The sequence below is a fragment of the Oenanthe melanoleuca genome, chromosome 2 (assembly GCF_029582105.1).
Source record: "Oenanthe melanoleuca isolate GR-GAL-2019-014 chromosome 2, OMel1.0, whole genome shotgun sequence".
Classification (NCBI taxonomy): Eukaryota; Metazoa; Chordata; class Aves; order Passeriformes; family Muscicapidae; genus Oenanthe; species Oenanthe melanoleuca.
The window spans coordinates 137,277,039-137,421,217 of record NC_079335.1 but is presented as its reverse complement, the minus strand read 5'-3'; the positions used below and the strand labels follow the sequence as shown (position 1 = coordinate 137,421,217).

The window sequence follows — 144,179 nt, the reverse complement described above, 5'->3', positions numbered from 1 at the left end:
AGCTGTTCTGGCTGTGCTTCCTCCAGGATTTTTGTGCACCTCCTCACTGGCAGAGCATGGGAAACTGAAAAGTTCTTGATTTAGAGTAAGCCCTTCTTAGTAACAACTAAACCATCACTGTGTTATCAACATTGTCCCTGTACTGAATCCAAAACACAGTACTGTGCTATCCACTGGAAAGAAGATTAATTCTATCCCAGATAAAAGCAGAACACTGGCCCTAGGCAGAGGTGCATCTTGGACTCTAGAAAAAAAAAACCAAAAAGCTGTCCTGGAGATGTCAACACAAATAGACTTTAACCAGAGAGTCTCTCTGACCCCTTGTCTGCATAACATTGCCATGTATTTGGCAATATTGAGATAAATTTAAAATCCTTTCACTTGCAGACAAAAATAGTTTTATTTATTATTTTAACAGAATTTCAGCACATTTAAAACTAACCTGATCAATACATTGTAAGGTAATGAGTTAATAACTAATTCCTCTTTATATGACAGATAATGAAGAATCAGAAAACTTTTTCTAGATTCAGAATAAATATTGTTTTAATCAAACTTCTGAATTTTTGGGTTCAAATATTTTTATTAAAATATCTCTATATTATTTCTAAATGGAACCTCAATATATAATTCAATCATAAGATCAGTGTAAAAAGATAGAAACGGTTCTTAAATACTGAGTTTTAATAATCTGAAATTAGCTAGTGGAGCACAACTATGAAGACAGATCAGGTAGATAAAGAAAGGAAGAGAGAAAAAGTAACATGAAACACATAAAAGGAGAAAGGGAGGAGTGTTTCATCTAGTTTTATTTATTGAGTTCTGCCTGCATTTGCTCATATATAGAAAATAATTTATAAGAAAATGGTTTCCTCTGCTCTGCAGAGAAAAGGCCCAATACTAAATGGAATTAGATAATGTGCCAGACATAAGCGGCATATAAAATCCTCAGTATTTACAAAAGAAAAGAAAAAATTTTAAATATGCAAGAACAACTACAGGAAAGCCAACTTGAACATCTCTGTTAAATTTCAATTATTTCTGGAAGAATCTACAACAGCCACCTTTCTCTTAGATCACTATACCAACAATGAAAAATTATTTCAATGGAATAACAGCTGCAATATGGTACTATGAAGAGTGAGTCAATGCAGAACGAGTGGGTCTATGTAGTTTGCAACCAACATATAAAATGCCAAAGGCATATCAGCTATAAACTCATGCTGAAAGGTCTGCCAGACTATGGTCCTGAACATGAGAGAAGCCTCTAAGTGCTCTTAAGACATTTCTTTGGGAGGAAAGAATAAAAACACCTTTTGGTTAGTCTAGAAGCAGTGTCAGAAAAAATGTAAAATACCAAACTTATCCAAACTTTAAGTATTAGATTTGGGGAGAATGGTTTCCACTTTTCTTCTTGCTAAAAGGAAAAAGACTAAAAAATAAAGAAAAAGCAGGCAAAGAGAAAAAGAGCTTTGAAAAATATGCAAAAATAGCCAAGTGGAAATGCTTCCAGGTTTGTGCATGTTCCCTCAGTTAAGAATGATTTTACAGCCAGATGACAAAGACCCTGACAATAGGGCTTAATGACAAAGCACATGAAACCCTATGCAAGGCAGTCTGACTGGCATTTCAGCATTATTGTATGCAATGAGAGCTTTCCAATCAGCCAGAACAGTGGGATCCACCAAGAAATCATGATCAAGTAGCTATTAGGCCAAATGGTATTGTCAGAATTCCACAATTTATGCAGCTTCTTTCAGAAAACTGAGTCCTGAAACTTCTGAATATCAAAAGGGTTCAATATCGAATAGAACATGTATTTAAGGAAAATTGGCCCCCAAATTGCTATGCTATTGTCATTTGTTCTTTTCCAGTTCACTTAGAGGGTAAAGTGGAGACTATTTTTAAAATTCAATATGAAAAAAAAATTACAACTGAAGTTTCTTTAGAAAAAAAGTTCATTTAACCAGCTGCATCTTTCTTTTGTATCCTGCTCAGATGTTAACTTGGATTATAGCTTCAATGTTTTTCATGCTTTTTTGTTGTCTGTCATTTAGCTTTTGGAAAATTTAGCACAATTTTAGGTTTGAACTGATTTGTACTCCTTTGGCCAAGCTTGAGCCCCTCCAAACTCTTCTGGAAAAGCACCACATCCACAATCACTCTGGCAAAGGTCTGCCTGGATCCCTTTCAACTCACACAAAAGCTGTGCAGTGTGTTATTTAATGCCTTATCCTCCTCTCATTGGAGTTTGCTGGAGAGCTCCAACTGACTTTGCTGGGAGTGAAAAAGAACCCCAGATGCCAAAATGATTTGACTACTGCTTTAATAGGAAGATTTTGCAGTATGCAGCCTAATCCATCTTTACACAAGCAGGCACTCTGGTGCTCTGCTGTCCCCTGTTCAGCTGGACCCCTCTCACTGGCCACTGCATCCAGGGGATGCTGAAACTCAATTTCTCTCTGCAGCACTGCAAGTATTTCAAACCACAGCCAGGAAAAGGCTCTTGGATTGGAGAGAGACAAGAAGGTCTCACATGAGGGTAAATGAGCATCTCATACAAGCTTTTTTTATGGGTGTTCATGTAGAAGCTTGTCAGAAACTGCTGCTCAAATATTCAGCAAAAAGACTTGAGTTTTACAACCCAAATTACAAATTATGCTGTATAAGTTAGAGCTTTATTTGGCATAGGAGACTTATAAGCTGTTTGTGATGCCATCTATATTTTGCCTCATAAGTGACTATGTAGCTACAAGAATAGTGAGGGTAAAGGACCACATTTAGAGGCAGTCCAAGGCACATTGCTCATGTTTAAATAGCTTGCCTGGGAATTCACTTATCCCACCAAGAAACAGGCCCATTAAAAGACAAAAGCAGCTCCCTCCTTGCATGGATCCATTTATGTCTGTACCAATGTGACTGCCAGAGAAGGCAGAAAGCCTGAGAGTGAGGCAAATGAAAAGGAGTGCCTCAAGATGGACCTTTTGTGCCCCCAGCTGCAAGCCTGCACCTTTATCATAAGGAATCTGGGGGAAGAGATGTGGGTAGGGAGTATGGAGTCAGAGAGAAGGCACTCTCATTCCTGAGAGCCCCACTGCTCCTGCATGAGCCTCCTGCAATAAAGCTGCAGTGTGAGGAAAGGCTCTTCCACTGCCATTTCACTGAAAGGAAGAAGGAAATAAGCTTCATATTTGACTTCTTGTAATGAAAAGCTAAAATTTGTGCATGAAAATAAGCAACAATATTGAAACATTTTACCAATATGAGCAGGCTATTTTTATAGATTATTTCAATAATTTATGCACTCAGCAGCTTTGAAGTTCATACCTTGAATGCTGGGACATTGTATCACTGTATTCTTGCTTTTCATAAAGCCACATGTATTATCATAATTTAATAATCAGAAGAAAACTGTAGTAATAGACTCATACAGAGATTCTCACTCTTGTTAATGAAACAATTTTAATTTCTCTTAGAGAATTAATATTACACAATTCCCTTCCAGACAGTTTTAACAATTCATTTAAAGAATCCTTCCCTCCACAAATACCTTATCCTTTCTGCAAAGCACTAGTTATTGTAAATGATAACAGCTTAACTGAATGTGGTTAAGATCCACAAATGCTGTAGAAATGTTACACTACTTAAGCATGCTAATTAATAATAGTATTTTTAAAACAATATTCCTCCAAAATGGGTGATTTTAGGGTGCTCTAAGGCATGTTTCTAAACCAAACCTTAAAATCAGCCAGATTGTTCCTACAAGAAAAGATCAGTGGCACATTTCACTTTTTCTACCCCAGGGAATGTTTACTTTGCACTCTGGAGCTGCCAGAGTTTTCACTTTTGAAAATAAAAGACAATAGAAATCAATTATTAATGAATGCAGAAAAACAGAAAGAAGATTCTTGTACATTTTCCCAAATAAAAGTCCAGAGAAGAATTCTGGTTCATAAACAATTCCAAGTGGAATCATCCCTTTTTTTATTGGCCATTACTTCTATAGATGTGTACAAAGCAGTTCCACGTTAAGTCTCCCAAAACCATCACAAAAGAGGCAAGTCTCCTTGCAGTGGTAAGTCAATGCATTGCAGCACTGTGGCCATGAAGGTTGTGCCATCAGTAACAGAAATGTTGTCTGCAGAGGGTATTATATCAATTGTCTTGTTTTCTTTATTAGCCTCATGCAAATATGAAATCAGAGACTGCTGATCCGGAGCTGCAAAGGCCCATCACTTACCCAAATGTGCAATAAAACCTACTTTAATTAATTTTATGGTCTGTCTCCTAGAGATAGAATGAAAGGGGTAGAAAAATGTGAGCACCTCCAGCTAAAGAGGCATTTGCATGTATACAAGGAGTAACAGCCTGCTAACAACTGCCTGGGTGAGCTGGAACCAGCCACAAATGGTGCTGGGCTTGCTCCTGAGGTACTGACTGCTGGCAGAGGGGAGGAGTGGCAGCCAGAGGAAATCCTCACTGGGAAAGAGCTAAAGTAGACTGTGGATTTGGGATCAGCTCACTACATTTTAAAGTAATTATTTTTCAGTGAAGACATCATCTTCTAAATAATCTTCCCTTCACTGGGATTCACTTTTCCTCTCCTCTAGTGCAGACAGCAGTGGGTGGTAACATTTTTGGAAACTGTTTTGGTCTATTAACAAAAGAAAGAAATGGAAATATCATAAATGAGGGAGTTAATTTTGCACAGGCTTTGCTGCTGGTCACAAGTTCTTTGTGAGAGGCATGATGTTATTTATATTCATGCAGAGACACTCAAAAGACAGCTGGCCAAATGATGTGATTAATGAGCATGAAACAGGTAAGTAGCCATTACTTTTGTCAGTGATCATTGGTGTAAACAGCAGGAAGAAAGGAAAATGCCTAGGATGGGAAAATACACAAAAGGGGACTCCTGGGAAGAAATTAAATAATTGACTTTTTTAATATACTTATTAATAAATGAGTTTTGCTGGATGAAACTCTTAGTTGCAAATTCAGGTGAGGCACTGATTGATATTTGTGTCTCTACAAAGTATCCCTGTCATTAAGGTAAGTGGATGTTTCCCAAACTCAGTAGCAAAGGTTCCATTACATATGTTGTTTCAATAAGGGAAGCATATTATCAAAACAATAATTTTATATTTCAAAGGAGATTACAGTAAGTTTTCTTTCATTCTCATAGGTGTGGTGTTCCAGTCTCCTCTTGCAACTTTCTCCAAGTCTTGATCTCCAAGCAGGAGAGCATGAAGATGGCAATACTGGCTGGCATAAAACTAAAGCTAAATTATCTATCTTGTACATGACCTTAAAGAAATATCAACTTGATGAATAGAGGAAAAAGAGGAGCAGAGATTGACAGTGACAGTAACAGTACTGCTGGTTGGAATATCATACTGTTCACAAGTCAGTAGTTTAAAAGGAAATAAGCAGATGAAGAAACAAAAAATGATTCAGCCTAGTGGTTTTCATACTGCCCCAAGGAGAAGAAAAAAGTCTAGTTAAATTCCATAACTCAATAAGAATCAACTTTTCCTGTATTGAAAAAAAAAGCAACCAAACAAACAAAAAAATGAAGCTAAAGGAGATACAGTGTTGTGTTGCTCTCAAGAAAACTTCCAGATAAGTCAGTTATGAGAGCTGAGTCCTCTTCTGTCTTCACCTTAATGAGCACAATGCTATTCAATATTTCTTTTTGCCTTTCAATAGTCGCTTCCAAAAATATTGGCTGCCTGTAAATAAAAGGAAGTTATTACACAGCTGAAGCATTAAAGAATGTAAGATTAAAGTGGGATATTAAAACAAGGGTCACAGGAAGGTCACTGTGTGCTGTGCTGTACCACAATCTCTGCTGCTATATTGGCCCACTCTTATTCTTGTTACTTTTCTTGGTACTTATACTGGAAACACATGTGCAGCAAGGAATATGTCTGCATATCTATAAGAATTGCAAAGAATGTCATGCAGTGATTAGAAACAATCTTTTCTATCTCCAATTAGCCAGATACAGCATTTTAGCATATTCTGAACAGGACTGCATTTGGCGATGTGCAAACTCTGTTTGAAACATCTCAACAAGTCTCCAATGCAGAGTCTGAGAGATGATAGAAATCTCCCACAAAATTATTTATCTGTACTGCACAGACTGAAGCAAGCTTTGTCTTTTTTATTTGGGACAGTTTAATCAGATGTCTTTGAATATTCTGGGTAGAACAAAGTAAGCCTAATAAACATGCACTGGTTGAAAATATCTTTGTGAGAGCTCAATATTTGTTTCGCTTTCTTAATGCCTTTGAAAGAAACCATTTGAAGCTCTGTGGTGTCTGAACTTCTCCTGCACTGAAGTGCATACAGAGATGAGAAGAAAAGCCAAGCTGACTATTGTGATCATGCTTTTCTTTTTGGCTTGAGAGATAAGGCTCCACAGAAATCTGCCATGTGGTACTGAATTTAAGAAGATGAGCAAAGCAGTGGGTGAAGCTTCAGGCTTTCAATAACACTGCTATATTTATATGATGATATAATAATAGTAAGGAAAAAGCCTCTGCCCCAGTAAAAAAAAATAAAAAATAAAAAGAGATTAATCCTGTACCACTGAGTACAATGGGAGTTTTGTTATTTGCATATACAGAGTGTACAGCACAGAGAATTCTGTACACTACTAAGTTCAGTACACTCAGATATGAAGGTTAAAAAGACATTCAGTGTCAACAGCTCTAATGTTCACATATTGAGATTTTGGCAGATTTTATACCACCTTTTTTTTTTCTCTCTACAGTTAAAAAATCTAAACTAAGCAAATATAGTCAGACCTTGTTTTGTTTTGTTTTGTTTTTTATCAAATGAACCAGATTTACTTACATTTAGTCATTCCCCAAAATGGGTTCAATAAAGCAAATGGTTCTACCTACATTTTCTAAAAATGTATAACATTGCATATATTTACATTTACAAAATTCATATATATACACACACATAATTTTATTTGTATATATGCAGTTTGATACACATCTAGATGATGCATGGAAAGTTAATTTTTTTAGATATGTTGCCTGCCTTTTAGGGTTTTTAACCTGTGCTACAACCATAGGCACTATTTTAGGATTTAACATATTTTGCTATAGAAAAACGTTAGCTTTTGAGGTTTAAATTATTATTTTAACAGTTCCATAATTTAACAAAATATATGAAAGCAGTCCATAAGACAGCAGCAATTTCTTTCCCACATTGTTTAGATTACTATGGTTAAGTCCAGAGAGGGAACTCATATTAAAAAGTACTATAGAGATCAGCTGGAACTTAGAGCATTTTTAAGTCCTGTATGTGCATCATCTTAAAAAATTAACCTAAGGAATTAATAAATAAGCTTATATAAAAAACCCAGATAATTTAAAATTCTTCTTAGTAAGCAATCTATGCAATGCCAGCTGCCACTGAATGACTCATTTCTTGTTATAATGCAAACTGATACTGCATATCAATTAATACACCAGCTTTAATGTTTCTTCACAAAATTATGAGGAAACATATAGGAATAAAGTAGCAACAGAAAGGGGTAGTGCTGTTTTTCCAGCTAGTAAACCAATCTAGTTCTGTTAATACTCCTTAAGATTTCTACCTCTGATGTACTTCCTGAAAGGCAGGAAATGACATTTAAACACAAGGAAAAACTTTTTTATTCCAGGAGTGATTGAGTTCTGAAGCTGGATTCTCAGAGAGGTTCTTCAGCCTTGGAGATAATTAAAACCTATCCAGACAAGATCCTGAGCAATCCAGTCTCACTGACCTTGCCTTGAGCTGGGGCACTGGACTGGACAAACTCCTAAGGATGCTGCCAACCTCACCCATCCTGTAATGTCTGTAATGGTTTTTGCAAAATCAGTCTGGTGTGATTCCTAGCACTGGATGAAAACAAACACTTTTGTTGCTTTTGGATGGAATACATCCACCTGAGTATTATGATGCCAAAGGGAAAGCCAAAGGTCATGAGGGTTCACTTCCTAGAGGGAAACAGGCAATCCATTCTAACCAAAGATGAGATCAAATACTCACTATGTGGATGAAGATACACTCCAGATGTGTCTATTTCTCTTAATAATCCTAAAGTCAGACTAGAAATAAAATAAGCTCTGGACATTTTGGAAAGGTTTGAGCTACAAGTCAGAGAGAAACTTTATAGTCAACAAGTGAATCACACTACAACTTCAAAAAAAACCTAGGCAAATTGAAATTTTGAATAGCCTAGGCAAATCTAAAATAACAATAAAAAAACCCAAATGAGTGATAACAAATAATGCAAGAAGACAGCTGGCTTAGAAGAAATATGTGTGTGGAGTTTCAGAAAATGGGGGAGGGATAGTTTGTTGGGAAAGTGGTGCAAAATTGGTGTGTGGAAGAAGGCTCTCTATTTCAGTGCCCAGATTTACAGGAGGGAGGCACATGGGGATATAGGACTAGCCTTACTTCAGAGCTTCTCTCCCAAATTCACGGTGGCTGTATATGCAGGGAAATGGTTGCTAAAATAAACTTTCCCTTTATCACCTGTAGAGATGTAATGTATGCTTTAGCTTTGCTTAAAGCAGGCAACAGAACTTTTTAGGGGTATTACATAATCTACATGGAGTGTATATGAACTTAATGCAAGAACTGAATGTATAATTCTAAACAAGAATAAGACTCAAGCATTACTTTTTGCTGATATATTTCTTGTCTGATAAAATTTATTTTTTTATAACCTATCCAAAAAGTTTTTGGTTTTTCATGAAGCATGCAAATACAGTTTGATTTCTATATGCCAATTTCACTTTCCATAAGCCAAATAACATCTTACCCTATAAATGGTCCCACTGCAGTGGTGTGGTTTTGGGGTGTCCTGTACAGGACAGGAGTTGGACTCAGTGATTCAGATGGGTCCCTTCCAACTCAGAGTATTTTATGAACCTCTGATTCTATGCTTCTACTAGGAGAGCACAATGTTATCAGAATATTTCTGTTGCAATTTGAAGGGTTGATATACAGACAATGGTTTCTAATCCTGGGGTTTTTTTTAATGCAGAATCACATCTGGGTGGAGATTTTATTTCAGCCAAGCATGGTCAGAAAACTGTTTCTGTTCAACTTGCCAGGCTACATAAACACAGATTTTATGCTCATTTTGTGTTCATCATGAAACAACAAATAAGACCTGTGGAAAGCAAATAGTACCAGTTTTGTTACAAAATTATAAAGACATGGATGCACTACTATACCCAGGTTCTACTGATAAAAAGTAAACATTTTCTTATTGCCATCTCTAACAAACCAAACTGAACAATTACCATGTGAATACTCATGTATCTGTTCTAATCTTGGGCTTTAAAATTGTATTTAATTTACTACTGAACACCTGCCTGTCTGCAAGCTGCCAACAGAGCCCAGCCAGAGTGCTGCCCAAGGAGCAGAGCATGCAGGCTGGAGATGAGCCTGTACCTGCTCTGACCATCTCAAATTAACTTCCTCAAGGGCCTCCCCATCCTGCCATGACCCACAGCCCCTTCCACCCCCCAGGGGGTTCTTGTTGCTGGTCTCCATCTCCCCTGCCCTGCCTGGAAGCTCAGCCTGGAGGATGTCCCAGCTGGGGCTGGCCTGGCCCTGTCCCAGAGGAGATGCCCAGTGCCTGGGGCTGTCCCCACACCCTGCCCTGCTCCTGGCTGCCCCCACACCCTGCCCTGCCCCTGGCTGTCCCCACACCCTGCCCTGCTCCTGGCTGTCCCCACACCCTGCCCTGCTCCTGGCTGCCCCCACACCCTGCCCTGCCCCTGGCTGTCCCCACACCCTGCCCTGCTCCTGGCTGCCCCCACACCCTGCCCTGCCCCTGGCTGTCCCCACACCCTGCCCTGCTCCTGGCTGTCCCCACACCCTGCCCTGCTCCTGGCTGCCCCCACACCCTGCCCTGCCCCTGGCTGTCCCCACACCCTGCCCTGCTCCTGGCTGCCCCCACACCCTGCCAACACCCTTCTCCCCATGCACTGCTCACCAGCTGCCCACTTCTTACTTGTGGCTGTTCATGGCACCACTGCTCCTTTTGCCTGGATGACAAAGTGTGCACAGAACCAAGCTTGTCATTGAAGAAAGAAATACTAAATATGCCCTTGTGGCACACTAATAAATGCCTTTGGTGTACAAACAGCCACTGGCCAAGCAGAGAAGCACCTGGCCTCAAGGACTCACAAGAACTGGGAAAACAAAGTAAAAAATAAGAACAAAGATGAGAAGCCCAGATGTCTGACCCCCAAAAGCAGAAAGCCACCACCATGGGAAGCCAGCCCTGCTCCATGGATGAGTGCTGGCACAGGGGCAGCAGCCAGGGGCTGGTGACTCCTGTCCCAGGGTCAGCCTTGTGAGCATCCAGGCACTGCTGCTTTGCTGTAAAACCTTTCTGCACATCAAGAACACCACTGCAGGTTTCAAACTCTCTCTGCTGCCAGGATTTCTGTCTCTACCACTAATAAAGAGAATACATTTTGACTGCCAAGATGTGCAAGATGTTCGTTACATAAGGAACTTTTTTTTACCTTCTTCCACGCTGACATTTTATATACAGGAGTTTTAGAACACGACTCCTCTTTAAAAGGGAATTCCCATTCAATGTTTACAAGAAAAATAGAACGTTAGTTAAACTTGTTTTCAAATGTTTTTAATGAGACTGCATAAACCACTCAGGTTTTCAGCAAAGCAAATATTTGTAATGGTACACAGAATTTAGAAGCACTGAATGTCATCTGGAAATTCCACACAGAAAGAAACATCTACTTCTTTGCAGGTGAAGACAAAAAACTAAGTTTTAGGCTTGTTTACAGTACCCTCTGATGGAAATAGGAAGCATTACAGCTCCTCCATAACATTTATTAGCCTAAGTCTAAAGATAGAAAATATATTTGGGCAACCTTTTATAACTTGCTATAAATTAAATAGATAAATAAAGTTATTCTTTAAAAGATTAGGAGTATTATACACACACACATCTTAACCAATAGAATAACCTCTTATTTAGCTAAACCTTATTTAGGTTCGGCTTCTTCAATTAAACAAACAAAACACAGTGTGAGTTCTACTAGTTGATCAGGGAGAAACCTTCCCAAAGATAGAATTTAATTTTATAATACACCTATCTTTATTTCTGTTTCATAAGAATTAGAAAAAACGTGGTATTTTAACATTCTGTTAAACATACATTACCTATCAGTATTCATCCCATTTGTTTGTTCAGATGAATCACTAACATGCCTCAGAAACTCTGGTCAAAATTGCAGAATGTCAAGCGATTTTTAGTAAAATGTAAACTGAAATCATCAGACAATTAGCTTTAACAATTAGCACTCCTTTCAAGATTTAAAATACCAGAGAAAACTTGCCCTCGTTTCTTTTTTCCTTGTCACTGACTCATAAACCATTTCAGCTTTCATTACTAATTGGCAGGTCACTGCAAAGGTATTTTACACAGCAAGATTAGAAGGGTGAATATTTTTGAACTCTGACCAAAACTCCATTTCAGTGTCTAGCAAGGATTTTTTGAAGATGAACAGTCAGTGCATTACTTTTATTTGACTGTGGTGGATAGACATATTTTTATAAAGCGTTCAAGCTGTTGCCTAATTTATTTTTTTTTTTAAAACATCACAGACAGATGAATATCACTACACTTTTAAGTGCAACAGAAACTTTAAACACATTGCTAAACATATTTTAGAGTGAAGGAAATAATTTCCTTTTATTTGGGCTCATATCTGATACGAAAATAATGGTTAAAGCTATTACATTGATAAATGTAAATCTCTCTACCCACAAAATACTGAAAGAAATTTTAAAAAACATGCATTTTACTTACATTTACATATTCTACCTTGATAGGGGGCAATCACTCTAATTGAAAGAATGAATTTCATACCTTTGATTATAAGACTTTAGGGTAAGACTTCAAATGAACTGAAGACAACACTTTTATTGTTGCACTCACAACTCCATACTGTGGACCAGGATGTCCCTCCTGGTCTTGCCTGAAAAAATACTGAAGAAAATCTAGGCTAAGATTTTCTAAAGATATTCACTGTATTATTGAGGTGGTGTAATAGCTCACCACTCTTTATTACAATAATTTGCCTGCTTTCTCAGTCAGCAGATACTACAAAATTTTTATTTTTAAGTTTCCATATGTTGGTTTTCTGATGGCTTAGTGAACAGACTCAGCTCCTCCAGGAACCTGTCAAGAACCAGGAATGTGCAAAGGAAGGAGAAGCCTGTGCCTAAGTAGAGGAGAGGGCAGTTGTCAGGCTCTAGAAAAAGAGTGAGCTGTGAGAACAGACAAAACACATTGCTAAATTCACCCTAACAGAGAATTACCCATCAGCATGTATTCACTTCCATGTTTATATTTCAAAAATTACACTGCAAGATCTACGAGAGGAAAGATCAATCATGATATACATTCTACATTCTCACCTCATCCATTTGCAGGTCAGCAGAAAAAGGCACTAAAGATTTACTTTATGTTATCAAGCACAGTTCCAGGAAGAATAATGTGACAGAAATTTAAGAAATAGGTGAGCGATCAAGTTCCTTTGGAAGTGGTCAGCAAAACTACATTAACAGAAACTGCTATATTAGAATTAATGGAATCTGAGCATACAGAAATCCTGGGAGCTCTGGAGTTCGTAGAGAGGGTAGAACTGTGACTTTATTCAGTCAAGCTCAAGTCATTTAATCTTGGTTATGAGTTCATCACCATAGAATATACATGTCTGGAAAATTAAATGAAGGAGATCTATTGTCTGTGGAAGGACTTGCAAAGACCTTAGCAGAGCTAGCCTACAGAAAGCTATAAGTATTTGGAAAGGCTCATCATTTTCAGTTATATGTTAGGCATGTAAGAAAAGGAGTTACTCTGCTGAAATGCCATCTAGGCTACAGAGCAGGCCTGCTGCTTCTCTTATATATTTCAATTATGAATGTGTGTCAAAGCAACAGTTACCAAAAAACATTCATTGCTCTAGGACCTGTACTAACACATCATGGATTTGAAGAATGTGAAGCACTGATAAACAAAATGGCACAAATTTGGGATAAAGGAAACACTTTCTCCGTTTCACAGACAGGGAAATAAAGTAGGCAATTGGAATGATTTGTTCAAGGTCTCAAAAGGTATCTGTGGCAAGGCTAGAATTTTTTTTTAGCATAAAATCATGAGAATCATTGAAATTATTCTTGTCGTTTATGACAAACATCCAGATAATTCCTATTCTAACACTACATTCTTTCTTTTTGCAACTCTATCCTGAGTAAGAATAAAGGAAGTATTCCTAATGAGCTCAATAGATTTACATCACTCTACTGAAAAGTCCACCAGGAAAAACACACTCCTAATTTCATATATTGCTAGAGAACAGTTTCATTGCCATGTATTGAAATTGCAATCTAAATAATTGATAAGGGCACAAATAGTTTTAAGACTGCTTGTTAAAAGGAAACTGTTCATAGGCATTTACAGAAGAGAACTGAGTTTTATGAAATTGATTAACAGGTGTGATGCTTCTAAAATAAGTGCCACAATTTATAATATATCCCTTAACACCTTAATTTAGTGTGCAGCATGTAAAAATCAAAATTAATATGTAGTATTATAGTGTATTCCCCTGGCTTTTGGTATTAGAATGCTGCTATAATTGACACCCTCAAATTCCTACCATAAATGCCAATTAAAACTGTCTTTGAGAAACAGTCACACAACACTTCAACTTTTACAGTTCAGAAGACAAAAGATGATTAATTCTCTAGCTGAAGAAAAGGATCAGCTTTAGCTATCCAACTAACAAGTGACTTTTTTATCTCCTGAGACCTGAGAAAATTCTCAGTCAAGATTTTTACACTGGATGCTTGCACAAGTCACCTGTCACATAATGAAACATAGAATGCCATTTGCTGCAGCAAGGATATGCAATGAAAAATTCTTTAAAAACAACATACTTTTAAAACATAGTTGTCTAGAATTTGGAAGTGAAGGCACCCTCCAACATGGATCCCTTCTTTTTCTTCTTGAAAATTTAAGCTAAACTGCAGCACACAATTATCTCTGTTACCAAAAACATACTTGGAAACCAAAAGAAGTCGTAAAAAATATACTAAGGCACTGTCACTGTCAGTGAAAAAGGGAAGAAGGAGGAGATTATTTCTTATGGCTAGCAGTGAAATCTCATTGAAATAATCACAAAAAGCTCTCAGAATTTCGGTGTTGTCAAAATCAGTGGTAGAAGACAAGGTTTTCACAGGTTTAAAATCTACTGCATAGAAATTAACCAAGCCATATTGTCTTTCTTCCCTAAGAGTGCAGATGAACTCTCTGTTAGGACTGCAAGCCCCTCTAGGCTCTGTCAGTCCCGTTATTTAATCCTACATGAAGTGTGTCTTATCAATTCATTCTATGCCATGACCCTTGTCAAGGTTAGATGAGGGTCTAGCTAGAAAAGTGCAGGAGGTAACAAAAAGCATGATTTTTCTGTGACAGGCTAAGAAAGCAGTGATGTGCACAGAGGTAAAAATTCTTCACTCTAAATACATTTCCCCAAGTATGTTCCATTTACCCACTAAGAGAATATTTTCATTCTTCAATAACATTATAAAGAGCTAGAACATCATAGTAGGCTTTTTCTTTCCTGTACTTTTTAAAGATGAGATAAAAGCAAGGATTTTATATTTTTTTAGTAAATCCTTTTTATAGAAAATCTATTTAAATTAATGCCACTCTTTTTCCAAACATCTTTTAGAGTCAAAGAAGAAAGTGAGTCACATGGCAAAATTATCCTGCATGCTATTATCAGGAGAGATGAGTCAGCCCTCCTACTGTTTGTTGATGTATCTGTCTAGTGAAGAGGGGAAAAAAAAGGAGAAAAAAATCCCTTCTCTCTGGAATTTATCCAATCACAATAGTTTGTAAAAAACAAGAACTAGATAAAATGACTTCTTGGAAGAGTGTCAAAGTGTTGCAACCTCACAATCTGCTTTCCCTTATTGCAATGAAAGCCTAAGCAAATCTTCAGTATTCACCTTTTGTTTCCTGATTATTCAGCCTTTGGGTGAAAAATGTTTATTTTTAGGTAGCACATAGTGGATGCATACCCAAAAATACACTAAGGTGGCACACCACCAGGAACTATAATAAGATCACTAAACTCCTAAAGCATTGCAACTTTTGTGCAATGGAAAGTGGTATGAGAATCTGAGACCTGTGAACCAGTCTTGTAATTAAGCAAAGTTTTCTACAATCTGATATTTCAACACCAACCAGTTCATTAAATGAACTGTTCTGGAAAAAAAATGCTTTGAAGGAAAAAAAACCCAAACATTTAAAAGCAAAAAAAAATCAATTATCCAGGCCAAAACCCCTTTACTTTTGTTGGGTCTGTGACTGACAGAGAATTATGAACATTCTTTTAGAGAGATTAGATTAAACTGTAATCCTTTGTCTTTTGTTGCCCTTCTTTCTCCAATCCTTATTTCTCAAACTACCCAAATTTTGCCTACAGACTCACTCTTTGATTGCCTGCTTTATGAAGAGGCTTTGGAAATCTATTTAATTCTGTTTCAGTGGTAGAACTCTACCTGTACACTTCTAATACTTGTCCTTTTGTGGATCAATACTATGGAATCACGGTTTTCCAATGGAATTTTGGGCACCAGAATGGTATTTACCAAGGGAATGTCTGTGTCATGGAATTAAGCAGTTGGAGAGATGTGGATTGTTACAACCACACAGCAAAACACAGCATCACACAGACTCAACCATTCCAAGGGAAGAAAACCCACAAGAGGCATTCACAGTTTTACTTATTCAGGGTCAATAAACAATTCATTAAATGGGAATGTCAGGAAGGACATAATGGAGAAGGAAATTCCTCCTTGTGTGACACTGCTGTAAAAAAGTCTTCATGTATTCTTTCTAGGGAATCTTATTTAGGGAAAGCAACTAACTCTAACCACATGCCACTGTACAGGGCAGTCCCAGAGCTCAGAAATCCCATAAAGCCTTCACTTGTGGATGCATCATAACACAGCATTAAAAACTGAAATAAGAATTGGCACTATGATAGCTAAATGCATTTGAATACTTTACCTGTAGCCTGATTTGCAGGAGACCCCTCCAAGCAATCAGAAATGGTCAGAAAGGGAGACCCAGGACTGGCAGAGCCAGAGGACCTGAAAAGTGGAACAGAACCAGAGTAGCACTGCCAAGACCCAGTAGCAGTCTTGCAGCAGTTTTTTCAGCCTCTCATTTATTCAAATAATTAAAAAAACTATATAAAATATTCAAATGAAAATGTAAAATAATGGAAAAAATTAAATGTTTCATTAATAAAAAGCAAGTATTCAATCAAAAAGTGATTTTGATGTGTAGTATCATATCATGATGTAACATTTTAAAAAATTAAAAATATAAATTTTTGTATCTCAGTTCTTCAAACAGACAAAAGTGGAGAGAAAGCAGTACAATAATGGCTGTGCTATGTAGAAGGCAACAATTAAATAACAAATCTGCTTCTATAATATTTTTAATTATTTCATGCAATTCTTATTGAACCAGAAAAGGAAGAAAATATCTTTCCCTTCTCTATTTATAAAGCATTTATTTATTTTTCATGACATTGAAGACACTATTACTATTCCTTTTAAAATTATGCAGTATGGATAGTTGCATAAAAATATTTTATTAACATAATTAAATGAACTTAATTTTTCTGAAAAGAATTGCTTTGAAGAAAGAATAAAGCAGATAAAGGCACCAGTGGGTCATAATAATATTCTATCTAGATGCTGCTTATATTATCAAAATTAAGGGTTTTTTTTCCCATTAAAAGCACCCATACCCATGTCAGGCACACACAGAGTAATGAGTATTGTTATACACAATATTTAGTGATGGGAAGATTCTTTTTTTTGAGCTATCTGCCTGAATTATTCACAGGAGCTTTATATATAAATGTATATTTAATAATATATAATTAATATAGTATCTATTATATATAATTAATGTAATGTATATAATCTAAAATAGTGTATATTTTATATTTATATTATATATAACAAATATGTATTTATATATTGTATATATATTTATATTTTTATATATATAGTAGTATATATTCTATATATCTCATACAATATATGAGATATATATTGTATATATCATTGGGACGGCATCAAAGTCTCAATTCCTTCATGGAAATGAATATATAAATTATTTTTTTTTAAAGTGAAATAATAAACAATGCTTGCTTCTATTAAAACAAAGAAAATATCTGTCCAAGGATGAAAATGTTGATTTACCAGAAAGAGAAAACCAACACTGCTTCTTGGCCTTTTAAACATACAGCATTACCTAAGGGATGAATTAACTCTGTGCAAATATCTCTGTGTGTATATGTATATAATTAATATTTAATACCATGGAAGATGAACTCTAGTTGCAACAGTTTAAGAAAGCACTGCCTGTGACTGCTCCAAAGCTGTCCTGGAGGACACTGCCCTAATTGCAGAGTCATTAAAAGAAAAAAAAAAATGAAGCTGAGCTGCAGCAGCTCTCAAAGCAAGCTTCAAAATATCTCTATCCCTTATAGGTTAACTCCAGCTATACACATAACTAGATATATAATAGTATTCTGAGGGAAAATATTATTTTTTTATAAGAAAGGAAATCCCTCTCACTCCTTTCACAGATTGGAAGGTGTTTACACTATACCCTGAGCTTTCTGCACAGTTGATTAGTTATTTATGCACAGCTCAGACAGGCAGTTTGTGTACATACAGCAGAAATTGCCATTGGTTAAAAACACACAATTATATCCAAATATAAGCCTAAATTGAGAGGCTGAGTATGGACATCAAATTTGCATTGCTCTGGATTTAGTTACAAAATTTGGTCAGGTAAATCATATGATCCAATTTAAAACCAATATTAGAAATTAAGAAAATTAATATAAGAGCTGTAAAATAGCTAAATTTGAAATAGAGGAGGAGCAAAGGAAATATAGATCAGTATGGGTTAATAAGAAAATAAGGAAAGTGAGAGAGATACACAACCAATGTTTGAGACTTTGTGTTGCTCATTAACAAAAATACTTGGATTCTGTTTGCTTGGGTTTTCTAACCCTTGTGGGTCTGCAGAACATCCAGTTTGCAGCTCCAGCAATCAGATTGTTACATGCTGTTCTCAAATGCTGCAGTGCATTTCATTGCTCAGAACAGGGTAAAGCTCAGACAGATTTGTCATGTCCTGCCCACAAATCAAAGGGAACCCTTCTCTCCAAACACCTCCCTCGAACTTTCATTCCTCACACTCAGGAGTTGCACTAGCACCAGGGAAATATGTTTATGACCTACTTTATTTTAGAAAAACACATGTGGGCAATGCATAATATTAACTCTTTCACAAAACAAAGTTAATATTCTCTCACTTCATTTCATCTTATTAAAACCATAAGATGGTAAAATAATTTCTCTCATTCTAGCTGAAGGCAAAAGTAAAAAAATAATAATAATTTTCTATATAAGCCTAGGTTTTTGTCTTTCTTGAAGACTTTTTAAATAAGTTTTTATTTGTTTGTTTGAGTTTTTTTCCCACACATAGAATCAATATATTCTTTTAAACAATCTGCTGTTTTCTGTTTACAGAATTTCATCTTACTGATGGAAGGAGTAGACTAATTAGGGAGAAATATTTTAATATTGGCAAAAATCCCTGAAAAATCTAAATATTTCAGCCTTAAGATGCAGAATATAGAACTTTCACATATAGCATTTATATAGGGATTGCTGCATCTCAGCTGGGTGTAGCTGTTAGGAAATATATTTCTATGAAGCTATTTTCTGCTAACAAGGCTCTGCCATGGGTTTGCAGCACTACTAAAGTTGCCTCAAGCAAGCAATTAGAATTGCAATTAGAATTTCCGTCTTTTTTTTCATTAATTTTCCTTAATGTCTATCATTTTTTCTTCTTCTACAGTTATTTTTTAAATTTGTGCTTTACTTGCTGTCATATTGTGGTATTTTTTTGGGCTTTTTTTCCATTTATAATGTTATTTGAAATAGAAACAAGTACTCTCTTTCAAAAGCTGGTAGTGAAGAAAATCAGCAAAACTGACAATTAATCACAAGTATATTGTGATGAATCAGCATCTTCTGACCCAATTAAATACATGAAAATACTATTTTACCCTGTTCAAAAGAAGAACTAAAAAGGGGAATTGTGAGCAGCATGGTATTTCTTTCATGCCATTGTAGTAAATTTCAGAGTTTTCAAGGTGGAAAAGCCTTCTGTCAACAAGGGATGACAGGGCAATGAGCAAGTATGAGCACAAGGAATTTGTAAACCACTGATGTGTTCATTATTTATGTATTTTGTAGTGTCCACCTAAACCTCCAAGTCATTTAAATGGGTCAAGTCAAAACAAGGAAGAGTTCTGCATGGGAAAGGGTAAAAGACCTAGATTATCTAAAATTATAAAATATACACAAAACCCAAAGAAGAGCAGCAGGTCTGATGATAACCAGCATCATCAACCAGTCCAGTGATCTCCAGACAAATCCTGAGGGATGAGAAAGGTCTAGATCCTCATTAGGAGGAAGATCCTCCTCCTAAGGGATGAAGAAGGTCTTGGCTAAGATAAGGCAGGTCAGCAAAGATCAGGATCAGAAATGAGGCACAGGCACAACCCAGGCTAGGACTAAGCCTGAGCTTAAATGCAGCTCTGATCCAAGGGTAGATGCTGCATGGGTGAAGACCCCAGGTGAGACTCTCAGATCTTTCTCACGTAGCTCATTTCATGGCAGCCTGACCCAAGCACATGAGAAGACTTTAAAGAAGTATCTTGTGAGCTAAACTGTGAGGAGCTGGTGCACACAGGGCCATGGCATAAATCCTGGAACTCCTGCTGCTGGAGATCATGCTCCCTGTTCAACAAGACTCACTATCTAAGACCCACTGGGTTTCTGACTCTGTTTGGAGTCAGCTGCAAGTGACTCTCCAGGGATTGCCATGGCACAGATGATGCTCTTTGAGGTGCTGCAGTGACTTCACCAGCATTAGAGCTGCCAGGGTTAGAGGCAAAGCTTGGTGAAATATCCTGTGGTGTTACACCACGTGTCTGAAGACATTCTTCTGCTACAGAGGCCCCTGGGGAATGACAGCATTGCTGAAGGTAAGATTAAATTTCTAAATGTGTATCTCTAAAATCTCCCTGAAGGTATTTAAAGTGAAGTTCATCTCTTGGTAATGGTATGCATCTAGAGGCAGACCCTTGCAAAGGGATGGTACAACACTGTGAATCAACAGAGAGGAGAAAGGGCAAATTACAGGAGGTAGAGATGGGAATGTAATAATTGATGTAACATGTTCACATCTGAGAAATTACCCTCTAATCTCAATTTCCACCTGTAGTCTTGTTTTAAGAAATAAATTACAAGAGGATAATGATTCTAGCTAGTGATAGGTATAATTGAACCTGCCTATTGCCTGGTGAGAAGAGCAAAATCAACATCTGCAGTCTTAGCTGGAAACACCTGAACATATCCAGAGTTCCAGCATTCCATTAAGAGCAGCAGAGGAGGCTTGGCACATGGCCCTCAACACTGTTACCATCAACATATGCTCCTATGATAATGAATATAAAGCTTATTTAGAGGGAAAATTACATTTATCAAAATCGAACGGGCAGCTGAATGCTTCCTTGCACATGGATTTTGGGGTAGGTTTCGGCTGTTTAAATGCTACCAGTGAAATATCCACATATGTTACATAGATTGAGAGGTCTCTCCTGAGTCTGTCTATGTCAGCAGTTATCCTATTCCCTCCCTTTCTGAAGACCAGAATTGGAAAAGGAAACATGTAAGCCTGGGAACAGCACTGAGCTTTTGAAGATATGCTACTTTTGACTGACAGCAGGAAACATAATACAGATATTTTATGTGGCACTGTGCAGCATTAACAAGGCCAAAGCAGGGATCCTGCAGAAGGGAAATACTGGGGATTGTTTCTGAGGATCTGTCTCCAGACACTAGTGAAGCTCTCCAAAATAATTCCTTTTATCTTTCTGCTCATCTTCCTTGTGCTTCTTATCCAAATAAATAAAACACATCAGTGCTTGGTAACAGATCAGTTTCATAGACATCAATACTAATATCTAAGTTGAGCATGTGTTTTTCTGAATTGGATCAGAAAACTCTCTCCAGGGCAGAGGAGCTGATTTTCTGTATACTCAACAATTCCCCTCTCCTCCACCCTTTTGTCAGTAGGGGTCAAAATTCAGGCAACACCCAGTCTATTGTCTTTAAGAGCACTTCCATCCCTGGAAGTGTTCAAAACCAGGTTGGATGGAGCCCTGGGCAACCCAATCTAGCCAGGACCTCCCTCCCCAGGGCAGGGAGGTAGAAGTAGGTGATCTTTAAGATCTCTTCCAACCCAAGCCATTCTGGGGTTCTGTGACTATAAAACAAAATGTGAAAATATAGAGATCACTTATTTCAGCTGTGGGCTTTAAAAACTAAGTTAACAATTTTCCTTAATTTGGAAGATATTATTTGGCTTTTCTGCATTGATCTACTTACCTTATAAAACATGCACTGCATGAACAGAGAATTTCAGAGTGGATACATGTGAAGACATCTTTGGACAGCCAAGACTTGAGAGGCCTTACTAGTAGTACAAAAACTGGAATCCAATCACAAGAATGTGGAATGTAATCCATATCTTCATCAGACAGAGGTCTTAATTTGGTGCAATATATTTGATCTATACAAACATGATTTGCAACTGGAAAAAAAGAATTTACAACTTTCTCTCATGAAAAATTCATCTGCATTATTTTACCACAGCTGAACACAGTTTTCAGCAGTGTTAGAAACATTAACAGCAGCCAAGTCTTACTGAACTTCTGGAAGACTCCAGAATATCTTTCATGGGGTCAAAACTCTGCTTGGGGAACACAGCTTTTGTGCTACAGCATCTGTGTGAATAGCAAAATGGGATTTCCTCCTACAGAATATAGTGTTTTTAGTTTAAGCTTTATCTGATCTCCTGTTTTCAGTGGGTTTTGGCTCCAGTTCTCTTTCATCCTGCAGAAAAAGCAGTTAATTAAAAAACTCTGAACACAAATAGATTCAAAGTATTCCATCAGAAGTCAATGACTACAGCTTCTGCCTGATCCTAAATCATCTGCATTTCCTGCTGAATGAGCTAGGACACAGAGTGAATGCCAAAATAGCCAAAGACTAATTTTTTGCAGTTCTGGAAATGAGTGTTTTCAATTATCGAGCAAAGACATAATAATTTACATATTTCTGATTTTTTTTTTATTTTGATATGCATGTCTCAAATGATTTTTCATCTAGATAAGTTATTCATAAATGAAAAATGAGTGCCACTCAGCCACACTCAGTTCTGTGAAAGAGTTTAGTCATGCATATTAGCATCTATGTATTCCTTGTCATCCACAGGCATTAAAGACAAATCCACTTCTGCTTAGAATTCAAGGCTGGAAGCCCCTGTCCATGCAGTCCCTGCAGTTTCCAGTCAGTAACCATCATGAGGAGTTGCAGCTTTTCTCTCACCTTGCTTTTGGCATACACACACCCCTGGTCACTCTGCTCAGGTCAGAGGTTGCCATCCTTATCACATACCCATACAAAGAGTCTAGCTTTCCATATCTACAATAAACCACAGAGAGATGTAGACTGTGATTAGGATTAACTTTTCCTGAAAATTGATGTTTAGAAGAGTCATTTAAGATCCTTGTTTATTTTAGAAATTATAAAAATGCTTTCTTTTGGATTTATCTCCTAGAAAAAAAGCAAGGTTATTGACCCAGTGGGCAAAGAAGGGAAAGATCAATGTTAGGATAAAAAAATAAAAAATTGTCATTTGTCTTCAGTAAAACACCTAATCCATAAATGGTAGAACCCACTATTCTCATAGCATTTCTACCCAGAAGGTCAACTGCAAGCAGGATGCTAAGTAAGTAATCAGCACGCCCTGGCATTTAAAAGAAGTAGCAGAAAAAGGCCTCATTGTTATACTCTTCATAATGAAATCATGGAAAGGCATTAGGCCAAAAATGATTACAAATAAGCTTTGCTGAACTGCCATAGGTGCAGGTTTTACCGTGTGGAGAGATTAAAGCTGTGTGCAATCACTGCCTGCAGGCTGCACGTCATTTCACATCAATTGGCGTGATGAATCTTTTACATAATGTGAATCACAGTCTAATTGTGAGTTTGATTGCATCTACTGTTCTGATCACACAACCTCAGCACAGAGGCGAGCAGGGAGCTGAGCTATTGTACAGAGTTGAAGGAAGAAAGGAAAGCTGTGTAGCATGAAATGAAAGTGACATCTCACAGGATATATATTACCAAAAGTTGCTGAGCAATTTAACAACCACATGTAATATATATCTTGACAATATCAAAAAAGGCAATTAGAGGAGCATGTCTTCCACCAATAGAAATACATCATTTCTGAAACCAGCAGGCTGCAGCTAGGAAACTCAGACTGGAAGCCTTTTGCCAGAGAAGATGCATTTAAGACAATAAACTCTCCATTAACTGCAATGCAGGCAGAATGTAACTAACCCAGGATTCTTACAAGAGCTGGCAGAAAAACTGGTACTATATGCTTCAAAGATATTTCTAAATATCAGGTTCAGTCATAGATTTGTTGTAAATCTTCTTGCAAAATAAAGCAAAAATCGATCCTCTATGGAAATTATATTGCTTCTATTACCATAGGAGCTGAGGCATACAAAATCTGTAATGTATTTATTTCCCAATACCATTACAACTATTGCCTTCACTTTATAAAAGTGAAATGGAATATCAATTAATTAAGGAACTTGTACTAGACACTACAGGAAATCTAGAAAACAGCAAGTGGCTTTATCCAGATGGTCAGGTCACAATTCTGTACATTAGTTACTGGAAAGGTGCTGGACTGTAGCCCTTGCCTGATTGTCATGGAGCCATCTGCATGAGGGACACAAGGTATTGTGGCATTCACAAAGAACTATGATATTTCTCAGTCTTGCAGGAAGAAAAGAGAATCACAGAACCTCAGAAACATTTTGGTTGGAAATACTGTCAATCTATCCTAAATTTGTCTGCAACCCTCTCATCATTTAAATACATTATATGTTTAGGATCACAGCACTTCTTTTTTCTTTTTTTCTTTTTTTTAAATTTCATGCAGTTTTTCTACAAGACAATCCACTTTTTCTCTGAAATTCATTACAGTTTATAGGAATCATTTCAAACTTGGATTATGTGTAAGTGGTTGGTTAAGGGCTTATGCTTCTTAGTTTAATTTTAGGTGATTGTGTAAAGCATTTGAAATGTTTCTAAAACAATAGATATCAATAGAAATAAACACGAGAGAAGGGCTGGATATCAGTTGGCACAAATCTTAGCTCCAGTAGTGGAACTATGACATTACCTCTGCTAGACAACTCTTCCAAGCATCCTGGAAATAAACTGCCACTCAATGCAGAAGTTTGCTGTGCCAGCAATTTTTTCTCTTACAAAGTTGATAGCTTAGCTCTAGGATAGGATAGCTCTAGGATAAGCTCTAAATGTTTATGGGGACAATAAAGGTACTTGCATTAAATTTGCATCTTTTTAAGAATGAAGTTCTAATCTTGGAACTGCTAGATGCCTCTGCTGGGATATTTCAAAGTTTGTGATGTGCTGACAGTCTGTCAGCACCTACTTCAACTTTTTCTGACCCTCTACGGAGTATAATGTAGAATGTAGAAAGTTGTGCAAATCTGAGTATGGAACTATCATTGCTCCTTGGGGATTTGTAGTCTACTTGTCAACAGGAAATTAAAACTAGCACATCTCAGATGACACTACAGTGCACAGTGATGTTTACCTGGGAACTATTTCACAAGATAATGGAACTATATTTCACCATCTAGAATCCAAATATTTAGCACATGGGACATACAAAATCTGACAAATAAGACATTTCTGGACTTTACGGACTTTCTTTTATTGAGATACCTCAAAAGAAATCAGAAACAAAGTGCATTGATGTCCTTTTCGACAGTTAGGATGCTATGAGGATGATGTAAAACCCAAGAAAATGCATGTAACAAAAAAATCACAGAATAGGGCAAATGCAAAAAGAATTTTCTCTTGCCTCAGACAGAGGGAAGAAAAAAAATCTGAAACTGGGTGATTAGACTGCCACATGAATTTCCCCTCATTTTTTATCACAAATATCAACCACCAGCTTAAGTACTAAACTTAAGAGATACAAGAAATGTGTTTAAGGTAGAAACCATTGTTGCTACTGTGGATTTAATCAGGAAAACAGCATCTTTCCTCAATAATTTCATTTTTGCTATCTTGCAAGGACTTGGTATCATGATGAGAACTGAAAGCAGCTGCCTTTAGCAGGAACAGAACACAGAACAGGTTAACAGCATAAAAATACAGGCCTGTCCAAACTTCTGGACTTTAAGAAAGCTCAAATTTCCCTGAAACACTCTCCATTTTCCTCATGTTGAAAAACACTACTACAAAACACTCAGGAAATCATAGAGATATACCTTTATACAGAAAGATCATTTCTGCAAAAGGTATTAGATATAAATGCCATCTGACTTGTCAGGTGTTGAAGGAAGATTCATAGCTCCAGCTGTAAACAAAGTGCTCTCATTAATTAGTTTTCAAACACAAAAAAAGAATGAGATACAAAGACAAGTCAGTTGCTTATGCCAGATGGCCAGGTAACAAATCATGGAACTGGGTACATCTTGAACCATTCTTGCTGGCATAGAAGCCATGGAGTTCCTGAGAGGTAGCCAGTCAACCCAGACAGGCTCATTACTGCAAGTAGCATTAAATTAAACAGTGACATAAAGAGTCACACAATATCTCAAACTCTAACACATTGATTAGCTGATTACTTAAGCAAAATACTGCAGAGAGCTGTGTGTGCCAGTGTGCATGCATTTAAAGTACTACACATGCACAGGTCACTCACACACCACATTAAAGTCAATAAATTAAACATGAATCGTTGGGCACGCTAAATGAATTGCAACCCATAATCATCTCAGTAGCAACAAGGCATTCATTTAACCTGACCTAGATGGATTGTATAAAGAGTTATTAAATATAACAGGAATACAAATTGCAAGTTAGAATCCTTGGAACTCTTTTCTGGTTGAAGGCATTTTTATAAGAAGTCAGTAACTGAAACTATGCATATGTCTGATTTTTTTGGACCTACTTCACTAGACAGTGGTTTATTGGGGTAGTTTATATGCAAATCAGATAACATGAGACTGTAAATTACACAGCCATGTGGTGACCCACTCTGAAATTCTGTGCCTTGTCTGGGATAACAGGATGGTAGAATACAGTCAGTTGTGTCAGGTATCTCCAGAATTGCAAAGCAGGTGTATTTGGTTTAACTAAGTGAAGAGGAAAAGGTTTATTGGAACTTATTCTGGAATGCACAACAGCTACTAAGATTTGTTTTATCTTCTTATTCAGAATGATTTCATGGTTCAGAGAGAAAAGCTTCAGCTCCTTCAGTCGAAAGATTTAGGGTGGAATTCATCTGATTAAATGCAGAGGCCTCTTATCTGAGTCACCCCAGTCTCTAGAAATAATCAGTAAAAATCTAGTCACTATAGACTACAAAGTCTAAGACAGAATTTCTCTAACTTTAAAATAGACATTTTAAATACAACTGATGGATTGAATCCTAAAAAGGTCTGTTTCCCTACAATGAATATAAAGGAAGGTTCAGAAAAAGCTGTTACACGTGTTTAAGGAAGATGAGGTGACTCCTATTCCTAAAATCTGCTCTTGGTTTTCTTGCTAACCTGCTGTATGGCTCTGGAAGCCTAAAAAAAAAAAAAAAAAGAAAAATAAGAATGCTATTTCAGATGTCATTACTCTATTTATTACATCTATTAGACATCATTCAGGCATCTATAGTTATTCTCAGTGACTTTCAATTTCCAGCCTTTTGTACTTGTGCTCTGACACCTATTCTGTGTGTTTTGCATGTATATTAGCATTTACAAATACAATATTTATATATTTACATATTTGTATGGTCTTTAAACAATGGCACCACAGACAAGATGTAACAGGACAGAACCTCAGTATCAAACGTGCCTCTTTGGATAATACCATATGAGTAGTCAACAATTAATTTTTAACTGTTGGTATCATTTGAGGTTAGAAAATTTTTCCTTACAAGCTAATGTTAATAGGCCATGGGCTTTAAAAAGAAAAAGCATCAAATCATTCTTCACTGTGTTATTAAAGAAAAATTGAATGCCTCACTGTATATCCCCAGCTGTACTTGGGAGGTGACACTGAATAAAAATTTCATGAGAAAGTTACCTGAGGTAACAGCAAAAAGGAATAATAAAGAATTCCTGCCTAAATTTACACTTTCAAAAGCGCATTGTGAAGTGAATTGCTGAATTTATTTAAAAAAACAACCAACCAAAAAAAAACCAAAACCAAAACAAAACAGAAAAAAACAAAAAATAACTAAACAAAAAAAAAAAAAAAACAACTAACAACAAAAAAAACAAAACAAAACAAAACAAAACAAAACAAAACAAAACAAAACAAAAAAAACCCACACCCACTCAAAAAAAACATCAAATGAAAACAGAGTCATTTTAGACTTACAGGATGAGGATGGTCACATCAAAACAGGGACATAGGCAGGGTAGAGGTGTTTAGCTCATTCTTTGCCTTTGTTTTCAACATGAATGAGGGACCAAGGGGATCTCAGTGCCCTGAGCTGAAGGCCATGACTGCAATAATGATCAGCTTCCAGTTCACCCTGCTCCTGGATCCCAACAAATTTCTGGGGCCTGATGGGATTCATCTGAGAATGCTCAAAGATCTGGCTGGTGTCCTTGCAAAACCTCTGTCGAGGATTTTTGAGCAGTTTTGGGAACCCAGAGAGGTCTCAGCTGACTGGAAGATGGAAAACGTTGTCCTGATTTTCAAGGAGGGCAAGAGGGAGGATCTCAGAAACTGCAGGGCTGTCAGTCTCACTCCAGGGTCTGGTAAAATCATGGAAATTGTTATTATGGGAAGTATGAAAAACCTGGAGAGCAATGCAGTCATTGGTCTCAGTCAGCACACAGCTTCATTGGGGAGAACTTCTGCTTGTCAAACCTAATTTCCATCTATGCCAGGGTAACTCACCTAGTTGTTCTAAGAAAGCCCACAGCTGTAATCCTTTTGGACCCCAGAAAAGCTCCTCCCAACCTCTTGTGTTTGCCCAGAGTTAGAATTCTGCAGGGATTTTGCACAGCTGTCTGCTAACTGTGGCCACCCATGGTCCCTCCAGTGAAGTCAGGGAGAATAGTGTGATCCTATCACAGTAATAGAACAGATAAGAACCTACTGAAAGTAAAATCTGAGCAATTCAAAGTCTAAATCTAAATCTAAATGATCTACTAGATAAAAACAAACAAACGTACAAACAAAAAATATTGTATCTTCAAATATTCAAATAAAATACTGCTTCAAATATTGTATCTTAAGAAGTGTTCATTTTTAATTCATTTGCAAAAAAAGTGAAGAAAATATGATTATTAAGTTTAGAAGAGTTACCTGAAATTGGTTGTTACAAATACAGAATGCAAAAGGATTGACTGAGGAGCACTGAAGGACCATCTCTGTAAATTGGTTACTTTTTAATTTCAGTGACACTTTGAAAGAAGACTTTTACTTATGGAAGTTCAATGAAAGGCTAAATTAATCTCCAAAGAAAAATCCATGAATAAAAGAGAACAGACTTGTGTTATGGATGAAAAAATGAAAGTGATATTTAGTCAATTTTCCAAACTGCATGCCGTTTTGCATCAGTAAAACAATTTATATTGTTACTGACTTAGAACTCAAATATAAACATATTTATAGAATCTTAGGTTATGGGACACCTTTCACTAGATCAGATTGCTCAAGCCCATCTAACCTGGACCTGAACAATTTTAGGGATGGGATATCTGGACCACCTTTCCCAGTGCCTCACCACCCTCACAGTGAAGAATTTCTTCCTAATATCTAATCTAAACCTGATCTCTGTCAGTTTTAAACCATTCTCCCTTGTCTTGTCATTACAGATCCTGGTAGATGTCTCTCTCCATCTTCTTTACAAGCCCCTTCAATAACAGAAAGGCTGCAATAAGGTCTCCCTGGAGCCTCTTCATACTACTAGAGAAGATGATAAAGAAAAGTGAATCAGAAAAGTATTCAGAAAGGTGACAGGATATATATTGTGGCAGAAACTTAATGCTGCACATTTAAGGCAAGTATAACTTTGACTATCTGAATACACTGTAAATTATTATTTAACAGAAGCCAGCCACAGTAATCAGCTGTGTGCCCCTGCATGACCTCATCCGAGTTCAATGTCCATGCAAGCAAATTAAGTAATATTACACAATGAAAAATGAAATAAAGTTTATTATAATGTCATTACAGTATGTCATTCTTTCACCAAGTGTCCAGGATTTTACCAGGTGAATTCATTCTATATTCCTAGCATTAATGCACAAGGAATAAATAATTTTTCCATTAAGTTTGCAGAACACAGCTCGTCAAACAGTGTGGTTACCAAATAATATTCCATTTAAGTTAATGCTAAAAATTTTATTACCCGAATTGAATTACTGCAGCTCTCCAAATAGCCTATTCTGTACTCACCTTACATGCCAGGATATTATTCAGAGCTAAAATGTATGTTGCTGTGAAATTAGACTGGACTTATCCAAGCCATATGGTTTAAAGCCATCTTGAGTGTCTTTTTAGTACAATATAGTCATCCTGAGTGGTACAGCTCACAGATTTAGACATTTAAATTTAGGTGTTTACAAGCGAGCTAAGATCTCACTACAATCAAGAGAGATCTAATGAGATAAATTTACTGAAACCTAGGGGTCTATTCAGTCAACTCTAAAATAAACAGTTACTTTTGAATAGTTATTTCAGCCTCTCCATAGAATTTTTCTCAGCATAACACTGAGCATAGTGCTGCCTTGCAATGCAGTCTCAGGATCCTTAGTTGAGAGATCCCAAATGTAACTCCAGTAATATCACTCTGTTATCTAGGCTTTGAAATTTCTGTTATCTAGCTTATCTGTTATCTGGAAATTTTTTGAAATTTCAGTCTTTATGGATTGAAATGCTGCTCTCTTAATTCCCTTTTTTTTGATTATCATAAGAGCACCTATAGACAATAGTTATTAATTTCTATCTCAATTTGAAACCACAGTCTTGAAGCTTGGTTTATACACAGGATATACAGAAAAAGACAAACAGTAAGTGGGGAACTATGACACTGTTTCCTGGATAAAGGTAAGTATTCACTAGGGGAGAAAGAGTCCCCTATAATGCTTGGTGCATAAACCAAAGCCTGACATTTCATAGTCCTTTACTCTCCTGGATGTAGAAATTCTCTCAGTCTTTCACAACAGGCCAGGCTGCCCAGGACCCCCACAACCTCCCTGGGCACCCTGAGCCAGCCCTGTCCCACCCACAGTGAGAAAGTTTCCTGATGTTCAGAGGAAACCTCCTGATTTTGGTGCCTCTGGTCCTGACACTGGGCCTGGCTCCATCTTCCCAACCCCTCTGTCTTGGGGTATTTAGGTACATTGGTAAGATCTCCCCTGAGCCTAATCTTTACTTATTGGAATTCTACTTAATATTAACAACTAAAAGTTATATTTCTAGTCAAAACAAGCCATATCAATTCCAAGTGCTTAGGTATTTCCTCATCAGAGCAAAAGGTAAAGAGCTGAAATGAGGAACTAAACAGGACACAGAGACTGAGTTCTTTATGCAGGCTTGCAGCATTTAGGAATGGTAAATGCATGTCAATATCGATTTTGGAAGAAAATAATTTCAGTCCTATAAATGCAATGACTCTATAATAAGATCACTTTAAGAGAAAACCAATTTTGATAGCAGCTGTGAAGGCTACTGGAACCAACAGACCAAAATCTATTTTCAATGAATAAGCATGGGGATGAAAAAAAATACTTATTTTACTAGATTTTTTTTTCTATATATTATAAGAACATGAGTTAGAGAAGCGACAAGTTATCAGGTGGTTATAAGTCAGCAGATGATTATCAGCTGAAGAGTTTTACCTAGTTAAGTCAAATGCACTCTATTTCTCTGATTGCATTTAGAGCAGCATATTGTGCATATGATTGCCTGCCAATGATTCTGCTGGCAGAAGGATCAAGTCCTAATTTGCTTCAGAGGGCTGCCAACAGGATGGCAATCCAGACTTTTATCTTAGCATTGACTAGATTACCCTGACACCAGAGAAGGGTATTTCACCAGTTATGTGCAAATAATTTGCAATGCATTTTAAGCCACATTTGTATATGTAATATGCATTATACATTTTATCTTCCTGATTCATTTCTCCACTTTCTCCTTGTTAGAAATTGTGGCAGCATTTTGCCTCCATCAGGGAGAACAGGTGAACAGCTCCAGCCATTCTATGCACCTGCATTAATGTTAAATCAGCTCTCATGAATTGTGCATGAGATCCAATACGTTACAGTCATTAACTGGCACAAAGTTTTAAAAAGCTTCTTTAGGCAAGACTTTCCTTTACTATGTCAAGCCAGAAATAAACACTACAGAAGGTAGTGAATCAGACCCTAAAGATTTTTTCCTTTTACTTGTACTAAAGGATGAACATGTTAAATTAGGAAACTTCAGCTGCAGGAAAAAAGGAAGAAAAGATGAAACCGTGACACATAAGGACTACCTGTGATTAGCTTAATATATAAATTGTTTGGTTATCCATGATCCACAGCAGTAACTAAAGTTTCAAACTACATTCATATCCATTACAGGAAGAATAAGCCTTGTAACCTACACTCATTCCCTTAGTCCACTAATTGTGTTTTCTCCCTGAAAAATTTTAATGCTGCCATTAAATGAAACAGTCCATGATTACAGGGCTGTACTATTTTCTCTTCAGCACCATAAACTGCTGTAGCTCAGTGATGTGCTTCCCTCTAGTGTCCACAAGATCACATGAAATCTGTAAAATATTGGGATATGAACTATGTTAATTTCAGTTAATTTCATTTTACTTAATATCTCAGACTGAGGCTCCAGGTGAAGATAACACAGGATCATTTTCACAGATTAAATTCTTCACTCACCAAATTGCAATGTAACATTTCCCCCTTCTCACATCTCAGTTATTATATGAAAATTTAACTATTCATCATTTTTTTTGTTTGTTTTTTTTTAAATCCTTTTCTTCTTTGTTTCTTCTTTTATTTTTCCCATTCTATTTTATTTTAGTGATGCCAGCCACACAGGTGACATTTCAGCTTATACTATTTTTGTCAAGATCATTTAGGGTGCAGATTTATATACTACTAATTTCATAGGCAATTTTGCATAACACATTTAAGTAGTCAGATTATTAAACAGTATACCAACCAAAGAAGTGGACTGATTATTATTTCTCCTGATTGCATATCTCCCCAGGCAAATCTGTATTACTGCATTTCAGAAATAAAACAAAACAAAACATATCTCCCCCCACCCCAAAAAAAAAAAAAAAATCCCATATATTTTTTTATATTTATATTTTTATATTTATTGGACCAACCTGGAATTTTGAGTCAGTTGCACAACAAAGCCACTTGCTCCATATTGGCACTTTTTTTTTTTCCTGAATTTTAGTGGAAAGTTCCTTGTCCAACTTTTTCCCATGCTTACTTACATTCTTTATTGACCATTGCTCAGCTGAGAGTGATATCTGTGTGCATCATTTCAGCTCTCATTCTCCAGAAAGCTCTGCCAAGAGAGCCAGAATGGAGGCAGAGTTGACAGCATCCCACAGGCCATTTGCTGACAGAGCAATGTAACTGATTCATGTATTTTATTATCCTTTCTTTTAAACTGACTCATAATTAAATGTATTGTCACAGTTCAACAAGAAGAAAAATATTCTGAGCCAGATCATCAAAATCAAAGCAAATTACTACATTAACATTTTGTCTTCAGAAAATAAAATTAATCTGGAAATGAGTAAGTTCTTCTCTAGCAGGAAATTTCAAATGTATAAAATTTCAATTTTCAGTTGCAAAATTTGCTCTGGCAAAATACATTTTTACATTGGGATAAAACAATACTCTCAGTAGCCATATATACCATGATCTCTTTTCCAATAATGATTATTTAGCCTCTCAGGAGTTTTCTGGCAGCATACTGAGGTTCTTTAGATCACAGTGCTCCTTCATACTCACAGTCTAGAGATACCAAGTTTATGATGGAAGTATGTCTGTGTGAAAAAGGGAGAGAAAACATCTTTGAAATGTAGACTTGCCTTCAGGTAACACATTTCTGTCTTATTGGCCTTTCCTGTTTCTTTGTGTACTAGTCTGGGAGTTTTATGAAGTCAGTATTTTCCTGTACTTGCTGAAATAGCAAAGTTTCAGAGCTTCATAAAACACAAATGCCATTGCACTGAAAAATGGTAAAAATGGATATAGGAGGCAAGGAATTTCAAGTCCCAGATCAAGTACCTGAGTTTTAGCAGCTCAAGGGTATGATGCTGTGAGACATGGAGAGAGAGAGAAGATTAAAGTGAGTTTACAACTTTGGGAAAGATTTTCTTCCTAATGATTCAACTGAGTTTTTAGAAATACTACTGCAGGCTCAAGAGGATTCAGAAGAGAATTTTTGCAGGACTAGTTCCAGTCATCTTTATAAACATTGTCTCTAGAGCACAGTGCAAGTTGTGGTAGAGGAAGAGCTGTAGGAAAAACTACTGCTCTTTTCCTATTGATGTTCTTTTTTGGAGGGGGTTTTGTTTGGTTGGGTTTTTTAAGCATCAGATGTTTCTTCCTCGCTTCAGAAAATAAGGTTTACATGACTTTACCATGTGGCAGTCCATCTGTCCATGTGGCAGTCCTCTGTTATTCACTTCAAGCCAATTTGAGCTAGTAAGGGACAAGAGGCCCTAAGAGATATGAAGAATTTGTAATCTTTGAAAAAATAAAACAAACAGTGGCTTGAGAAGAAAGAGAGAAAAATTGGATATCCTTGTGGAAGGAAAGGCTACTGAGTACAAGACACATGGGATCATGAGCTCAAGATGTGTTTTCAAACAATCCACACATGCAAGCAGGGCTAAGCACAGCATGTCTGCCCAGGCAGGGGCTGCACAGTGGCCATGTGGGCAACCAGATATGGCAGAAAGTGGCAGTGCTACAGAGCATTGCAAGACAGTGAGAAGTGTCACGGAAAAGCTATGAAAAAGAAAGTGCAAAAAATCTGCAAAAGATCATTCTGCTGCTCATGGAACAGCTCATTAGCAGTTTTCTACTTCCAGAGAAAGGCTCAATGGAGGATCCAGCTTCAAGTGTCATTCATACTGCTTTCTTAACTCTATGAGGCTTCTTTTTTCCTATCCTTGTGAAAAAATTTAAGAAGGTATGAAACCAAGTCTCTTGAAGTCTGCAATACAAAACTGGATTCAACAGACACTTTTATTTTCCTTTGTTTCCTTCCCTTCCCCTAGCAGTGCCAATGAAGTCAAGAACAGTAGAAAGTCCAAGAAGTAGAGCTGCTCTGAAAATAAAAAGAACATAAAAATAGAACTCCGGGGGTGGGGAGAAGAGGTTTAGGTCTTAACATGGCATATCTGTGCTCAGTTTCCTTGACTTTGAGCAGATCATAAGTCTCTGGAAGCCCATTAGCTTAAGAATGGCTGCTAGTTACACCCCTGCAGTATCTTTGAGGAGCCATGATTAAGATACCCATCCCTACAATCTGAACAATAGCATTTCTCTCAGAAATTATCTGCAAAGACAAATGTGTATTGATGATAATGAAGCAATCAGATACTGCTTTAATCAGTACCTTAAATTGTATTTGGGATGGCTGATGCAGCCAGTCTAGAGGCAAGCCACAAACACCTGGGGAAGACATTTCCTGCAAAAACTTTCTTCTAAAGCTGCTGGTGGTGTCCTCAGGCAGGAGGTTATCTGAGTCTCAGTCTCACACAATGCATACTTGCAAAGAGAGCCACCACAACAGTGTTCTGTTCATAAGTATCTGATTTTCTATTTCTATTTTCCTTTTTGTTTCAGAAGTTCAAGTAGCCAAATTCCAGCTGTGCTGAGCTGTGCTGCCACCTCCAAAAGCACCAGTTTCTTTCAGTGTCCCACTGGTGGCTGTGCAGCTGGAGGCTGGTTCAGAGCTCTGCAGACTGAGAGTGCCAGGCAGCACCTGGGGCTGGCTAAGGAGGATACAGACATTTGTGATCCCCTATGACCCATTTCTCACTGATACTCTCTTGTCACTTTTCTGGGTTTCTAACCTTTGAGTTGAGAGTCCAAAAGTTGTAAGGGAAGGTCCCTATAGCTCAGCAGCCCCAAAAATATATTACTGCCACTGCCATTAGCAGGCTACAGGCTTGAGCTGGCTTTTCAAGGTCTTGGGACTGAAGTTTGGTAGGTTTGGTTTGAACTCAGCCTGCCTGGACTTTTCTACCAGTTTAGATGTAACACCAATTATTATATGTGGAAGGGCTGCTATGCCTAACTAGTTTTATCTTTGCTTATCTTTCAATGGTAAATCACAACTTTTCTATACACAGAGGAAAAAAAATTCCTCAATGTAGAGGGAAATATTTCCCTTTTCAGCAGGATGCTGCAGTGGTAGAGCAGCACAGGGATGGTTTGACTACTGAGAGCACAGGATGCAATGCAGAGGAGAACAGGCAGAGGGTGGTAAGAAAGGTCACAGGGCAGCACTAGAGGTGTCAGGGATGCAGATAATTCTTCTGTAGTTAGTTGAAAAATGGACACACAAAACTGGTTCGAAGAGTCACCAAAAAAAGCTCAAAAGAAAAATTATGTAATATTTGTAGAACAGTTTATATACAAAATTTGGGTGCAGTATGATCTTGTAGATATTAACTACAAACAAGGCATCCATCTGTGTCAGAAAACATAAAACCAGCTTAAAGTGAAGTAGAAACCAGCAACATGGTACTGACAAAGGGGCAGAAACCCCAGCATCACTATCATTCCTCCCAGGACAGAAAATGGGGGCAATGAAACTTTATGCAACACCCTGCTCCCTGCTCTCTTTGTGAGAAAAAAATAGAAACCTTTCTTTTTCTTTTTTTTTTTTTTTTTTTTTTTTCCCTCATTAATTAGACATAGCAATTCCTTTGATCATCCTGTTGAATTTAAATTGTATCAACTATAAATTCTTGGCTTTACTCAAAAGGTGTGTTTCTTTTTCTGCATTACAAAATTTTTCGATTTAGCAGACAGACAAACAAGTGCAATGTTGACATAAAGTTTCTTTCTTTGGATGCCAGACTTAGAATTGAGATCCATTTGCAACAACAGAATAGAATCCACTCTCTTCTACCTTCCTTTTTTTTCTCTTTTTTTTTTGGTCATGACACAACTCTGCTACAAAAGTCTTTTGTCAAGAACTACAAGAGTTAAGCCTTCCTTTCACAGCATCAGTGTGGATACTTTCACATCAATAATCTAAATAGCAGCACTAATTCAGCACCAGACTAAAAGACTTCTGGGTTATTCTAATTCATTTAAAATGGAATTAAGGGAGATTTACTTCAGAACATAAGAGAAACCTTTATACAAAAAGAATAGTTGAGATTGGAACAGATTAGATGTGGAGGTTGTAGAAAAGCTTTGTAATTTGAGCTTTTTAATTACCAGTTAGCCAGGCTACTATGAATGAATAGCTCAAATGTAGTCAGGCCTGAGCTGGGGCAGTGGGATAGAGCAGACAGCCTATTCAATCCTCTTCCTGCAGCATTTCCTGAGATAATTCTATACTTACTGCTTTAATATTTCCTAATTCACTGATTTCCCTTTGTTTTTGTGACTTTGACTAAGACTAGAAGTTTGTTTTTTTCATTTTGTGGCACAGAATCCAAAAGAACATGCACACCCACAGTGATGTACAGAGAAACCATCTCACTGAGAGAAAAGCAGCAGCTAATGCTAATGCCTAAATTAGCCAGCTACTCCTGGATGTATAATTTCTTCATTTGATTTCATAGCACCTGATGGACTATAGACCTTTTATGATTTCTTTGAGACTCTGAGCATCCTTGTAATGATGACACAGAGGAAGAATTGAGTTAGGAAGTTCCTTCTGCAGTGCATGTGTGGTAGACATTAACAGGGCAAGGTTATCTGGGTTGTAAGGACAGCCGGTTCAGAAAGGCATTTAGTTAATGACTATGCAATGCAGGAGACACAGTGAAGGAACAGAAAAACAGGACACAAGCTGTGACCAGCAGCAGATAACTGAGACAAGAGCAGGGGTCAGAATTCATTCCCCTGCCTGATGTGCCATTCAGGGCCCCCTGTTCAGCCAGCACTGTGCAACTGATGAGAGAGCAAACACCATGGTCAGGGTCTCACAGGAAAGACAAAATATCTTACATAATACTTGAAAAGGCTTGTGGCATGGCATGAGACTTATTAAGGGGTATTTTGAAGGAGTTTTTAGAATGTGAAGGCCTTGCTGTGGGATACTTAGGGGAAGGGGCAGAGGTGGTGGCAGGGATCACAGTGGCTTGGGGAAGAGCTGGCATGGAAAACTGAAGAGGGCAGACAACAAGAGGGCAAGGCACAGGGAAGCAGGAGGCAGGCCAGGATAGTTGTCCTGTGCCTGACATCTCCATCAAGCTGTATTTGTGTTTCCTGTGCAGGCAGGCTCTCCTGCTCTGCTCTGTGTGTGAGGGATGGCTGTGTGTGCAGGGCACGAGCTCTGCTGCTGCACTTCAGAACCACCCACAGACACAGGGCTGGATCCAGACCTCCCAAACACTGAGCATCTGACAGCATGAATGGAAGAATTCTAGAGATAGATCAAATACATCTAGGATGTGACTCTACTGGTGAAACTGCAAAAAAGAGTCACAAAATGTCTGTGCATCCAATATGCCTCACATCTTTTCTGCACTGAATATAAGCACCAATGTAGTCAAAATACCGTACACAAAGCAGATTGAAGAATATTACTGAAATTACACATAAATCAACAGAAAAATTTTATATACTTCTGGTTTATGAGAATATCTTCAGTGTCTCCAAAGGCTCCATAATGATCTGATTAAAAAAGATTTGAATCACATAAGAAAATACTTAAAATAAGCTCAGTAAAGGCAGCAGGTTGTTACCTAGACAACTTGACTCATCTGCAGTGCTAAAACCAAACATTAAGTTTAACACAGCTGGGAGAGGTGTGACCAGCATAAATTCTTAGGGCCTTCTCTTAAAATTGACAGTTAAAATTAAGGTTCTAGATTTCAAACATGAAAACATGCAAGATAAGATGGGTCTAACCAATGGATAAATAAATAAGTACTTCATAAATTTTATTTATAGACTGTTGAATTCATATTTAAGATTTTTTTTTTCTATAAATTGTCTTTCCCTAGTACAATATCCTCTTTTCCTGTTATTTGCAATCTTTTCCTAGGACAAGGAGAAACCACAAACACCTTTTTTTACAAGTTACATGCTATTTTGAAATCTAATGTGTTAAAGTTTAATTTTCATGTAGATTAAAAAAGCCAAAAATTTGTGTGAGAACAAAATACTCCTACAGAAACAAAGACTCTTGCAAAGATGTGCATTATAAGGTGTGAGGGGTCCCTCTGCTGGGTTTTTATGTTATTCCAGTCCTGAGATACAATGCACACAAAAGCTCACACTGCAGAGTCCAAACTAGTTTTGAAGGGAGTGGCAAAGAAATCAACACTCCTGATAGATCAATTGTAATAATTCTTAAACTGTGCACTGATAGGCAAGACAATAAAGGATGTAAAAGATTTCCTACATTTCTGAGGAAAATGTATCAACCAGAGGCATGTACATCTAAATTGCTGCACAGGCATTTAGATTTCCACTGCAGGAAAAGTTGTACAAGTTGTAATGCTCCTAAGTCACCATTTTCAAGAACTCCATGCTAGCTGAGCACTGAAGATACACCAGTCAGAGATTTAGCATTTAGTCCTTCAGAATGTTACAAAAACCAATATAGAAAAACAGGTAGGTTGCAAAGTCTCCTTTCAAACTACTCAATATCCTAATCCCAGGTAGAATTTTCAGCCTTTCAAGGTGTAAGAATATGCAATTTTGAGAATAAAAGAAACATAAACAAGCAAAGTAAGATAACATGGGTGTAGCAGACTGCTCTGTCTACATAGAGTAAAAATAGACTCAAAAATATCCTTTTGCAAAAATTACCAGTGATGGATGGAGAATGGGGCTCACAATGCTGTTGGTGTTGAAGAATGCTGAGCCCAGCCTAGCTCATTAACCCCAAAGTTAGACACTCCTAGAAGAACAAGGTTTCCTGACAGAAGCTGGCACTGAGCAGGATGTGGCAAAGTTCCTGATAAAGGAACCAACTTGTGATAGCATTGATTACTTATTTAAAGCCCCTGAGCTGACACAGCTGGCCCAGAGATACATGACAATTAAATATAAAACTTTATCCTATAAAAAAGCCCAGTCCCACTTTTTTAAGGCAGGGTCTTCTTGGAATGTGTGTGGAATTACTCCCTTGAATCCCTCAAGGCTTGTCCTTGAGTCTGAGTGACAGAGATTTGCCTGCAGTCATTGGTTTGGGTTACATGGGTATGAACGACATCAATCTCCCCTAAATAATAATTTTTGTAAGTTTAACATGTCTGCTTCAATACTCAGTACATTGTAGGTAGTTTCAGCTATCTATACTGTGTAGTAAGTGATGTTAATTAAGATCTTCTAGTCCAATCATTACCACCACCACTTTAAATCAATAATTAAATTATTGATATAAATATATTTGATTTTCCATCCTTAATCCTGTGGGATTAAACAGTATAAAGGCTCAGTTACACCTATATAATACTTTAGATCTAAACCTTTGATTAAGAATATGGCTAGAATTCAGCTGCACCCAGAATCCTGTTTGCAGAGGAACTCAGAAAGCAAGGAGGTCCTTTCAGCACCCTGTAAATAAATGGGACCACTTCTCAACAAACTCTCTGAAGCTCCTGCTCTGACCATGACAATGGGTAAAGGCAATCTGCACCAAAATTACTTTCTGAGTAGATTTGTAAAGGATTCTCCTGGCATAGTGCTACTCACAGGTTTGAAAATAGAAATAATAGAGATAATAGTCCATAATGTTATCAAATAGCCCATGATGGTATCAAACAGAGCTATTCTGCTGGGAATAGTGTCATAATGGGAGGCAAGGAAACATAATAGAAAGAATAAATAAAAGCAGTCAAGTACATAAGATTATTTATAAACAATAATTCAAGGGATTAGCCAAACTAAGGGCTCCAGAGGCCTGAGGGTGAAGGTGTCTCCTTTCAGTTAATGGTAATGCTGTGTGATGTCTGAGAGACACAAGTGCAGCACAGAATCAGCTGCCTCCCTGCAGGGAGGGTCCACTGCTAGCACTGACAGTACCCAAAATCACACTTTAACAGGAAAATGAAAAACTATGCATTTAAAACAAAGAACCAAGTAGAATTCTCTTCTGTGTATATCTGAGCTCTTCCAGAGAGTGACAGTTCCTGAAGTCCTGCTCCACAGAACCTGCCTGATCTGGGACAGGTTGTCTATTCCCAGTCACCTTTCCCTGCTGCAGGAACACCAGATTTCAACTTGCTAGGCTGAGGTTTTCCCTTTGTACAACACCTTGAGTTTAATTTTTCTCATTTTATCGTGTCATTTCATGGATAACATGTTCTCTTTAAGAAACCATTTCTGTTTTCCTTTGTGCTGCAACAAACATGATGAAATATCTTACAAGGTCTCATTTCCTCTTGGATGTTGAATGTTTTATTCATTTCAACACACAAAATTTTCTGCAAGAGGGACAAAGTGGAAAGAAGAGATGAACAGAAAATCTGGTGAATGCAAATGAAAATCACTCACTTAAGATCTGGACTTCAACTTTAATGCCTTTTTATGGGGCTAATATGCCATTCTTCATATAGGGGAAAGAGTGACGAACTCCTTGAGAAAATGTCATTTAAGCACAGTCTGTTGTTTAAAATGAACATTTTGCCTGGTTCATACTGAGCAAGGAACCATCCCCTATTCTGTTTTTCCTTTTCAGTCTAGGGCAGCTAGAGAAAATATATGTATTTAATTTGGATCCTTTTCAGGAAAAGAATAGTTTGGAGAAGTCTTTAGCCCAGTACATATTACACACAGGGTGTGTAGTATAGGACCAGTTTAGAGAATATGACATTTTATTTCCTGGAGCATTTCACAAAAATGCCAAGGGGAACATCCTGCAGAAAATGTCTTGGCTATTTGCTGGGTAGTTCTCATCTGGACTATTATCAATGTACCTGCTGAGGTTTTCTGTGAGTTACTTCTTTTCCCACTTATGTATAATCTGATTTTTGCAATATTCAGAAAGAATATTTCATACCTGCTCAATTTTTTTAGTCAGAATATATTCTTTATTATACCCATTAATAAATATTCCTTTATTTATTTTTTAAAAACCCCAACAATTAAACAATGAAAGCACCCAAATCAGTCCCTATAAGAGAGAAAAATCAGTTTTAAATACTGTTTTAAGAAAAAAATATATTTGATCATTCTTGTAGGTTATTGGATACATATGTAATTTGCAGCTATGTAGGACAAGGTGTTGGTACATCTTCCTAGATAGAAAAGAAAATGTTCAGATCTTGACCTTTTAGTGTTAAAAAAGTCAAGTAGTAGCAGGAGACTCTTTGCCCTAATAAACCATCCTCTCACATGGGGCTTACTTATTGTTACTGCACCAACATGGCAAACAAATGCAGTTTTGGGTCCTCAGCTGGCCTGTAATACCATTCTGGCTTCTGTGAATATATTTTCCTCAAATAGGAACAAGGAAGGGAAATGGTGTTGCCTCATCCCAACACAGATTCACTTCTTGTCCCAACATGGTCAGGGCATGCACTAAGAGCTAATAACAAATAATTACTGTGAGGTGTCTGAACACAGCCTAAGAGAAACAGGAGCACAATTTCCATGGAAAATGTATTCACCTGAAGTATAGAATTGGCTTTCTATATATTAAGGCATTAATTTATTTGTGTAAATTCAGTCCTCTAGTTCTAGTTAATCTGAGGATATTTATTGAAATACATGGGACATTATAATCTTTTAAATTAAATATAAGAATACCCCAGCATGGTGAGATTCAAGCCCTAAGTCACTAAATCAAAATATAAAATAAAGTTATTTCCTGACTGAAATTATTGTGCACTCACCTGGAATGCATATTCCACATTTACCATATTCAGAAAAATGAAAACAGCTGTTATATAAAAGGATATAACACTCAGAGTAAATATTGGGAGCTGCAAGATGAAACAAGTACGAAGATGAATCATCAGGAATGTTTTGCTGAGCCTTTGAAGTTGTATTCCCATTTATCTAGAGCACTCAAATGGCAAAAAGCACAATGACCATGTGATAGTTTCAGACTGGCTAGTTGCATTCAAAGTTAAAATGTTTGATCTTATATTTTGTAGCTCTCTCTGGTTACACTGTTGGGCTTGTAGATTTCCAGACCTTTGACTAGAATCTCTCCCTCTTTGTAACTCATTCAACTAACTTTAATATCTTAGCAAGGCTTTTGACATGGTCTTCCAATGTAGCCTTTAATCAAACCGGTGAAATACAGTTTCAATTCATGTGCCATGAGAGGAAAATCGACTGGGCAGGGAGCAGGATGCAATCAACAGCACAGAGGGCAGGGAATTCCCAGCACTGATCCTCAGGAATGATGGGATCACAGAATTTAGAATCATTTAGTTTGGAATGGACACACACAACCAGTCACTGATCCAGCACATTACCTGCTTCCTCAGCCTGGGGCTGGGGTCTGTGGGGCAGCAGCCTTTGCTGGGGTCAGTGCTGTTTTAGTGACCTAAACAGTGGGTCACAGCAGAGTGAGTGACTATACCCTTTGTAGAGAATATCAAAGGGAGGAGGGAAGGGGCCACTACACTGGAAGGTGACAGAATTCCATTCAGAGGAATTCCAAAGGACTAAAGGTATGGGCTGATATCAAGTTCAACAAAGGCAAATGGAAAGTCCTTGTACTTGAGATGGAATTACCACACTCAACTGCCCATGCTGAGTGCTACCAGCCAGAAAGGAGCTGTGCAAAACACACCTGTGATCTTGGGGGTGTGAAAATGAATCAAAACTGCACCCTTCCAGTGGAAAACATCCTGACTTCTATCACCAAGGGCTGGCAAGCAGGACCAATGAAATAATCTCTTCCATTTGGCACTTGTGAGAGCTCACCTGGAGTTCTGTGTCCAGCACAATAAAGGAAATTGTCATACTGGAGCAAGCTCAGCACAAGGGTCACCCAGAGGATTAGGGGCTGCACCAGATGAGGAGAGGCTGAGAGAACTGACCTGTAAGCCTGAAAGAATGAAATCTAAAGGGAGGTCTGCAGCTGCTTAAAGAGAGGGTACAGAGAAGAGGGACCCAGACTCCTCCTGGAGGTGCAAGAGATGAAACAAGTGCTAAAGGACACTCATGGCAATAAAGGAAACTCTGACTAGTATGGAAGAAGCATTCACAATGAGGGTAATCAAAATAATGTCCAGAGAGGCTCCATCTCTTCACACTGGAGATAGTCAAGTCTTAGCTGGACACACCCCTGTGAAACCTGCCCTAAGTCTCACCCCACTTTGAGCAGGGAGCTGGACCAGAAAACCTCCAGAGGTCTTTTCTCATCTATTTTAATAAGAAGACAAATTCCTCAATGTACAAATTTATTCCATCTATTCTAGAATGAAGTGACTTAGGGCAAGTCATTGTCTATCACTATAGAAAATATGTAATTACATAACTGCTATCTTGTAAATGGCAAGTATTATATGAAATAAATTCGACCTTTACTATTTTTCATCCAGGAAATTTCTCATTTAAAAAAAAAAAAAAACCCTACACAATTATTACATATTTCCTTAGAGTTTATACATTGTCTACATAATGGAATGAGCTGCCCAGGGAGGTGGTGGAGTCACCATCACTGGAAGCATTTAAGACTGGACAGGCACTCAGTTCTATGCTCTGGTTGACATGGTGTTGGGTCAAAGGTTGGACTTGATGAACTCAGAGGTCTTTTCCAGACTAGTTTATTCTGTGAAATGGTCAGGGGCACACTGGAAGAAAGGGAAAGTAAATGTGTCAGACTTTTTCTCAATGCAGAGTCATGAAGTGTGGAGAAGCATGAAATTCCCCAGGTCTCACCGTTACATCATCATCAGAGATGTTCCATTTATTGCCAGGAAACTCATTAATGAAATTCTGTGAACTGAAAAAAACAAACAAACAAAAAAAAATCAACTCAACCTGGAACTAGCAGGAATGCACTGTACAAATAATTGTCCATTTCATCAAATGGAACTATAAAACGAAACAAAAACTAGCTTGGCAATTAAAAAGATTCTGCAAATTATTGTAAAATGAGGTGTTTAATTTTGGGAAGTGGGAAGGGTGGGAAAGGTGGAGAGTACTTTCCAGCTGCTGGTCAGAGTAAAGTGAAACCATTCAGAGCTACTCTGACCAAGAAAAGTGAAAATCAGGAATTGAACCTTCTGATTTTGCACAATAAAGAGCTAGCTCCCTTAGGCAACTAGAACAACCTGAACCACAAGTAATTTAAATATTTCTATATAAAATTTCTTAGCTATGTGCATATAGGAAGATTGTATATAACTATCCATGTCACACTACTGGCATTGCTTTCAAAGCCCATGTAAAGAGAGCTAAGTAATTATTATACAGACATAAGTTTTTCTAGTCAGAAATCAGTGTTTAAAAAATTACCATTTTTAAAGTTCATTTACTAGTTTTCTTTTATCAAGAATCAACAGTTTTTAAGGTCTCATTTACCTCTGCAGTTGAAACATGAAAAACCCAATCACTATAAAAGTTTGGTTTAAAAAATTTCATCAACTGCTGTTTTCAGATCTTCTAGTAAATTACTTATTTTTCCTTTATAGTATAGTAAATCAACACTGCAAATATTATTTTTATGTATGGATAAATATCTATATATATACACACATTGGTTTAGAATATCTTGCAATAATATGTTCACCATTTAAAATACGTTCTTGGGTTCTGGTAACAGCAAGAATGAAAATAAATGTATCACATTTTATCTTGGATTATGAGATGGGTAAATCTGCAATTTTATGTTGTGAAATATTCTAGGATTTGGGGAAAACTGTATCTGCTGCTAACTAGAAAAATCACAGAGCTTTAAAAATACCTAATAATTAAATGTTATTTCAAATATCTCTTCTAAAAAACATGGGAAAAATGTGCTAGAAATTTAAACTCATTGACAGCACTGTTCAGAAATACACATTTCATACTTTCCAATTTCTAGGCTGTATGAAAATCCAGATATGGCTTTTTAAGACTAGACTTTATAAAATGCCTATGCCATGATGATGCATTTTCCTATAATACCCTGTTTAAAAAAAAAAAGAGAAAATGAGACTGTAATTGCTACTGCAAGTCAGGACAGAGCTTCTTATGACTGACAAATCTAAAAGATTGAGTGACTTGTACAAATTTTATAAATGTCCATTTCTGGGAACTGAAAATAAACTGGCTTCATGCTCTCCATGTATATTACCTACTCTTCCCATTCATTTTGCACTGAAGTTAAGCTTTCCTATAGTAAATTGCAGAGTGCTATCCATATTTAGCAATTTAAAAATATCTTCTCTGATTTTGTCACCTAAAAATTATTAAGAACATTAATTTTTATGAAATTTCTCATTAATTTAGTTGTTTTTTTATGTTATCAGTGGATGGAGATAGTCCAAAACCCTGTATCAACAATTCCAAAACTACCATGTTCCTCTTAGCACAGTGGGAAAAAATTGGTTTATTGTAGAAATGTATCTGTCTAGTGTACATCACTCCTCAATTTAAGCATTTTTTAAACACTAACAAGTGTCATAAGCCTAAAATATTTTATTACAAATGAGGCTGGCATCACATGGATTGTGAGGGTGCCCTTTGTTAAGCAGAGAAGAGCTTCACCATTAGGTCTCCTACATCAGGTTGCAGATTTATTTGCCAGGCCTCACATAAATCTGGGTGACTAGCCATGAATTTTTAAAGAAATGAGTAATCCTAAGTTTTCCCAAAAATCAAAATGAAGGTGCTTAGTCTCTGGAGACTTCCAATTACACTCTACAGCAGCATCTGCTTTTTACCACCCACTCAGCTACTTTATCAAAGCTACAGACACAGATGGAAAATTGAAGCCAAAGTCACTGTAGCAGAAACCACCTCAGATCTTTCCATAGTCATCTGTTATGTTTTTATAGACTTAAAAATCCTCATTTTTGGAGTAGTACTTCAGAAGCAAGGATATTAAATTGTCTTTGGAAAAAAAAAAAAACTTTTACATTTTAGATTGTATTATTATCCATTCTTCATTGTTTCCCCCCTGTCTTTTTTAATCCTGAAGCTTTTCCATGCAACCAGCTGTTGAAACATTGAAAGTGACCTGCATATTTCTAATTTCTTTGACTTTTTAAATGTCAAAAGTTTTAAAATTATATTTTCTTGGAGGAGGTTGGTGGAATTTGGTGAATAACAGAGTGTTGGATCCCAGAAACCTGAGATTTTGAGATTTCTGTGCTTTCTGACTCTGACCCCCTGGAGAACACTGCTTTTGTCCTGAGGCCTTGGAGAAGCTTCCAAATTTGAGTGATGGAGTTAGAGTCATTAGTTAAATAGAAGTGTGTGATTTCACATGGTGAAGGGTTTTAAATTTGAGGGTTTTATAATATAGTAATAGGCATGGGACAAGATGGAGGATTTTGGGTGGTGTCTCTTTGGTGCTCTGCCTTCTTCTTCTTCATGGCTTCAGGAAGTAGTTTCTGGTTGGACAGGTAAGTGCTGCACTGAGGGTCATGAGAATTGGGTTATTGGGTTAAAAATGTAACAATATAGGTGTTAATTCTCTATTGCACTGTTTAGCTTTAAGAGACCTTATAGCTAACTGGATTGATCTCCATTTTGCTCACTTCTAGCTGGTAGCTAGGAGTGCTGCTGAACTTTCTGTACTTTAGATAGGAAAAAAACCCCAAGCATGAGAAAATTAGTTTCCTTAATATTTTTTAATCCTGGCTCTGAGTGAAGGCAGAAGAAACTTCAGACAAACCACTAATTAAGTGGTGCAAAACACCACCCCTGTTACAATGGAGTTTTTTCAAGTTATAGGTTAATGCATACTGTCCAGCTATTACAAGGCTCATTACCTCATTACATAGACATTTGGAAGGGAAAAAATAAGTGGCTATAACATTAGGCAGTAATGTCTGCTCTATAAAAAGGGATTACTTTGGAACAATTCCAAAAAGTACTGAATTAATATTGGAGTCCTACATCATACACTTTTGTTCAAGACTTGAGTTCTGGAAACCTTAGAGATGCCTGAGTTTATCAGAACTTCAGCTGTTTGAATTCATTTTTTCAAGCCATATAATGTTCTTCCCCTATACACTACTGAGCCTGAGCAACATCTCTCTCACATTTAAGCAAAGCACAGATCCAGTGTCTGAAACTCTCAAGGGAGACAGTCGAGTATTTTGAGAAGACAAAATGACACAACTCTAGTGGGAAGACAAAATGGATCAACTCAAGAGAGAAGTCAGTGAAGTTTAGTTTTAAAGCATCTCTGGGGAAGAACAGCAGTGCCTCTTCCTCTTTGTGTAAGAAATGGACCCATATTGCTGGAAGGCTGTGCAGCTCTCACACAGCCTGGACTGCCTGCGGGCAGCCTGGGCAGGCACAGGATTCAACTAAAGTGTTAACACAAGTAGGATGGCTGTCATGTTCATCCCTAGTTGGCACAGCCTTCCTTAAATCTCCAGGGTATGATTTATCCTAAACTGAGGGATGCTACCTATGCTTTCTGGCTGTTTTTATCCTACACTGTAAAGCAAAATAATTGGGGTTTTTCTCCAAAAATATTGCCCTTGTACTCAATCACAGACTGATAGAATGGTTGAGATTGGAAGGGAGTCTCTGGACATCACCTGGTCACTAAGCAGCAGACACTACCATGGCAAGGAACCAGGAACAAATTCCCCTTTTAGCTCAGTCTCTCACTGTGTCTGGTGCTCCAGATCTGTTTTATAGCAGCTGACTTTTCCAAGAACAGTTTCCAGAAACTTTGTGCCTAGCTCAGGAGCCCAGAGTCCATATTAGAAAATATGTAAAAATAAAGAATAGAGGAGGCTTAAGAAGTTTCTAGAGTTGAAAATTGGCAGAGTTTTGCTATAATTAGTTTTTCTGTATGTTGGTCTCTTGTTTCTGTTATTGGCCTTTCTACTCCTTTATTTCTTTCTCAAAACAGGAATATCATCTGCCAATCAAAAAGAATAAGGTTTTCTGATGAGAATTTAGTGTCTTTCCTCCATTTTTACACTCTGTCACTACAGGTTTTTATGCATCTTTTCATAAATATATTTCTGTGTTAAAAGCATAAATGACTGTTTTTAATTTATGCTTTTAACACAGAAGTACATTTTTTAAAATTGTGTTGACCTTCAAATAAGTGAGAAATCTTATGGAATTTCATGGGAATTAAACAGTGATTTTTAAGGTTTTGAATTTTGAATTTAGAAATATAAACTGTCACGCTCTAGGGAACAGCTGTACTATATGGCTAGTGAACAGACTTTCCAGAAACATTTTTGTATTATTTTCTGACAGAATTGAGTTAATTAATAAAAATGGAATACTAGCAAGGCCTAAATTCATGCACACAGAAACAGAGTAAATTTAGAGAAAGATTTAACAAAAGATAACCTTTAAAAGGTTAATGCAAAGTTAAAATATGTATGGCCATGATTTTGAAAATAATTGAGGATTTTTGAAGTCGTAATTACTTTAGGTATGATTTTCAGGAACTGGGTGATTAGTACTTCTAGGAAGACAGGACTTTTGACAGTACCTTGGTCTGGATGCCAAAAAAATGACATGTCTAATGCTTCAGTTTACAATATTGGTGAAAGAGCTTATATAAACCACAAAGTACTTCCAAACATGAGCTCAGGAATATCTGACACATAGATCTCAGTTGTTGCATAAAAAACACAGAAAGAAATTAATGAGAATTTTAAAACAGATGCATAAACCTTAGGAATAGAAAGCAGGGATTATTAAATCCTATGGAAGGAAATGATACCAAAAGTGGTTTGGATTAATCATTTTCAAATGAGTTCAGGCCTCACCACAATGTTCAAACAATCTGATTGTTTATACAATTATTTTAGTTAGGCAGTGATGTGGTTGGGAGACCTTCTGAAAATGAAGCAACTCTTTATACTCTAATTTTCTGATTTTCAAATCAGAATTCAATCTGGCTGAATTAAATCTTTCTGAAAATGTTTCTTCTAGCTGACAAAAATGTAGGAAAAAATATGCAGGAACTTCTAAAACCACCAAATCTTCCAGCTCTGGACACACTGAGTTTCATTATACTTTTCATCAATTTATGAAGTTCATATGTTATTGCAAAATATAATTTATCACTACTCCAATTAGAAAATTATTCCAGAATCCAAGAGTTGTAAAATGACAAATAAATATTGGTATGTTTGAGATGGTCCCTGTATTTGAGTGTCTTTCAAAAGAGCTGTGCTAAGTGCTCTGGAGGGCATGGCACCAGTGAAATCAGGAAGCCTCTGCACAAGTTCTTGAGATGCAGAGAAGTTCCTTCAACTTCTTACAAATATGAAGGCACAAGATCTCTGGAGTGATGTGTTGTCATGGCTGTCACTCTCTACAACCTGTTCCTGCCACCCAGTTGTGCCACAGCCTCAGAGTTTCAGTGTTCAACCAATACCTTCCTTTCAAAGCAAATTAAACATTGGAATGCAAGCAAAATGTAATCACATTTTCTTTTACTTCTAAAATGTAATGTGCTGAAACAAGACAATACTGACAGTCAAATAAAATATTCCTAAAACCCCATAATCATAATTTCAGGTTATTAAATCAACCACTGGTCTTCTATGTTCACCCTTTGGACTCTCATATGCCTCATGTCCTAATAGTCATAAATGTTATAACATTATTAACTTCACTTTCACTGAAAAAAAGTGACAAAATTTAATAGAGTTGTGTTTGATTTTTTTAAGAAACCTGAATTTCTTATCCATGAAGCTCAGGTACCCATAGCAGTGACAAAATACCAGCATTCTCTCCCCTTCCTGGTAAATATTTCAGTTTTAGGATTTGTCATTCTAAACTATGATGAATTTGCAAGACAACTGCCTTGTGAAAACTGAAAAAGGAAATGAATATTGTGCAAATATTCATGAATATTGTGGTTTAGATCATGGTGCAGCCTTCTCCACTAGGAATGGTAGGAGTATTACAGGTTGATATGATAGGAAAGCCATGATTATGGTAGGAAAGATATAATTATCATAGGAAAGAGTCTGTCAATGCTTACACTGTTGAGTCTCCAGGGACTTTGCTGTTCCTGGCTTGCTACTAACACAAGCTCTCACTTAGGCTTTTCTATTTTATTCTCTAACTGTATTTAGGTTGCTTTCTGCAGACAAAAAGCCTTCTGTTAAATTTCCCAGTGGACACTCTTCTAGAGATAAGAGTTAAAACAATAAAAAAAAAAAAAGTGATTGCACAAAGGTCACCAAAATACAAAGTCTGAATGTCCAGATCTTCCAAGTTCCATTTCAGTGCCTTGAAGCCAATATATAACTGATATCTTTATGATGCCTAACAAGGGCTAATAATTTCCTAACTATCCATCTTCTTGAACTAGTGAAATAATTTATTTTTTTTTGAGAGCTATGATGCAATCATTTCAGTTACAGGTCTTTACCTTGAAATTCCAAGTGGTAAAGTCAGATGCTTAGTTTCCAAGCTCAGGTTCCTTTTTCTGAAGAGCAGGAAATGACTTTCAGATGTCACTTTCACTTTCTGCAGTCATGTTTCACATAGCAAGGTGTGTCTTTCCAAAAAAAGCTAAAAAAAAAAAAGAAAAAGAGGTGGGGCAGAGTAAGAACATCCCTCCCACACACATTAATCCCAAATGGAATGGGATCTCCTAACATAAAGAATTAGTGACACTGACACTACTCCATTACCTCATTTTTAGAAAATGAACTATTGTTTCCTCTGTCAAACCAGCAGAAAGTGGCCAAAACACAATAAAGACTTTGGTTCTTATGATCAATAAATTTTCTGTGAAATATTTTGAATTATTTAATTATTTTACAAGCCTTTAGTTTGTTTGCTAACTCATTTAAGAGAAACACAGCAGAGCAAAAATAATCCCCACATCAGTGCTGAGAACCTTATAAAAGGAAAACCACAATACAGGAACAAAATATTAAAGTAAAAAAGTATTTCAGGTGCCAACCCCAGCCACTAATGGAGTTCAAATGCACAAAAGGAAATTATATTATCCTGAAATGTGAAGCTTAATGTTGAAAGCCAAGCTGGGTGGAAAAAAGTGGCAAATTTTAAAACAGACATTTGCCAGTCATCTTTCAGACCATGAAAAGTCTATAATTTCAACAATACACGAGTAGCATTCATGCTGTTAAGATAATCTAATTCTAAAGGTAAATACATTTTTCAAAAAAAAAAAAAACTGTTACTGAGAGATTTGTAGGTTCAAATAAGGTTATTTTCATTGCTATGAAAAATGTAGTTTTCTCTCTTCATTTTTTGTGATTTTTTTTTCTTCAACAGAACATATCTGCATCCTGATACTAACAGATGATTACAAAAACTCACAGAGGTAAACTAGATGCTCACAATATGGTTATTTCACCAGTCATCTGAGAAAGAGCCTCTACTAGCACACACAGCATAAAGAAAAACCTTTTGAAAGATGATGTGTTTTAGCTGCAGTCCCATCAAACACCTTCCCTGAATAAACTCTCCAAAGTGGTTGAAGCAAACTTTATTGGAGGTACAATAAAATTCCAGAAAGAACAGTAAGGATTTTGTCAGAAGATACCACAGAAAAATCCTGACTATAAACGAATCCCTAAGATTTAGGTCCACATCTGCAGCATCAAGTTAGGTGGTCAGGGGCTCACACTGAAAGGTGTGATCACATTGAAGTGGCAATTGAGTCTGAAAATGTTCCAGCTCCAGCACTGCTGCCCCTTGCCCTGTTAGCACTGCCCTCTATTCAATCCTGACATGCACTATGTTAGGACAGCAGAATCCTCCATTCACCCTTCCCTGGTGGCTGCAGGGGTCTCATGGTGAATATTCAAGTCCTGTGTCCAGAATCTACTGCTCAAAAGATGTTGATGAGAGATCTCCAAGACATGATAAAATGAGGCCTCTTTTACCACACACATCTAGTTCTCAGACAAGTGGCAGAAGTTGCCCTTAATTCCAGCTGTGAGGTTCATTTCAGTACCTGATGGTTCATGAATGGCACATGGAGAACTGACATCCACTACCAGTGTTACAGTAAAATATTAAAGATGGGCAGACACTCTGTAAAGGGACAAACTGACAAAATATTACAGAGGAAAGTTACAAATATGATCTTTATGTGATTTCCAGAAGGTGTATGTTAGGTGTCTGAGGACTTCTAAAATTACAAGCAAATCCATCCAGAAAGAGCTTCAAAAACCTGGTCCCCTTTCTGTCAGTATGTGATACAGTGCTTAACACTTGGCCAAATTATCACAGAGAAACTTCAGGCAGTAAGATGAAGGAGCTCAGACAGGTATGAAATAACAAGAACAATACAGTTGGATGCTAGACCTGCTTTGAGTGTTAGTGGGATTTAAAAACCCCCAGGGAGAAAATGCAATGAAATTTTATTGCTGTTGTTGTTGTTGTTGTTGTTGTTGTTGTTGTTGTTGTTGTTGTTGTTGTTGTTGTTGTTCTTCTTCTTCTTCTTCTTCTTCTTCTTCTTCTTCTTCCTCCTCCTCCTACTAATACTGCTACTACTACTAGACTATTACTACTACTACATTTTCTAATTTTCTAGGGATTAGTCCTCTTTGAAGTTAATTCTCTTCAGTACCTCCAACCTACAATAAAATAAAAACTTCTGCAGATTACTTCATAGCACTTGGTACAACTTCTGGAATTAATGTCTATATATACACACATGTGACACATAATATGTGTTTGCATATGAGCGCAAAAGTAAAGTAAATTTACACTCAAAAGTAAATATAATAGTTATAGAACTATAAACTAAGAAGTTCACACAGAAGGAGTACAGTTAAACTTTTTTACTGTTCAATTACTACCAGTATAAGCCACATTGAGTAAGTTATATGAAGTTCTACATTCATATTGTGAATACAGAAGACAATACAATTCATATAAAAGAACAGTGTGCTCTGTAATTTATCACCCACATGTGAATATTTACAAACTGTTAACAATAAAGTTGTTGTAAAATAAAGTAACATAAAAATTAACATTTTGTTCTGCAGACTCTAGGGTTTTTTCTGTATAAATAGAACCTCCAAAACGTGCCACCCACATACAGCCTGGAACATCCCTTGCCTGGAAATTAACACACCTGAAAGGATGGAATGCTGAAAGAAGGTAGTTTCACTCTGCATCATCTACTGAGAGTAGGTGGTCAGAAATTAATAGAAGTGGAAGAAGACTATTTAAAAGGGACTCACCTGAAAGAATGGTACCCCAGGAGCCCTACAGAAGTGCACCAGGAGCTGAGTATTATCCACAAGGTAGGCCATTTTGATTTTATTGCTGCTTTTTCTAGATGAGTTTTGTTTATTAATTTAATTTCTTCCTTTTTACTTTACTACTGCAAAGCAAAATGAATTTATGAAAAAAAAGTCCAATTAAAATGCAACCTTATATTTAGAAGAAACTGCTCTAAATCATGCTCTGAGTTTCAAGTGGCAAAGTTACAGGAATTATAGAAAACTGCTGGAAAACTGGAGAAACTAATTTTTAATTTGTTGATTAGTAGGAAATAGTTTATACTTAGTAGAATTTATTACTGCAAATAATGTCAGTTTTCTAGATACTGCATGAATTTATGAAAAAAATATTTCAGGGAAATAGAAATTGATTTAAAGAAAAAACCCACACATGTGACTCTTCACATATTATATAAATTTAATTATATATAACATATATATAATTATAAACAAATATAGATAATGTTTATATATAGTACTTTAAAAAGGGTTTCCTCATATTATAATAATATGATTTATTAAGGGTATTCCAACAGGCTGACAGATAGATAGAGGTGCTTCATAAAATGAAACAAGGCACCATTACTATTTGATCTGTAATTTTTTCTTATATATACATATATATACACAAATAACGGGATGAGAATGCTGGAGCAGCTGTCTTGAAGTTTTTATTCCATCATAATTACCAGTCTCATTTTACAGAGCCAAGCACATGAGATGGAAACAGCTTCAGCTGCTAGCACAGCAGACGAAATTCTCTTTGTTACAAAGTCTTTTAACAACTTTCTAGCCAATAGCATAATGTTAAATTTAAGCTGATAAGCATTTGCTCAGGCCAATTAATAAAGCTGCACGTACATCTTACTTTAGACAATGCTTGCTTGTAGTAGCTTAAAAACAATGGATAAAGGTTCACTATTAAACTAACATATTTCTACTATCTAGCTTAACATTTTCCCAAGGCCTCTCTCCACACAGCTCACAGCCCTGTTGTTCCTCGTCCTTGCAACCTCAGCATTCCTGCATTCTTCCATTCTGAGATTTGCTTTCACACAGCTTTTGAGAGTTTTCTACCTTTTCTATTTCCCACACAGTTTTTCTATTTATTCATTTGATAAATATATTTAACTTTCAAATGTTCCACCATAAGATCTAAACTTGTTAGGTCAGTCACAGAGCATCTGTAAATGCAGAGCATAGTGAATAAGCAGGAGCTAACAATCACCTACACTTGTGTGACTTAAAACTGTAAAACCTTCCTGATTTTATTAATCCTCCTGTCTTCTTCTCCAAATTCCAGAATTTGGCAATGTATTGCCCTGGGAGCTGCTTCTTCCTCCTAACTGGCTGCCTCATTGCTGCATCCCTTGGTGATCCCCAGCACAGCAGCCACCAGTGCTTCCAGAGTGTGCCCTGGGGTGAGCTTTTACAGGAGATTGAGCAACTGGTGAGTCAAAGTGTAAAACACTGCCACATCTATAGATGTCATTCTCCATCCTTCTCCAGTTTAGGTGTAAGGAATTCTCAAATGTGTAACTGCCAGATTACGATTTTTTCCCCCTCACATAATTAAAAAGTTATGAGTCAGATGTTCCTTCTCTCCAAACCCAAGAATCCTAAATTTATATTTTTTAGTTTGCATTCATCCTGTTGAATATATGACATTTGTGTGCCTTCCCAAGAAGAACAAAAAGTAATCTGGAAGTCCTTCTAATTGGCATCAGCTGAAACTGCAACACCATAATGAACTTTTACCATTATGTAATCCCACTGAAACAAAAAGACATCTACAGTCACAAAGTTTTTGGTACAAATACTCTCTGGAGTGTTTTTGAAATCAGCTATATGGAAAGTTTCCCACTTTGGCTTCTCTTGTGGCCTGCTCTTTCCTAAACTGTTGAGTTCCTCAGCAGTTCCTCTGTACATATTGACATCCCTGGAAAATTTGAACAAAGTTGAAACAAGCAGCTATTCTTCCCATTTCAGACAGGCTTGGGAGGCAAATGACTTCATTCATTCTTCAGACTCATGAGATATAATGTCAGTGTCATCACTTTTACTCTTCATTGTTAAGAAACCAAGTGAGAAGTCACTTCTATGAATTTTTTAGATAATAAACCTGGTTTAGCACATGCTTATAGTTTCTATATTATGTTTTCTTTAAGAACAAAAGAGGCTTTTCCTTGGAGTGTGAGGAAGTGAGCAATGAAGACTTGTGTTCCCCTGAGCAGATGCTGAAAGCAGTAAGTAGAAAAATACATGTACTTGACATTATCTCACTGTAGCAGCTCTACCTCACACAGCCTATGCATCTTGTCATGGGACTTCCACTCTAGAATTGTGCCACATTACAGTACAGGCTTAAATGATAACTCTGACTGTTGACTTTTAAGTCTAAATTATTTCCTGGAGAGGTTATTTATGGAAATCACTGCTTTCTTCTTTTTCCTACTATTTAAGTAATGATGCCACTTTTACAAGAAAAGGGTTAGATTTTTCTTGTTAGTCATGCTGTTAAAAGGGAGAAAATTAGTTGGGATCAGTCTGGTAGCCTGGAAACAACAGAACAGCATGCTGGCCTCAGTTTCAGCCAGAAGCAGATCCCATGAAGGCAGTGCAGGGGTAATTCCATGTACTACTCAGCACATGCATCACTTCATGTGCACAGCTCACTTTCTGTCCAGACCTGCAATGCCACAAAATAAGGTGCTGGTTAAGGATGTGGTACTGCATCCCAGCAATTCATTCTACCTGTTTCCACTTCATCTCTTCAATGGATCTTCCAAAATGCACCCTGGCACCAAAAGGGAAGGATGGCAATACTGGCCTCTCCTGTATGTCATCTTCTCTGAGGTAGAGGGAACTGCCCTTCATCAGACAGGGACTGTGCTTGGGAGGAAAGCCCTGCACAGTCTGATGTCTTGGGCCTGAATTCAAAAGATCTGCTTCTGCCTCTTGGCCTTTTATTGACTATTGCTTATGCATTATAAATTTTGAAGTATATAAATGCAACCCAAAAATGCAAGATATACTCATTTTCCAAAATAGGGCCCCTCATATTCAATTAAAGCAAATTGAATTGAAGAAACTTATGAATTGTAACTAGAAGTTGAACATAAAATTCCTGATTTCCAAATAAATGCCATGTTTTCAATGCATATTATTAGCTGGAATTTTTGTACTGAAAAATTTAGAAAAGCACAAGAAAGTGGCAAAAATTGTTTAAGAACTTATAATAATTGGACTCAAGTACTTGAAAAATCAACTCATATTTAAATGCAGACTTCAGAAACCATTTTTTTTTGTTATCACAGGTTAAATATGATAATGCAGCCATTGTTCATATAGTGCATGAAATTGCTGAGTTTTTCAAGAGAGCAGACACTCCTTTTCAAGACAAGAACATTTTTCTGAGAGGAATGTATGAGGCTCATGCTCAGCTCAAGACATGTGTAAGTACAATTTATTAATTTATGTTGCATGATATTCAAGTCAGGTATTTATGGTGAACAAAACTGATAATATGTATGCTGAAAATGTAATAGAAAACTTAAAAGACTACATTTTCAAATTAGGATACCTAAATCATATGTTTGAAATTAATGGCAGGCATCTTTCAATTTGTTTACTGACCTGTATGATACAAGAAATTTTAAATTCACACATTTTATTTATGGTCTTATTTAAAGACATGATGCCTAAAGGTGACTTTCTTCTCCTTAAACACTGCACTAGTTCTAAACAGGAGTACTTACTATTTTAAATAAATATCAGTTTCATGTGTTTTTATTCAAGTACTTATGACTTCTGTCAAGACAAGCTGACAAGTTGACATGCAAGTTGTAGACAAAAAATCTTAGGTCAGCATTCAGCCTATTTCAGCTGAGCAAACTACTTAAACATATATGCACAAATAGTTAACTCAGTTGGGCTCAGCTCAAGAACTATTTACAGAGGACAAAGCCTCAGATTTACTTGCAGCTTCCCTTGCACCCAATGCCTGTGCCAGGCACCAGATTTGCCAACAAACCTGCAGGAGAGCAAAACTGGGCACACAAAGGCACACTGGGCATAGACCCTGCCCATGTCCACGGCTGGACACTGGCCTGAGCACTGAGCACTGACCTCCAGCCCCACACTGCTGCTCCTGACCAGGACCAAGTGTGTACAGCTATGGACAATAACTACTGCCCAATACATTATACACACACATACACATCAATAATTATTTTGTGTTACTGATCAAACACAATCACATCTGTAACACTGAATGTCAATGATCACCAAATCTGAAATCTGCTTCCTTCAGACAGCTCACACTGACAAGACCAGTGTTGTCACAAAACAAAAAGATCCACAGACCCTTGCCTTGCCCTGAACACTGATGTATTCATTTCCTGATCTCTCTGCAGACACAGTGTGTGCTGCTCTTAGTGCTCTCAGTCGATGACCATGTCCATCAGAGGGCACTGTTTGAACTTTTATTTACTACTCATCGTTCAAGCTAACAGTTTCTTTTCCTTAAAATAACAGCTGAAGTCCAGGCGTAACATCAGCCATGAGTCTGTAGTGAAAGACTGCTTCAAAAAAATGGATGAATTTGTGGCCAAGGTAAGTAGGCTGTTTCTTTCCAACTTAATTTAAGGAAGTCTAAAGATAAAAAGCAGATTCTTATGCAAGAATTCACACTGCTGATCAAAGCTGTACATACCTGTGAAACTGTGCCCCACTTCCATGCATTATGGATTTTCACCCACTGAAAATCTTTTGGTCCATACTCATGTCAAGGCCAATGTATCATGACAGGCTTTTAAAAAAACAGTTTTAATCCAGCACCAAAACCCCATGACAGTCTGTGTCCTTTTAGGAAAAAACTTTACGTCACATGGGTCAGGATTACCCATGTTTGTGTTGGTGGAAAAGAAATGGTTATTATATACACCAAAGAATATTTGCACTTTAGACAAACTTCCTAAAATTAGTATTAAATTTTTGTTTAATTTCTTTTAAGTAATTATATGCTTGTTCCCAACTCACATTTTGCTTGCCATAATACTGGACATAATTTATACAAACCAGTTAACAGACAATTGCTAATAACCTTTTTTTTTTTAACAGTCAAATGACCACTGCATTTGGCAAGAGATCCATGCACATTCCAGAGAGATACTCCAAAGAATTGAAAACTACTCTTTCAAGAGAAGAGTAACACATTAGCAAAGCCAACTGCCATCAAATACTTCAAGGATCTACAATCATGCCAAGATGTAAAAATTAAAGGAAGAAAAAATCACATTGTTTTCATTTAGGACTATAAACAGATTAATTTATTTTTGTCAAGATATTTTTCTAAACTACTATAAAAACTTCAGCCTTAATAAAAAGATGCAAAAACCCCTATGGAAATCTATTTGTATTTATTTGTTTTACAAAAACAAAGGTGACATTTTTCATAAAATAGGTATTATAGATAAAGCCCTCCAAAACGTGATTTCAAACTAAAAAGTGAGCATATCATTTACACTATTTGATTTCACAGTACATCCACCAAGCTCTGGAAACACAAACCTCTGACAGCCTAATGCTTTTGCAATGCACATCTCACATTTGCACTCTTGCACTTTTACCACTGCAGTCACAAGGCTCCCTAACCATTCATGTGTGAAAAAATCAGTCTCTTTCCACAACACTGTGCTGCCAGGCTTCCACAGCCATTCAGGAATTCTGAGATTGCAGTTTGATCATCCAGATGTAAAATTTTTGTATGTATAGATATTTTGAAAACAAACAAAACAAAATAAACAAACAAACAATCTCTGTGTTCTATTGTAAAGACTGGGCCCCTCAACAGCAGAACACCTTTAAATGCTCTCATGGTATCTAATAGGCATTGGCAGCACTGCATACTGGCACATTTTTCCAAACAGCTCACTGATTATTTGAGAGCTGTAGAAGAAGATAACATCTATGAAACTGACAGTTTTGAAGCAGAGAAAGGAGGGTTACAGTGGGTGCACAGTGTTTCATAACATCTTTTAGCAGTGAGATATTCCTTACTCCTGTGGTTCCTCCTTTCTAGGCACTGATTTTCAAGCTGTCTCTTCAGACAAAGATGTTAAAACAGATCAGCAGACTGCAAGAGATTGTAATACTTACACTTAAGTTAGATTGCACAAAGATGAAAAGAGTAAAAATCTTTGTAATAGCCTATGTGTGTCATTTTCTTACCATTTTTGGACATTGGTTTTTTTGTTTGGTCGGCTGGTTTTAAATCTGATTCGAGTCTTTACAGGCAGCCTAGAACCTCACTTCAGCATGACTTTCCCATATTCACAAGATCCCTTCATCTCTCCTTTCAAAAAATGGCTTCAGAATAAAGCCCAAGCTTCTATGTTTTACAAACAAACATAAGAGTAACCAGTAAATCAATATTAACCCTTTTGGACCATCCCTTTGTCACCAAGTTTAACAACAAACACAGTTGTGTTCTTTCATGACATATTCATTATTCTGCCCTGTTCATGCATCATCTGAATTGGAAAGTGTTCACTCAGCTGAGGCTTGATCAGTGTGCAGGCACTGTTCCAGCTGAAAAAAATACTCCCTGAAGTCACACAGAAATCAGTACAAGAATCAAAATTCTTCAATGAATAAATTCCACTAAGCCAAATTATACATTAAAATAATGAACAGACTTTCTACATCTTTGAACTGAGGGAATGTTCTGCACTGCATTCATTACCTTCTAAGGCAGATATTGATACATACTCATTACCTTCTAAGGCAGATATTGATACATACTCATGTTGCTTTGATATGAATCTGGCCTTTCCATCATAAATGGTGCAATGCCAGCGTGAGCATATTATGTATACTGGTAGCATTAAATACTTAAAAATAAATTATAGTAATAATAATAATAATAAGAAGAAGAAAGCCTTACTGTCAGTTTCCAATGTGTTCCCTCGATTATAGTTCAATTGAAAACATACACATATTTATTCCTTGACATGTAGACATTAGCAAACTGAGTTTGGGAACAATTGTTATTCTGTCAGAATATTTATTTTAATAGTGGTCATAATCTGTTTTAATCAGATTGGAAAGCACAATAAGTATTTAAAATATTTACTGCAGAAAGTATGAGGAGACAAAAACAACTTTGGAAAAATAAAGGAGAGAAGAGATGCACTGGGCTTTCAGTTTCAGCTAATGAATCATTTGATGAATGCATTATTTTTACAGCATCTATCTCAATCTTCTGCCATAGAGGAAGAGGGTTAGTATTAGGAAATTTTTAGGCATCTTGCAGTGGCACCGTGCATTTCAAATAGCCAAGGACAGACACTTTAGTCTGGGAAGGAAAAGTTGGCTATTTCTAACTTTCTTTGGTCTTTGATGAATAAACCATCTCATGCTCTCTTCATAGGAACACGTTTTTCTGTGTATCTGCAGATTTGCAGGCAAGTTAGAGCAATATATGAAACTTCTGTCTGGGGACATCAGTCACAAGTCATGGCCACAACCCACTCTGTATGCCAGACAGACAGAAAGTTTGGACCAGCAGGTATAATCAGGTATCATTCTGAGGAAAACTCTCTACAGCACAGGGCAGCCCAAAAATACCTGAGCTAACTCTAAAATACTTGGCATAGCATGATCAAAACACAGGCTAGAGATCATAGCATCAGTATTTCACTCAGGATTTGAAGAGCAGAATAACAGCAATCTTGCTTTTATACAACAAAAATTTAACATGACTCAAAAAATACCAATGTGTAACTCACTATTCATGAGTGGTTTATTCAAATCTTTATTTTTCCTGGCAAACAGCATTAGAATTGCTAAAGGTTTTTATGCTTTGGGGAAAAAAAGACAGAAGCTATTTAACATCTTCTAAAGCACTGATTTTGTAGTTAGAGATAAAAGGGAAGGCTGGAGGAAAAAGAAAAGGAAGAGAAATAAAAAACATGGAAAAATTATCATGTTAAACAGCCTACACTTTTTCTTGAAAAGCTGTATATACAGGATTAAATATATGTTATCTTACTTAGCATATGTTAACAAAGTATTTCAACATAAAAGTATTTCAAAATATAAATAAAGCAAGGAGACTACACACTATGAAACAACATCTTTGGAGTAGACTAGATTTATTTTTTCTTCCATTTGAAGTCACTAGCATGCACAAATTTAAAAATATTCTTTTCTATCATAACCACTTACGTCCAGCAAATATGATTTTATCTGCCTAGAGGAATTTTTAGTATCAAAATTTAAACACAGTTTATTTTACCAGTTGAGTATTCACAGTTAAAATTTCATCTTAAAAGCATCTTTGTAAAGCCTTATTCCTTATTCCTCAGTAGCAGTTTGATCATTGCAAGAAGTGTGTATATCCTCAGATGTAGCAAGCACAATCTTTTAAGTAAAGAACATATTTTAAGATACAATACTGGAAATTGAAGAGATGAGTGGCCACTCTTTCCAGCACATGTGTAGATCCATGATGACTTTTCACACCTGCATTCTTATTTCCATAGACTTTTCCCAATATAATGCAATGGAATTAGATTTTTAAACTCTTCCCTACTCTGTATCAGATAACCAACATCATTAAAAGGCTAATGGTACCCTCCTTGTAGCCTGGACTAATTAATTTAATGAAGCACATAACACAGTTTGGTTTGTCACTCAGATTCAGCGTGAATATTTTAGTGTACCTGATATGGTAAGAGCTTGCAGCTGTCCTTGACCCAGCTATGGCTCAGGAGAAATGAACCTGAACAGGAATGGCAAGAATTGCAAGAACAAGTGAAAATGGACATATTTATGCTATTAGCATATGCCAACCCAGGTATACACTAATTATTTGGTGTTTGACATTTTAATTCACTCCATTTGCACAGAGGCATCTCAAGAGCAACAGGGAAGAGCAGCACAAGGCAAAGTCACAAACAGGAAAATTCTGCTTACTGCTGATTTTACTCAGCTAGAGTAAATTAGCTTTTTAGGCAACAACAGTGGTGTATCAGCTTTTTAACATGAACTCACGGCTGAAAACAAGAAGAAATGAGTGCCATAAACCAACTTCTAGACTTCAATGGGACTACATGGCTTTCAGTTTAATCTGAGCTAACCACAACATCTGAAGACAACAGCCCCACATTGCCTTTTTATGTGATCTTCACTCAGACATACCAGAGGAAAAAACCTTGCTGCAGCAAGGCCTGTCACAGGCTGGGAAGCTATCTGTAGCTCATAAGAAAAAAATAGCTGCTCTGAATTAGACTCCAGAGAACTCTCCTTCATCCTGATCATAACAGAGAGCTTCCACTCAGCTTAAGATCATATGAGTCAGAGTCCACACTGCATATCAAAATACTAATAATTTATGGTGCTTTGATGAAGGGATAATTTTATATTGTTTTATTGGACTTTGTTAACAACACACTCTTCACGTGATAACCTTACTGCTGTAATCATCCTAAGTCTAATTTGCTTTAAATAATTCTGAAATAATTATAGAAAAAGGTGTTAAGGATTTTATAACCACCATGTTGCTCTTTTCAATTTACTTTTACTACTTCATCTACTGTGATACTACATTACTAATTTCCACTTGTTGAAACCACTCAAGTCCAGTACAAGTTAATAGTCCCATTGTCTCTAGCTAACTTGGAATGCCAAATTTATTTTTTTTTCCTAATGGAAAATGTTCATAGACAATGCTCTTTCTGACAAATGGAACAGGAGTTCTGCAATAAAGAAGGTGTCCTTTATGGCTAAAGCTCTTTCCATGTGTTTATATTCTCACTCCATCCTTTTTCCTGCTTCCCTTGTATCTTCCCTGAATGTACCACAGCTGCACATCAGAAAAACATAGCAAAGTCTAGCTGAGACACCAAGTTGTTTTTTGAGTAAGGTTTTTCTTGCAGTATGGAGTCCTGAGTCATGTGAGCTCATAAGACAGTCTCATCAGAAATACAGAGTTTACCTGGAAGCACAGCTTTCTATCTATAAGGTCAGGTCTAGCCTAGAAGAACATGTCCAGTCTTTTTCCAGCTCAGCAAACTCACAGTTCTTTCTAGACTCAGGCTTGAAACTTCGATGGACACATGACTCCCAATTTCTCCACTGCTAAGCTTGTATGGGGGAAACTTCAAAAACCATCTAGACACAAAATCCTGTGCAATATTTTCTAGGATGGCCCTGCTTGAGCAGAGAGATTGGACCAGATAACCTTCCAGCCTTACTTATTCTGTGATCTGTGACTTTCCTCTCTTTTGTCAAAGAACTGTTAATGCCATTGGATAAAATATTGCTCCTGTTGAAGAGAATGGGCATTCTGCTCCTGCTATTTAACTACTGTCCATCTTTTTGTTTTGTGGATAACTCCTGTCTCTTAACAAATATAGATAATCTGGGTAAAATTTCTAGTAAATATTGAACAATACAGATAAAATAATGAAAATACTAATTGTCACATGTTACTCTCCTACATCTGAATTCTTTATTTCTGGCCAAAGAAATTTTCTTATTAAACTCTCATGTCCTGAAAGATATAACTAGATGTAATCTTCACTTTTAAGTACACACAAGGTGGCAATATTATTCAATTTGGAAACTGCTTCAAGATTGTTATCTCACTATCTCAAGAGGTTTTAACTTAGAAAGCTTAATCCAGAGCAGAGCGGAAATTGGGCTGCAAACCTGATGATGTGACCTCATTACAGGGCTGAAAAGGTTGTAAAAGAGAATGAACTCCACGCTAAAGGAACAGAGTACAAATCTCCCATTTGCCCTCCTCATGCCATCTGTGTGCTGGCCCCGTGCCCAGCAGCCTCTCCCTCCAACACCCACACCACACCTTTCCTCTTAAGGATGGTTATTGCTCTTTGCCCAAGTGTTTGCTGACTGACATTGCTCCAGAGTGCCATGGAAGGGATTGCTGCCCCAGACTTGGTTATGTGCTGCCAGACCTACTCCACAAGTTATATTTACTTTCATTTTCAGTGCTGGCCTAACTGTAGCAAAATCCCAACCTTCATCATCTAGAGCAGCACCCACTGTGGTCTCTTGTCAGGGGCCCTAACACCTGCAAAGAAAATGGCTGTAATTTCAGTAATTTTGGCCTCTTCATGCTCCTAACAATTCTTTTCCGTGGACAAGGAGGTACCCCTTGGGTCTGAATCTGCCAGCTAATAAAAGCTTCCTCTTTTCTCATTAATCACAATCCTGCACTGACTCATGCAGTTCAACCAGACAGCTGCACAGTAGGATTTTCCCCATAGGAGCCCAAGTTTCTAAAACTACACTGGTTCTTTCTTATAGCAAAATTATTTTCAAGCCAACTGCACCTCAGTTGGCAGTAGAACCATGTGTGTAAGCCCCATAGCCTGTAACTGATACTGTTCCCTTCCATGGAAGATGCTATACCAAACTCCAAAGTACATCCTACACTGGGACACAGGGGAGGACATAAGTCACATGGACTTTCTGATTCCCTGGAAGAAAAAAGTTGAAGAGAATTACACCATAACTCTTTGTGAATGCAATGGGAAAGCTGTGCCAAGCTTCCTACAACACCAAGATTTTAAAGACAAGAAGCATTTGACCTCAGCAGCAAATAGACACACTCAGTGTCAAAGAAGCACTGCCTTCCTGGAAGGGAAATGATCTGTATTGACTGTAAACATTAAATGTGCTCCATCTATGCCTGATCCAAACAATCACCATTCAATTTACTCACAATATGCCGTCTACTTTCACATAATGATCCTAATGGTGCTACTCAAATGTATTTTTAAAGGACTTGGGTCACTTTCAAAAACAATCAAATAAGTCAATTTTTCGTCATTAAAATTCTAAGGGCATTCAAGGAACTATTATGGAAGTAAAGAAAAAAGAAAACCAAACAGGCAAGAAATCAGATATTTAATATGTTTTTATATGGACATTGAGCACTGCCTCAAACTCTTAAATTCTTCAACTCTACACTCCACAGAAGTTTACAATATTATTAATTCTGTAAATAGACGCAAATCAATCTGGTTTTGGCTTTTATTCAGCTCTGCTCCATATTTTAAATATCTCACTTAAATTCTCAGTTATGCCTGTCAAACTATTTCTAAACTGTAGGTTCTGGCATAAGCTTTATGTTTGGGTTGTTGCTTTGCTCTTTTTTTCCTTGACTTTTTTTTCAGGGGGGAGGGTGGGGGTTGTGCTATAGAATGTGAGATTAGACTTTTTCTGGTGTTGCTCTGTGCAAAGGATGCATACAAATGCATTTTCCAAGGAATTCAATATTAAATACATCTTTGCTAACTTATTAAATTTCACAGACAAGGGGAAATGAGATGTTATTAATTCCCCTCACAGGAAGAAAACATTGCATAAGGCATCCAGACTGGCTTCTTGCAAATCATAAGGGTCCTGCCAGTTATTAAAGAATATTTTTTTAATTCTGGAAGGGAAACATAACATATTTTTAATCATCTGCTATGATATGAATCAATGCAATAAAAATATTTAGGAGCAAGAGTACGAAAATTGTAGCAGTTAACTACTATACTAAAACTAACAATGGGAGTGAAAAAAGCTCTCATTCTTGTCTTCAGTTTAAGAAGAAAGGAGGAAAGAGGTGGGAAGAAAGTTGAAAGTAGTGAAAGCAAGGAGAAAAGGAAAATGGGTGATTAGAAAATACATAAAAGGAAGGAAAGGAATGCAAAGACTGATCTTAAAAATGATCCTCAAGGTCAAAAAAGAAGGGAAGAGACTATTGTCTCCTTGAGCAGCCCTAAGTAACATAAATCATCTATATACTTTATCTCTCCTAGTTCTTTCAGACTTTCCCCCTTGCAGTTATTTCCATCAATTCTGCTAAAGGAAGAAACAGAGAAAGCTTCAAGCCAAATTATCCATTTGGCCCCAGTCCACATAAGCACTCAGCTGATGTGTTCTGTTTTGTGCCTTTCCAGAAACATTATTCTAACCAAACTTTGTCAAGGCATACAACAAATCTTCAAAGAATATATATATATATATCTATATAGCCTAACAATTCAGCACGTGACTAGGAAGTGATGCTCAATGAGACAAGTCTTGCTCGAGTCCACTGAAGCCTTCCTCCACAATCTGCCACCAATCAGGAGGACATTTTCTGGATGGGAACATTCCAACACTCCTGGTGAAGTCCTTCCAAGGATTAACTAATTCAGAAGTACTGTACAAAAGGATAATATCACCTATAATCAATTAGGGCATTCATCTAAAAGAAACTTCTGCATTTTAGCAAAGTTCTATTATTCACATTTTTATACTGATCACCAAAGTAAACAAATATAATTTGAGAACCATCTTACAAATAGTAAGAATTCTCCCTGATATATCAAATTATTTTGTGATACTATAGAGAAAGCTGCAGAACTACCACATTCTGAGAATACATTAATAATCTATATCCTTTTAATGCAGACTGTGAACATGTACACACAGCCCTACCCATTTCCCAATGAGACATACAGCTTTGTGGCTCATAGTACAACAAGTTCACAAATTATCCTCTGGTGCCAAATGATGGCTCACTGTGGAAGTTTTCTAGATGAGAAAGGCTTTCATATTCTTCTTCCCCAAACCAGAATAAATAGCTTAGTCAATTGCATGATTGATCAATTGTGTAATTAGCACAATGTCTCCTTTTATTGAAGTGTTATGCAGGTTTTTCCCTGTTTCTGAGGATATTTTAAACCTCTGAGCAATTATGATACATGTATGAAGCATGGCTCAATTTTTCCAAAAAGAGTATATTTTACATGATGTATCTTTCACAGTAACACAGATCCTCTTTGGTCTGCAATAATTTTGAGTTGTATTTAGCTCAGTTGTGAATTTTCCTATCCAATAAGACACAAAGAAGAATGCACTTTTCAATTAAAAAGTGGACTCCAGCTCACATCAAACCACAGAAAGATGAGTTTTCAGGGGTTTAGAACTTGATTGGGTTTTTTTTAAATAATCAAATTTTGAAAGTTAGATCACCTACACATACATAGCATGTTGTTTCATGGTAGCACTAAGCAGCAAATTTAGGAGCTGGCAGCAGGAGGAAAGATAAACAGTGACACATAATTAACCTGTTGAGTGCAAATTAAAAATTTACACGTGTCATTTAAGAAACCATGCATGAATTTACCAGAGAAGAAATAATATCAAGCCTAAAGACCAGACTGACATATTTTCCATTTAACTACTTATAGAACATTTTCCATAAAACCCTGGAGGCCTAAAAACTACTATAAGCTGAACAATAGTTTTTGGTTTTAAAGCTATGTAGCAACATTCCAATTCAAAATGTTTTGGCTAGGAATTAATTTGCTACTGATTTATCATGTTTTGCATTTAGATTCCATGATAAAAACACAGTGGAAGGAGTGACTTCTACAAAATACTGTTCAATCATTGTCTTTTTTATTTTAATTAAGAAAAGTTATAATTAAGTAAACATAGGAATTAAATTTGTGCTTTTCATTTACAGAATGCCAGAATACCATAAAAACTCTTTTATTTTTATTTCAGTGGAAATTTACTCAATGCCTTAAATTTGTACCTAATGTTTCAACTGAAGAATCACTTAAGCAAATTCAAGCAACAGCCATTTGACATTCAAGAAAAGGTTGTATCTCATGTTCAATACATGATTTTCCTTCATGATAAATATATATGGTGATGTTTTACCGTTCCTCATTGAAAACAACAAAAAATCTTCTGTAGTAGACACGTATCACCAGGAAATATTGTAGCATGGGAAGCAGGGGAGTATTATGAAAAACAGTCAGTTCTCTTGAAGAAATCACAGTCACCATCTGCTCAGAAATGATACCTAAATGGTTTATTAGTTCCTTCTTTCCAGCTTATCTGTGCATTCCATGACTAGGCTGCATAATTTTAAAATGCCAGATTTTCTGTAAATCCTTCCATCTAATTTTCTGTTCCCTGCCTGGTTTTTAATAACACTAAAGAATTTGAATATGCAGAATTTATTTGTCTTTATGATTCAGAAGTCTTATAAAAAAAGACAGCTGAGCAGAAGAGACAACTCCTCCAAGTGCCTCAGATAAACTTGGAAGCATGGGCTCATAGATACCAGAGAATCTACACCAAGAAAGGTCTTGCTGTAGAAAACTGCTTCAGTTGGCTGAAAATCCATTCATTCAGTTCTGGTATTCATGCTGTAATCTCATTCTCTTTGGGCATAACTTGTTCTTCCCACTTGAACCTGATTTCAATGGAAAATGCTGTGCCCAATGCAGTACAGCATGCACCTGTGGCATTACAATCAAAAGGTGAACTGCTGTATAGTTTAAAGCAGCTCCTGTAATGATGCTGGTGCAGTAAGGAGAGGTGAGTACCAATCCAAAGCATGTTAAAGGATTTTTTAGGTAGTGATAAGATTCAAGGACGGGCAGATATGCTTGCTATAAGGCACAGGGAGCAAACAGGCCATATGAAAGGGATGCACCAGACCACCTGCAATGGTCAGTATCAGGGAGCAGTCAAACCCACCTGTCCTCTTCCTATTCCATGTAAAATGGTTCCATTTAGTTTTACAGTAGAAGGACAATTACAGCACTTAATGTAGTGTGCAAATAACCTGCTGAGGCTTTGTTCAGGTATGCAGTTTCTGTTTATCAGTTTGCATATCTCAAGAGCCTATTCTCCTAGTGTCAGTGTGATTTATACTTGTGTACCTGGCTGCATTAACAATAGCCCACAAGGCTAACACTGTTTTCCCCAACAATCTTCAACACTTAAGCTAGGCAGTCACTCACTCACTCCTTTTAAGATCATAGGCAATTGTATTGCTGGAAGATATTTGAGTATATCAAGACAGCCTCAGGAACAAACAGTTCCACATCCTTTGCTCTCCTCCCACCTCTAAAAACCTGACATAGCCAAAACACAATTCTTCCCCGACTGCTCTGCTGTAGAACAAGGAGTAGCTATAATGATGAAAACAGTGAAATCATTGGCAGATTGCTAGTTACATGACAGGGCATTAATCACTTATAAGTTTATGTGTACAATAGAGCAATTGATGAAAAAATATTTTCAGAAAAAGGAGCTCCTTAGATTTGAGGTTATATTGGGAAGAGGGACAAGTTTACTTCCAGACAAGGTGTGAATGTTTTAGCTACAATAAATAGCCATTTTTCAGAAATGGCTGCACCAAAACAAACACAAGCAACAAGAAGTTGTTGCCTTTCTTAAAGTGCCCCTGAGATGACAATAGTCCTTGGTCCATGATGCTAAAATAGTCATAATAGCTTCTACTAGCAAAAGATGCTCCCAGTTTTACAGGTTTTGGATCAAGCCCTGAATCACTCAAAGACCTTAATACAGCTTTTGCAGAGCTATTCTCAAATAAACTAATGTGATTTCAAATCAAACCAGAACCTTTTGAACACTGTGTGACTTTATGGATGTCTACATACGTCTGTAACAGAACTTCACCTTCATTATAATCTGTGACTCAAGACTTCTCTTCAGATTCAGGAAAGAATATAGTAAATTCCCTACAGAGTCATTAATGTTCATGCAATCTATTTATCAATGGATCGTTTCTATTGTCAAATGACAACATTTTAGTCTCAGTGTAGATTTGCAAATGTGAGCTGCCCACATAGTAGGTTTAAATTCCATTTTCAGGTATGGCTTCAAACACTTACCTATGAGTAATTTTGACTGAACTACTCAAATGACTGCACTTCCACATATGTGTGTGTGAAAGCTGACAGGATGAGCACGTGTACTTTTATGATGTGAGTTGTCTGTGATGTGATGAAGACGTTGAATGAAACCAGTAATTAATAACAGCAATTAAAATACAAAACTCGAGTCAGCATTTTGATGCAGTTCCTGATTCTCTCTCCCTGACCTCCTTTATTATTTTGTGCAAGGAAGTTGGCGCGATTCCGCAAATACTTTAACTTACGCAAAGCACCACAAACGACTGTACACAAGGTAATACAGCTTTATTTGCTTAAATTGCCAAAACCTGGTGCCTTTACTGTGACTACGCTGCTATGATCAACAGAATTGTTCTGCCAGCGTGGCGTTACTATACAGGGAGTTTAAGAGCGCATTTAAGTAGCAGTATTTAATACTAACCACTCCCCAAGCAAAAGCATCAGTGCTTAACAGGAGAACGCAGATGAAGGCAGAAAGACTGCGGCTCCTACCCAGAGCAATTCCTCCCAACTTTGCCTCTGTGGCTCTCGGACTCAAACTGTCTCTCTCAGCCGCCAATACTCGCAGAACAACCTCCTTCTCCTGCCGGCGCTGCTGAGAAGCCTCAGCGGGAAGACACCTGAGGGAGGGTGAGGCAAGAAGAGAAAAACCAGAGCTGGGGCCTCTGGGTGTCCCTGCCCGCCCCCGTGGCACGGGCCCCGCCCGGGGCCGGCAGGAGCCGCCGGTCCGTCCGTTCCCATTCCCAGCGGAGCCGCTCCCCGCCGGAGCCTTCCGAGCCTGAGCCGGGCAGGCTGGCGAGCCCGAGCCGCCCCGGAGCCATCGCGCTGCGGGGAGCCCGCACGCTGGAGGCGAATTCCCCGCTGGAGCCTCCGGCGGAGCCCGAGCTGAAGGGGCTGCCCAGGGGAGCCGCAGGCGCGACGGAGACACGCGGCGTTCCTCAGCCGCTACTGCGGGGAGGATGAGCCAGCTCTAGCCGACACAACTCCCTCCCCCGCGCTGCCAACGTGCCAAGGCGCCAGCCATGTTCCCGCATCGCCCCCACCTCAGGCGCCGCGGAAGGAGCGGGGGAAGGGGAAGGAAGGCGGGGAGGCGGCGCCGGGATCCCGCCCCGCTGGGGCCGCGCCGCCGCCCCCTCCCACCTGCCCGCGCCCCGCCCCGCCCGCCGCGCTCGCGGCGCCGGCTCGGCCGCTGATTGGCCGCGCCGCCCGCCCGTCAGCGCCGCTCCCGCGGGGTGAGGGGCGGGGCCGCGCTGTCAGCGGCGCGCGGGGAGGGCGCGGCGGCGGGCAGAGCAGAGCGGGGGGCGGCGGGCTGAGAGGAGCTCCCGCGCTGCTGCTCTGCTCGCTCCGCGGGTTTTCCCGGGCTTTTCACACAGTCGCCCCCTTCCCTCAGGTTTTCTGCGGAGGCTTTCCTGTCGGTAATCACACAGCTGCACCGGGCTGCTCGGGCTCTTTTCCCGCAGAGGCCGAACGCTCGGTCCGGTGGAGCGGGGGCAGACCCCGGCGGCCAGGGGCTCCCTCAGCGACCGCGCTCCGCCTCGCCCGCCGGTGCCGCTCCCGCAGCGCCATGGATCACCAGCCCAAGTTCTTCGAGAACCTCTCGGGCGCCGGGAAGGCCATCGCGGTGCTGACCAGCGGCGGCGATGCCCAAGGTAGCGGCTCACGCCGTTTGCTCCGGAGCACGGGGAGGACGAGGGGAAGGAGCACGGTGGGGAGTGGGGCAGCAGCCGGAGAGGGCGGTGAGGGGCAGGAAGGAAGGGCCTCCCCGGCTGGCAGGGCGCCCATGCGGGAGGCCGGGGAGCAGCGTGGGCTGCTTCAGGGCTGGTGTCGGGAAGCCACGGTGCGGCACATGGAGGGAGCAGAGAGAGGGCTCTGGGAGCGATTCGCAGGGGATTGCAGTGGTGCTCGGGTTCCTCTTTCGTGCTGGCCTTCGACCCGGCTTTCCTACTAAGCGCATTTAAAAGATAAATAATTTCTGCACGGCCTGGGCGCTTGAGGTTCAGACATCCCCTCACCCCTTCTTCCCCTCTCCTCGCCACGTTTCCTCTGCCCCAGGCTGGGCAAGGGAGAGGGTAGAAACGCCGCAGTAACTTTTACTCCCAAGATATCTCGTTCCCTGGAGGGATGTGGGCAGAGGGGGGTGAGCAGGGATGGCTGATGCGAGGGGGGAGGAGGAGGTCGTGCCGCCCTGCACGGCGGGTGGGAGGCTTGGCTGCGCTGCTGGGGCTCTGCCAGCCCTCGCCTCATCTGCTTTTCACTTCGTTTTGGCACCAGCAACACGTTTATGCTCCTACCCGTGGTTTAGAACGCTCAGATGGTGGTTTACTCTCTCCCCGTAGGAATATGTTAGAAACGTGTCTCGCCTTCTTAAATCTCTTCAGTGTAGAGGAAGTCGTAGCTACTACCGGACGGGTGAACAAAAGACCTGCAGACATTGAGGGATGGGAAAGAAAACAGGCTTGATCCAAATATACCTAGTCAAGAATCCATTTTTTTCCTGCGCTTTAGTTTCCCTTTTCCTACTACAAAATCATGATGGGTCCTTTCCAACTCAGCATATTCTGTAATTCTATAGTAATAGTTGGAAGTTTCAGTTAATTAAGATTTCAAACTCGCAATGCCCTGTGCAGTTCGAAAGGACTCTTACTCTGCTTATACCAGAGTAGTTGTTCAATGATACGTGCTTTTAGCACTTTCCTCTTAATTAACTGTTATTTTACTTTTTTTCCCCTGGGAATCTCGAAAGTATTCTCACTTAAAGGAGAAGCGGCATTCATTCGCGTTTCTGAAGAGAATGGGGGGTGGGAGCCTCTCCTTCCTTTCTGCGTGCGCTCGGTGGTTCAGGGACCAGTTTCTCCCCAGATTTTACAGTGGAGGTGCCAGGACCAGCCCTGGGCCGGGGCAGCCTCCCCTCTGCTCTTTCCCGGGCTTGCCGGCGCGTCCATGCGGTGCTGGCTTGCATGGACCAGTGTCTCCGCTCCCTCCTCCCTCCGCCGGTGTGTACGTGATCCGCTGCGAGTCGCTGCAGATTCCGCCTCTTTGCGTCATCTGGGCTGGGAGAAGCATCCTCCCTCCCCCTGCCCGCAGGAATAACGGGGAGCCCCCGGGTTTACCTAGGATTATCAGAAACTCTAATCGGGATGGAAGGGATTTGTTGCCATCGAGGAGGAAAGTGTTGCAGTTCGGGAGGAAAAAACAAATGGATGCGTTTAAATGGCTTCTCTTTTACCCCTTCGATGGGGCTGCACTTGTTCAAGTTTTATCCAGTTTGCCCTCAGTGACATAAATTCCACTGCTAAATGATTCTAGGAGAAACTGAGAATTGGAGCATCTCTGTCTGAATGGTCTGATGGCCAAATAGCCATTTTAATTTAAAAGTGTGGCAGTGCACTGCCTGAAGCAGCAGTAACGTACTCAGCGAGAGGCTGAGCCCTGCAACTTGCTTCTGTGTGGCTGGAGATTATATAATGCATCAGCAGATGCATCTCCTTTTATAAAGTATTAATCTGTACTTGCCACTGTGTGCATTAAATCCTTTGAATGACTTGCAGAATCACAAGTAACATCTAGACTTTACAGAAGCATGGAAGGCTCCAAAGTAACAGCCTGTGAAAGTTGCTAAGGACTGGGGTTGTCACAAAGACCAAAAAAAGTAAACTGGATGCCTTCCAAGCTGTTTCATTGGCAGCATTGCTGCCCTAACTGAAGTACAAGGAAATAAACCCCCAAGCGTTTTAGAACTTGATCATTTCAGCGAATCACACACACAGTGTGTGACCACAACCCCTTACTATCTTGGTAACAGCAGAGATGTGTAAAATAAGCAACCACAAGTCACTTTGAAGGTTAGGAGTTAAACAAGGGACAAAATGAGTCATGCCCTGTCAAGGTCATTTGCCCTTTGGAGGGCAGAGTACAAATGTGTGAGAGAAGTGGAGTCCTGAAGTACATGCAGAAGGAAATATGCTGCTGTTACTGCTATTTGAAAATAATCTGTTCAAGCAAAGTGTAGGTGAGGCAAAGCTACTGACTCAGAAGTAGGCAAAAAAAATTCTAATATTAGCAAAAAACTTCCAGTCTTCCATTTTATTTTGTTTTAGGTTTGTCCGACACTAAAAGTCTTCAAAGTATCTGTAATCCAAACTAAACTTACAAACAACTGAGTAGAAAAAACACCTGTTAAACAGAAAGTGCCAGGACTTACATTGGACTGTAAGTCTGAGCATAGAATAAAATATACGTGAAATTATTGTAAGGTGAAATGACTCCCTTTGCTGTTATTTGTACTTCTCATTATTTAAAAGTAGCATTATGTAAATTCTGCAAGGCTTTTTATTTATAGAGCATATTAAGCTTTCAGTTTCTTCCCTGCATTGATACTACTTCCTTGAAAGTTTCACTTTTCTTTTTTGTTTTTCTATCTGTAGAATTTTAAAGACTATAGAGTGTGCATGTGTCATCCTGGGATTTTTTTTTTTGGTTGAGTTACAGAATTTATCAGTGATCTCTTTCACAGGAAAAATATCTCTATTTAGTATACTTACTATGTATAAGTCCTAACTTGACCATCTATCGCTTCAGCTAGCCAGCTGTTAAATTGTGAACTAAAAATGTACTTTCCACTGTAATCACAAGCACCTTGAGAGGTAAAAGAAGTTCTGACAATCAATTCTCAATGTTTATGGGTTGGTTCAGTTTCTGGACTATTTCTAAATTGTACTGGTTGCAGCTCAGGAAGATGGTTTAATGAATGGGGTTTAATAAGTCACGGTTCTCACTTTGTGGGACTCTCTGGCCATTCTGCTTCAGGTCATGAAGTACACTGGGTGAATTTTCTGTGGGTTGGCAGTGTGTGCCACAGACAGTTTTGGCCACCACAGGTCACTGGCGTTCACACAGCCTCCAAACAGCCCATCCCGGTCGGTCCCGGTACGGCTCTGCGGCAGGAAGAGCCATTGGGAGCTGCTGACAGGAGGTGATTGTGCTCTCCTGGGCAAGGACTGTGCACTGCTGGGGAAGGACGGGTTTGTGGCTATGGAGCCACTGCCCAGCCAACTGACTCAAGGTCATTGTCTGTGAATAGGACCGTGTTGTTTTTCAGATAAACTCAAAGATTCGGTGCTGAGGAGGACAGCATAAGTGAGGGGTGTAATGGTCTGGAGTATCATAGCCCATCCTGCTGAAGTAAGGAGCTGTGTGTCTACATTCAAAGCATTCCAGGCTTCCCAAAGTTCCAAGGCTTAGCAGTGTAGATATACGACTCTTGTCTTGGTGACATAGATTGGAAGAAGAAATCTTGGCACTGAACAAATAAAAAAGCTCAACTCCTTCAGCAAATACTGGGTTTAAACACAGCTTAAAAAGAACCCTAAAGAAGCCTTTTGGATTCCAGAGTGTTGAAACATCACAGACAATGACTGTGGAAGCAAAGATTTACATATTTCTGCTCTTGAAGCATTATAGGCTGAGGAACATCGTAAGGTGTATTTAATATAGTAGTGCAAATGTATTGATATAGTCCTGGTGGCAAAATTTTTTTCCACCGTAAGCTTCTCAATTGTTACTGTAAAATAAATAAGTATTTTTTTTTAAAAAGTCACAAACTAAAACAATCCACTCTCTTCTTATGTCATCCAAATTACAGTTTATTTGTTAATACTTATATAATTTGAGCATAGTCACAAGGAATTCTTAATTGTAGCCCCCCCCAAAAGGCACCTTTTCCAGCTAAGAATAGCGCATGCAAATAGATTTGTATATGAAATATGTCTATAGATACACTATTATAAGTGCTATTTGTACATTAAATTAAATAATATAGTTATTAATGGATGACTGTAACTCTTTCGATGCATTTAATATTTTTGAGAAGCTGCTTCTATAATTAGTGGATTCAATGATTGAAGCTGGTCTCCTGAGGTTTTTATTTTTGTTTTTAAGAATGAGGTACATTTGCAATCTAGATATTCTGCTGTTGTATATATTTGTGCAGTAGAATGTTCTGATCTAATACACTGTTAGTGTTCAGAAAAATGGTGTAATGCTTTCTTCAGATACCTAGAATAATTATTATTATATGCAATAGAATTGTAATTAAAAGTAAAACTCAACAAACTCAAGTTGTATTTTTAACAATTTTTTAGTTCTTGTATTTGACTGCTTCTCTTTTGGTGATTATAGGCTCTTACTGACATAACCATTTACATATTTGAATAAAATCTTTCTGTTTGGTGATGTTTAGACATTTTCCTTAGTAATTTTTGTTATCTAGTCTTTTAAGTCTGAATCTTTATTCAGGGCAGCACTGAAACGTATGTGCTAAGTCATTAAGCCTGTGTTAAAGCCAATGTTTATCTTTAAAATTGGTGGTACTTAAGTATTTCTTGATGCTTGTCCAAGATGCATAGTTTTGATTTTGCTTTTGAATGGTTTATGTTACAGTATTTATTTAAAGGCATGTCTAGCTGACTAAAGCAAGGCAAACTTGGCTTAAACACAAACTCATGTAGAGCCTCTCTGTTGTAGTGGTACATATGTACGTGGACCAGGATGCAGGCACAAGATAGGGGTACTCTTGGAGGCAGAGAGAGTCTCTGAAATCATTTAAATATTTCTGCAGTACTGTTTGTAACCCTGTCATGAAATCCAAGTGCTCCTTTTAATGACGATTGAATAAACAAGATCAAGAAGGACAATAAATTATCAACTTTTAAATTAATTCAGATGTTATGTAAGGCCTTGAAAGTAGTTGCATTTCACTTAATCTTTGCTGAGTCCAAAAGAGCAAAATAAATATTTCCCTCTTTCCAAGGCTTAATGCAAAAGCAACTGGTAATTCAGAAACATTTTAAATAATTCTTATATTATTAAAAAAAAAACCAAACTGGTTTTACTTGTGGCTTTCTTTTGAACCTGCTATTGCAATCCTGTATGTTTTATCAAACTGCATTTATTATTTGGGACTAAATCCACAGTTAACCTGGTAAATCTCTTTTAAGTAATAAGCATGAGTAATAACATTTCATGGTTATTACAGTAATTCACAAATACTTTTGTACGACTCCACAAATAATGAAATTTTATTAGACAATCCTAGAGAGACTTCATGAAATTTTTATGTGTTTTCTTCTTGAATTACTGCAATTTAGACAGCCAAATTGTAGAAGTCTAAAGCTGCAATGTGTTAACTTTATTTTTTAGGTATCAAATTCTAACATCCTTTAGTCCTCAGCCCTTCTGAAATGTAAGCCAGGAGCCTGCCAGTGGACAATTAAGTCCTTTTCTGTATTAAGAGATAAAATATACAACACAAAATAACAATAAAATGTAAGTTACATAAACTTACAAAGTTGCAGTGGTAGTACTGGGAAGAGGTTATCTGTCTGTAATCTGTGGGACTTCTTTTCTTTCTCATGGAGCAGGCAAATTGTGAATTTTACCTATTTTTCATGCAAGAAACATGGAAACTGGAAGGTATTCACTAAGAAACTATGTGAATGTGTTAAGAATTTATATACAGACTTTCCACAGACAAACCAAACCAAACAACAGCAACCTCATCCAAAAAAAACCCCAAAAGCCAAAACAGAACTGCCAAAATACCTCTGTACCAAGCAACACCAACAAAAAAGCCTCCCACAGAACGTCTGCTTTAATAGAAGCAAGCTGTGGGCTTTGGTAAAAGGAGTACCTTGTGCTGAGTGTTCCTGTTCGTGGAAAATGGCAGTGCTGTGCTGAACTGTCAGTTTGGTAAAATTAAAGGTCTTTGTCTCCGAGGGGTGTTAATTTTGTTATGAAAACTGTTTCACTGGGGAGATAACTTTGCTCTGTTTAATCTGAGATTTATCATGCTGACTTCATTACAGGCTGTCAGATGAGATTCTCTGTTTTTCTTTGGCATCATCAGTTCTTTGTCTAAAGCTGTGCTTTTAGCTGTCTTGGCATTTGAAAACTTTGCAGCTATGCTGCAAGACCATCTCTGGCTGAAAGAATTGCTACAATTTCCTAAAACAGAACTTATATGAAAACACTGTTACTTTTGTTTTTTGTCTTAAGTGTAAGTGACATCTACACAAACAGCAAAAGCAACTTTTTGATTTTGGCAAGCTTAGTTTTTTGTTTCACGTTGAGCAACTTCAGGGACTTCCTGGTGTGTTCATAAGTAATGAATCTTTGAGAAAACCTCAGCCTGATTCTTTGGACAGGATGACTTCTACAGCTCAGTATTTTTTGCAATAAAGATAGATACTGCAAGATTAGATCTTTGTTACTTGCAGTGTTGTTTATATATTCTAGTTACGAGTTTTTTATATCTGGAGATAGGTAAACTCTTAAAACCTACAACAAGCAGCAGAGTTTACCTGCTACTTGACTATTATGATATTAAATGCACCACGTTTGGAGAATTGGTGCCCAGTACTTTGGGTTGTCATCCTTCTTGCATCTGTTTTTTACTGACTGTCAGTGTAACCTAACTACTTCTCTCTTCATGCTTTGTGTGATCTCCTATGTCTGTTTTAGTGGTATGGAAGCAATTAGTTGATTCGTTTTGGAAAGTTCCTGAATAGTGAGTAAGGTAATGCAGTATCTGAAGGGATGAGTTTTAACACAAATTCATTTGGCCTGTGTAGAGGGACCAGTGGAAATTCCAGTGTTGCTCAGGAGGTTAAGTGTTCTACCATGGGACTTAAATGGAAGGTTTTACAGGAGTATAATTTGTCAGATGTCTGTGAGCAGGGAATTCCAATCAGAGCTTGCGTTTTTGGGACCAAAGTGGTGTTTAGATGCTTTTCTGTCAAGTGAGTCAATGTAGCATTATTTATGTTAATTTACTGCTACTTTTATCTTTTTAAATGAGCATCTGTCCAGGTCAACTTTGGGTCTACTACCCACAAAATGCTGTATATACACTTGTATTAGTTTGGAAATCCCAGAAAAGCTGTTCAAATATAATTTCTCATTTGAAGAAGCTGAATTTTAACTTGTTGAATGTTTTGTATTTCAGACTGAAAACGAACCATTATTGCAAAATTAATTTACTTCATTGTTCAGTAGCTGTAACTTTTACAATGCTGTGTTGCAGTCAGCAGCAATTTAATCTCTGATTAACACACACACTGGCATTCACATAATTATTGTAACAAAGAATAGTTCTGAACCCTTCATGCTCATGGGCTGCTTGCACTGTCATTAAGCAGATTTCTGTTTTAATGGATGCTGGTCATTGTCTTTCTTTAGGAATGAATTAATGTTCCCTTTACTTTCAAGACACTGAATATTTTTGGTGTACAAGAAATGCTGGATAACTATAACAATGTGATTTTGCTTTTTCTTCCCAGGTATGAATGCTGCTGTGCGCGCAGTAGTACGCATGGGAATCTATGTAAATGCCAAAGTCTATTTTATTTATGAGGTTAGTTTTTGTTTCCTTCCTTCTATATTTTGTCTTCTAACTAAACTTGAGTTTTTGCAGAAACACCACGGAGAGTAAATAGTATAAATTAAAAAGTGTAGGTTCCATTCCTTTTCATTGCGTGTTTTATTTAGTATTTTCTATTTGTATGGAAATTCATGTCTCACAAGGTATATTCTAAAACTATGTAATTTAAAAGTAATTTCTTAAATATATGGCATTCTTTATGTGCCACCAAAGACTTGAAAGCAGAGAAAACCAGAGGTTGTTGCCCTGCAGTGAGCTACATATCTGTGCAGTTTTTGGATGTTTGCCCCACTATTGTACTTCATAAATATTTTCCTAAACCTGCTTAAACTACTGATTCTTAATCCTTTGGCTCCATTTTCCTAGAGTATGATAAGGATGTATCCTCACCCTCATTTCACAGATTGCACAGCTTGGTTTTGATCAAGGGGACTGTGTCACTGGTGCCATCTTACCTGGCTTATAGGTAGAAAGTTGCAACTGAAGAAACTCAACCGGCAAACAAAAAAAAAAAAAAAAAAAGCCATATCAAAAACTTGACCATCAATGGTCTGTCCTGACATCAGAATTTTGTGGTTGAAATTTTTAACCATAAATGCAGGAAAATTGTAAATTTCTGTGGCAATTATGTGATAAGAAAAAAATGTGGGACAAGTTTAATGTCAGTGCAAAGGTGATGCTCCATACATTTGTCTTCCTGGGACACTGGTGCAGTTAGACTTCCTTATAAAGGGCACTTTCAGTTTTTATAAAATTTTTGTAGATTAAACAATACAGTAAATATATTGATTCTGTTCCCACTGGAACTCCTGTACAGCTCAGTAGTAGTTTGAGATTATTACAAATTATAATAAAAAATTGATAAGAGAGACAGTAGGTCCCCAGCAAAGTCTAACTTTAATATAAAAATATGAAGTACTAGAATTCATAGAAGTGCTCAGAAAGTACTTTAGTTTTAATTTGGTGCATGACAAGCACAGAATTTATCTTTAAAAGTAGCTGTTTATCAATTTTTTTCTGTCTGTTTGTTCCTACAGCTCATTTACTAATGAGATGCAAAGCATTGAAATGCAAATAAGCAGAGGACTGTGCTCCAAAATTCTTTCCTACTACTGTGCTCTACAGCAAGTTGCTCTGAATACTTAGTGTGTGCTAATTACATAGCCGATCTCTGGAATTCCTTCAGTGTTCAGCTCTTTTGCAGGCTCACTGAAATGGGTCAGATACTTTTCTGGAAGTAAGGACAGGGTTTTGGACATCTTTAACGCTAGAACTTGGATTTGAAATTTATTTTTAATTAAACCTAAGTAAAGAATTAGCATATTTTTTCACCTTTTAAACATATTTGGTATCACAGTGTGATAAATTGCAAGAGAAATTTGAATATTTGTTTTTTCGGAACTTACAAAATAGCACTATTTTAAGTTTTCCTGTTCCTGTGTTTGGTAGAGTTGGCCAGTGTGAAGTCACAGATATTTCTGAATGAAAATTGATTGTAAAAAATAAGTCAATGTTGGAGATTTTGAGTTTCCTGTATATATTGTCCTTCTGTCTTCAGAGTAACAGTAGAGTCTGGGAGGAAATGCACATTTCAAAGTATGGGCTCTGAAAAAGTTCTTGCTTCTAGATTAGTCTATTCAGTTTTGTGTTTCGTAAAGTACCAAATGCAAAGCTTTGTTCTTCTCTTCCTGGTCATAATTGAAATATGAAGCCAGTTTTCTTTCACAATGCCTACAAGTACTTCAGAGAAACAAGATTGCAAGCTTTGAAATGAAACAGATATTTAATTTTATCCCTTTGAAATGGGAAACAGATGAAGGTGAGAAGTGTAATGAAGGTAAAATCTTCTTCTGACACTTGTCACTAATGTTCCCAGTTATAAGCCTTTATGTGATGTATAAAGATGTGTTTTTGGGTACAGTTTGAGTTATTTAATGCTTTTAATGGGGTGTTCTTCTGAGTTGCAGTTTATTGAATATAACTTGAGTGTGTTAAACAAAGAGAATAGTGTATCTTAAGTCTACCTTTTGAGCATTTTAACATGTAGGTCAGGGTAAAGTGGTATTTGTATTGAAGCTGCTCTGAAAAAATTAAGGAAAAGCCTGAAGTGGCCATATCCAAAAGAAGAAAGTATTCTTATTTGGATCCAAAAACTGAGTTAAAGGTCTCAGCCCTTTCAAGCTTACTTTGCTGTAGTCATCATACGCTCTATTTCTCCTGTAGCTATGTCCGTCATATGAACTTTTTTTGCACTGCAAAACCATCTGTTTTCTACAGCTGTGGCCAGCACTGGTTCCACATTCTAAGTAAAAAAGTAACTCTGTTTTCCTAACTCAATTTTTCTTCATCCTGTTTTGAGAGATTACTAAGGTAGATGAATTCAAATTGATAATGAATTAGATCTAAGTAATTTTCTAGCCTTTTTAAAATTGTTTTTTGAGAGCCCCAAGAAAGAAACAGGTACATACTGGAATTCTTGGTCTGTTTTAAGTCCCAAAAGGAAAAAAGCAAACTCACGTGAAAATGAAGACTAGAAGATAATTGATGTAAAAGCTATAATTTGTTATATATCCTTTTTTATAGTTTATATAATACCTGTGAATTTATAGCTCTAAAATTAAAAAGCTCCTTTTGTGTCTTAATTCACTGAAGTTAGTACATTTCAAAATTTTGCTGTTGCAAATCTGTACAGTTGCTCTAGCTTCACAGTTTCGTATTTTATAATATTTTATTTTTGTTTGTAGTTACCCTTCTTGACTACCATCTCATTATTCCCTAAATCTACTCCAGTCTGAATTAAAATTTTAATATGCATGAATGCCCATAAATTTTAGTCATTGTATGAAAATCTAGGAGCTGGAAGTATCTGTAGAGTATCAGGCTGTCTAGGGGGCTACTTTTAATTTTTTTTTCACTAATCAGAAGCTATAAAAGTCAGTTCAATTTTTGTTTTGTCTCGTTTTTTCTTTTTAATTGAGAACGGGAAGAAAAAATGATGCCTCTCATTTATGGCAACTCATTTTAGGAACTTTAGGTCTTACATATTTGTACAGATAACCTGCCTGTTTCCCAGGATTGAAGCACATAGATGTGTGCTCTTGCTACTAAGCTTTGGAGCTTTTAGATTCTTCAGCTTGGTTAAGAGTCTTTTTCTCAAGAGGCCAGCATTGGGAATGCAGTGGTACAGCAGTCATGGATTTCTGTGAGGAAAACTTCATGTCTTTTCTGGGGTGGTTTGTGCACTCTGTGAGAATACCATTTTATGTTGTTGGGCAATCTAAGAATTCTCACTCAGTAAGTAAACTCACATAACTGTTAAAGCCCCAAATGTCCTGCATGTAACATATCAGAAGATGGCTTGTTCTTTTTCAAAAGCTTTTGTCTTCAGAGTTCAGGCTGGAAGCTGTGTTTGCTCCTGCCATGCTCTCCTGGAGCTGCAGTGTCTGTGAATATATCCTGTGAGCATTGGACCCACAGAGATTTCTTCTTGTTTGTTGAATATTTAGATTTTGGGTACATGAAGGACTAAGCATAAAATGGAGCTGATCTTCACAAACTGTGCTTGCTGTATTTTTGACAGTTCATTTTTTCCATTATTGCCCCACAGTTTTAGTATCTCAGTACCCAAGCTCCTATATTTTTAGGATCTAAGTGATAATTTACTTTTTTAATGTAAATTGATAGATTCCCACCCTCATATTAAGGTCTGTAGTCACATCATGTGACTTTCCATAGCCATACAATTGGAACTGTGGTGAACCTTCAAACATACATTGTTCAGTCCTCATCAGTGTTTACATAACTAAAACAAAAAATGGAAATCTTCATCATTAATACTTCAGTTGTAATTAGCAATTAATTCTTTGCCCAATAGGTTTTCTAGAAAGCTGTTAGGATTTTATAGTTTGTATCTTTTAGTGGTGTGGAAGACAATGTGACAGTTCTATCTACCTTATTCAGAAGTAGCATCCTCATACTTGGCAGACAACTGAATTAGGAAAAGTTAATATAACAGTTCAAACAGATCATGATTCCAAAGGTTCCCTGCCCTTACTTTGTAGTGGGAGGAATTGTTAATACATCCCCAGTTCTCACTTTCTGCACAGATATGGACTCCAGACCAAAATGCCCAAATTCTTTCTACTTCAAAGAAACATGGTGCAGGAACGGGTCATAGCTCATCCTCAGCCTAGCTGTGAGGTGTTTCATGTCTTACAGACAGTTCAAGCTACTATTTTATCTCTCTGCTTTTTTTCTGTGTTTTAGATTTGTTAAGCTGAAAATTGGGAATTTTATTCCATCAGTCTTTTTATGTATATATTTCCTATATGTAATACTTTTTTGGATGCACTTTTGTTTTTCCTCTCAAGTTAAAATGGAAGGTGAATGACTTGAGCACACATACATGTTTTTTGTCAACTGTGTATATTTTTGTCAACTCTCAGTGCAGCTTCCTGGAGTCAGTGTTACAAACTGAATTAAGATGCAACATTACACTACACTTTGAGGACTTATTGCCAGTGGATCTCTTGAGTTATTGTAGTTGTCAATAGAAATACTTTTAGGAAAAGCTTGCATTCTGTTACTGAATTATATAAGGAACATAGAATTCTATTAAAAAAGCAAACCAGCAAAGCTCTGGTGATGAATGAACTTAGTAATTTATTAGCCATCATCAAGCTTAGTTGTATTCACTGTAATGCTTCTTTCTGATGATCTTTGCACTTGAACTGAGGGAGAAATTCTTTTAAGTTGATATATAGATTGAGCATTATTCCTTTTCCATTTTGTTCTAAATCTGAACAAATTGTCTAAATGATGGTTTAGCTCTCTAAGTCATTGTGTGTATGCATTAGCATACAAATAGTATGTCCTATGTGTAGGGGCCCACAAGGGAGCTGGGAAGGATAGTTCACAGGAACTGTAGTGTTGGGACGAGGAGTAATGGGGTCAAACTGAAAGAGTGGCAATGTGGGTTAGATATATGGAGGAAATTCTTAACTGTGAGACTGGTGAGTCACTGGAACAGGATTCCAGGGAAGATGTGGATGCCCCAATCCTGGCAGTGTTCCAGGACAGGTTGGATGGGGCATTGAGCAACCAGCTGAGCAACCTAGTCTCATGGGAGATGTCCCTGCTGAAAGTTGATGATCTTTTAAGGTCCCATTCAATCCACACCATTCTATGTGTGTACATTAGATACAAGTCAGAGTTGTCTGGAGGGTGTGCAAAATATTGAAAAAGTATGTTGGATGCAGAAATTAAAGACATAAGTAGTTTTCCATCTGGATGATTTTTCTATTGCTTGATTATATTAACTCTAAATTAATCAGTCAAGTCTCACTGTGCAGAAACTTTCATGCTTTCCCCTTGTAATCTATGCTGGAATCCTGAAATGCCTAATTGAGTAACTTGTACTTTTGCTGTGTCCAGGTTATTTAACATTCTTATTTCTCTTGCTGGTAAGGACTCAAAGTTTGACATAAAAACCCAAATATATTATATGAATAGTAAGCCACTTTAGGCTTAATATGTTTTCAAGTTACTGCTCATTGAGTAAATTCTGCATATACTCTTGCAGAATTGAGTCTTGCCAAATCAAATTTTTCCAGTTTTGCGGTTTTCTGAATTCCCTTATTTTTCTAGTTCCTGACTTATTATTGAAAAAATTGCACAGAGAAAACAGGTTAGCTTGATTGTTCCTTGGTGTGGGGAATATGTATGCATAGTCTAAAAATGGAGACATAAACATTGTCATGGTTATTTTTCTTTAGTAGTCTTTTTTTTTTTTTTTTTTTAACATGTTATGATTTTCTCTGTGGATTTAAATAAATGTCAAAAAAGTTCAATGGCAATTCCAGTTTTATTCTGGTGGCTGTCAGTTAGGTTTTTCTAGACTTAAGACTTGACTGCTTTTTATTTTCTTTTTGTTTTATTAATTGTTTGTTTGTTTATTTATTTATTTAAATCAATGTTTCACCTAATGGAAAAGAATCTGTAATTGCCATTCTGCTAGTATTTTTGTAGAGAGGTAATAATGCAAAGCCAAGCAAAACCCTTTAGCTGCTTGCAGGATAGTTTTCCTTCTTTCAGGTAAGTGTAGTTCTTCTCATATTACAGCATGCAGTGGTTAGAAGACCATTTAAGTTAAGGTATTTTAAGTTAAAGTATTAGGAATTTCTTAAATACATCACTAAAAACTGTATTTTTTCCTAATAAATGTCTTTTATTTCTTGTGTGACTGCCTCAAAAAAAAAAAAAAAAAAAAAAAAAAAAGATGAAAAGGTTGTATTGCCTCATTTCTTGTCCTTTCATGAAAAAGTTTGGTTTATTGCTCTTTATCTTGTTTTGCTTATTACTAGGACTGGGGGGAGAAATGTACAATGTATTACAAAGATTTCCTAAGTTCATGGCCTCAGGCTGAGGTTATGTTTTTAAGGAACATATTTTATCATGCATTTCAAAGTTCTTTGTAGTTAAAAAAAAAAACAACTTGACTATTTATTCTTAAAGAAGGAGCACCATTACCACTCTAGCTTAATAGCTGTGTAATCTGAGTAAAGTATTACCTTATCTTGAAGTTGTTTTTGGAACTTATCCTTTAGGAAGAAGGTTTGTTTTGCCTTTTACCCCCTTAAAAGAAACAGTGATACCTGCTTGAATATTGTTTCACTTAAACTGAGTATTTTTTTATTCACTGTTTTTAATTATATTAAAGTGCACAAGGTGACTTTTACTGTAGTGGAAATTTGATGTAGTTTTTAAAATCAGACTTATGAAATACTTTCCCTTTTACAGGGTTACCAGGGAATGGTTGATGGAGGTGATAATATTGTAGAAGTTTCATGGGAAAGTGTTTCAAGTATCCTGCAAGTGGTAAGTGCTAAAGGGTGAGAATGGTACCCAAAACCTCTTTATTCAAACAAAACCAAAATTCTAGATCCAGGCAACTGCTTTAATTATGTATTTGAACTCTGTGATGACTGAATGACCAGCATGTACCACTTCAGCAGAGCCTGATTTCTGCAGTGTGGATGGCTGACACTTGCTAAAGAGCTTGGTGTGGTCTTGAATTTGGAGCCCAGAAAAAAATCTTGAAAACCTTTGTTCTAGATTTGCAACATCACATGTCATTAGCCTCCTAAAGCCATATTGACAAGTCTATATTTAATAAAAAAGACATTATAGGGCCAAAACATGAAACAGCTGTGTTTTGTAAGGCAAATAATTTCTGATGAAACCCTGTTGGCTTTCTGTGTAAGTGGATTTAGAATTGTAGTAACGGATGTAATTACAGTGCAGTTCTGCAGAGCTCATATACTGCCAATGACTTTGTACATTTTTATTACAACATTCTGCAGTGTGGCCATTTGGATCTCCTCAGCTTTTGCTCAGCATGGTAATGCTGTTACCTCTTCCAGAGCAGGTGCTGTGTTTGGCGAAGAGGCCTTACTGCTTGCCAAGCTTTCTAAAATCTACCTCCAGGTGAAGCGTGGGTTTCTTTGGAGTTTTTTGTAAAATTAATGAACATAAAGCAGTTAGTGGAGGCAATTTTTTTTTTTTTAAACCCATGGCCTGGAGTACTGTAAGGTATTTTGTCCCCTGTGTTTGATTGCTTTTCTTTTATTCTTTATTTCCCCCATGTCTATCTTGCAGAATAATTAGAATCATATCAAGTTGACAGAGACCCATAAGGATCATAAAACTAAGCAATATGGCTAAGAGCATCATCCAGATGCATCTTATGATGACGAGAAAATTGAGTTCTCTCAGCCGAGGCACCCAAGAGCATTGGCAGGAACAGGATATAGACTCCTATACCTGTGTAGTGTAAAAGAAAAACATCCTTTTTGCTTTATTGCTGGGAATTCAACAGACCAACAGTGAACCTCAGCATTTATCTTACAGAATGTGTTTAGTTGTTTTGATGAGAAAGGTTCAGCCCATTGTATATTTCTGTTTATTCAGAACAGATAGCACTTTGTTTCAAGTGCAGTTTCTTTTCCTCTTACATCTGTTTTTCCTAAGTATGAAAATACCTAGTTTCAGAGATGTTTTTTAGTGTTTTTTAGATTTTTTTTAACGTCTCTGTGTGTACACATCTGCCTTTTTGTCTCGAGACAGCTGTATTCTGTTCCACTTTTTTTTTCTTTCCAGTAGCAGCTATGCAACAAAGATGGGAAACTGGTCTGAGAGCTGAAACATTTACTGATAGAGTAAATTGTGCCAGTACAGCCACTACTGATTTGAAGTTCAAAATTAGATGGATGTGACAGATTTGCTACAAGTTAAAGTGAAGGGAATGTTTATGCAAAAATGATGTAATCATTTCCAGATTTGTTTGCAGGGAAAAAAAAATAGCTTTTTCAGTCTTATTTCATACTACTTTTTACTGTGATGATAAATAAGGCAAAAATTAAACTTCTTGAGTGACTGAACAACATAAACACAGAAGACGTGTAAATAATGTGTGACCAGCAAGACACCTTGCAGGTTTCAGTGACAGGACAGTTTTTTAAAAAATGGCCACCACCATTTCCAAAAGAAGCTTTTAAATTCATGTTAATAAGTGCAGCAGATAATCCATAAAACATAAAATGTGGCATTAGTCTGATCTGTAAGGAATTAAAGACAGTTATTTCCATTATTCTGTGGAATGACAATACTAATTTTGAATTTCAGGGATACATTGTTTATCTATCTCGTGATATTAGAGGGTAGAATACCACACTGAGGCAAGTTAATTTAAATACTTAACTAGTTAGTATATCACTTCTGCCATTAAATATAATTGCAACTTGTTTATTGTAATACTGCTAAAATTAATCCCATATAATTTAACATTTTCCCTCCAGAGTAGCTCTTTATCAGTCATTTTTGTGTGGTTTTCTTTTTGTTTTTCCCTTGTGCGGGTATCTGCTCTTGAACACACATTCCGACAGGTTTGATAATATCTCGTTTATCGTTATTTTACCACACTATAAAACTAAAACGCGGAGGTTACGCTACAGAATAGGTCAGGAATCCATTTTGGCAATGCACAGTAATGTAGCAGACCGCGAACTGGAGGTGCTGTCCTTCCCCAGGGCGGCACGGTGATCGGCAGCGCGCGCTGCAAGCCCTTCCGCACGCGCGAGGGCCGCCTGCAGGCCGCCCTCAACCTGGTGCAGCGCGGCATCACCAACCTGTGCGTGATCGGCGGCGACGGCAGCCTCACCGGGGCCAACCTGTTCCGCGAGGAGTGGAGCGGGCTGCTGGAGGAGCTGGCGCAGAAAGGTGAGCGTGCTCCGGGCCCTGGGCTGCGCTCCGTCTGCAGGGACGGGAGGAACCCCAGCTGCAGGTGTGCAGCTCTATCCAGAGCGTGTCTAAAAAAGAGAATGCCTTCGTTCTAGGAAATCGCGTGGTTCTTTGTAAAGTAATAGCTTTTGGTTTCTGTGCATGCGCTCGTGCGTATCATAAAGGTCCAAAGAATTTACTGGGCAGCAGTCTGTGTGGCTTTTTTCCTCTATTATGAATCATTTTCAGGATCTGAACTTCTTTCCTTTTGCTTGAAAAGCCCTATGCCCTCATATCCTATCTGAGGTGGTAATTCCTTTCCTACAACAAGCTACACATTTGTACATTATTAAATTAGGATGCTTTCCTGCCTGTGTGTCACTGTTTGTTTAAGATCAGAGCATTAAGTGGCTGTTGATGGAAGTACAGCCAGCCCAGTAGTTGTCTTTGATAGCATCCAGGAGAATGTATAGGGAAGAGTAAGGTATAAAATAATGCTGTGTTGATGCTATGTGTTACTCATAATACATAAATACTCTGATAGATTCCATCCATGTCTGTCTTCGGGGCTTCCTAAACCAGATGCTGTTAGCAGTCCTTAATGAATTTCTCTTCCATGAATGTATACAGTCTACTTGAAAGCATGCAGAGTTTTGCTGAAAACATTGTGTAGCAATGATTTCTAGAGCTCCAGTGAATAATGAAGATTGTGAAGAATCCTCTTCTGTATATTTTGGTCCTGCTGGCTTCTAGACCATTTGACGTCCATGGTTTCTGTGTTAGAATAAACCATGAATGATGAATCCTTCTTCCTCTCTGCATGCCACTTGAGATTTTATAGCTGTCTTATTTTCCCTTCATCATCTTTTTTTCTAGATGGAAGAGTCCTAGTTTGCTTAGTTGTTCCTTATATGTAAGTTCTATATCTTTGATCATCTTTGTTGCCCTTCTCTGAACCTTTTCCAGTTCTACCCTGTTTTGAGGTGGGGAGGACCACAACTGCACCCAGTATTCAAGATGAGGGCAAACCATGGATCTACACAGTAGTATAATGATCTTTGTTTTGTTCTCTATTCTTTTTCTAATATTTTCTAATATATTGATTTTTTTTTTTTTTTACTGCTATTGAGCATTGAAGCTGATTTATTAATGAAAACAGCATTATTATATTATGCTGGAAATTGTGTTATTTTGTTTGTGATGTCAGGGTGCATTTTTTTCATGTGTCTTAGTTTGCATTTATCTGCGATGAATTCCATCTGATACTTTACTGCTCACTGTGTCTTGCTAGTGTTCTTCATTTCTTCTCAGACACTCCATATGTTTAGATCCCAAATAATTCCGTTTGATCAGTAAACTTTGGCACTTTGCTGCTCATTCCCTTTTCTAGGTTATTGCTGAGTGTGTTGGACAGTGCAGATCCCTGTAGAACTCCATTGATTACCTTCCTAAGACACAAACATTTGTGTTTACCACTGCCCTCTGCCTCGTATTTTTTATCCTCTGTTTCACATTATTTACTCTATGAAAAGCCTTTTGTCTTATACAGTGACTGCTTAGTTTCCTCAAAATCCTTTGGCAAAAGATTTTGTCAATGGCTTTTTAGAAATCTAAGTAGAATATGTCAGCCAGATATTGAGTCACATTTGGAACTCTTGAAGAGGTTTGTAATGCATGGTATACATTCATAGAAAACATTTTGATTCTTCGTCACAGTGTTATATTTATCTTCATGGACATTAGTTATATTTTTCATTATGGTTTCTGCTGGTTTTTCTGGAATGTAGACATTAAACACACTGATACATAGTTCTTGAATCTCATATTAAAAATTTGACATTATATTTATAACCATCCCATCCACTTATACTAAGGTAGTTTTAAGTGCTTAAGCAGCTATGTTATTTCATCCTTGAGATCATGTAGAACTCTTGGATGATGCAGCATTTTCATTGCTGTCTTGGGAAACCCTGCTAAGATGTAGAATAGGAGCTTTTCTGTTCTGTTTGCTTATTAATCATGAAATCAGAGCCTTTCAGCATTGCAAAAGAGAAGTCTTCAAATTTGGATGCTGGTTTCTGTTTCCATATGCCCATAATCACATCCAGTTTGCATCCTTTTGCTTCTTCTTAACATGTTATACACTAAGACTAAAATTTGAATGATGCTGTTTGAAGTCATCAATTTTAAGGTTGGTTACAAAACTTGGTAATTATTTGATCTTTTAAGATGGACTGAAAAGCTCTTATTTCCTTCCTTACTGTAAGGAGTTCTGTGCAGGATTCTTTTGTTTGGATGTTTGATTGGCTTTTGTTTGTAGTTTTTGACTAACCTTGTTACCTAAAATATCTAAACATAATTTCATGTTTGGATATGTTTAATTTATAAAAGTAGAGAACCCAAGCAATACATCTAATTTTTTAAAAATAATCTTACAGTTGTTTCTCTTAATACTTCTTTACAGGAAAGATTGATGCAGAGGCTGTTAAGAAGTATGCTTACCTTAACATTGTGGGAATGGTTGGATCCATAGACAATGACTTCTGTGGCACTGATATGACCATTGGTACTGACTCAGCTCTGCACAGAATAATTGAAGTTGTGGATGCCATCATGACCACTGCTCAGAGGTAAATTGAGCATATTATAGAGGCTGATAACAAACACACAGATGTTTATGCTTTTGTATAAGTTCATTTTAAATAGAGGTTAGGTAGGTGGGGAAATAAAAGTTGTTTTCGACAGCATAGTTCAAGTGTCTGGGTTTCTTTTTTTCTTAGTAACTGCTTTTTCATCATTCCTGTCATGGCAGCACTTCAAGTATGTGATCATAGAGTGCATCAGCCTTAGGGGCAGACTTGGTTTTTAATGATTTTAGTATTTTTCAGTCATAGTCTGTTAGAGAAGATCCAGACACACTGTGAATAATACAAAAATAGCATATCTTATATTAGTTTTATTTCAGTAAGAATTAAGCAATTATTTTTTTTTAATATAGTTATATCATTACAGTCATTAAATATGGGACTACATTTCCATAAAAGGTTCACATCTTCTCTCCTAGCTGCACATACATGCTTTATAAGAAAATAGTGAAAATTAATTGTGCATTAGGAGATACTTAATTTTAAATACATTGTTTTATGTGGCACTAATTTTGTTTTCTTAATGTTTTTTCTGTTTTGCTAAGGAATTCTGAGTTCAGTAACCATAGTAAACACAAGCAATTTCATGGTACTAGGTTCAGTTGATTTGTTTTCTTATTTTTACAGCCATCAGAGGACATTTGTTCTGGAAGTTATGGGGCGACACTGTGGGTAGGTATTGTCTTCAGCATTTTGTGTTTTGTCCAGGTACGATTATGGAAGAAATCTGAACCATAAAAGTTAATAATTTGTTCTGTTTATTAGGTACCTAGCTCTGGTTAGTGCCTTAGCCTGTGGTGCAGATTGGGTGTTTATTCCTGAATACCCACCAGAAGAAGGCTGGGAAGATTCAATGTGTGTTAAGCTTTCAGAGGTAATTTGTTAATATGTTTGAAATTCCCTGATGTCTTTGCAGATGTTTATTTGAAAGCAATTATTAAAAAGTGGAATCAGGACTTTAAGCAGTTCTTTGGTTTTGGTGGCACATTAAGTTCTCTGTGATCTTGAACATATATTTTCTTGCACTCTGTGATATGACCCACTCTAGGAATTGCATAAATTTATACCTATAAAAGCAATATGTGTCCATTTCCTCTGTAATTTGATTTTTACATCGTCAGTGAAAAGACGTGTATGAAAATAAAAGGTGTGAGGATATGTCACATATGAGTGATCAAATACAAGAAGTATTTCCTTAAATCCTAGCAGCTTAATGTAGAGCATATATATTCCTTATAAAATTATGCTGTAAATTCTACTTTTTTTTAACTGCACGAATGTACTTTTATTTTTATTACAGAACCGTGCACGAAAGAAAAGGCTGAATATTATTATTGTAGCTGAAGGAGCTATTGATTGTCACAACAAACCTATAACATCAGAGAAGGTTAAGGATGTAAGTGTCAACATCCCTATGATACAAGATTTTGGTTCATAAGATGGGGCTTATTGTTAACAATAACATTTCTGTAGAGTAAATCTGTTCCTGTAAGGTAGCTTATTATACAGTTGTATTTTATGCTTGTACTTTATTACCTAAAATTCCATAGTCAAATTGAAGGGCAATGTTTTCAGTGGCAATTAATTAGAACTTTACCTCCTTGTAATACAACACAGCCAAAAGTATTTGCTTCACAGGTGCCTTAATTGATAGCTTGAAATCAGCTCAAATCTGTATTTATAATCCTATTTTACTTTGTATGTCTTACAAAATTTTTAATACTGGTCTGTCTAACAGTGAGTAATATGGTGTACTTTGGACAAAGTCTTATCCAAATGGTTGCTTTGATAAAAATTTCATTAGTGTCCAAGATTAAGAAAACTTTTAAGCTGAATTTTTCCTTTTTTTTTTTTTAAATGGGTCATTATGAAAACTAATTGAGAACCAGTCATTGGTAGAAAGAAGCTGTAATACTTTGGCTTTACTTGGGGTTTATCTGTCCTGTGACTGTGAAGTTCAGTTTTCCATAACTGTCAGTTTTGGAGAAACCTTTGACTTCATTCAGAATTGTAGTTTTATGAAGTAATGTTTAGCACTAAGTGCTGTTAAGTGTACATGATGCTAACATATATATAAAATAATGATAATGATAAACCCATGGTGTTTTGAAATTCTGTGCAGCTTGTGGTTCAGCGGCTTGGTTTTGACACCCGAGTGACCATCCTGGGTCATGTGCAAAGAGGTGGAACCCCTTCAGCTTTTGACAGAATTCTTGTGAGTATTCCCAAAATAACCGCTTGTGGCACCACATAGGACAACTGCATTTTGATTATTTTTTTGTGGGGGGAGATAGTTTTCTACCTGATTAACTTGAGAGAACTGTTATTTCACATTAATTGTCTGAATAGAGTAGTGAAGCACTTGGTCTGAAGGATTCTACGTTTAGGATCAAAATGTGAAGCTTAATTGTCCATACTTGTGGGTATAAACAGCCCACAACTTTTTCACCTTACCAAGGAGTGATATGGGTCGGCTTGAGTTACAGAGAAATCAGGACCATTTCTGTGACTGGAAGCCTTGTGCATTTCAGTGCTTGCTTGAACACTCACTCATTCTCTTGCAGGCCAGTCGTATGGGTGTGGAAGCTGTGCTTGCCCTTTTAGAAGCTACTCCAGATACCCCTGCCTGTGTTGTGTCCCTGTCTGGAAACCAGGCTGTCCGTCTGCCTCTGATGGAGTGTGTGCAGATGGTGAGGTTCTGGCAGAAAGCCAGTTTATGTTATTTATTTACTACAATAGACTACTATGTACAATAATTGCCTGTTCTCATTAGACATTAATGGAATGTGTACAGCACTTTTCCATATTTGGAAATGAATAATGAAGTTCATGTATGTTCTCTATGTGTTACTATTTATTTGCAAACTATAAGGATCAAACTATAAGGATTAAGAAATATGTATCTTCTTAATTTGTTCTAAAATTTCATCTCAGATCTTCTGGTTTTATTGTTACAACAATTTTTTCAGATGCTTGCATCCATTTGCATGTCATACAGAAGTTAAGTTTCTGCACTAAAACTGCTCAGTTTAAATGGTAAAAAAAAATGCATAATACATATGTTGGTTTCTTTGTCCCATGAAGGCTTTAGGTATTTGTTTCTACTTTCTTCTTCTACTCCCTGTAATTTATGCTGTGAGTTGAGGTAGCTCATAAATTGAGGAATTGTCAGTATTTATTTTTTCCCCTGTAGAAATATATTAATATGTAGAATATATTAAGTAATCCAACTCCTGTGTTTTTTAAACATACTGAGTAATCAACTTGTTTTTTCAAGACTCAAGCAGTCCAGAAAGCCATGGATGAGGGAAGATTTCTTGAGGCTGTGAAGCTTCGTGGAAGGTATGGCCAATAGCTTGTATCAGTTTATTTGCTGTAGAAAAGCACTGTTGCTTTGCTGTTATGCTGGCAGGTGACATTTTATTTTAAATATTTTACTAATTGTATGGTTTTATGGTTTTGAGAGTGAGAGGAGACAGAAGAGTTGCCTAAGTAGAATAATTAAAATTCTTACATGCACCAAAGCATGCAAAACAAAGCAAACTGTAATTCACTGCTGTGTCAGACTAGTGACTGTTCCTAGAGTAACTGGCCACAAAGCAAAGAGCTTCTATGCTGTATGACCTGACTGGTAGCAGCCATAAGTTTATTTATTCATGAATTTGAGGCCAGTCCTGTGAGCTTGTTTGTAAGGAGCTGGTAGTTTTCCAGCAATAATGTTGGAGGAGGTATTCTTTAGTCCTGTCAAGAGAGTGGTTTCTATTTCAAGTCATTTGATAATAAAATGCTTTCTCCCCAGTCTATAAAACTAATTTTTAGCTGCAATTTTGTTGTATATTTAATGACTCATATCTTAAAGAATTGAATATTTTTCGTTGGTCTCTCATTTCCAGTTTTTGCCATGTTTTGCATTTGCAATAACAACGGTCTTAATATTTCATGCAAGTTTTTTAAAGTTTCTGAAAAATTCAAATGTTCCTTTAAAATAACTATGAGTTTAAAATTTTACTATTTTATTTGCTTATCTTACTTACTCATTTGTTTAGGAGCTTTGAAAACAACCTAAACACATACAAATTACTATCACACAAAAAGCCAGATGCTGAGCTTCCAAAGGTAAGGGGGTTTGTTAAATGTGCAGTGCATGTCTGCTTTTGGGGTCCATTAATAACTCCCTTCAAACTTCTATTCTAGCATAGTTTATAAATTAAATATTATAAAGATGCTTGAAGCACACTGGTTTATTCTAGTCTACACCAGTTTATAAATAACATCTTTTAAAGTGAAATACCATTGTAACTAGAAAATTGCTGTAGACAGTTTCTTTCTGTCTTGGATGTACATCTGGTCCCAATTGCTATAATATGTGGTCCTAATAGTTACTGTTCTGCCCTCTGTTTCTTACCACGGAGAGAAGGAGGTGTGATGTTTAAGATCATGATAAAGACTCTGAAAATCTTGAGATAAAGGAAGATTCTTTATTAAAAGAATTCTAAGCCTTCCTTTTGAAGGATAAAACCACTCAAGAATAAGGGCAAATCCAGGAATTCATGGGAAGCAGTATTGAGGGCAGATGCATCACCTTTATGTGAAATAATAAGTTACTCTGCATAATACCATCATAGACATTTAGTTTCTTTGTAGTTTCTAAGATTTGTATAAGAGGAAATTTGAATTTATTTAGGAAGCAGACACTAAATTTTGTGTGCAAACAACTCTGAGATGGGATATTTTTTGTTTTTATTAAAAGTTTGCTGACTAGTTTTGTGTTTGATCATAGTTGGTGACTAAGTAGTCTCACTTGTTAATTCCTCTTTTAATTGTGGTTTGTGACCATTTGTTACCTTATTTCCATGATGATGTTGCTGTTACACTTTCTAGAAATCTTTTTTCCAGACAAATAATTTGAGTAAAGATTTCTGGTGATAACTTCTTAAAATTATTAAGGAGCAAAATTGTATTGATAATACAGTGAGGACCTAAGAGTGACCTTCAAGATATCAGGAAATTCAGGATTTTTTAGGTGGATTTTTAACGTTTTCTTTGGCAGATCAGGTGTTTGGATGGTGGGGTTTTTTTTATACAGCAATGCAAATCCAGGACTGTCAGCACTGGGCTTTTGTATTTATTTTTAAATACATTTTCATACCTTCTGTGATAAATGGCATTAGAAGGAAATGTAGGCCACGTGCAATTACTAACTACTCGGATTTGACCATACTGACAAAATCTGTGCATTCAGTAAAAGAGGTTGAATAGGAATTAAAAAGTAGATAAAATGTGCATGTCACAGGAATTGAGGAAAGAGCTAAGCTGATCAGATCAGGAGAGCCAGCTGAGTGCTCTGCTTCAGCAGTACTTCTGCACGTATTATGTTTTGCTGTTTGTGATTACATTGCATTTTTCTACAATTATTTTATTGTACCAGAACAAAAAACAAACAACCCAAAAATCCCCCTAATATACTCTGGTTTGTACCTCTTTTATTGTGTTTTTTGGGGGCTTGTTGCTGGTTTGGGGGTTTTTATTTATTTTTGTTTGCTTAGTTAGATTTAGTTGTGTTGCTTAGTCAGATGAGATTCCATGATCATTACTTAACAACTGTTCTGTATTTTGGGTTTTTTTTGTTCTCATCTTCCAGAATAAAGCTAAATAACTTCTACCTCTTCTGCAGGACCAAATGTTACAATTGTCATTCATAAATGTTTTAAAAATTTCCATAATCCGAAAATGCGTGGTGATGGGAAAGATGCTGAGTGCTTCTGTTTGCTAACGTATTGTCATTTGCTTGAAAAACCTGGCCAATAGCTTAATTTTAAAACTTGACTGTTCCACTCAGCATTGTACTGATGATAAATGCTGTGCTGCTAGAATCAGTTCCTATGTTTTTTTTCTTTTGCTATTGTTGGTGTATTTGCAAAAAAAAAAAAAAATTCCTGCTTTAGTAACATGAATCTGAGTGAGTAACAATGGCCAGGCTGGGTGGAGCTCTGAGCAGCCTGCTCTAGTCAAAGGTATCCCTGGCCATGTTAGGAATGTTTGGAATGAGAGATCTTTATGGTCCTTCCAGCCCAAAGCATTCGATGATTCTGGGCTAGAATATAAAAACCTGAATAATTTAACTTGTAAACCAAATAGAATTATGTTTAAGTCTTGTTTTAGAGCAAACATTTTTTTTTTAATTGTCCTTTTGATATTCTGCAAGTGGGGAAATGTTTCTGTACCTTCCAGTTAACTTCAAATTTTCAACATGTTTAAGAGCTTTTAAATTTTTTTACCTGCATTCCAGCATCTAGCAGCTGCATATGATGTACAAATTAACCATGGTATAGAAATTGAAGTCCTTACTAAATTTTATTTTTATCTTGCAGACTAATTTTAACGTGGCAGTTCTAAATGTTGGTGCTCCTGCAGCTGGAATGAATGCTGCAGTGAGGGCTGCAGTGAGAGTTGGCATGACTGAAGGTCACAAAATCTTTGCTGTCATCGATGGTTTTGAAGGGTTCGCTAGAGGGAAGGTCAGTGTCATGTGTGCATTACCAAGTGCTATGTACCCCATCCCACACCAACACCTCTGTTCATGTGCTTGGAAGGTATGTTCTGTCATAACTGCTGAGGGAACTGGTTCTCTAAGTGCTTTTATTTCATAAAGATCCATAAAACCTAGATTGCAACTGTATTTCTCAATTATTCAAGTCTAATCACATGCTACAGAGCTACAGAATCAGTTCAGATGAATCCTACCTTTGAATTTTGGTCAATGTTTACCATATTGCAGTTTTTTCACGGAGAAGCAGAATTATCTCTGATTCTGAACAATGAGTTGTTGCACATGTATTCCTTTGCTGTAAGAAATTTTGTAATAGTGCTTATTGAGGCAGGAAGCTTTTTTTCCTTATGTAAGTTAGATTCTTCTATTCCCCTGTTTTTAAATGTTGTGCATCAGTTGGTGTACTGGAGAGAAACTGAATGCAAGACTAATGATTTCTGTTCCTGGCTGGAGCCACAGATCCTCAGACTTACATCAAAGACCTACATTTAGATTTTTCTGCTTCACATTCTGTAGGAAAGGATGTGAAAATAGGATCAAGATATGAGACACAGAAACAGTGTTCATCTTGGTCTGGAAGAAGAAAGAACAAATAGAGCAGAAAGGGATTGTAGTAAATCAAGAGAAATTGAGTTAAACTCTAGATGCTGTTTTCTTTCTGGGCCTCATTTACTTTTAGTGATGTCAGTGCCCAACAACTTGTTCCAACAGCCTGGTGTTTGGTGCAACTCAAGAGAAGTAATTGGATAATCGCTTAACAAAATCTCCTTTTTTGCTTTTATTCAAAGATTAAGGAAATTTCCTGGGGAGATGTTGGAGGCTGGACTGGTCAAGGAGGATCAATTCTTGGTACAAAACGGTAACATCAATATTTTTATCAATTGATAAGATGAACTGTGTTGCCTTATATAACCAGTGTATTATTCCATGCTCTTTTCTTTCCACAGAGTGTTTTTAAGTCTTCAGTTTCTCTACATTGGGGTTTTTGAGTTTGTTTTTGGTTCAAATCCTTGTGTTCCATCTTGGCTATTTTTATAGTACTGAATCAGCTCTGAAGAGTGGGAGTTGGGACCTTAACTTAAAAAGTTCCTGAGGTCCTTACACTTCCAAAGGGTTGCAAACCTTCAGTTTCTTTGCGTTTGATTCTTTGCATTTGACATGATTCCTTATTGTTTGTCTGGAGGAGCTACTTGTATGGATGAATATGTAAACCAAAAACCATTGTGTTGCCTGCTCACTTTGTGGTTTCAGCTTAGTAATGAGTTCTTAGTGCTTCAGAGTCTGTAAATTGTTTTTATTTTTCTTTTGGTTTAATGATTTTTAGTACTCTTCCTGCAAAATACTTGGAGAAGATTGCTGACCAGATGCGCACTAACAACATTAACGCCCTTATGGTTATTGGTGGATTTGAGGTACACTGAAATATCTAATTTTGTCTAAGTAGAGTAGAATTCCTAACAAAATTAATAGTCTGATTTGGTTTTTTTACCCAATCTTCATGTAAGGTGCATTTGGCTCTATGTGCATTTGATACACAGCAGTGTTTATAATCAGAAGTGCTGTCAAACAGTGGTTCTCTGGAAAGCTGGCTTTCAAGACAGTGACTGATCTGCTAACCAGATATGCTAAATGGATAAATGAGATGAGATAGGTTTTTGTATTAAAATAAATTAATAACTTATATAGTGCAAGTTTCAGTCCATACTGTACCAATACTTAGAATATACTTGCAGAAGTTCTTGACTCTTAGTAGAAATTGCACTATGGTTCCTTATTTAAGCCACTCTTCTCACATAGTGCATGTCAAAATCTCAAAATCTGTAATGGATCTACAGGAGCTTTTTTTTCCCCCCCTGTATTTCAAGTTTGCTTTGTTTTAAAAAAACAATTTTTAAAATTCTGATGCAGGGAAGTATTTTACCTATTCTTTGCAGACAAGAATGTGCTCATTTCTTCTTGATAAATAATGCATCTTCCTTTTTTGTCCAAACTGTCAGCCATGACCCTAATTCAGGAATATTAAGATTTTTAAATCAGGAGTAACTACTTGAAGATTGGGGAACTAGTTTGTTTAGTTGAAAACCAGCTATTTGTGTCTAAATTATTAATTTTCAAGAGAATACCTGTTCTATTTATTGTTTTCAAATGTATGCCTCTTTCTAATGCTTTCTTTTTTGTCTGTGTTAGATTTTAGTGGTTCCTTAGTGCTCTGACTTGCTGAAGTGTGCTGTGGTAGAAATGGCTCCCCCTGTGGCCCTTCTCATTTTATCACTCCCAACTCTGCCCTTTATTCATCCTAATTTTTCACCCGATGCCTGTGCCCAACAGGCTTACCTTGGACTTCTGGAATTGTCAGCTGCCCGGGAGAAATATGACGAATTCTGTGTTCCAATGGTTATGGTTCCTGCAACTGTATCCAATAATGTACCGGGTTCAGATTTCAGCATTGGTGCAGATACTGCTCTGAACACTATAACTGATGTAAGTCTGCTCTGGTGTGTGCACATACTAACAAAGCAGTGTTTAAACTTACTCAATTGGCTACATCTGGATATTTTTGTAGACCAGAACTTCGGAAATGTGATCTGGGAAATTAAGATTACTTGATATAGTCACAGTCATGACACTGTTTTAGAACAGGGAAAGTCTAGGTTCTCAAATGCTTCCATTTGATTTCTGCTTAAACTACGACGACCTCCAAATTTTTTAAGTGCAAGATAAGATGACATCTATTGTTGTGTAAGAAAGAAACCTAAAGCTGAGACTTGGATAATCATTTGCACTGTAGGGGAGAAAAACGTCCCTGTTCATAATATGTTGAATTGTAGTACACCCAGCTGCAACAAACAATGTAGGAAAGTTGTTCTATTGAGGAGAGTCTTAGTTATGTTATATCTTTACTCCTGTAAGAGAATATGTAAAATCCATATTTCTCTAATAATAGGCATTAAATTTATTCTGCTAATAGCAGATTTAATAAAACGAGTTAAGATATGATAAGAAGTATTTTTTAAAAAATCAAATACAGTAATGCAACATAAAGTAAAAAGTGAATGTTCAATCTCTTATGAGAAAGAAACTTCTCTGATTTGAGTGTGATAGAGCACTGGAGAAGACTGGAGGTTGTGCAAACCCACCTGGATTGTTCCTGTGTCACTTGCTCAGGTGATCCTGCCTTGGCAAGTGGTTGGACTACATGATTTCCAGAGATCCCTTCCAACCCCAGCCATTCCTCACTTTCTCTAAAATTAAACAGAAAGCAGAGTCAATTGGACAAAAAGAGTTTCAAGATGCTTTTGAAAATAAAATGACAATTCTCTTACTACTTAAATGTATTTGAAAATTTTAATCATGATAGCTTTTTCATTTCTTCAGATGCCACCAAAACTTCGAATGCACTACTATAATTTTCTTTCTTTTTTCCTTTTTTTTTTTTTTTAACCATTCCAACATAAATAATTTTAACTTCATCAAAAGAAACCCTTCAGTTAAGAAATATCAGTTTCCTGAAGTGTTGCCTTGAATAAGACTGTAAGCTAACTAATTGAATGAGTTCTTTATAGACAACTTGGGTTATAAATCTTGATGTTGTTTCCAGTTCTGGTAAATAAAAATATCCCTCCAAAATGACTGATTACGAACTAAGGTGAGTAAAATGATTGTGCATAACATCTGCTTTCCTTCTTCTCTTGTCCTCATAAACTTTGTTAACCAAACTGACTTCTTTTTATAAGTTATTTTGTGCAAAGGGATATGTATCATAGTCAGTCAGTCCATGTTGCTTTTGTTTGCTTTCTGTTTAGGTTTCTAGGTATCATGTGCCTTCATTAGGTAAAATGTTCGTATTTCCATATTTTCAATGTGGTATTTGAAAACTTTTCAAAAGCTGCTTTTTTTTTTCTTTTTTTTCTTTTTTTTTCTTTTTTTTTTTTTTTTTGCAAGTGGCTTACTTCTGGTTGTTTTGTATTTAATTTTGCCTAGATTTTTCTTTGGATTGATTATGAAAAGTAATGGCTTTGCAAGCAAGATTTATGTTCAGTTGAGTGGAAAATTAAATTTGAGTTGACTTTTTTTTTTGAAAGAGCAGACTTTCGCATTTGGAAAATATTTCTGATTGGTATCTTTTCAGTTGCTGCTCTGATTGTTTGAACATGATTCACCAAAACCCCCAGTGAAAAATACATCCTTTCATTCTTGTGCCATGCTCAGATCAGGGCAGTAGCAACTGTGCCCCCTGTTAAATGTGACCAAATAAACTCAATACATTCACAAAATTCTGAATGAATTGTGTTAAACAAAAGTAGAAGTTGGACACGAATATCCATTTTATCTAGTTTATATGTAGTTTTTGTTCCTGTTACCACAGTTAAGTCAATAAATGCATCATAGTTTACAGTGCTCTCAGAGCAGTAGAACCTCTTCTGAACACCAAGTGTCATCACACTTAGTTTTTCTGTGGTACTGTTCTTACTTGCATGATCTTGCCTGCCTCTAGTAAGGTAAGTACATTTGTGCTGGTAATGAGGGATTGTTGCTGTTTGGCATCATTAGACACTTGTCAGTTGTTTAAACTTGTCAAGCCATGTAAATAGTACCCTGAAACATTTACTGATAAAATGTGTTAAAATTCTGCATCTAAAAGAAAAACAATTAAAACCAGACTTAACAGATACATAACTTCTGAAATAGAGATTAATAAAGAGTGTGCTTCTCACAAAGGCATAAAGAGTGGATACATTTCTCAGTAACTAAGTTAGATTTTGTATTCATGGAACACTTTTGTATTGTTCCATTTTTTCCACTTCTGTTATAAAATCTTTGCTTCAAATTTTATCTATCTTTTGAAGAGTGTTTTAAATTTATGATAAATTGTATTTTTCACTTCATTTTTCAGAATATTAGATTAACTGCTAATAACAACATAAATATAAAATACCTGGGAAAAGCTGGATGTTCCTTCCTGAGGAGGATATGCTTAGGGCTGATATATATATATAGGCATACAAAATAAATCGTTTTGGATTTCAGGATAAGAACATGAACTTCGAATTTTCCATTAAATGAAGCATCACTTAAATAAGTATCATAATAAAAATATCTATATTCTCAAGTATGTTCCTAATTCAGTGAAAACAATAGGATGTTATTTTGGATATCAGACCTCAGGAATGTGATAACCATGAAATGAAAGGAAAAGGTATCAGCTAGATTAGAATAATGGAACCTGGAAAAGGGAGAGGCTAGAACTTTCTGTTGTGTTTCTTTGACAATCTGACTTTCCTTTCACCAAAGGAAAGGGGGATACAGACTGATGATTTGGTTTTGTGGGGAAAAAAAATCAGGCATCCCCTGAGGAGCAAAAAAAGCTATAGTCAGATGCCTTAAGGCAGTCTCCACACATTTCCCATGGAAAACATGCCTGTACCCTCCCAGGAGATACGTGGCTCCACATTACTCTGAGCTAGGAAGCTGAAAATTAGCCTTGGCCACTAGCTAACCTGTTAATTTTTCATCTCCTTCAGTCTTAGTAACAGCTGATGTGGAGTAAGGGCATTCAATGGCCATTTGTATTTAGATCAACTTAAAGTCAACAAACAGTAGTCTTTGCTTGACTGCATGAATTTTTATAAAGCATCCTTGGTTATGCTGGTTATAGCAATAACCTTTTTAGTAAAACAAATCCAATAAAAGGATAGGAAATAATTAAACCATTTTATTAACATAGTGCAGTATCCCTCTATGACCTTACTGTAGTAATTTAAAAAATACTACCATAGCAGTTATTAAAACCATTGATCACTTATTTGCCCTTTATATTTAAGTGACCATATTTTAAAAACATTTTCATATTTTGCCACAGTAATGCAAGATGTTGCATATAATCATCTAATGCTCATGCTTGGTGAAGGTACAGTCATTGATATGTTGGCTGAAATCACTTGCATCAAATAAAATGGCAATATTTAATGCAAGTAAAACATATCTTAACTGCATCTTAACATACCATAAATGCAGACTAACCAGTTATGTTAGTTATTGCTCTACATCTCCCTTTGACTTGGTTTTCCAGAAGTCTTAATATAAAACCTTTTAGAGAAACCCAGGTTCTGCAGATCTCCAGGAAGCTGTGTGGTTTTACCAAACCACTGTTACTTTGTATGTCTTTATTCTTTTAGTAGAAATAAAAGTTCAAAGCAGCCTGACTGAGCTGAGCTGGGCCAGGCAATTGCTGAAATTTCCTAAGTGAAGTCTCAGCCACTCAAAAGGCAAATCCCAAATAAACCACTCCTATTTGTTGCTCCTGGCTGTACTGCTGCTCAGCTCCTGGGGTCTGAAAGTGCCATCTTTTAGGCTGTGTTTCAACCTCAAGCTGAAAGTGTAGCACTGAGCCATTGCATTTACAAAACGTGAGAAGAGAGCGATTTTTAGAAAGTCATTTTGCATTTATGCACCTACAGCCATAAATATCCTGTCTTCTCACTAAACAGGATCTGCTCTGTCTAGGACAAAAAGCCCAGAAGGAGAACTCTCACAGGTAGGGGGTTTTCCCATAATTTTCTTCTAAGTTGTTCGTTAATCAGTCCCTGTGCAGATATGCCTGGAGATAACCTCAATAGGTGTCTAATTTCAATCTGCAGTAGTTTGCTTCACTGAACCGATTTGAGACAGCAAGAGAATGAGACTTCTGTGAACATCAGTTTCTGGGAGAAAGACATGAAAAAGTAGTGTACTATGTAATTAGGCTTTCTGGTGGAGAGCCATTACATAGGCAGTTTAAAAAATTGCCACACTACATGAGGGAGGCTGGTTGGTTTAGATTAAAAATAATTGGAATAATGTAATGTATATTTACTTAAAATAGCTTAAGATGCAAAATCATAGCATTTATTTTGACATCCACTAGGAACACCTAATCTTTTCAACATGATAATATATTTAATATTTAATATATTATTTAGGTCCAAGGACCTAAAACTGCTTTTCAAAGAGTCCTAGAACTATACTTGCAGACTTTATTAACTCATTAATGTGCACATGTTCCTGGATTTTTTAGGCCTACATCCAGTCTATGTGCACAGAGGCAGATGTGTGATGTTGATAGAAACTTTGAAGGCATGGGTGAACCTTTTTCTTTCCTTTCTCTTGGTGGAAGTAGATATGTCTTGACTTTCTAGGATAACATAGGTTTTTTAAAAAGTGTCTTTCTTTAAGCATTTTCTTCAAGTTGCAAGGGTTTTACTAGTTAACTTTCTGAGCTCCTTAGCATGTATCAAGCTGTTATTTAAGTCCTTTCTTGTGGAATGACTTCCTGTCTAGCTTTTTGCCTTGCTATCCTACATAGCTGCTTCAGACCTCTCTGCTGTGCACACTTCACCTTTAATCTGTATTAACTTGTACTAATCCTCTGCATTTCTTCAAAGAGCATTGTGCCAATGCAACCCCAGTGCACTGTTGTGGTATGTACAGGATATTTCCACCCCCCAAAATAATCTCACCAATTGTGTGTACTTGGGCCGATGGACAGCCACGTTTACCATCACATGCCAGGAGTCATTAGCAGAGCAGTGCAAAGACAAGGAATGTTTCACTTACACTTGTACCACTGCTTCAGGCCTTTGAAAGTTGTCTGCAGCTCCAGGAGGCGCGTACCAGCTTTGAGGAGTTTAGAGTTCCTATATGTGTGGTGCCTGCTACTATTAGCAACAATGTGCCAGGGACAGACTATAGCCTTGGTACTGACACTGCCTTGAATGCTATTGTGGAGGTAAGACTGCATATCTTTTAAAAATGAAGATGATAAAATGCATAAGAGGATACCTAAAGACCTTGAAATATCTGGTTTTTTGAAATAAATCAGTTACTGCAGTTTTTAATGGTTAATAGTTCAGTTTTCCAAGACGAATTAAAGATTAACCTTAGAAAAAATATTTTGTTATATGCTTAATTTTTGGGTACTCTCTTTTGTTCTTCAAGACTCCTGCATTAGTGCTTAGGGTATTTGTTTTAACTGAGAGTCAAATATTTTGCTTTTTTTCTATTTCATTTTTATCTTGCATATTACTTGGGTAAAAGAAGAAAGCACATAAATATAAATAAATAAATTTATAAATAAATGCCCCATTTGTTGGATGACCTATTGACTGAGCTCAGTGCAGTAGAGCATTTTAAATACATGATTTACACAAAACACATGAATAATCCCATAGACTCCATTAGGCTTAGCATACATAAAGTGCATATAAATGCATGGATAGTATAAGCAGGTCAGTCTGTCACTGATGTTCAGCTGAACAGTGCAGGGTCAGAACAATCAGTGTTCTAGTTTTGGTCTACCATAGTTTTTCCCTTGGATACAACTGTTTTATGAGCTCTTTCAGTCCTCTTTACTCTGATTAAGACACAACAAAGGGAACTGAGCTGACATCTAATGCAAACAAATGAGTAAATCTTACCAGCTCTGAGTTTTATCAAACCCATCATTAGCAAGCCATATAACTGATCATGAAGTAATTTGATAAAGAAGTCAAGTCAAGACTACAGATCCAGGGGCTTGGGAAAAGCAAGTTTGTTTTCCTGCTTTATACAGTGTTCTTACATAGTGAGTGAAAAAGCTCCAGTAGATAACTGGAAGAACTGTGTCGGAAAACAGTGGCCTGGCCTTTGGGAGCTGCAGTGCAGCATCCCTGGTGTGAGATGTCCTAAGGTGTCATGTGGGCTCATCATGTAGCAACTTTCATAGGCAAGACATGGGAAATTCACCACTCCTTTAGCTTTTCCCCCCTTGGCCTGACATTTACAGAAGTAGCTAAGTCTGCTAATTGTGACTGATGCACCTTCAGAAGTGTTAACCTTAAAAACACAATAGGGCAACAAACGATTGCATATAGTGCTGCTTCCTCTCACTTAGTTGTTTCTGGTACTAGTTTAATTACAGTTTGTATAGATTCCAGTAATGCTTTCAGTAAAAAAAAACAAAAAACGGTTGCATCATTTGAATTTTACTGTCATTAGGATGTTTAGTTAATGCTAATAGTAGAACACTTGATTTGGATTAGGATTCCTCATTAAGCTGGGTCATTTCATATGAAAGCTCAACTACCAATGGAATTTCAAAAAGAATCCTCATGCCTTGTTTATGATGTCTGAAACCTGGACCAGGCTTTTGAGGTTTGGCTTTTCCAGCCTGTAATGTATGAGTTAGTATTTCATTCAAGTAAATATGTGCCAATTTCATATTTGGGTATTTCTGTCTCAATCATTCTGAGAAAGCAAGAATAGTAGAAAGTTTTTACTCCATTTCTTGTACAGTCAAGAATAGGAATCCTTCTAAGTACATGTCAAGTGATTAGTCTCACAGGCAATGACTTATTTACCTCCTTGCTTAGTACCTGGAGCTTCTCAAAAGGCAGAACATTTCATTCTCCTATCAACCTTTTTAGAAATCTTTGGGTTTACAAATATTTCAAGTCTCTCAAAAAATGGTGGAAATCTTCACATGTGTATTTATTGTCAAAAGACAAGATTGTTTTACAACATAAGTTAAACACATAGTACCTATCCAGTTTCAGGCAGCTTTTTAGAAAATGAGTTAAATTGCTCCAGTGCTGCAGTATTCTGCAAAACTTTTGAAACAGTGTTTGGAAGGAGAAAGTAAAGTGCTTGGGGACACTGTAAAACCCAAGAGATGTAAAATGTCATTTTTAAAAACTGATGGAAAGCCAACATAGACTTTTGTGATGTAGCTTGTTATGGAGACATTTTTTGGCTTGGGCTAACAGAATGTCCATATTCTGAATAAATTCATGTGAATGCTGCACTTTTGTGTAAACACATAATATGCATATATGCAAATACATAAATAAAATATGTATAAATTAAATCATATGTATCTTTTGCTAGCTTGACCTAAATACATGCATACACTGGTCTTAGTCTTTAAGTGCATTAAACTGTATTTAATGTTAGAAGTTCCAGAGTTTGTAATTACGTTTTCTCATGTATCAGTTAATGATTTGTTCTGTGATGTGTTAGGTATGGTTTTAACAACCTTATTACTCACAATCTGAATTTCCTCCTGAAGTAGTATTTTCAGTAAGCTGAATGAAGTTCTGGTTTTAAAATCTGTGAAACAGAAATACCTCAAATATTACAGTTCCTACAGTTACTCATTCAGAAAAATCAGTAAGGCATGGGGATTTTTTAATGTTACTGTAATTCAGGTTGCAAGATGACAAACTTCCCAGGTAACTTTCATTTCTATTGTTGTTAAATAGAAGTGTTGTTGGGACATCAGTTTCACAAAATTCTTCGTGTCAAAAAGTGTGGTATATCCTATTTGTTTGTTTGTTTCTAAGACAAAGAAGAAAATAGGACCTCTTAATTTCTCTTACTTGATTTCTGAAAGGAAAATACCTTAATCAACAACTTTACAAAAACTTCAAGTGGTAGAAAAATTCATTCCAAGAGGTGAGCTTGTCAAATAGATTCTTTAGTACTATTAAAACCTAAAGGTGGATAGTAAACTAGTTCCTAGGTTTCTGCATTTTCCAGAGTTACAATGTTTTCCTAAGATTCCTAGGTCTTGCCACACTGGAGATTGCCTCTGACTTTATTACTTTCCAGGTCTCTTAGACAGCTCTGATAAATGTTGGTGTTAATTGTTTTCATGGAAGTAACAGATCTCCTTGTAGAGAAGATTCCTTATGTTGGTCAGAGTAAGGTGCAAGTGGCGATTTCGGTCTTCTTACAACAAGTATTGTACCTGCTAGTAAAAAACCAGAATCATTTTAGAACATGCACCAGTAGTGCTTGGAAGAATTGTATTTATGTGGAAATCTTTACTTGAAAGTAATTGGGCAATACATGCTCAGGACTTAAGTTCAGTATAGAGGGGAATGCAGTTTAATATCAATACTAAGAAGAAGTAAGCTTAAGTAATGAATAAAGAAGTTTATTCATACCACAGTTCCTGTAAAAGCTTCATTTTATCTACTTGTATCTGTGTTGGAAAACAGATATGCAGCTTGTTGATGTCACTGCAAACCAAAATGAATTCTTGTTTCAGTATTTGCAGGAGGCAAATAGATGTTAAGAGTTGCTAGTAGAAAAACATTTTATTCCTAGTGTTCAGTATATGATTTATAAGAAATCTTTGGATAATTATTATAGTTACATAGTTACACTCTGGTGACACAAAGTTGCATGACATGCAAAAGAGTGAAGGAAGCGTGGTTTTAGCGCATACTCAGGCTGTGGTGTCTCTGAGCAGACGTGTGACCGCATCAAGCAGTCGGCCAGCGGCACCAAGCGCCGCGTGTTCATCATCGAGACCATGGGCGGCTACTGCGGCTACCTGGCCAACATGGGCGCCCTGGCAGCAGGAGCTGATGCTGCCTACATCTTCGAGGAGCAGTTTGATATCAGAGAGCTCCAGGTATTCAGCACCTTTCGCTCATTTTTAAGCAGATCTGAAGCTGTTGTATGAAGTAGATACCTCATGAAAAAAAAAAAAAACAGTTGTGGTTGGACTTAAAATCTGTGCTTGTCATGACAGTCCCTGTGCATAACATATAAAGGAATGTGGACGCAATCACTGTTGTGTGTTCAGTAAAATGACAAAATCAATTGTATTGGCCATTAAACACTATCAGATTGTTTAATTTTTAGTCTTCTGATTGAAATTCAAATGAAATTATCAGAAATTTAGAAACTGGGTAGTTCTAAAATAAAGCCAAAAACAAGAGAACAGTATTTTTTCATTACGGTAGAGTTATGTTTACAGCCTGTTCAGGACAGGAACTGACTGGTATGCCAGGTTTATTAGATACTGACTCTATTACCACAGCTATTCAGAGCATGTCTGGAAGTGTTACTAAAATAAAGCCCTCAGGCTTTAAGGATTACGGATTATGGCATAGTAAACTTGTCTGCCGTGAGCACTTTGCACTTCTGAGAGGTGCTAGGTGCAGTCATGGACAAACACAAAGCTGAAAGGGTAGAAATTACCTGAGAAGCACAGAGATGTGAAATGAATCAGAACTTATCCCCACGCAGTTGTTGGCCAGACTGGAGGGGCAGGCTGTAAACATCAGTACAGTTTATGTATTTTTATGTATATCAAACTGGATGCTGTACCAGTATAGCATATAAAAAACACCTCTGAGCTAATAAAATCTGTTACTAGAGAAAGATGTTAGTTTTAACCCCAGATGAATAGCCATACACAGTATGTTATCCTGAATCTCCAAAAATCTTGATAATTTGAACACATAATGCTTTATGTGCAATATTTAACAGAAGTTCTCAGAAAATGTAGGCTCATTACAGTTGTTTCAGATACAGAGTTCTGTATGGATCTTTAAAAATACTTTTGTTTCTAGGCTAATGTGGAACACTTGACTGAAAAAATGAAAACCAGTATCCAGCGTGGTCTAGTGCTGCGGTAGGTAAAAGTAGTTGTAATAGATGGCATCAGTGATACTGAGCATTCCCAGCCAGGTAGGCTGCTTGGAATGACACTGCAGGTCTATATTCCTTGATTGTTCCTGTAACTTGAGACTTTCAGAAAAGCTGCTGCTCCAAAAGGCAATTCTGGCACCTGTCTGGAAGTTCCAGTCCCTTACTTCTATGTAAATATATTTGCTCTGTAATTTAATGCTTCATCCTACTTTCAGTCTACTTTCTAATCAGGTTTGTCTTTTACTCCGGGTTCTTTCTTGCTAAAGATAGTGTGTCACATGCACTGTGGCCTTCACTATAAAAACCCTAGAAATCATGAGCCTGTTACATGGAAGTGAGTGTATGTGATCAGATGAAAATGTCCAAGCCAGGGAAGAGAGTTCCAGTACTGTCATTCAGTAGCTGTAAAGAGATCCAATGCTTTAGAGTAAATTTGCTAACTATCTGGCCTTGTTACAGAAATGAGAACTGCAATGAGAACTACACCACTGACTTCATTTATCAGCTGTATTCTGAAGAGGGAAAAGGAGTGTTTGACTGTAGAAAAAATGTTTTGGGCCATATGCAGCAGGTAAATACAATCCTAAAGTTACAAGACAAGATAAGACTAAGACAAGACTAGTTTTGTATGCACAAAGTATATACACTACACTATTCAAGTGTTTGAAACAAGTCTGACTCAAGATTAACAAAAAAAAGAGTGGATATTTGTAGGCAACTCGGGTTTTTTTTAGCATCAGGTTTTATTGCAAACCCTTTTTAAAAATCTAGGAAAAAAAACAATAGGTCTTTATGAATTTCATTTTTATTCTTCTTCTGTCTGTATTAATAAATAATTCCACTTTTTGTCTTACAATTGATTGTAATACCTTCTTTATAGTACAATTATCTGCCCATCCATAATGTATCTGCCTCTTGAAGAGCAGAGATTTCATTAAGAAAATCTGTGCAGATGGGTGTTTTTGTGGGAGAGAGAAGTGAGCTACTCCTTTGGCCTGTGTTACCTGCATTGCTTTATCTCACTATGCAGCTGGTTGGTGGATTTGGCTACACTCATCACTGAGGCTGAGGTGGAGGAAAGTGCACAGTCCCCTCTATTCTTCTAAGTCAGAAGTAGTATTGATTCTGTGAGAGTTCCACAGGTGCTGAACACGAATTTTGAACATCTTAGACTGATTTATGGGGTGGGGCTTTTGGTTTGTTTTTTTAAGTAGGGGAAATGGAAAAAGAGCAGGCCATTAACAGAGATAACTAAACAGACACCAATCCTGGTTTGATAAGCTAACCCAGAATTCAATTTTCACACAGGGTGGAGCACCTTCGCCATTTGATAGAAATTTTGGGACAAAAATTTCAGCAAAAGCTATGCAGTGGATCTCCAAAAAACTGAAAGAAACCTACCGGAAAGGTGCAGTCTCTTGTTACTGTATTTGATTGTCTGTCAGTATGTAAGACTCCTCCACTTTGCAAACATATGAATGTTTGTTAGTCAACATCTTCCCATCTTGTTTTTATTATTTAGTAGTGCCTTGTTGTGCTTCCTGCTATATGAGCATTTCCACTTAAGTGAGGTCAATAATTCAGATATTTCATCAGATGTTTCATCATCCTCTTAAAACAAAATAGCCAATGTGATTGCAGGCTTTAATGCATGCAGGAATTGGTGTTTGTATTACAGAACAATAGTTACATCTGTTTTTTTTTGTTTCATACTGCCTTCATGGGAGACAGAAGGAGGTAATATGTTATCTTTAAGAATTTTTGTAAAGCACTACTTCCTTAAATCTGATCTAAAACTGGATGCTAAAATTCATTTTGTTAATTTTGTTCATTTTGTTAATTCATTTTGTTTAATTGCACTGTTATTTCATTGCTAATCACCAAAGTTGATTAAGAAGATCTAACCCTATTAAAGCACTAATTTGATGTTTTATCATTCTGTTAAATAATCAGTAGCTGAAATTGGGCTACTCTAAGTTTTTTGTTCAGTTTAATTACAGAAAATAGTATTTGCCCTTATACATGTAAGAAAGATGCTGAATTACTTCATTCTTTTTAGGAAAAGTATTTGCCAACACGGATGACTCAGTCTGTTTGCTGGGAATGCGGAGACGCAACCTTGTTTTCCAACCCGTGGCTGAGCTCAAGAGTGAAACAGACTTTGTGTACGTATGCACTGGCTGCTGGTAAACACCTCACCACAGCCAGCCTTGCACCACTTCAAACAAACATTTCCCAGAGCCTTACTGATTTGCCTTAGGCCTGAATTCTGCCAGATCCACTTGGGTTGTTGCTTCCCTCTTGCCTTTGTGCTTTTACTTCATCTTCCTTACACTTGAGAGTCTCTTGGTGAAGTCTGGGACTCTGCTCCTCCTGTTGAGTGATTGCTTTTGCCTTAACGCCTAGAATTACTTTACTTCTGTTTCAGTTCGTGGGGCAGAATTTTTGTGCCAAATTTGGTATTATGTTTAACATCTTCCAGTAAGGCCTGTTTATTTATTTGGGATTCTGTCCTCGATTCTCCTCATTTTGGGTCAGTGTTTTACATCCCCACGATGGTCAATGCCTGATCCCATTTATAAGGAAGGTGTTTGCCTTTCCCCCATGTATTTCACCTCCCTGTTTCCCCCTCAGACACAGGATTCCCAAGGAGCAGTGGTGGCTGAAGCTGCGACCACTGATGAAGATCCTGGCCAAGTACAAGACCAGCTACGACGTGTCAGACTCAGGCCAGCTGGAACACGTGGCCATGCTCCCAAAGGAAGCTGAGACAGGAGCCATCTAAACACACCACATTTAGATTGTTGTCATAGATGCACATTGTGAGTAACAATGCTTTAGAATCGTTAAAGCTTTGTTTTGTAACATTTAAATTATTGTTCCAGCACTTTATGTGAAACAAGACGTTCAGCTGTCACACAGATTTTGTCCTGTTTGTGTGTTATGTTTGAAACAAACCCTTGCATCTAATGGAAAACACCAGTTACTGATACTGCCCTTTAACAAGCAAGTGCAACACCTTCTATGCACTCCGTAAGTTACTCATCTACTGCACTTTGTTTCAGAGTACTTACACCCCAAAAATAAGTGTAGATGGCTAGTTCTTGTGTTGAGTTACAGGATGTGCTTAATGTTTCTGAAGTGAAATAAAATACTGTTGCAAACATCACACGTGTGTTCACTTGCTTTTAAACAACTGAAGGAATAGCACTTGAAGGATTCTCTATAGACTCCAGTGAAGGAAAAAGAAACTCCCCTTTCCTTCCTCAACTCTGCAGGAAGTAGTCAGTCACACCAGAGCAAGATGAGGCTAGGAGTTGGAATCCTTTCCCCTTGTACAGGAATGATACAACTAGTTCTTGGGGTTGGGAGTGGGGAGGAGCAGCTTTAGCAACTTGAGAGTCACAAGGATGTAACCTGGCCTTTCCCCCATGTTTCCTTTTTCTCAGAGCTTAAGATTATTAACACCCTCAATATTGATCAAAAAGGGTAACAAGGCTGACAGCAGAAAATGTTTTCTCGTGCCAGTTTATGTTAACTGCAGCTTGACCACAAGGTAAATACTAAATCATGGCACACTGAAATCTGACTGAATGTTGCCCAAACTGTCAAGCTAAACTGAACTTTTATATAAAAGACTCCCATGACTGATTAGGGGTTCGCCCACTGCACTGCACCCTCAGCTTGGTGGAATGTTCTGTCACAGACTGCTCAGGCTGGAGGTGGCAGCTGCAATTAGCACACCACAAAATAAACTCTGTCAGTGTGAGAGACAGCTCTTTATATATCCAACAGCAGACATGACTTCAAACAAAACACCATTTAAAACTAGAGTTTTACAGATACAAAAATATTTCATTTATATAGTATTCATATGTGATTGGAGGTGTAAGGCTTCAGTAGAAGATTAAGGTCTGTCTTTGCCATGCAGAGCATGTAATTCTTGCTCTCAAATACTGTATGGTTAGAAAATTCTTCACATAATTACTTTGAGAAGGGGAGCTTCTAACTGGTTTGGTTAAAAAACAGCAATGAGTATTTCACTTGGACCATAGCACTGCTGAAAGTTACTAAAAAAACCCCTAATGCTGTAGTTACACAGACTGGCTTGTTGTCTCTGGATGTTCAGCTGCAAAGTCATCGTTTGACCCATGAGGGATCTTTGGTGATATCTGCATTTTCTGGGCCAAGTACAGCCTGACCACGAGTGCTCTTCCCAACTGCAAGATACCTTGAAAAAAAGAAAAAGGAAAACAACCCATAAACAAGTGAGAAGCTGCCACCTCCAGTTAACCACAGCTCTGATATAAAAGTGAAAAATATTCCCATCTCAGGCAGCATGTCCTTTTTAGATGCAACTTGTGTTTTGCCCAGTCATCACAATAGTCTCTCCTCAGCCCTGCATATGGCTGTAGTGGAATTCAGAATTCAGACACAAAATGCTACAAGTGGAGTAGAACCAGCTCATACAGTCTGCTCATACCTACTCATACAGTCTACCCAGACAGTTTCTGGGCCTTTCAAAAGTAAATCAAATTTCTCAAACTCAAGAGTGTAGGACGAAGTTACATCTTCTGAACATACAATAAGCAGGATATAATTACCTTTCTTTTTTCTTTAATTACATATCTTTTTCTAGGTTACAGAAAAAAATAGTGAAAGTAGTATGAATGACAAAGAGAAGAAATCCAGTAACTTAAATATAACAACTGAGCACAGACTTACTTGTTTGATACGTCAACCAGGTTATCACTGTTGACAGCAAAAAGTTGTTCTCTGTGCGACTGCTTCATTTCATCTGAAATCCCATATAAGAAATGACCCATTCCTAGGGAAAAGAAAACAAAACCACACACTGCTCTGGTGCACTGGAAGCTGTGACAGCCACATGCAGGAATGAGAGCAAACTACAATAGGAATGTGTGCTGGAAAGGAACAGAGACTACCAACAAATCATAATTCTCAAGAATATCTAACTGAATCAAGCACCATAAGTTAAAACCAGGGTGAGGTAGTAACAGTTTCAGTTTCTCAATCAGGAAAAAAGTCTGTTCTGGCATATGACTGTTTGTCAAGAATCTGGACGTAATGGTGGCCCATGAAACTTAGACATAATTCATTCTGAAGAATGCTGGTTCTTTCAAACAACTTTTTAAACAAACTGCATTTCATGAAGCTTCTGTTTTTAGAATATTTTTTTTTATTTCCCATCAGTTGTGATGTATCTGCAATGTGATGGCTTGCTCACATTTTTGTACTACACACAGAAATCTGCATTCAAATGCTTTAATTTTTTGTAGGGAGTACCTGCCCACAGTGTTTTAATACTAAATATTAACACTCCTTGAACAACCAGAGAACTCCAAAATAATCACAGAAAAGCTTTTTGTCAGGCAAATAGCCATAGGGAAATAAAGGTGGCTGGGAGGATTTGAGTGGACTAGTCCAACCTCCTGCCCAAGGCAGGGCTGACTTCCCAGCCAGGTAAGGCTTTCACATCCATCTGCAGGGCCCAGTGACTCAAAAGCATGAAGGAACAGGCTATCCTTGCACCAGTTCCCAGGCCCCTGAACAGAGCTCTCCTATTCAGTGCTCTGTTCAGATCTGTGTTCAAATGCCAGAGAGTGCTCGTCATCCCTGGCTGACACAATACCCAAAGTGCAGGCTCTGCACTCGTGTGCACCTCACACCAATGGCTTAATTGTCTAGACCAAAACCAGATTCTGACAGGTAAAGCTTCATTTCAAGTGTTCTTGTTTAAAAAAGTTAAGTGTTAATACAAGCACATTTTAAAATAATGCTAATCTTAACCTTGCAATTCGTTGTGTACGGAAAGGAAACATATTTTAACTGGGCAAATTTTGGCTTGAAATTCAGCTATGAACAAGGGAGGGAGGGAAGTGAGGATAGCAAAGCCACCTGCCAGTAAACTGAAAAGCTACTGTCAATGCATCATGTGTGTGCAGATCTGCAAAGAAGCTAAAAACCCCCTCCACCCCAGCAGACAGCCTTCTGTGTTTTGACTTCTACAGAGAACATATGCATAAAGGCCTAGTGACATTCACAGTCAACACGCCTGCTTGAGTCAGGAAAATCCCTCAGCTCTTTTTGAATTAGAGGACCAGTATTTCTTTACATCTGTCTGCATATAATGCTCTCCAAACCTAAAATAATTTCCTCAATCTACCTCCATCTGACACAGAGAAGCAGTATGAACACAAACTTCAGCACAGTGGAGGAGGTGAACCAATGGATTCATTGAAACTGCCATTCCCTCTCATCTGCCAAACACAAATTTTATCATCTGACACCGTTTACCAACTTGTTTTCTTCCCTTTAAACCTAAATTAAAAAGCAAATAAACACTGACAGCCCTGGAAGGATGAGAATGTACCTTTGTCTGAAGGAGCTATTGGTGCATCCACAGCAGCAAACACTGATAGTTTAGCTTCATCAATATCTTGCTGTGTGAATTCCCCAGATCTGGCCCATTCAACTGCTTTTTCAAATGTTTTCAAGGTGGCTAATGAATTTGGGTCTCTTAGATGAAAAAGAAAACATAAAAATTAATTACTTCAGTCATACAAATTGAAAAACTGTAAAATTCCTTTTTTCTCACTTAATTCATAATTTACTATGCATCACACAAACATACATAGGGAAAAACAGATTATAAACTTTTTTTCCTGTACACAAATAGGTTTTGGGGCTTGGTTTTGTGTTTCTTTTCCAGAAGAAAGTAGTGTTACAAACCAAGCAGATTTAGAATTTTAGATACACAGGTACAGAATTTCAGCTGCCTAAAAGTATGGTGTAGAGAGAAGTGGTGTAATGAAAGCAAAGTCAAGAAACCAGCACTGCTCACAGTGGGCTCCAAAAGCACCACTGCCTTCACTGCCCACACAGGAATTTATGATATGCTCTATCTTCTCTCAGTTGCTTTTCTTGCCACACCTGTTTTTACTCTCTGTAAAACAGGTGCCACAGGTTAACTAGTACTGGCAAGTTAAGGACTACTGCCAGGACAAGTCCTACCATGTTGAAGCTTCACAGAAAGGCCAGGTTGCTCAAATCTCAGTTAGGAACCCTGACCAAGCACTGTGCCAGGCTGCCTTTGGGCTAGGAAAACAACTACAGCCAGGACTCCATCCATACAACATTTCTAGTGGGGATGACAACTATAATACCTCCAGTTCATATTTCATCTGAAAGTGCCTTGGTAAGCCAAACACATGGTGACTGCTCTGGACTGGCAAAGAAGAGGAATGGAAGAGACAGAGCAGGTAGTTCTAGCTCATCACCAGCAATGCTTTCTGCTGAACCTCTGATGATTTCAGCCAGTCACCTGAAGGAAGCTGCCTATTTTCAAACTCAGGACCTTAGGGAACATCACCATTCTACTTCATGGTCTCAAATTTAGAGTAGTCTTGAATTTCTTTTTTTAGGGCCTCCTTAACCCAGAAATAAACAAGTGAAAGCTGATTATACATAAATCTGATAGTGAGACAGTAAACACCAAAGTGCAGAGGTGCAGCAGTGGTTGCTACCAGCAGAGATAAACTAGGCTTTCCCAAAGACACAAACAAGAGAAAGCAAGGATGGTTTTATTAGGCAATCTAACTTCATCAGCACTGAATCACTCCCTTAATTTCATCCCCTTTACTTCACTTCTTGAAAGACTGCTACAATGGAGTCAAAACACAGCCAAATGCAGTCAGTGGTCCCCCCAGCCATCAAGAGGAAAGAAATACACTGTTACCTGTAGGAGTAGAATGTGAATATACCATTGTGGCTAAGTTTAGCACCTCCACCATAAGCCCCTCCTTTCTCTCTAATTTCTGTATGCAGGAATTTAGCTGTCATCAACCGTGCGAGAATTCGAAGGCTGAAATGAGAGAAATGGAAGCAGTGAAGATGTGAAGTGAACTGGGCAACAGTAATAGTCTCAGCTGCCTCTAAAGCTCACCCAGATCCCCATTTGGAATGCACTGCTCCTTGTAATCTATGACAGTTACAACAGCAATACTCAGTATTTAATAGCAGCTGAATAATGTCACATCACTGTAAGCATGTAAGCACTGTACTGCATGTAACTTTGTTAGTGCAACAGGACTGTCAACTCAGGACACTCAGGGTAGGCAGGACTGTTTATTCCAAGGCAGGGGATAGCAGCCCCTCATTACTTAATCTCAGCATTTACAGGGCTGCTCTGGGCCCAGCCATGCAACAGTTGCTTCATAAAGATTTTATGACAAATGCACAGCACATCATTTTCTATCAACTCTCCATTTTCTGCAGTCAGCCCAACCCTTTCCAATTTATTTTGTCCTGTGCAGTGCTCAGAGAAGCTCCCTGATGTTCTGCTTCCCACCTGGCATAGTCTGCAGCCGTGTAAGGAACTGTTCGAATGCATTCCCCAATATAGTTCACTGGGAAGGGAAGTACAAAATGGGTCTTCATCTGGCATGGCTTGAAAGTAGGATCCTAGGAGAACACCACATTATTGTCACAGTTAGCAGTGGAGACAATTTACCCATCTAAGAACTCTCACTTTTTTGAGAACTAGGAAATTCTGCCAAACATACAGACACACCACTGCTAAAGCTGCCACTTACCCTACCCTGCAACCAGAGACATTTTGCTTGTGTCTGTATCAGCAATCCAGGACAAAGAACTGCCTTGGAAAACTAAGGGAAAGGGACACTGCACATCAACTACCCATCCCAGCCACCCCTGCATCTCAGTTCTGCATATTTTGAATCACTACCAAGGAGTCTGGATTTAGCCACAGATTTAACTTCAATGGAAACACGTGTTTGTCACTCTCCACTTGTCACATGTACATGTCCCACATCATACCCAAATCCATCCATTCTAGACATTGGAAACAGTCAGGAACTGTGTACCCACAAACAAGGTAAACTATTTCTGACAGCAGCTCTAGTACAAACTCCTCCTCAAGCATCCCCTGCAATAGACTCAATCCTTACAATGTCACTTCTGAACTTCCAGTCCTCTTCAGGTCTCTGGGCCTCTGCAGAGCTCGGACCCTTGCCTCCCTCACACATACATCTGCTTGTGTGCTCACTTAAGCATGAGCAGACCCTTACACACCTCCAGTGCTGATATTTCAGAGCTCCCCTCCTTTCTTAAAGTCAGAAACCCCATGCCCAGACCCTCACACAACTCTGGCTGGGCCAAGCAGAGCAGTGTATTTACAGCACTGGGCTGAGCTCTCCCTGCCCCTCTTTTCTAAAACAAGAGTTCAGGGTATGCTTTTCATTCCTGTAGCCAAATACAGATCTTCATTTTCACCTAATTTTCACTAATGATCTTCTGTCAGGTGTCATTCACATTCACAATAATTTAGGGAAGAAACTAAGTAAAGGAAGGGAATAACTGGAAGTAATTGAGTTTGATGGTTAGCTGTGAAACTGAAGGGAATGAATTACATTTCAGTGCTGTGCTTCTGTAACAGCTTAACATAGACCATTACCATCAGTAACAGCCTTGTAACACCACTATCTCCCACTAGTAATGTACTTACATTAACTAATTTCCTCGTGATCTGAAAACCAGTACCCATTTCACTTCCCACAGGTTTCACTTCTGAAGATTTCTACAAGAGAGCCAGTCCTCATATTAAAAAATTATTTAAAAACTTAGACCAAGACTACTATAAATGCAACCCCTTCCACTCAAACCTGTTTAAGTCAATCTTCAAACCATGCCTTCACAAACATAAGCAAGGTACTCAATTGCTTCTTTGTATTTCCTAAACAAATGTCAAATTAGTTTTCTTCCAAGAGTAATCTGGCACTGACAGACACCAAGACCCAAATTAAATGAGGCCCATAAAGTTTGACACTATCATTTCACTCATGGGTAAGGAAATGGGAGCTTATTCCAATTTCATCAGAAATAAAGACAGATCTGCAGAGTGACAGAGCAGATCCTTTGTCAACTCCACTGAATCAAGCATATTTTGTGCCAAATGTCCTGAACACCCTGGTAACAAAACAAACTCATATGCAACTGAGGAACTGCACATCATGCCCTATTTGCTTTTGGCCAACATTTCAAGTAAAGCTAAGCTAAAAAGGAATTACAGTTTTATGCAACAGGGAAAGGAAGACTTTTTTTCCATGTTCCACACTGAAGCAGTAACCCCAGGGTGAGGCTTACAGCTGATCTCCTGCATTTCTACTGTCCACTGTATTGCAGTGAAGACACTCCATGGCAAAACACAGAGCAGCTGATCACAGAGATGTCTGGCAGACTTCTTCAGACATCTTTACATAGACACAACATCTGAGTTCAAACTTTTCCTGATTGCACAATGGTATTGACATGATCAAGTCAACTGCATTTGATGCCCTAATCCCAAGTGACAATTTCTCACCTCAATCACATGTGGACGAACAGGTTTTCTCTCTTTTTTACTTCTGGATATGCCCTTTAGAAATTTCTCTACTTCTTTAGATGCTTCTGGTATCTGCTGAGGAGCTGCATTCACAGAACATCTGTCAAAAATACATATCAAATTTTTAAATATGGTTTTGTGTTTTCAAAGAGTCTTTTATAATTTGTACCACTTTGTCTAAACATTTTCTATTATATCATCAGAATGTTAGGTCAGTGATCTCCAGGTAATCATTAACAGAGAGAAAGGCAAAATACTCAATCTAGCATCTGATGTGAATAAAAAAGAGTACAGTCCAATAGATCTTCTTGCTTGCTCTTTTACTTGACCCAGAAGACTTTCAGACCAAAAAGCTGAGCAGTAGCTGCCAAACCACTTTGTGCACAAGACAGGACTAGCTCAGTTTTGCAAATAAAAATGTCTCTGAAAGAAAATAATGCCCCCTGTATCTTCTCCTTACAGGCAGCCCTAACATGGTTTTGAACACTACAGAAACGTACATAATTTATCATTTCATGCTTTAAAACACAAAGCTTTGCAACTTATGTCCCTTCAAACAGGCCCATTTTTGGAACTAATGCATCTGACACTAAACACCTAAATGTGCTCTCTTTACTTTTTCCAATATATGCATAAAGCAAGTTTCAGAACGTCACTGTTTTCCTTTCAGGCATGAAACAAAAATCCAAACCCAACTATATTCAACTCTTACAAAACAATATAACAGTATTTGTCTAATGGGCACCTTGAAGGGAATAATAAAAGGCAGATTTTTGACTATTTCTGTAAAATTGCACAGGTCACTTACCAGCTTTGGGCACAACTGTTACCTATAAAATTTGCTGTAAGTTTCTCATACCATTTAAAAACTGAACAAAATGAACTCCAAAGCTACTGCTCTGTAAGCAAATGGAATTTAAATTAATATTTTCCATGGATGTCCCATTTCATAAAACCCCAGTACACCATGAGGTGCACTGAGAAAAGCATATTCACAGATCATGGCCTGTCTTTAACCAAATGCCTTTTCTTTTTAGCTCACCTGATGTTGTCACTGTTTAATAAATACTTCTTAATGCGTGGTAGTTTGCGTAGTATTGGTTTAATATCAGGCATTTCTGCTATTCTCTTCATCAACTTCACCTGTGCAGGGAGGGAAGGCAGGAAGACCACAGATTAAATCAACAGGAAGAATTAACAAAAACCAGTCAAGGATATGGGCCTTGATGAAGGGCATTATTAACTTCTCACCTGATCCATCCCACTGAACATTTCCTGCAGCTCTCCAGAAGGTGTAAGGTTTTTGCTGGCTCTAATAGAGGCATATAAATGCCCACAATCTGGAATGCCATTTGACAGCTCCTGGGCAGTCTTCTTAACCAGCACTCTGAAATGTTCTTCCTCCTCAAATCTTGGGCTGAAAAAGAATACAAGCAGGTCTCATGCAAAAGGACACCAATTAAATTTATTTTACTGAATCATTCATCATCCCAAGTTCAAAGTATTTTTAAACTGTTGGTTGTCCATTTAATCCACTATATAGTCATGCTTTTGATGCAATACATAAATTTAGAAAGACATCAGAGATAGAATTATGAAAATAAATCCCAAAGAAAAGGCGAATGATTGGGGGAAGAGTGAAAACAAGAGCCCCAAAACACATGCAAGCCCACAAATAAACAAAACCCAATGTACTGTACTTGTTAAATATTTCACTCCATAAATTCATCATGTCTGGCAGATTTCTATCCAAGCACAGAGATGAAAAGAGCACACCCTGAAGGAAAAAAAAATAAACAAAACACAAAAAACCCTTCACACAAGACAAGCACAGCAGTGGCCCAAGAAATGCACAGTAACTTTTCATGAAATGATACAATGATGCCAACCTAATGCTACACATCACTAATTGCTCTAATGCAGGCTGGAAATGTGATTGCTCTTCTTGCAAAAGCAAGCCTAGGAATTCCTCAATTTCTTCTTTTCAACAGCAAGCAGCAGTTCAGACACAAAATTTCATATTTTTTCCCATAAAGTACAAGTTCTGTTCCGGGGTGCACTCTTCTCCAAGGGAACTCCCTAAATTTAACTCCAGGATCCATAGGGAGCATACCTCCAGCAAGTTTGCAACAAGAAATATTGCCCAACACATAGATTTAATGATGCTGCCAACAGTGACACTACATGTTAACAGCAATCTCTGTGTGTAACACCACACCATTCTGTCCCCTACCCTCTGCTTCCAAAATATTCTGCAGCACTCAAAAATGTGGTCACAGATGCTAGCAAAGCACTGCCTTTTAGACAGAACACCCACATCAAGCACTCCCCTTAACATAAAACACTAAGTTACTGTAATTATCTAATTTATATCTTACAAAAAAGGCAAGAGTCCTTTCATACACAAAGTTTTCAATGCACATTAGCTTGACCCTCTACCTGGAGGCCCTGACTGACCCTTAACTACAGAACTGTTACTGCAAGGGTAACAACTGCAAGGTTATGATTAATTTACCTGTTCATAGACATCCAGGTGTGAATCATCTGGAATGATATGTGGGCTGACAGACATACCACCTGTTTTTAGTTCCATTTTCTGGGCTTGTTCCCTGTAATCAAGGGCTCCACATCCCATCCTGTGAAAAACAAGATAAATTTGTTTCCCTTTTCAATATATGTCAAAACCAAAATCCACGCAGCATTTGTAGAGTACTCTGTTTAGGACAATACTGATTTAGCAACTAAACAATTTAGGGCATTATCAAGCAACCACAATACTTTTATACCTTTTAAAAGCTTCCCACCAAGCTTTTAAATTAAATCCTCTTGCTAAATTAAAATACTGTATTAAAAAGCATGCTTTATGTGCAGGCTTGCTACCAACATCCTTAAGAACTACATTAACAATATCACATAAGTTGCTCTCATTAATAAAAACATATTCCTCCAAGCCCAGGCCACTTGCTCTGCTCTGTGCTCCTCTTTCCCCAGTGATGGAGTCACTCTTTCTGTCCCCACATGGCAAAACTGCACCAGATGTCTATTCAAGCAAAAACTTTAATCTCTTCTAGGCTATTTCTCATTTATAGAATTTTTCCAATCTGCTGAGGAAATGCTTGTATTGACACCAAATAGGCAAAAAGGCAATGCAGAGGCTAGTGGAGAAGGGGAAACAATTTAGCAACACTGGGGAACAAAGACAATTTTCTGCAGGAAACCAACTTAGCCTTTTGCTTTTATAGCAAGAACAGATGCTGGAATTATTAAAGGCAGTAGTAGTATTTTGGCAAGCCTGTTGCCAAAGTATTTTACAGCCTGTTGCTTCAGCTTCTAAGAAAGTAAACCTCTCACTTGGTAATGACGTTGCAGAAGAGTGGCACATATGGCTTGAGCTCCTCAGGAAGTGTGTTCAGGCTGGAAACAGCTCGGAAATAAACCACCCCATTGGTTGGCTGAGCACAGTACTGGACAGGAATTTCCTCAGCTAGGAATAAAAAAACAAAAGCAAAGAATAACCAGCAGCTTCCTACTACAAACACATAGAAGCAACATGATTTCTTACAAGAACATCTCACTAAGAATAATTTTCTGTTGGTGTTTCAGAGCCACTCCTTGTTTAAATTATGCACATTATACTGAATGCTGGACAAAAGGAGTTTTTCTGTTTCTGTCCATGGTAAGGTAATGGACACCGGGACAATCTGGGAATTCTTCTAACAGAGGTCATATTTTAGAGGTAACATTCAAATAAAAGAAATAGTAACTTGTTCCTGAACAAGTCAAAAATATGTTCTTCCTTATTTTTGCCTTCATCCATTCAAAAACTGAGGAAGGTGCCTTCTTTTACTGTACACTCTTTCTAAGCCAGGCCATTAGAACAGAGACAGTAAAATTTTCACAAAACCAGGTCGTTTTTTGCATCAAAAATAAACAACCAGTCTTGATACTTGCTGATAATTTTTGAAGAAAAATTTATGTCAGAAATATACTACAGAACAGTATTTACTGCAAAAAAATTGACAGAATTGTAACAAAATTCAGATCTACCATCTCCTATCAGTCCCTGGGGAAACAACTAGCAAAGGAGGGAAAAACTTGAACTGAAGTTATGAGGAATGACACATTTTTTTCTGTATTCTGTAAAAAACAGGTAGGGAGGGACTGAGGTAGTAAGGAAGGCTTGCTGCCCTAGCTGCCAAGAGTTCTGCAAGCTGGGTAGGCCCTTGGGAAGGGGGGAGATTGCTCAAGAGCACTGAATGTGCCAGCCAGAGACTCCTCTGAGTGCAGGGCAAGGTGGCAGTATGCCTGCAGCAGGGAGCTGCCATCAGGAGCTCCTGCAGCCCTGGCAAGGCCAGGAGGCTGCTCCACACTGTCCCTCAAAGGAGATGGCTCTGTGGATCCACTGCCATGTCTGCCCACAGTGCTGGGCTGCAGTGGAGGGGAAAGCACAACTATGGGCCACAAAGCCAGTCCATGTGCTGGGCAAGGGGCCACAGCTGGGCCAGCAGCCAGGGACAACCCAACAGTGCTGTTTTTTGGGACACCAGACAGTGGTGACACCAACCTGTGAGTGCTGTCTCCACCACAGTGAAGGGGATTTTGGGCTCGATGTCAGACACTTTTAAAGCTGGGAGACAAGATGTATCCTGAGGTTTGCTTTGAAGAGCAATTAATTCCAAACCTAGTAAGGAGAGAATACCAAATTGTCATTTTCAGCTTGTAGTGAAAGTGCTGTCAAGACCTAACACCCACTGAGATGATGCAGACCAGAAAAACTCAAGACTCAAGTCTGGAGTTTTCTATTGGCAATTTTGCAAATATTTTACCAAGACAAATCCTGCAGGTTATCATGCAACAACAGCAAAGAGAAGACACTTCTGCTAGATTCTATTTCAAATCTCCTCTTCACAACCTGTTTACAGTAATATGTAATTTAATCTTTAAGTGACACCTGCCAGTCTGTCCTGCCACTCAGTTCTGCAAGCATCAACCCAGACCTGGCAGATAAGTAGCTTCTTTCTAACCCAATCCACTCCAGCTCTTATTCAAGTGCTCTGTCAGAACACTGATGCAGCTAAATTGTTGTGATTACTTTCACATTTCAGACTTTCAGACACTAGCTGGTCACCTCTGAGTACTCTCCAATTTATCTCTGTAAGTAAAAAGCCTCCTCTGATTTCGTGCTCCCCTATCTCCTGTCACACACCAAAGCCTCAGAAGATTAATGCCACACTTTTAGAGGATTTCTGTGACTAGACACTGCTTTAACAAAATTAGATGACTGCCCAGAGTTTTCAACCATTAGTTGTTCTCCAGAATAAGTTAAACCCAGCATTACTTTTAGAGTTGGCTTTTTCACCAGAAATTATATACAAAATATAATTACAAAATGTGCATTTTACAGGAGCATGGAGCAGCCCTCATGCTCATAAACAAACAGCTTCAAGGTACATGATATGGAAGTATCTGAAGAGAGGGTGCCAAGAGGATGGAGCCAGGCCCTGCTTGGTGGTGCTGAGCAAAAGAACAAGAGACAATGGGCAGACATTGATGCACAAAGAAGTCCCAAGTGAGCACGAGGAAGAACTTCACTGTGCAGTGACCAAGCATGGAACAAACTGTCCAGAGAGGCTGTGGAGTCTCCCTCACTGGGGATATTCCAGAACTCCCTGGATGCAATCCTGTGCCACGTGCTCTAGGAGATCCTGCCTGAGCAGGGAGGTTGCCCAGATAGCACAATGTGGTCCCTTCCAACCTGACCCATTCTGGGATACAATGAATTCATTTTCCAATCAGTGCAAATTAGCACAGGAAAGAATGAACAGATTGGTATTTTAAAACAATTTCCCTTTTTCTGCCCTAATGAAGACATTGATCACTTTATTTTTGAGTGTTAAAACTAATGGAATATACCAACCATATACTGTAGTATAAGCACTGCACAGCACACAAATCCCATCCCTTTCAGAGCAAATGCTGGAGAGTGCCTGAGAATTTAAGATATTCTACAGAACAGCTAAAAAACCATTATACAAATAAAAATGTGAAAAAGCATGTTAACCTTTTTCGAAGATCTGTGTTTTTTCTTCTTCAGAAAGTGCATTGACCTTTTTTTCCAGCTTTTCTGCTTCCATTTTAGCTTGTTTATCATGGTAGTCTTCCTCTGGACTCATGGATAGAGTCAATTTGTGTGGATTATCCTGCAGAAATATATCCCAAAAACAAAGCATTAATTCTGAGGGCTACTTTCGTGCCTCAGATTATTGCTCCATCAACAGGAGAAAAGCAGCCAGTGTATCATCTTGCTTGCATGTTATCAAAAGTATCACAACCACAGACTGAACCCTTGGTTTCATACAGAACAAGCTGCTGTGGGGAAGAGACTGCTCACCACAAGAACAAGCACCAACAGCCTTCTGCTAAGTTTCAGTCTAGAGTCAGAATCTCTTAACAGCACAGTGCTCATTAGTTTAATTAAATCCAGGTTAAACAACTGCACATAACACTAGAGAGTTACATGCTGTAAGTTTTATCTGGAGGGTGTTCTAAGATGGGGCAATTCTGTTAAATGCAGGAGGGTTTGATTAAACTCCTCTTTCAACCTGCCCAAGCCTGAGTGCACAGAGATCCCCTATGATGTAGAATGTGCATGCCTTATCCTGCTCAGAAATGCTTTACACATCAGCCTTGTGTAAAGAACTCCAGGCATTATGCAAGTGTCATAACTGCCATTGAACTCTTTTTTGTTTATACCAGACTATGGAATTTTAATATCAAAATTACTCAAGCAGCTTCCACTTTCCATAATAGGAAAGGGAGGCCAGTCAAAAGACAGTGACCTCAAGAAACACCCATTTCAATGCAGGAGTCAAATAGCAACATCTGGCACTGACAGACACCAACAATTTGGGACAATATACTCAGATTCTTTTTTATGAGTTTATCTCCCCCGTGCCTGTGTGAAGAGACTACAGAAACCTGACTAGAGAGTTAAAGAGGGAAATGCAAAATTAACCAGCCATAGTAAAATGGACAAGAAGAATAGCATTCTCTCCCTTGCTCCCTGCCCGACTGCTGTAATAATTTCCCAGCACAAGGTACAACAGTGCATAATCTTATGATGTAAGAACATCCAATCATTCTCATCATTTCCAACTGAGATGTGCCTTTGCCTCAGCCCCCTCAACAGAACTGCACAGTAAAGGACATTCAAAAAATACTGCACCTGTATTTCTTCTCCACAGAAGCCAATACTTTAACAGCTCCCTAGTACCTCCTTTACCTCTAGTAAAGTTCTTAGGAAAACTGATTTCAACTGATGCCACTGTTTCTTTTTGCTTTTGAGTACATTAGAACCAAGATTTACTCCAATCAGGATGACAGTTACTTATAATAAATCTGTCTTTCAAAACAAACAAGCTGACTAGGGAAAAAAGAAAAGCCCAAACAAAAACCTACCAAAAAAGCAAACAAACAAAACCCAACAAAACAAACCCCACCAAAAACTCACACCACTTTTGCATTACTATCACTGGATTTTTTTTTTTCTAGAATTAACTAATTCAGGGCTTCATAACTATTCAGCATTACAACACCTTTACTGGTGGTTTTTTTTTCTGCAAAAACTCCAGAAGAACATATGGAGAGGAAAAGAAGGGAAGAGCAGAAAGTAATTGGCACTGATAGCAAAATGCAGACAGCAGTTGAATGAACATGAGGAGCATCAAGACAATCTTACTTGTAACCAAATCCACTGGAAGGAAAAGGAGATACACCTTGCTATGTCAGTACTAAGGAACACATAACAGGTCCAAAATTCACTGTTCACATCTGAACTTCTCATCAGGAAATAGATGTGCCCTTCTATACAAATCAGAGTTTGGTAAAACATAAGCATTTCATCAGTGTTCTATTAAATGTGGTTCCAAATGACCAGTCAGCCAATTTTTTTTTTCTACTTTGAAAAGTGGAAAGCATTAAAATTAACATGTTTCATTTGAATATGCTGCTGTTCAATCTACACCTAGAAACAGGCAATATGGTGATAATAACTTAGCTTTCAGTTTAATTTCAAATACAAAATTGTCATTTAAAAATTAACACAAGATAATTTTCCCTAAGTTTGCCTACCTTGAAGTATGTTTTAACTTTTTCCTGAAGAAATCTGGGATTTTCTTTAAGACACTGCCTGAACCAAGAGACTTTATCTGCAATCTTCAGAAGCTCCACTGGATCCCCATCTTGATTCCAGCACGAGGCTATGTACTGAATGGGAAAGAATAATTAGGTAAGCAGGACAATCCAGTTGCATTTCTCTATCTGACAGCATCCATGTTCCACAACCACCTTAACATTTATACTTGAATATCAAAGAATGAGTAGTCCTAATGTAGCTGTAGGGGGAAAAATATTGTTCAGATAAAGGTTCTATTCCATCATCACCTATCCCCTCTTCTCTCCATTTTTGCCTCTAATTTCACCATATCAAAACCATCATTTTTTAAATTATAACTTTTTTTTTGCATAGCTGTGCATATCTGGAAATATATCGTAATATTCTTTATTCCCTCACATTATTTTTCATCTCAAGAAAGAAGGAAAAGAGAAACAGGTGGTAGAGACAAAGTAGTACATACATATCACACTTCTGTATTAGATAGATTCAATGACTTATAGGAAGATGACTCAATCATGTAAAGTATGTAAATTAGATGAGACTTTGAAGAAAATAATAAATAACCAATCCCCAGGATATTTATTTTTTAATTTGAGTTTGCTTGAATTGCTATTCAAAGTTCTCCAAAACACCACAAGTACAAGATACCAGAAGTTTCTCCATTTTTACTCTGTGTAAATGGGGAAAAAACAAAAACAAAGCAAAGTATAAGAATCCCAAGACATACATTAAAAAAAGCCTTTAATAGGCTTTATGGAGAGAACAAATACTGTAACTGCCAAATCCACCTTTTCTTTTCTTACTTCCTTAATTAAAAGCAGGCTCCTAAGCCTTCAGCATTTTTCTGTAATAACTATTTTTACCTATTCTGTTGAAATTTTCTAATATGATAGAAAGCAGAGTACTCTTTTAGAACATGCTTGAACTAATTCTCTTGAAATTAAAGCAGCCACTTCTTATTTGAGGCCACTACGAGGTCATTACAACAGTTCAATCCTGGTTCTCAGGATTCTCAGCCTAAAAGTTTAACCATGTATCTAAGAGCATTGTCCAAGCAGTTTTTAGACACCCACAGGCTTGGGGCCATGATCACTTCTTTGGTGTCAAGGCTCACCCCAGCTCAGCTCCACACAGCCACTCACTCTCTGACCCTCACAGCAGGATGGGGGGAGGATCAGAAGGGTGAAAGCAAAGGAACTCATGTGTTAAAATAAATGCAGTTTAATAGATAAAGTAAAAGTTGTGTGCAAGCAAAGGAATTAATTCCCTGCTTTCCACTGGCAGACAATGTTCCTCATCCCCAGGACAGCAGGGCTACATCACACATACTGGTGACTTGGGAAGACAAACACCATCACTCAAACATCCCCTCCTTTCTTCTGCCCTCAGCTCTTACTGCTGAGCAGCTGCTTCAGGCAAAGACAACAGGCTCACTGCATGATTAACTCATACAGTGGGAAGTCCACAGACAGTCTGACAGCTACTGAAAAGAAAGAAAGATGTACACAATATGACAAAGGAAGAGCCTTTAAATGGAAAGTTTACATATGAAGAGCTGATAAAATGACCCTGTATTTTAAAATAACATAGGTAGTAGATTTTTTTTTTTAACTGTTCTTAAAAAAAAACCACACACAGACTTACAGATGTCAGGGCAAGTCCGAAACTCGTAGACTGATGCTTCAATTGTATTTCAATTTTGTGAAGCAGAGCTTCAATCCTATCTTCCTCAAATCCTTTCCTTTGGGAAAGAGTGATAAGAAAAGGAAATCACATCCATTAACATTGATCACTTTAAGTGAAGTTACGAAAATGAATTATTAGATTGATAAAGGAAGCATTACAACATAACGTCTTTCATATTGAATTAAGTTGATAAAAAAAATTAAAATTGATATGAAATGACACAATCATGTTGTGTCATTCAGAGAAACTGAACTAACATAATTGAATTCCTGAAGATTATGCTGATGAGAACAAGCTGCAATAAAGGAAGTAGCAGGCACAAGTTTTAAGAGTACTGAACATACTACTTCTGCTTTGGTGCCTTTATTTTAATACAACTAGATTTTTAAGGCATGTTATTATATATAAGTCTGTATTATTACATGTCTACATGTAATATTTTATTACTATATTAACTAAGAGTATTCTTAAAAACTTAGCATTACTCACAAAATAACTTCATCGATTGTTCTATCAATTATTTGCTTCACAGTAACAATGTCTTTTTCAGCAATACCCTGTAGACCCACACTGAAATAAGCTTCTCTTGTTGAGCCATTGAACCTAGAGTAAAAGATAACCAACTCAGTGACAAGTACCAGAACTAAGCATGAAAGCTGCCAACAAAGACAGAAGGAAAAAAAAACAAAAAAAAAACACCCGTTGTTTCCACACATACAAACACACAAGATTTTAAAAGCTAAAATAATTACCAAAGAGGCAAGAAACAGAACTTAAAAGCATTTTAGTTCAATTTCAGTAGTAGTAGCCACTGTTAAGAAAACCCATAGAATATGGTTTTAGAGAAAGAAAAATAGCTACAGAAGTAAAGCTGGTATTTCCCGTTCATCTTCCCATTCATCTGTATTTTTTTCAAGTAAAGAAGTCTCTCTTTTTAAGGTGAAAATTTTAGATGCATGTAACAACAAACACAAATTCTAGTTCAGCAGGTGAGTGGAACAGTACTTCTAAAGCAGTATTTGTAAAATAAGTGGTTAAGGTGAAGTTTTCTGTATTTCCTGCAAACGTTATCTACTATATGAAAAAAAATTGTAACAGCAATGACAGTAAAGACAGTCCAAGCTGTCAGGCAGTGTTAATCACAGAACTCATCTTTAGAGACAAAATAGCATTTGCAGAAATACAAACACCTAGCAGTTCAAACCAAAGCTAACAAACAAAAACCAATAGGTGCTCATGCACTCATAAGCAACCACTATTACAAGTCTGAAAACCACAGAAGGAATTCAATGGCAGGCTCAGGCACTGTATTCTGCAATACTCATCTCTGGACTCAAACTTATTCTTGCAGATTCAGTGACTACAGTCACTAAAGCAAATTAAAGCCAGCTCACTGAACAGTTCAACTCCCTATCCATCCAGCCAACTTGGAAAAGGACCAGCTGACAAAAAACACAACATAATCCCTACTTCAGTGTTTAAAGACAGATTTCTACTGCCATGCTCTGGAATATTAATATGTCTATATGGCACTGGAATGCAGGACACAGGACTTGCACAAAGCCAATTAATTACTTAATGTAGAGACAGGTCAAGCCAGACAGAGCAAGACAATAAAGTCACAGATGAGCATAGTAAGGTTTCTCACTTGAACACCTGAGAGAGTCACTGGAGAAAAAGGCATGATTTTTGTCATCCTCAAGTCTAAAAATCAGTCAGATGAATCATACCTGGAAAGCACTTCCTTCTTTGTGCTGACAAAAAAGGCAAAATGTGATGAGCAACTGAGCCCAAGTTCAGTGCAGACAATGTGCCTACTCTCAGCCTGCAGCACACAGCACACTCAGGAAATGGGCTGGGAGCTGCAGCTGGAGCAAGTGTCAGCTGAAATACCCTTTTGTAATGACCCTGAGCTTAGCTCAGATGGTTAGAGCATGGTGCTAGTATCACTGAGGTAGTGGGTTCAATCTCTGTATGGGCCATTCTTACTTAAGAGTTGGACTTGATCCTTGTGGGTCCCTCCCAACTAAGGATATTTTGTGCAATATTCTATACTGAGTTGATGGCAAGTTAATAGCACCTGATTGCACAAAGGCACATTTGTGACAAATCTACCTACTATATATCTACCTACTATAAAGCAATAAAAGCAACATGGTTACAGAGAAGAGCTCACAAACACTTCTGAGTAATACTTAAATGTCCAGGATGAAACACCCATGTAAAATAAGGCACTGAAGATACTCCGTATTTTATTCCATCTGTCCATTTTTATGGTTCATAAGCTGTAAACAATACAAGTTAGCTTCTATCCAAGTACTCTGAGCCAAAAGTTACATCTGAGAATGCTTTGCAGCTCATCAGGAGAAACTCTTATGATGTTTTAATATTAAAGTAAGATTACTCTGGTGTAAATTGCCTGTAGAAGAGATGAGTTCTTCCAACTCAAAAGTGCTTTTTAGATTTTCTAACACTGCTTATAGTGACGAAATGTGAAACACTTACCCAACATCAGGAGAAAAATCAGTACCAACACCAGACTCAATTAAGGCTTTGTAAAAAGGAGAATTCGGCCCATCAACCAACAGTGAAGACAACAGGCTTAGGGTGAATGTTTCAAAAGTGTCTGTAATACTGAAGAAAAAGAATTAGCTCTTGAAAACCGTATGTGACATCGTGTATCACTGAGTCCATTAAAAAAGAACTAGAAAACAAAGGTAGAGGGAGCAAGGGAGAAATAACTGTCAGCTGTGAACCCTGCATCAGACCTTAGGGAAATAGGAGAGCTCTGCATCTTTCACTTGTTCTAACTACCAGGAAAGCAATTTAAATTGGGCTGCAAGGGGAGATAAGTTAGTAGCAGGGTCACACAAGAGCCTGCACATGGCAGGGAACTGAAAGGAAGACAATGTTTTCAAATGTCTCATCCACTGAAGAGTTCTGTAAAGTAACACCTGATTTTTCTTGTAAAAGCAATTAAACTTTTTATTTACTAAAGCATGATTGATTTATTTCCCCATGGCATTATTTTCTTTAGAGATGAAATTTATCAAGAGACTGGGGACAAGAAACATGCCTGCACCTTGCTTAAAGGTCTAAAGGAACCTCTTATTCAGAATTTCATTTTGATATACTTACTCTGTCAACAAGTAGCTGACACTGACAGTGGTCTGCTTGGAAGGATCAGAAGCAAAGGAGTCTAAACCACATGTTACCCTGTGTTCTCTCTATAAAGAACAATAAATTCTACACTGAAATGAACTCAGAGAAAGAGTTATAAACAAAAAAAATTACTTCCACCTTCAAAGCATCATCTTTCAAGTATGTAAAATAATTTTACAGATACTCATTAATAAATTCAAGATGCATGAGCAAATAAACAAACACACATTATCTTGAAAAATATGAGGGGCATCTCAATTTTTAAAAGTGGACACTACAGGAGAGGTTGAAGAAAATCTGGCCATAAATAACATTCTGAGCTGTTTCTGAAAGAAGTATTTACACCTTTGGACAAGTCAGGGAGGAAGAGAACATGAAAATAATTTTTGACACCAATGTCTAGGAAATTAGATACCATTAGAAACCTTATTTCCTGACACTAAGTATCAGTATTTCTTTCATTAGCCCTAAATGCTTTCTATTAATAAGTACTTCAGTGCTTCAAGTGAAAAAATACTTGAAAATTGGAAATAAGAGAAATAAATAACTGCAGCCAATCATTATATTACTGAAACTCAAAAGTAAATGTAGTTTGTCCCCCATGAAACTAAGAACAGAAATACTTGAGCTAATTTCTAAACACGATTCTAAACAAACCAACTGCAGCAGGTTAGGTTAAAATATTAACCTGGGGGGTTTTTGGGTTTAGTGATTTTGGTTTGTTTGTTTGCATTACTTACAGGCTTTTCCCAGAGTTTCTGTTTTGGGATGTCAGTATTTGATTCAATTCTTTCAAATTTTACCAATGCTTCCTCGTGTATTTGCTTCAGATGTTGCTCCAGTGGAAAATTACCATAAGTGAAAAATCTGCATTTCAAATAAAATATTGGGATTAAGCATTTAATATGAAATTTACAATAGCCACTTGTATTATACTCTGAACATCATGTGCTTTCCAGTAATTCTGTCACATCTGGAGTTGAAATTGGTTCCTCAACCTATGCAACAGATATAAAAACACCTCAAATTTCTGGATAAAATTCCACATTTCTCAGCTTGTAGGCCACAAAACACCTTTTCATTACATTCAGTTTTATTATGTTCAAATTTGTTCAGTCCCAGGAATATACAATGTTCCAGATAAAAATATTAGTAATTGAAGCCAGAAACCCAGTGCTCCTAAGTTTCAGAGGACAAAATTCTTAAGGTCTTCACACCTGAAGTATAAAATACAATGACCCATGTCCTAGGTTCTGCCTGTAAAACATGGCTGGGTTCCATGGGTCACTCCACCAAACACATTCCCATACCTAAATACTTCCACTGGACCAAATATGAGCACAAGCTATGCCTCAGATAAATCTCATCCCCTGATTAAAATCTCAGCACACCAGTACAGCCGAATACTTGAGATAATGAGAAAAAAAAAAAAATAATCAATGGGTTATAAATTCATTGTCGTGACACAAGCTGATGTTCCACAAGTGAATTAGTCAGAATAACAGATTGGCCACAAAATTAGTACAGAAGAAAGAATTATTTTCCTGCATGTAACTTTCAAACTGACTTCCAGTTTAAATATCTTATTAATACCAACCAAGTCAGTACCTGAATTAAATGCCTATCAATTATTTAGAACTCACTACAGTAATATGTGATGCAGGAGGAAATGAAATCATTCCCTTGTAACTTCTAACTTCATCTGTCTTACTCCAAGAGGACAGGAACCTCTGTTCCTAGAATAAATTTATTCCATAGAATAAATCTACACTACTTGTATCTTAACTCCCTAACATTATTGCTAAATACTTATTAGTATGTTCCCATTTCCCCCCAGCTCGTATGAGTTCAGGTCAATCAATCCCCAAAGCACATCCCCATGAGCAGGAAAACAGACACCTGAGAAAATCAGCTACCTTTCTTACCTGCTTCCAATTTACCCTTCACTGCTCTTTCTAAAAAAAGCTGTTCTAGCTGCTGCTGGCCACATGGATAAAAACACTATGCTTCTGGTTTTCTCCTAAAAAAACACAAACCCTAGGAAGTCAGTCACCAATCTCACACACCTGGAATTGCTTGGATGATAATGTGTGGCATGGAACTGCTTAAGCTGCTCCCATGTAAGGTCAGGAATACATAATGGATCTCCACCAGAAATTACACCATAAGTGTGATCAGGAAGGATTTTGTTCTGCAGGTGCTGTGCAAATATCCTCTCATTATCTGTCTTAATAGGAAAACACCACATTTCAGTGAAAGCCATCAAAACACATTTTAAAGACAAAAGGTGCTCAATAATAAGATCTCAGAGCTTTCATTTACACAACCTCCTCACATAAGCATGTAGTCTCATGTACTTTAATAAAATTAGCTATGTTTCCATGCTAATGTAAGAGTATTCTGCAATAAAATCCATTAACAAGGCGCCTTTCCACATATAAGCAAACTTTTGACAGGCTAACTTTAAAAAAAAAAAACAAACTATACAACAGTTTTGACTTTACTGAGGATTTAAATTTTCAAAAGGAGGAATGGGAATCTCTGGTGCAATAATGCCATTGATAACCTACAGCTGAAGCTACTTCATCATCTGTAAGAACTTAAGCCAAACATTCACAAAACTTACAAATGCTCCTTTCATTTCATTAAAAACAACTCCTTTGAAGACCAGAGGTGTCTGAGGATCAGCTGGGTTCTCATGTTCTAACCTCCAACCTTCTTGCCTGAAAAAATCAATAACAAAAGGTGGTGAGAGTTTGAAGGTTTTGTTGACTGGGGTGGGGGGGGGAAGCTTTTTTTTTTTTTTTTTTTTTTTTTTTAATTTAAGGTTTGCATACATCTCAAACGGTCTTACCAGAAATCTAGCTGACGTAAACATGGAAAGAATGCTGCATCCAAGTACACTGACAGGAGGTTCTGAAAGTCCTTGGGGTTTTGTGTTGAAAATGGATAGAGTGTGTAATCACTAGCTGCATATAAATAAACATAAAAATTATCAGAATTTTAGAAAGTCTAAGATGCATTTTGTTGATTTTTAATTTCTCATCCATATAAATAACCAGAAGAGATATACTAAACGAAATGTACTTTTGCTGAGGAATAGACATATTTAACACTGCAGCTATTTTACCATGAAAACTTTGCTTTAGACATCATCCATAAAAATAACTACATGTATTTTTGACTATAAACCTCCAGCTATACTGGAACTCTGCAACTGACAAATAAACAAGACTTATTTTGTTGTCTTGCCTTGCTAGCTTTTTAATATCTCACAACATTCACAAACAATAATAATGGGTCCCAAAGCCAAACTAATTAGAGCCACTAGACAGCTCTACTGCAATAAAACCTCTTGCATTTCAAGTATACAGTATTTAAGGTAAGTATTGTTTCCTTTGGACTTACCTGTGAATGCATTCATAAAAGTGGACAGTGACCTGTTTAACATTTTAAAGAAGGGATCTCTGCAGGGATACTTTTGGGAACCACATAGCACTGTGTGCTCCAGAATATGTGGGACTCCAGTGCTGTCCATTGGCGTGGTTCGGAACTGGATACTGCAAGAGAGAGCATGGAGAGGGATGTGGTCATTTGGGAGAAGTGCACCCACTCCTACTTGCACCTGTGATTTCTGGGAGCATCATCACTGGCTAACAGCAAACATGGCACACACCAGGATGCAGAGTTTGAGTTCCTCAGACTCCTGAGTGCTCAGCCATCTTTTTCACAGAGTGTACAGCCTCTGCACTTCTATTTCTGAAGTTAGTACAGAAGTTTTCAGCACACAAGTAAACATGTTTATTTTTATCCAAAAGGCTCAAAAATCTTCATGGAAGGTTATGGTTGCATCATCTCTGAAAGTTTTCAAGGCAGGACTGGACCTGAATTAAACACTGATCCTGTTTTGAGCAGAAGACTGAACAGCAGACTTCATATCTCTTCCAACCTGAAAAGTTCTAAGCCCTACAAAGGAAGTACTGTCCATCCTGTTGGCACAGAATAATCCAGCCATGATGCTAGATTACAACTGAAAAAACACAAGGTGATGTGGAGATTGAATGTGTAGTACCTATACTAATGTCTTACCTGAACAGATTATTGGAGTCCTCCCGAGCCACATGTAAATACCTGGCTCCTGTACCATCGTGGCTAAGCTTCACTGCAGTCAGGAACAGCTCAGGAACAGCTGTCACCTGCATTGAAGAAAACATCTCTATTGGAGTGTGACTTCAACTAGGTCAAATAAAGTGTGCATGATATAAGAATTACAGCTTGTTAGTCCTATATATAAAATACTGGATTACAGTACTAAATAAACTTTTGCTTCTGTGGTTTGAGGGGAAAAAAAACAATTATGCAAATGAAAAATAAAATTTAAATGAAATTTATAACCCAATGAAAGTATACTAGCATTAAAGAACCATACTCTTATGGTACAGGTAAACATTCAATCAGAAACACAGAAAGAAAAGGCATGTATTCAAATGTCAGTGGCCAGGGCAGCAAAACGAAAAGCAAGCACTCCATTCTATCACCAAGTGTAGTGTCACTAGCAATCAGTTCTCACAAATAACCTTTACTCTCCATTCCTGCTTTTTGCTTTACGAAAGTTTTAAAGCTTTCAACATATTTCTATGGCAGGTTTTCAACAAAGGTATTAAAAGCAGCTTAGGAGACGAAATATTACTTGAATGTGTTTAAAAAAACATATTCACAGAGTGAAGTTCCGTTATCTGTCAGGATATTTAGAAGGCCACACCGAAAGGTCACATCTGCAGCAGACACACAAGCTCGTGGGGTGCATTACTTACTCTAGAATTAGCGCCCTACAGGAATATGTATTAACGGCACCTAAAATACAGTTCCTACAGGAACTCCTGTACCATTTCTATGACTGAGCACCCAAAGCAAGTATTTAACGCGCAGCCGCCCAGGTGCCTTCCAAGCACGGGAAGTTTATATACAGAGGAGAGAGCGGCGGTGACCTCACCTGCTTCACGGTGAAGCCGTGGATCTGCTCGCCCACCCGGTACTGCAGCGCTCTCTCATTCGCGGCGACGCTCTTGCACCGCCAGGCCCTCAGCCGCAGGGACCTGCAAGGACACAATTTCCTCTGAACCACCGCGCTGTGCCGGCCTGCCGCAGCCAGCACCGGCCCGGCCTGGCCTCCAGCGAGGCTTCCCGGGCCGCAGGGCCTGTGCCCGGCCGGGCAGCGGCTCGAGCCCCGCGTCCCTCGGCCTGCGCTGCCCCGGCCCCTGGCGGTCCCCCCGCTCACCGGCCGCGGCCCAGCAGCCCCCGGTAGCGGCTCCACATGGCTGCGCGGGCCAGGCGGGCCGGGCCGCACGGCGGGGCGGGGAGCGGCGGCACCGGCGCAGGCGCCACCGCCCCGCCCGCATTGGCGGCGGCCCAGCGGCTCCGCCCGGCTCGGCCCGGCCCGCCCTGCCCGCCCCGAGCCGCCCCAGCCCCGGCCCGCTCCACCCCGCCCCGAGCCGCTCCGCTCCGCCCCGAGGGCTGCTGTAGCTGGTGCGCGGGGCCTGTGCGGCTGGCAGTGCGGCCGTGCCTGCCTGTGATCCATTTGCCTTTCTGCGCAGGGCTGGCACGGGAATCTTTTGGAAATACCTTTGCGTTGTTCACCAAGTTCTCAGGAAAATGGAAAGCTCTGCTGGTTGTGAAAGGAGCGACCTTGACGCAGAGCTCAGTGTTTGCTTTACAAAATTAAAAAAAAAAAAAATAAAAACCAAAAAAAAAAAAAACCAAAAAAAAAAAAAACCCAACCAACAAAACAAAACACGATACCCGAGATCAGTGTGTTCCAAGGGCGCCCGTGCCTTCCCAGTGCATCCATATGTTAATGCAAAGACTTGGTGAGGAAAAGGAGCAAGGTCAGCAGCAGAAAGTGAGGAAATAAATCCGCTTTAATGACCTGTGCTGTGCCCGGGTGTACAGAGCCCTGTGTGTGTGCAGAGCCCTGTGTGTGTGTGCAGAGTCCTGTGTGTGTGTGCAGAGTCCTGTGTGTATGCAGAGCCCTGTGTGTGTGTGCAGAGTCCTGTGTGTGTGCAGAGTCCTGTGTATGTGCAGAGCCTTGTGTGTGTGCAGAATCCCGTGTGTGCAGAATCCCGTGTGTGCAGAGCCGTGTGTCTGTGAACAGAATCCTGTGTGTGTGCAGAATCTCGTGTGTGCAGAGCCTTGTGTATGTGTGCAGAATCCTGTATGTGTGCAGAATCCTGTGTGTGCAGAATCCTGTGTGTGTGCAGAATCCCGTGTGTGCAGAGCCGTGTGTCTGTGTACAGAATCCTGTGTGTGTGCAGAATCCTGTGTGTGTGCAGAATCCCGTGTGTACAGAGCCCTGTGTGTGTGTGCAGAAGAACAGCACCTGTGAAGTATGGCCACCAAATTGCCAATCCCTTGTGCCTGGACATAAGAGCCTGGTTACCTGATTTAGGCATAAGAAGCCTGATGCCGACTGTGTACATGGGATTTTAATGTATTAAAGGGCAGGTGCTCGGCATGTATCATGCCACTTGTCCTCAATTCTTTGGCTATGATGTCAACAAAAAAATAATAAAAAAAAAATATATGTAAAAAATAATTTAAAGCGTGTCAGGAATTTTTGTGCTCACCATCTCTGATCTCTTTGTCCTCTTGCCTGCCTCCAGCTGCTGCTGTGGTCAGTCACTGTGTGGATTTTATCACCCTCTCGTGACTCTGGGTGCACTTTAGCCGTCCTGATCCTGCTGCTCACACACTGTCCTAGGGCACATCCACCACCCCCCCAGTGGCCACATGGCTCCTGATTGCTCCAAGACCCTTCATTTTCTCTGATTGCTTCATTTGTATTTTCCATGTAATTTTCCCATTTCATTAATTTTTAAATTAAATAAAATGACTTGCTGTAGTTAAAGTCTGGATGTTGTTCATTAACCCATATAACCTGTCATCTATCTTAATTACTTATCTTTCATGCTTTTTTAAAGTTAGTGAAAAGACCCAGTAGCTCATGCAAAGCTTAGATCCTGGATACTACCAAATGTGATTTGTTTGCTACCTATTTTCATTATACCTGATTTCTTTCCTGCCTTCTACCAGTTTACCTCCTCTCTTTGTCCTATTTTTCTGTATTTGTTTCAGATTAGGTTCAAATCATACCCCTTCCATAGAATCTGCCTTCAGTGTATGTTTCTTTTCAGTGCTTTTTTTAACATATGTTTCCAGATGTTATGCCTAACACAGTGAAGAACCAGTCATGATAGGAACTTCAAGATTTTTGAAATTAAAACAAAACAGTGACGTAAACATATAATGAAAATGTTCTCAAAAGAATGAACATATTAAAAACAGCATTTCTGAGCCTTGCATACAATCATCAGTTTGCACTGCATGGTTCAGTTTTCAAATATTTCTAAATATTTTCATATGCTTATGGTTTATTACTGGTTGCAACAAGGTTAATTTGCAGCAATTTTTGTATTCAAGGCTGTACTGTTGTTTCTGTTGACTGTTCAGTTCCTTGATTTTACTAACAGTTTCCTAATCTGACCATAAGCTACTGTCTCTCTTTACAGATTTCTTGTCATCAATATTTAGTTTCTTCATGGCTCATAACATTCATCTTAGTGCAACATCAGGCTGGCATTCTGCTGCAGACATTTATTTACTTTTAGTTGATGTTTATTTTGGAAGGATGATTTTCTGGCTGTCTGTTTTCATATCACTGACATAGCGTTTGACAGGCAACCTCTCACAAACTTAACCAGTATGAACAAGCAGAGTTTCAAAATACATCAAAATAATTCCTAAACTTAATCACAAGATGGAAGTCTTTTTTATGATCCCTTAGACAACTTATTTTTTCTTTCTTCTGCTATTGTCTCTGATGTGCTTTGTACATCAAAGCTTTTCTTCTCTGAAACAAAACAGAAACTGGTATGTTACACTACTTTTTTTTCCCCATTCTCTTTGTGTAAGATTTCTGGTGATAGTGTAAGAGTAGTATGTTATATTATTTGTGAAGTATAGACACACACACACATATATATATGTAACGTGACTTTTAATCTTAAGAAAAGAGTAATTCAGAAATACCACTAGCATGTGAAAATATGACAGATTTAACATTAGTTTTGTTGACTTGTCTTGATAAATGGCATCAAACTATTTTGATTTCCATGACCAGATTTTGCTTTCAGTTATTTAGTGACAAATTCTGTGTAACTGCAATTGCGTCAAATGAGCTTTTCCAATGGTGAGAATGAGATGGTAATTTAATTCTCAGTGTTTGAGTAAAGAGATACTTTTGCTTAGTATTATTTTCCTTCAAAAGATTTTGTTTAAAATCACATATTTATCTGAATTAGATATTTGGTCTAAAAAGTCCCATGCCTACACAAGCTGTTTCTTTCAAAAAAATTCAACATAATCTGTTCAGGAATGGAAATGCTGTTGTGTTTAACTAAGAAGTTCCATTTTTTATCCTCTGCAACAGAGGTTGCTCCCTCCCACTTGACAAATGTGTTATATTCATAGACAATGAGGCCCAAAGTTTGCCAAGTTAAAATATCTGAAAAAAAGAGAGACTTTCTGCCTAACAACCCTTTTCTGAAAGCCATGAGTAAAGGCTCTCTTATGAGTGAAGGGGGGTCATGACAATAGTGTTAGCTGCTGGGTTGAGAATGACTCAGATGCCAGCCCTTCTCTATCCCAGTTCCCTGCAATCACCTCCCATCACCTTCCTGAGAGAGGGTCTGCTAATAATATCTTTGAGAGGATGAGAGCATGATCCCAGCTTCAGCTGTACCTTGAACAAGACAGAACTTACTAGCACCCTTTGCTTATGTATCAATTTTTTTTCTGGAATTTATCATAGAATCATTGAACAGTGTTGGAAGGGACTTCAATGATCATCTAATGCCAACACCTCCTGCCAAGGGCAGGGTCACCTTCCACTATGTTCAAAGCCTCATCTGCCCTAGCCTTGAACACTTCCAGGGATGGGGCTTCCACAGCTGCACTGGGTAATCCATGTCAGTGCCTCACCACCCTCACAGTAAGGAACTTTCTCCTAAAATCTAATCTAAACTTGCTCTCCTTCAGTTAAAGGCCATCACCCCTACATGCCTTTACAAAAAGCCCCTCTCTAGCGTTCTTGTAGACTCCCTTTAGGAATGTTCATTTCTGTCCTTAAGTGCATTCTCTTCAATAACAAAACCTCATCAAGCAAGGATTTTGTATCAAAATTGTCAGACAACATTCAGAGGGGCACTGAAATCAATATTTTACAAAGCCACATGGAGAGGAACCCCAGGCCTCTGCACACCTTCTCATTTACCCTGTCTATATTTTTTTTCCAGACAAGTTTGCAAGAGGCAGAGATAGAAGCTGATGGTTGTACTGCCGATGCTTTTCTTCTTCCTTCCTAATTACACAAGTGTCTCTTTGGCTGAAAACTTAGGATTTGGGGTTTCCCAGGGATTGTCTGCCTGCAAGCAGCCTCCTGTCTGTAGCATTTGGAAGATTATGAAACAAATACGTGTTAAAGAGAGGAAATGCTCCCCCCAAAGATTTTGCAGTAGAACTCAGAATAAGAACAAAGCCAAATGTTTAGGGTGGTGATTTTTGTACAATATATTTCAGGAGATCCCTTAAGGTGGAAATAGGCTTTGCACTGGGCTGGGTGACCCCATGCAGGACTGCAGCTGACACGTGCAGACCTGCTTTGTACTGTCCTGTCAGAGAACAGGGTA

At 37.8% G+C, this 144,179-nt stretch overlaps 3 protein-coding genes across 5 annotated transcripts; 2 read left to right on the top strand and 1 right to left on the bottom strand.

The window, feature by feature from the left end:
* Positions 1 to 53,680: 53,680 nt before the first annotated feature.
* On the top strand, positions 53,681 to 59,278 carry LOC130249814 (uncharacterized). The gene is made up of 6 exons (XM_056484897.1): positions 53,681 to 53,893; positions 55,176 to 55,322; positions 56,041 to 56,118; positions 57,190 to 57,327; positions 58,409 to 58,486; positions 58,994 to 59,278. The coding sequence occupies exons 1-6, from the start codon at positions 53,735 to 53,737 to the stop codon at positions 59,090 to 59,092; spliced, it is 699 nt and encodes a 232-aa protein (XP_056340872.1). The 5' UTR covers positions 53,681 to 53,734; the 3' UTR covers positions 59,093 to 59,278.
* A 12,592-nt stretch (positions 59,279 to 71,870) lies between these two features.
* Positions 71,871 to 114,158, top strand: PFKP (phosphofructokinase, platelet). 3 transcript variants are annotated; one of them, XM_056486028.1, is made up of 23 exons: positions 71,871 to 72,272; positions 79,959 to 80,032; positions 86,858 to 86,935; positions 89,146 to 89,335; positions 91,800 to 91,965; positions 92,608 to 92,652; positions 92,746 to 92,854; positions 93,281 to 93,376; positions 94,103 to 94,195; positions 94,545 to 94,670; positions 95,258 to 95,322; positions 96,027 to 96,096; positions 98,352 to 98,498; positions 99,319 to 99,389; positions 99,855 to 99,942; positions 100,859 to 101,011; positions 106,143 to 106,295; positions 109,800 to 109,964; positions 110,911 to 110,972; positions 111,449 to 111,560; positions 112,298 to 112,397; positions 113,049 to 113,154; positions 113,624 to 114,158. In XM_056486028.1, exons 1-23 carry the CDS (start codon positions 72,188 to 72,190, stop codon positions 113,772 to 113,774), a joined length of 2,505 nt encoding a protein of 834 aa, XP_056342003.1. In that variant the 5' UTR covers positions 71,871 to 72,187; the 3' UTR covers positions 113,775 to 114,158. The 3 variants fall into 3 exon arrangements, with proteins under 3 accessions (XP_056342003.1, XP_056342005.1, XP_056342004.1); XM_056486030.1 differs by lacking the exon at positions 106,143 to 106,295; XM_056486029.1 differs by lacking the exon at positions 100,859 to 101,011 and having other exon boundaries at positions 71,878 to 72,272.
* A 591-nt stretch (positions 114,159 to 114,749) lies between these two features.
* Positions 114,750 to 139,836, bottom strand: PITRM1 (pitrilysin metallopeptidase 1). Its single transcript, XM_056486026.1, has 27 exons — positions 139,715 to 139,836; positions 139,430 to 139,532; positions 138,526 to 138,632; positions 137,845 to 137,996; positions 137,291 to 137,405; positions 137,063 to 137,159; positions 136,503 to 136,663; positions 135,177 to 135,303; positions 134,413 to 134,501; positions 133,780 to 133,908; positions 131,764 to 131,877; positions 131,233 to 131,329; positions 129,543 to 129,677; positions 127,474 to 127,612; positions 125,977 to 126,093; positions 124,764 to 124,896; positions 123,928 to 124,048; positions 123,113 to 123,189; positions 122,664 to 122,829; positions 122,455 to 122,555; positions 121,392 to 121,512; positions 120,537 to 120,608; positions 119,361 to 119,473; positions 118,749 to 118,874; positions 117,384 to 117,529; positions 115,715 to 115,817; positions 114,750 to 115,220 (listed from the first exon to the last, which is right to left on the bottom strand). Exons 1-27 carry the CDS (start codon positions 139,750 to 139,752, stop codon positions 115,127 to 115,129), a joined length of 3,093 nt encoding a protein of 1,030 aa, XP_056342001.1. The 5' UTR covers positions 139,753 to 139,836; the 3' UTR covers positions 114,750 to 115,126.
* Between the last annotated feature and the right edge of the window lie 4,343 nt (positions 139,837 to 144,179).

Bases quoted from the DNA above. Each gene is read 5' to 3' on its own strand.
- LOC130249814 (XM_056484897.1), top strand. From the start codon at position 53,735: ATGCTGAAAGAAGGTAGTTTCACTCTGCATCATCTACTGAGAGTAGGT. The intron at 56,119-57,189 runs GTAAGTAGAAAA...TTGTTATCACAG, and splicing joins CTGAGCAGATGCTGAAAGCA to GTTAAATATGATAATGCAGC. The intron at 57,328-58,408 runs GTAAGTACAATT...TTAAAATAACAG, and splicing joins ATGCTCAGCTCAAGACATGT to CTGAAGTCCAGGCGTAACAT.
- PFKP (XM_056486028.1), top strand. From the start codon at position 72,188: ATGGATCACCAGCCCAAGTTCTTCGAGAACCTCTCGGGCGCCGGGAAG. The intron at 80,033-86,857 runs GTTAGTTTTTGT...TCCCTTTTACAG, and splicing joins AAGTCTATTTTATTTATGAG to GGTTACCAGGGAATGGTTGA. The intron at 89,336-91,799 runs GTGAGCGTGCTC...ACTTCTTTACAG, and splicing joins GGAGGAGCTGGCGCAGAAAG to GAAAGATTGATGCAGAGGCT.
- PITRM1 (XM_056486026.1), bottom strand. From the start codon at position 139,752: ATGTGGAGCCGCTACCGGGGGCTGCTGGGCCGCGGCCG. The intron at 135,304-136,502 runs GTGTGTGAGATT...TTTGAAATGCAG, and splicing joins TATCATCCAAGCAATTCCAG to ATTTTTCACTTATGGTAATT. The intron at 115,221-115,714 runs GTAAGTCTGTGC...CTTTTTTTCAAG, and splicing joins CTGGTTGACGTATCAAACAA to GTATCTTGCAGTTGGGAAGA.